We start from the raw sequence: 144,179 nt of genomic DNA, 5'->3' as shown, positions 1-144,179 counted from the left end.
CCAAAGGATGTGGCGCTGAAAAAAATCAGACTCCAAATTATCTAGTCACTCAGTAAATGTATGTATTAGCTTTAACATTTCATATTTTAATTTAAATACAGAATAACTGGAAAGAGGACATACTCAAAATACCCATAATTGGTCAAATCATTCTACCTCTCTAAGATTCATTTTCCTCAAGACTAGGATATAAATAAAACCTACCTTACAGGGCCAGTGCAAAGATCAGCAACAATGCAGGTAAAATCTCTTGCTCAATAAATACAAAAAAGTTTGTTTATGCGGAAATCCTCAAACGGCAATGAAAAGGTGAAAGAGTATGAACACCTTTACCGTTGTGTATTTACTGGGCAATACTGCTTGTTCCATGATTGCTCTTCTTCTAGTTTATGTCAGCAGCAATGTAGAAATATCAGTTCTTTCATAATCTCACCAATACTGAATGCTAAAATTATTTTAATTCATTCATTTAATGAGTACTTAACAATGCCAACTATGTGCCAGGTCTTGTACTAAGCAAACGAGTTACAAAGATGAGACTTCTATTCTTGTCACTGTAGTTTACTGCTTACTCTGTGCAGCTAGGCATATAATGCAGTGATCATTGATGATACAGAATATCTAAACAACATTATCAGCCAGTTTGACCTATTTGACATTCACAGAATATTCCACCCAACAACAGGAGAATACACATTCAACCTAAAAGCCATAGGATAAGGTAGCCCAAAATTTGGGCCATAAATTGAGTTTCAGTACATTTAAAAAGATTCAACCCATACACAGTGTGTTCTCTGAATTAGGAATAAATAGCAAAAAGATCTCTAAAGATTTCTCCAAACATTTTAGGAACCAAAAACACAATTCTAACTAACCTATAGGTCAAAGAAGAAGTCAACAGGAAATTGGAAAGTATTTTGTACTGAATGACAATGAAAATATAACCTAGCTCTCAGAGGGAAATTTAGAGCACTAAGTGCCTAGTCTTAGAAAGGGAGCAAGGTCACAAATTAATGACTTCAGCTTCCACTCTAACAACAGAAAAATAAAAGCAAATTCATCCCAAAGTAAACAATATAAAGAAAATTATAAAGGTCAGACAGAAAATCAAATGAACAGAAAACAGAAAAGCAATAATGAAAATGAATAAAACTAGAAGCTGTTTCTCTGAAATTAATAAAATGGATAAAAACTTAGCCAGACTGTTCAGGGAAAAAAAAGACAAAAATTATCAATATAAAAGTTTGATAAGGGAATAATATTATGAACAATTTTATAACAATATGTTTATTAACTCAAAGTAGACAAATTGCTTAAAAGATACTAATTGCCAAAACTCACTCAGAAACAAATAGGTAAACTGAATAGGCCAATATCCATTAAATAACTGAGTGGAAAATCTTCCCGTAAGGAAAATTCAAGACCCACATGATTCAACGATTAATTCTACTAAACAAAAGGAAATAATACCAATTCTTCACAAACCCTTCCAGAAAATTCAAGAGTCAAAGTACCTCCCAGCTCACCTTAGGAGATCATCATCACATCATCACTCTGACATCAAACCATATAAAGGATGACAAGAAAACCACAAACAATAACCATCAGGGTAAATTTTCTAAGAATAGTAAAATTTTATTTGTATTAGTCATTATTATCTATATCAAGAAAAGCTTCTAGAATAAGTGAGTTTAGAAGTTTTGAGATAGAACATCAAATACATAAAAATCAGTTCTGTTACATATTTGTTGTAGCAATGAACAGATTAATTTTATTCACAACAGAATAAAAATATGATTACTGTGGGATAAATCTAACAAAATACGTGTTAGGACTTACACATTTAAAACTATAAAATATTGCTGACATAATGTAAAGAAGACCCAAGTAAATACTGAGATTTTACTGTGTTGCTGATTCAGAGCACTCATTCTTTATGGTATAAAATTTTCCTGTCTATAGATTCAACACAATCTTAATAGAAATCCTAGGAGGATTTGTTTGTAGAATTTACACTTTTGTTTTAAATGCTTTTGTTTAAATGCTAAGAATTGAATAGCTAAAATAACTTTGGGAAAAAATCAAGGCTAGAATAAAAAATAGAAAAGGTATGGTTTGTGGCATATAGTCAAATAGATTAAAGAACAGAATAGAGTATCTACAATCGATGCACAGATATATGAACAACTAATTTTTGAAAATGTTGTAAAGGGAATTGAGGAGGAAAAAGGTAACTGTTCTCAACAAATGGTACTGGAACAATTGAAAATCTGTATGCAAAAAAGAACAATTTGTGCTTTGCCCTGTATGCAAAAGTTAACTCTAAATGTATCATTTATGTAAATGTCAAGTCTAAAACAATAACAATTTTAAAATAAAACAGGAGAATTTTTTACCTTGGCTTATGCTAAAATTCCTTAAAAAAACAACATCAAAAGATTAATTCATTATAGAAAATCTTTGGTGAAATTGACTTTCTAAAAATACAATTTTATGCTTTTAAAAGGGAAATAAAAAAATAAACCAAAGATTGAGGGAAAATAATAAGCATGTTTCTTGTGTCCAGAATGTATGCAAAATCTCAAAATACAGTAAGAAGACAGTTGAATTTTTTTAATGGGCAGAGAATTTTGAAAGATAGTCAACAGTGAAGATTAAGGATAGCAAAAAGCACATGAAAAGATGCTCAGCACCGTTAGTCATTAGAAAAATGCAAATTAAAACTTCAATGAGATACTTCACACCTACAAGGATGGGTAAAATTGAAAACACTGATTGTATTGGCAGTGATTTGGAGCAACTGAAAGTCTCATATCCTTCTGGTGAGAATGTAAAATACTACAACCACTTTGGAAAACAATTTGAAAGTTAGAAACTCTTTGAAAGTTAGACCTACACAAGCAATATGATTTGGCCATTCCATTCTTGGGCATTGACCTATGATGAAAGAAAGCATATGTCCATATCAACAATTTTACTATACATTAATTTTCATCATAGCATTATTTGTGATAATGATAGGTAATCTGTAAAACAACACAAATACCCATCAATGCACAAATGGATAAACAAATAGCAGTTCAGTCCTCATTATTGACTAATTCTGTACTAAAGATTTCTTCATATATGAATTCTGCTACCAGCTGAGATTTGTTTGTAACCCCCAAATCAAAACGTGCAGCACTTTCATGGGCCCTGGGAGGGCATGAGAGAGCACAGGACTGTGTAAATTTTGAGTCACTCAACACACATTTTCCAGGCTGAGAAAGAACAAGGTGACATTCTGAGGTCTTGTTTCAGCTCTCAAACTAGTAAAGAAGTCTCCTTTTTTTTACTGTACAATAAATGTCGTGTTTTTGCATTTTTGTGATTTTTGTTGGTGACTTTTGTTTAAAATGACCCCAAACATACTGCTGAAGCATTTTCTGGTGCTTGCCTTATAGAGAAAATATGTGCCAGATAAGCTGCTTTGGGACATGAGTTATAGTGCTATTGAGTGTAAATTAAATGTTAATAAATTAAAATGTATATTAAAGTGCCTTTAAGCAGAAACACACAAAAAACAGGGTTATGAATGGATTGATTGATGAAAATGTAACCGGAGACTGGCAGGAGCCTAATCCTGTACTTTCTTAGGGGCAATGACTCGGTATCTCCTAATTTAGTCTTTGCTCGGATTTATAGAGCATAACGACCTCAAATACTAAGAATTCAGTGTATATCCATACAATGGGATAGTACTAGCAATAAACCAGAATGATCTATTGGTACACAAAACAAGATAAATCTCATAGTGATTATACTGAGTGAAGAAAGTCAGGAAAAAATAAGCACATATTTTATGATTCTATTCATATAAAACTCTAGAAAATGCAAACTAACCTACAGTGACAAAGAAGGAAAGTAAGAGGGCTACTGGGGAAGGAGGTGAGGGTCGGGCAGGAGAGAACTGCAAGGAGGGTGTTGAACATGCTACTCTCTTGCTTTTGGTGGTCATTTCATGGATGTATAAACACATACAACATCAAAACATACACTTAAAATATGTCAAATTTTGTGTATGTCAATTACGTTTCAATCTGTTTAAAAATAATTGGTGTAATTTTTTTGACAGTGGTCTAATGCAGAAAGAAGAGTCTGAATTATGTAAAGCCTCTAAGATACAAAGTTGGAGATATTTGTATAAAATTTGAATTTGATATATTAAGAATATTCCTCCAGCTCCTGCTGGAATATTACTTATTGCTTAAATTTTACCAGTTTTAAAATTTTGTTGCACTCCTGTATTGTATCGGGTAATATTATCTATGCTTCTTTGTTTCTTAGATGTCCCCAGTGAAGGATAGCAAATTATTAAGCTTAAAATAATCTTCTTTGTAATAATTAATCATCATGATATTCAGGCTAATTTGGTAATTTTCATGAAAACCACTGTAATGTAAGTTACTGTCTGTTAATTACATATAGAGGTAAAATTCCAATTTTAGTCAAATATTTACATGATATAGGCGTCTTTCCTGTATATTTCTGATTATAGTAGATAGACATAATGACTTTGATTTTCTTAAAAACAGCACAAAGATTATATTTTACTTCAATGTATGTTTCCCTCCCTTAAGTTTCATTCACTTGATAGCTAAATATCACATGATGTTTCCAAGTGAACAAAAAAATTATTAGATAATTTGCCAGTTTACATAAACCATTTTCCACAATAATCTTGTAATAAAAATAGATTTAGAGATTAACATGTCTATTGTTGTTACTATTATAGCTTTATTTTTATTATTATGTGGCTTATGTTTATTTAACTATATTTTTTATATGGAGGGGAAAAACCAAGTGAGAAAAGAGGATTAAAATATATTCAGTTTACAAATATCAGATGATAACTTCTCCTTTTCTAGATACTATATAAACTACAATTACCGCCAACATGACTTTTACATTGTCATAAATACAACTTTTTTTCTTGTTGAATAAATAAATGAGAAAAATGAAATGAGTGCTCAAAATATGCAATGCTGGTTTCTGGAAGAACAGATCAAATTGCCATTAACATCAATATGATTGATACTATTAAAGATTAAATTAAAACTATTTTATTATTGAATGTGTCAGAAACTGATGATTCAGATTTGGCTTTTATATGCATCACCATTTTAATTTCAGTTACTGAAGAAATCTTTCTAATTTGAATGCTTAACCTTTTTTCTGATATTCTACTTTTTTTAACGTTTGCTTCCCAAAATACAGTTCTATAATTTTATATAGTTGTATATAGTCTGGTGAAAAAGGTTGTGAAATTTTTCTAAGAGTAACAGAAATATGTTATTTCTGAGAAATGTGTGAATAACGGGGAGATAAATTCACAATTTTATATATCAAAATATGATCAATTTGTCAATATATTCATTCTAGCAAAGTCATATATAAAACTTCTTGACTTAATCTATTACATATAAATTAGTGAACAGATTGATTAACTTTGTTACAACAGTAATGATTTTTCTGATCTCTATTGGTCCATTTAATTCTTAGCTTAATAAACTACTTTCATTTTCATCTAATTTTTAAAAAATGTTTTTAATATACCAAAGTACAATATAATTTTGATATAGTAAACATCAAGGATGACAACCATTTTTCAAAAAGCTCAGTTTAGCAAAAGGTGAAAAAGTATTATCAATATTATTTTTTTTTCTATAAATACAAATAATACTATTGTGCTGATACTGTTTATTGGCTAACCAGACACAGATCCACGTTTCTTTTCTGCCACCTCTACTCTCTGGACTGGAAAGGTTACCTAGTCATTTTTTGCACCTCTGTTGCAGTGAGGTATGGCCACGGGCACAGATCTGATTTATGAACTGCAAGTAGAAGGTACTGAAAACTTTGAAGAAGGGTTTTGCATTTCCTAAAACAGGAACAGATGCAGCGGTGCCATTCATGTCTGTCCTCTTAAACTCATACATGAGGCTTAGAGCTGCTGCATAGTTCATGCCACCATGACAAAAAGGTAGAGAAACTCCAAGATTCCAAGACCAATATCATTGAGTTCCTTTTTTCTTCAGATATAGTTGATATATAACATTATATTAGTTTCAGGTGTACAACATAATGACTCAGATACTGTGATATTGAGTCTTGAGATATTGTGAAATGATCGCTGCAATAAGCCTAGGTAACGTCCATTACCACCCATAGATATACATTTGTGCTCAAACTAATGTCACAAGCTACCTATTTCCTTATTTCTTCATCTGTGAGAAATATTGACTCCTATTTGTTTAGGATACTGTAGGTCAAGTTGATTCTTATTGATATTAATGTTGTTCTAGACAGCTAAATGTACTTTTAACCTCTACAATACTTTTTCTTTATTTTGTTTCAGGTTGGCTATTTCAATGAGCAAATTTTATTTTGTATAATGGTTATGGTTAGATTTACACTGTTCATGAAAGCAGGAAAAGTGGTGATTTGCTGGGAAAATTCATAACATCAAAACAGCAATCAGTTAATACAGGTCAGTAGAATAAGGGTTACCAAGACAATTCAACATTCTGTCAGAAATTTCTGAGCTAATTGATAAACTTCCATTTTACTTTGCTAGCACAGTTTTGGCTGTGTCTCATACATACAGAGAGAATACTTGGGCATGCTGCAAGAAGTATCGTTAAAACAGAAAGACAAGTATTTCATTGGTTTACGGTTAATATTTTGTAGGTTAATACATATCCTGTTTCCTATTCACATTATAATGACTAATAATATTAAGCCTAAATCTCTACATTAAACACTCCATTTCACAGAATTTTTATAAAACTAGGTTTGTTAAAGAGATGAAAACAAATACACAGAATAATAATCATAATTATAATAATGATAGCTGAAATTTATTGAGTACTTATTATGTTCTGGATGCTGGTATTAGTAATTTATACACACATCAATTACAGACTTATGAATCTGGTACTATTGCCAGTTTTATGTATGAGGAAACTAAGGTACAAAGTGATAAAGTAACTTGCTCAAGGTCACACAGTAGTAAATCCTAGAGTAAGTTTAAATGGATGCAGTTCTTCAGCTCAGCAGAGCTTATTTGCATGTCATATACAAAGTGTCTCATTTCTTTTTTGGGCAAAGGTGGGATATTTGTGGGCAGAACAAGTATTCTAATTCATAGTCTGGCTCAGTTGAAGGAAGGATTGTCTGGGATATTTTGAAAATGGAATCACAGTTTGGGATTCACAAGAACTTTCTTCTATGCTGGACCACTGGAATTGGTAACTGACCTTCTCTGTTACTGTACAAAAAGACTTGAAGCCGTTGCAAAAAATGAACAAATTGGTTTGTTAGTATTTATTTCTCCTAATGTAAGAAAGTTTAGTTTAGTTTCTCAGTGACTTCCTAAAGCCACAGTATTCCTTTGGAAATTAATGCTTTTCTACCTTCCTTCCCTTTCTCTCTCCCTCCCTTTATACCTTCCTTCCATTAAAAAAGATTCTGGAAATTTGAAAATGAATTTTAATACATAGTACATGATTTTATTATTTTTAAAAAGAAGAGATTCAAATTGTTCTAAAAATATTAGATCTACTAAGATTTCACATACATTGGAAGAAAAATATTATTCTTTGCATTCTGATTCTATAGGAAAATTTTAAAACTTTATCACTTAAATTTTAGTTGAGAAAGCCTGAGGTGCTTGCTGGAAGAAGAAAAAATTAAGAAATCTTTGGGAGTGACAAAAGTAAGTAGTCTCAAAAGGTCAGATGGTAAAACTGAGAACCCATACAGAACCTCCCCTGGGCACTAATATTGAATGTTAGTGTTTGAGTGTAGGCTGGATCTACAAAGAAGAGAAATGCCATGCACAGCTGGGTGTAATAAAGAAATAATTTTACAGGTTTTGTCACCTACAGCACTGCCTTCTTTAAAGATGTCTAACACAAAAAAAATCTCTCAAGTGTATTTATTGACTAAAACCAGTTCCACAGAACCAATTAGTATCTTACACAGGCTGCCCTGCAAGGCTTATGAGGCCCTCCATCACCTGTCCATTTAACTAGTTAGCATTTGTTCCAGCAATTTGTCACCATGTCAGAATGCTAGCATTTCAGAATGGGAGTTTTTGATTGAAAGAAATCTAACTCAGAAACTGCAGATATTTCTCCTTTAATAAGACTTACATATTTATGTTTCTATTCTACTTAACCTCAAGTATATTGTCTGGAAGGTGAGGTTAATTCTTTGTACTTCAAAGATTTCAAATTTAAGTCAATTGGTTTACCTGAATTTTCAATATCATGCAAAATGAAATTATTTTATATTTTAGTAACAGTTCAGAGTACTAACATTGCTAAGTACCTTACCTCAACAGCTTCAGTAATTAGATTTTTATTACTTTTCCAATTCAGTCATTTGCTTTTATATTCATTTCTTGTCCTTTTTTAAATTTCACACTATTGAATGAATTACATTGTACTTATCACTGAATGAAGGAGAAAAATATCTTCATTGCTCATTACACTGTACAGCTCAGACTTGGAGTTCTAGAAATATTTAATGGTGGAAGGATTACTGCAACAACTCAATTAAATTACAATTTGAAATAAAATGTGTACCCATTTCAAGCTCTGAGTATGAAATATAATTAAATATAAAGCTTGCTATTGATTACCAGTCAACAGCTTAATTTTTGTCTCTAAAATGCCGCACAAATACTACAATAGTATAATTTGAAACATGTTGGCCACTTAATGTAGACTAAATTGAGCAGAATCACAGAGCAGAGGACTGTAGCAAAATACATGATTTATAAAATGCGTCAATTTGTAAACTGTTCTACATCATAGAACGATTGTAGTAAAATGTAAGTTCTACATGTTGTTTCAAAGAACCAGCCACTTTATTACCTTAGGCATGCCAATCAAATGAAAATTATTCCAGTGTCTAACGTTTACATATGATTCAAAACTAAGATGCATCTTTTACTGGTGAAAACAGGTATGTAGACGGTCTCTTTTCTGACTACCCTATGAGTTCACCTGATTAAGATTTCTAATGCAAAAGAGGCAGGCCACATGCTGGGGACTCAAATGCCATCTCCTCATCTGAGTGCTGTTAAGCAGTTCCCATGGCATTTCTCACAGACTTTCAATGTGTGCTTGTCACTAAACTCAATCCCAGAGATAAAACAGAAAATGTAAACTCCTGAGGGAGAAGCATTGAGTAAAAAGCTTTCCTGAAGTCCTCAGAGTGCTGTGCTTTTATTGCCAAGGCGTCAGTCCGTAATCTCATTCCCCTCATTTTACACAACCAAGGGTTTGACATGGATGGATATTAGGCTGAAGTAAGGAATGCACAATAAAAATAGGACGTAGGTGTACACACATGCATACATATGAGTGTTCACAACTAATCTCCATGTTTAAGACATTGCAAATTCTATCTTCCATATTCATTCCTAAAAATGTGTGTTGTTATTTAGAAAATATGCTTAGCAGGTAAAGCTGTGTTTGTAGGGTAGAGAAAAAGAGAAAAATATTTGTAAGGGTTATTGGTTCAATATTATATATATTTTTATTATACTGCATATAATATATATACATGCATAATACACACACATATTACAATTTCCGTGTTTTTACAATTCTTATTTTCAAAATAAAGCGGGAAAAGAAATAATTTTACAGATATATTCTTCTATTGTTATCTAAAATAATAGAACATCAAGATATTTTCTTAAGAATTTGTCAAGTAAATAAAAGATACCTGGCAAAAGTATTTAGCTTAAGTCTTCATTAAAGAAGACTATCAAAAGCTATAACTTATCAGAGGCTATAAAATAACTAGTTAGAGATGGGCAGACTGAAATATAACTCTTAGGGAAGAAAGAATGCTCAAAAAATCTTGAGAAATTGGCTCCTTAGGAGAGAGGAGAGAGAAAGAAGGGCAAGAGAGAACTGAGCTAATTATACACTGAAGCAGAGTAAGTTGGAATGTCCTGGGCACACATATGGGAATTCCAGAGGGTGCTGATGACTCCAAGAAGTGATGACTGTTTTTTCTGGTTTGGTTATGAAGTCATTTTTGTACCAGGAAAATTATTCCCCATGCATAATTACAAGATGGTTTGGTTCTCTCATGAGCTCCCCAAGTGATAAGTACCAGAATTGAATAAAGGGAATTGATCGTGCACAAATGTTGATTGATTTCTTAAACTTCTTTAGTTCAGGGATTGAAGAAATACTGTTTCCTTACATGTATCTCAACAAATTTGCAGACAGAGTAGCTACACATGGGTTAGCCCTGCGTGAGAGGGTTCCTTCTATTCCTTAAATATAATTATAATAATAATACAGCAGTAAGAAAAGCTACTAACTATACTTCAGCCAGTGTTCTTTATATAGCATAACTCATTCAATCCTTTCACCATCTCTAAGAGTAAAGTGATGTGTAAATTAGGACACCAAAGTATCATAGTGGTGAGGATATGATTCGAGCCCTGAAAGGGCTCTGTTTCCATCCCCCTACACACTAGAGTAAGTTCCTCTAAACTGCTTGCACTGTTTATAGAAGGAAGAGAGAAACTACCATTTATTGAGCTCTTTCATTTTGATGTTGTAGTAACTGTATATATGCTCTCTCAGTTAAATACCACCCCACATTCTGTAAGGTGATTATTAATGCCCCAGATTTCTTAAAACAAAGTAATTTGTCAGAAGTTATAGTAGTAGTAATTGACAGGATATATTCAAACTCATATCTGTCTGACATCAGAGCGCATATCTGATCGCCTTTTCAGCCAGTGAGAGGAATACTATCGTCAGTCCAAAGCCTCTGTCCAAGTTTAATTTCATCTGTAGTCTTCCTAGTACCTGTAAGCTTTATGAAGGAGCCTAAGTTAAAATGATGATACCCAAATTTTCCTTATAGTGATAGGAAATCTTTGGGTTATATGGGCACACATCATTCTAAATGAAAATGTGATTTATACTGTGTCTTCAAGTATTATTTTGGAAATTTGTATTAACCCTTGGAAAAGAGTAGACAATGTAAACATAGATTTTCTTTCTTTTCATGAATGAAAAGACCACCTTAAATTTTCTTTAAAACTCTTCAAGGAAGAAGAGAGAAATTTTCTTCATGAGCCAAATGCAACGCAAGGCTTAATTAAACAATGAATATACAGCCATGAATACAAAGCTGTTGTTCTAGATATCCCAGTGGTATTATTTTAGGGAAAGCTGAATGAGAGTTTCATGATGTCTCGGGTCCCCTCCTGTTGCACGTGTTTCCAGGGCCAGTAATAGCGCCCGGCGTAAGTATGCCCTCGGACTCACCTGTGCTGAAAGAAGCGGCTCAGCATGGTTGTGGCTGAAGCACGTGAGAGCGACAGAACAACATTTATTAAGTTTCACATATGTCGGTGCTTCTGTGTTGGGTGCATAGATATTTATAATGGTTATATCCTCTTATTGGACTGCCCACATTATCATTATGTAATGTCCTTTGTGTCCTGTTACTTTCTTTGTTTTGAAGTCTATTTTGTCTGATAAAGGTACTGCAACTCCTGCCTTTTTCTCCCTATTAGTTGCATTAAATATCTTTTTCCATCCCTTTACTTTCAGTCTGTCTAAGTATTTGGGTATGAAGTGAGTCTCTTGTAGGCAGCCTATAGATGGGTCTTGTTTTTCTATCCTTTCAGTGACTCTATATATTTTGATTGGATATTTTAAAGGGACTGCTCTAGAAGGAAGCACTCCTAAGGCTTAATAGATGTCACCAGAGAAAATAAAATCACAGTAAAAAAAAGCACACCAACCAAATACTAACTAAAGGCAAAAAAGAAAATCAACTATCCACAAACACAGACAAAAGAAACACAAATGAGTACATATTAAAATACCTAACATATAAAGAATGGAGCAGGAAGAATAAGAAGGGAGAGAAATAAAGAATCATTCATATTGTGGTTATAATAGTGTAATAGGAGAGTTAAGTTAGACGATTAGATAGTAAAGAAGCTACCCTTGAACTTTTGGTAACCACGAATCCAAAGCCTGCAATGGTAATAAGTAATTATCTATCAATAATCATCATAAATGTAAATGAAATAAATGCACCAATCAAAAGACACAGAGTAATAGAATGGATAAAATTGCAGGACCCATCTGTATGCTGCTTACAAGAGACTCACCTCAAACCCAAAGACATACACAGACTAAAAGAGAAGGGATGGAAAAAGATATTTCATGCAAACAATAGGGAGAAAAAAGCAGGTTTGCAGTACTTGTATCAGACAAAACAGACTTCAAAACAAAGAAGTAACAGGTCTCAAAGAAGGACATTGCATAATGATAATGTGGGCAGTCCAACAAGAGGATATAACCATTATAAATATCTATGCACCCAACACAGGAGCACCGACATATGTGAAACAAATACTAATAGAATTAAAGGAGGAAATAGAATGCAAGGCATTCATTTTAGGAGACTTCAACACACCACTCACTCCAAAGGACATATCAACCAGACAGAAAATAAGGACACAGAGGCACTGAACAACACACTAGAACAGATGGACCAACAGACATCTACAGAACTCTACACCCAAAAGCAGCAGGTTACACATTATTCTCAAGAGCACATGGAACATTCTCCAGAATAGACCACATACTAGGCCACAAAAAGAGGCTCAGTAAATTCAGAAAGATTGAAATTCTACCAACCAACTTCTTAGATGACAAAGGTATAAAACTAGAAATAAATTTTACAAAGAAAACAAAAAGTCTTACAAACAGAGGCTTAACAACATGCTCCTAAATAATCAATGGATCAACAACCAAATAAAAACAGAGATCAAGCAATATAGGGGACAAATGACAACAACAGCACAATGCTGCAACTTCTGTGGGATGCAGCGAAGGCAATTCTAAGAGGAAAGTAAACAGCAATCCAGGCATATTTAAAGAAGGAAGAACAATCCCAAATGAATAAAGTCACAATTATTGAATCTGGAAAAAGAAGAACAAATGAGACGTAAAGTCAGCAGAAGGAGGGACATAATAAAGATCAGAGAAGACATAAATAAAATTGAGAAGAATAAAACAATAGGAAAAAAATCAATGAAATCAAGAGCTGGATCTTTGAGAAAACAAACAAAATAGATAAACCCCTAGCCAGACTTATTAAGAGAAAAAGAGAATCTACACACATAAACAGAATCAGAAATGAGAAAGGAAAAATCACAATGGAACCCACAGAAATACAAAGAATTATTAGAGAATACTATGAAAACATATATGCTAACAACCTGGATAACCTAGAAGAAATGGACAACTTCCTAGAAAAATACAACCTTCCAAGACTGAACAAGGAAGAAACAGAAAATCTAAAAAGACCAATTACCAGCAACAAAATTGAATCGGTAATCAAAAAACTACCCAAGAACAAAACTCCCAGGCCAGAGGGATTCAACTCTGAATTTTATCAGACACATAGAGAAGACATAATACCTATTCTCCTTAAAGTTTTCCAAAAAATAGAAGAGGAGGGAATACATGCAAACTCATTCTATGAAGCCAGCATAACTCTAATACTGAAACCAGGCAGAAACACCACAAAAAAAGAAAATTACAGACCAATATCCCTGATGAACATAGATGCAAAAATACTCAACAAAATAGTAGCAAACCGAATTCAAAAATATATCAAGAGGATCATACACAATGATCAAGTGGGATTCATCCCAGGGATGCAAGGATGGCACATCATTTGAAATCCATCAACATCATCCATCACATAAACAAAATGAAGGACAAAAAAAAACATGTTCATCTCCATAAACACTGAAAAAGCATTAGACAAAACTCAACATCCATTCATGATAAAAACTCTCAACAAAACGGGTATAGAGGGCAAGTACCTCAACATAATAAATGCCATATATGACAAACCCACAGCCAACATCAGACTTAACAGAGAGAAGCTGAAAGCTTTTCACCTAAGATTGGGAACAAGATAGGGATGCCCACTCTCCCCACTGTTAGTCAATATAGTACTTGAGGTCCTAGTCATAGCAATAAGACAAAACAAAGAAATACAAGAAACCAAGATTGGTAAAGAAGAAGTCAAACTGTCACTATATGCAGATATCATGATATTGTACATAAAAAATGCTAAAGAATCCACTCCAAAACTACTAGAACTAATATCTGAATTCAGCAAAGTTGAAGGATGGAAAATTAATACAGAGAAATCTGTTGCTTTTCTCTACACTAACAATGAACTAGCAGAAAGAGAAATCAGGAAAACAGTTCCATTCACAATTGCATCAAAAAGAATAAAATGCCTAGGAATAAACCTAACCAAGAAAGTGAAAGACTTATACTCTGAAAACTACAAGACATTCTTAAGAGAAATTAAAGAGGACACTAAGAAATGGAAACTAATCCCATGCTCTTGGCTAGAAAGAATTAATATTGTCAAAATGGCCATCCTACCTAAAGCAATATACAGATACAATGCAATCCCTATCAAAATACCAACAGCATTCTTCAATGCACTGGAACAAATAGTTCTAATATTCATATGGAACCACAAAAAAAACCCGAATAGCCAAAGCAATCCTGAGAAGGAAGAGTTAAGCAGAGGGTATCTGGCTTCCCAATGTCAAGCTCTACTACAAAGCCACAGTAATCAAGACAATTTGGTACTGGCACAAGAACAGACCCACTAACCAGTGGAATAGAATAGAGAGTCCAGATATTACCCCAAACATATATGGTCAATTAATATATGGTACAGGAGTTATGGATATACAATGTGGAAATGACAGCCTCTTCAACAGTTGATGTTAGCAAAACTGGACAGCTACATGTAAGAGAATGAAACTGGATTATTGTCTAACCCCATACACAAAAGTAAATTCAAAATGGATCAAAGACCTACATGTAAGTCATGAAACCATAAAACTCTTGGAAAAAAACATAGGCAAAAATCTCTTGGACATAAACATGAGCAACTTCTTCATGAACATATCTCCCCAGGCAAGGGAAACAAAAGCAAAAATGAACAAGTGGGACTATATCAAGCTGAAAAGCATCTGTACATCAAAGGAAACCATCAGTAGAATAAAAAGACATCCTACAGTATTGGAGAATATATTCATAAATGGCATATCGGATAAAGGGTGGACATCCAAAATATATAAATAACTCACACACCTCAACAAACAAAAAGCAAATAATCCAGTTAAAAAATGGGCAGAGGAGCTGAACAGACACTTCTCCAAAGAAGAAATTCAGATGGCCAACAGGCACATGAAAAGATGCTCCACATTGCTAATCATTAGAGAATGCAAATTAAAACCACCCTGAGATATCACCTCACAGCAGTCAGGATGGCCACCATCCAGAAGACAAACAAGAACAAATGTTGGCGAGGATGTGGAGAAAGGGGAACACTCTGACACTGCTGGTGGGAATGTGAATTAGTTCAACCATTGTGGAAAGCATTATGGAGGTTCCTCAAAAAACTCAAAATAGAAATACCATTTGACCCAGGAATTCCACTCCTTGGAATTCACCCTAAGAATGCAGGAGACCAGTTTGAAAAAGACATATGCACCTCTTTGTTTATAGCAGCACTATTTACAATAGCCAAGAAATGGAGGCAACCTAAGTGCCCATCAGTAGATGAATGGATAAAGAAGATGTGGTACATGCACACAATGGAATATTATTTAGCCATAAGAAGAAAACAAATCCTACCATTTGTAACAGCATGGAAGGAGCTAGAGGGTATTATGCTCAGTGAAATTAGCCAGGTGGAGAAAGACAAGTACCAAATGATTTTACTCATATGTGGAGTATAAGAACAAAGCAAAAACTGAAGGAACAAAACAGCAGCAGAATCACAGAACCCAAGAATGGACTAACAGTTACCAAAGGGAAAGGGACTGGGGAGGATGGGTGGAAAGGGAGGGATAAGGGAGGGGAAGAAAGGGGGCATTATGATTATCATGTATAATGTGGTGGTGGGGGCACTGGGAGGGCTGTGCAACACAGAGAAGACAAGTCATGGTTCTACATCATCTTACTACGCTGATGGATAGTGACCCTAATGGGGTTTGTGGGGGGACTTGGTGATGGGGGGAATCGAGTAAACATAATGTTCCTCATATAATTGTAGATTAATGACACCAAATAAAATAAAAAAACAAACAACAACAAAAAAAGAAAACAAATCCTACCATTTGCAACAATATGGATGGAGCTAGAGGGTATTATGCTCAGTGAAATAAGCAGGATGGAGAAAGACAAGCATCAAATAATTTCACTCATCTGTGGAGTGTAGGAACAAAGCAAAAACTGAAGGAACAAAACAGCAGCAGACTCACAGAACCCAAGAGTGGGTTCACAGTTACCAAAGGGAAAGGGAATGGGGAGGATGGGAGGAAAGGGAAGGATACGTGGGAAAAGGGGGCATTACGATTCACACACAAATTGTAGGGGGTGTGGCAGCAGGGGTGGCAGTGCACTGGGAAAGGAGTATAACACAGAGAAGACAAGTAGTGATTCTGTAGCATCTTACTACACTGATGGATAGTGGCTGTAATGGGGTATGGGGTGGGTACTTGAGTATGGGAGGGGGAGTCTAGTAACCATAATGTTGCTCATGTAATTGTAGATTAATGATACCAAAATTTAAAAAATGATTTTTCAGATAAGACAAAAAAGTATGAACCATTAAATAAAATATTGATAAGCCAGAAAAAAACAAAACAGAACAGAGGGGCATTCCCTACTGATTGAAGTTTATAAATTAATGTTTGAAGAGATAGTTCAGGCTAAATAGGCATAGTTACCCAGGATGTATGTAGATGTGTAGTAAGCAGACAGACATATACAGATTAATAACACAATTTAAGGACAGTTTCCCATCATTCTCTCTGCATGTAAGATAGGCTTCTTGGAAAGCCTTTATCAAGTTCATTTGTTTTTCTCAGCATGAAGTATCATATATAGAAGAAAAACAAATTTAATGAAATCTTTTATCTACTTAGGTTTGTTGAAAAATCAGAGGGAACAAAATACCACTGCATTTTGCTTCATTTCAACTCCTCATTTGTACCCTGCAATCTCAAAATTATAAAGGTAAGGTAAAGAGGATGTGATAACCTGGAACTACGGATACACTGGATAGGGACATAGAACCTAGGCAAAACCTGTCACTCGTCACCTACTGTTCCGAACAGAACGGGCAATGGTGAGGGAGTCCTTCTATCACCCCCAAGTTGGAACCAACCCATTTCCATGCTTAATCTAGGTTTTATTACAAGTGGCCTAGCTTACTTTGTGCCTTAATCACATTCAGTACAAGCAATGCAAGGAATCCATAAGATGACACAAAATGAATTCCACATTGAGTCTTCCCTGCACTATGTTCTATTCTACCTGTATTTATATTTATAATGCCCAAATGAAGATGTGAATTAATAAAATGTGTAGGAGCTGCTGAACAGGGCATCAGACACTGAGCACGTAATAGGTTGGGGCATAAAATTACTCACACAGATAAATCCTGGAAACAGCTGCCTAAAATATTCTTTATATTGGAAAGGTCATTACTCAGGATTTTATAGGCCATTTCTTGGCTGAGGCCCAGATGGCTTATGGCTTTACAGAAAGGCGACGTTGAATTCTATGATTGACAGGTGGCTTTTATCACATCTTGGCATTGTCATTTGTGGGAACAGGACTGGCAGTCTCCTGTAGACGTGAGCACCTGAGTGGTGCATGTAGTCAGAGCCTGTATATCTGGCCTTGAGTGGGGCTCCCCATATGGTGGCCACAGAGGATCTGGGCTGCTTTGGTGACACCAGAAATCTAGGAAGAAGCCCAGGGACAGGGCCGATCCAGTGCCTTATGAGCAGGTCTCGCCGCATGAGGTGAGGAGCAGGGGATGGGATGAGTCAAGGCCCAGCCCAGAAGCCCCAGTCTGCCCTCACCTGCTGTGGTGATCCTGGGTTCTGGCCTGAGAGGAGCAGGGGGCACAGGCTGGGTTTGGGGGTCTTGGTGCCCAGGGCACTCTAAGGACTGGCTCCTTCCCTCAGGAGCCACCACCAGTGCTGCCGTGAAAGGAGGCTGTCCGGGGGGAGCAGCAGTCTATCTGGGCCAGGAAGAGCCCGTCAGCACTGGGGCCAGCTTGGATTTCTCCAGGGCCCCACGGGTCCCACGTCACACTGACGCCCTAGCCCTGAGCCTCCCAAGTCAGCCTCCCCACCCCATGGCCAGGTGGTGTCTCTCACTCTGAGCAGAGTGTGCTCCAGGTCGCTGGGGCCCCTGCTCCCCACCGTTGCCGTGTCTTCACTGCCTCAGCAGAGCCAGGGAGGACCACCCCAAGCACATACACAGGCTGCGGGGACACTGAGTCCTTACTAGCCCCAGACCTCAGGGGGCCCCATGGAGATGGGGGCCCCAGGCTGCCTTTGACCTCCCCTGGAACATGCCCCTCCTTCCGTGGTCTATTCCTGAGTCCCTGCCCTCACTTCTCTCTTCTTAGCTTGGCCCCTCAGGTGAGAACACGGGTGTGAAGATTTGGATATTTTCAGAGGTCTCAGCAATTTGGACTATAAATATGTCATAATGAGAAGTGGAGAAGTAGGAGTCAAAGGATGGAAATACACTGGGTGCCCACAGTAACGCCAAAGCAAGGGTAACTTTCTAGAACATTCCACTTTGGCTTCCAGGCCCTCCTCCTCCAGGGCTGCATTCCCGGCCCTGCCCATGTTCCTCTGTGTTCCAGGATGGCCCGTGTCGCCCGTGGTGGGCACGGCCTGCCCAGACAGCTGCCCCTGGGCTCCGGAGTTGTCCTTGCTGTGGGCTCAGGGCCCACACAGAGCCAACACGACAGGGCACAGAGGCCAGGGCTGTTCTGGGGTGCGCTGATTCCCTAACTCCCGGGCAGGTCCTCTGGGTCCTGGAGCTTTCAAACCCAGGCACCCAAGGGGCGTTTGGACTCTAATGTTGCCCCTGACCATGGAGGCCCCAGAGGGGGCCGGGCAGGATAGCAGACCAGGGCCCAGGGCCCAGCCCACTGGCGAGCCCAGTGCACGGGCATTCTGGTGTTGCTGGACAGAGAACAAAGGGAGTGTGGGGTCATGGCTGATTTCAAACACCAGAGGCAGGGCGGTCTGAACAGCCAGTGTTCACTTCTCAGTTGGGAGGCTGGGCATCTGATATACGGCAGATCTGGTGTCTGGTTGGGGCCTGGGGCCTGGTCACTAGAGGGCTGTCTGCTCACTGTGTCCTCATATGGCCCAAGGGACAAAAGAGCTCTCTGGGCTCTCACGCAAGGGCACCGATCCCACTCACGGAGGCTCCACCGTCCCGACTCAGGCACTTCCCAATGGCCCCCCCGTCAGGCTTCAGGATCTGCTTTGGGGGACACGAGTCCTCAGTCTGTTGTAGAAGTGGTGCAGGAAATGTTCTGGGGTCAAATCTCATCCCAGGGCCCAAATCCACCATAAATTAGAAGGGGACTGGCCCTGCCTGACTGGCCGCATCCTGATCACCCACTATGTAAACAGCATGAGGGACGGAAGCACCCAGACCCAGGACAGCAGGACAGGGTAACAGGGAGGCTGGGAGTCAGAGGGAGAATGCAGAGGGCACCCCAGAGGAGTCTCCTGCAGGATGAGAGCACTGCGGGCCACACCCCCACCCTGCCGCCCCACACCCCTGCCGGTGCCCCACCCAGGAAAGGGACAGTCGCCCACCCTGCACCATCTGCAAGCCTCTGGCCACTCCTGCTGTGGTGAGGAGACCACCCTGGAACCCCCAGAGACCACCAAGGCCAGGGAGGGGGCCACCAGTCAAGCATGAGGTCCCTCGGGCCCAGGGTGCTGCATGTGTCAGCAGCAGTGGTTTTCCAGGTCAAACCCTGCTCACTCTGGGTCTCATATCAAGAGCTGTGCCTGCTCCTCAGAAACCCAGGGCCTCGGCTGCTCAAGGGCACCCACATGCAGGCATTGGAGCTGGGGCCTTCCCAGTGCTGCTGACTCAGGGCTCTGCGGGGCCTCAGCAGAGTAAAGAGGGACAGTGTGCTCAGGGGGGCTCTTCGGGCCATTTGGGTTTGCCCCTGACCTGGGGGTCTGTCCTACTTCTCTCCCTGCCCCTTCCCTCCCTGGGGTGGGCTGGGGGTGGCATTTCCCGTATGGCTGGGCCCTCTCAGCACCACAGCCAGGATCTCCCTCGTCCACACAGACAGGCCTGCTCTCTGGAGGACACTGATCTGGCACATGGGCTTTAAAGCACCATATTTCTGAAAGCCTAACAACCCTGTAGCTCTGGCCACTAGAAATAGAAAAATCATAAAGGGTGAATTTGCTGAACTACTGGTGCAAGAGCTTCGGGAAAGCATCCTGGTAGGATGCCAAAGCAGACCCAGTCCTCTTGGGGACACACTGGCCCTCTTCCTGTGAGCTCCTACACATGCCTCAAGACCTCTCTAGTGCCCCTGCTCCTGGGACCCCTCCCTGCAGGGCCTGATTTTCCCTGCTCCTCTTGCTCCTGCCTCCCCACTCTCTCTGACTGTTCGGGTGGCCCACCATCTTCACTTGGGCGTGGTTTGGCCTGGCCTCTTCACAAGGGAGCTGAGACCAGCAGTGCTGGAGAAGGGCTCAAGCCTCGGAAAGGTGCCGGCAGAGGGACTGTGGGGGCCAGGGTCATGGAGGCCGGGGACTTGGGGACCCAGGAGTTAGTGCAACCGAGCACATGCTGAGTGTTGGTGCGAGGAGTCCCCCACTGCATTTCATCACCACGACACCCACAGGTGGGCCCCATCCCCAGCAGGAGGTGTGGAAGCAGAGACACCACAAGGTGGGTCCAGGCGATGAGGAGGGTGAGTGGCAGACCCTTCTTCACTGGCTGACCTTTGCGGAGGGGAAGAGCATTGGCCCCCCATCCTCAGAATCTTCACAGTTACAGTGAGGAGCAATGTGGGGGTTTCATCCCAACAAATCTGCCCGTTTTTAAAATCTGTGCATGCTGCTGCTGCTGGGATTCACACCCAGGCGTGTGCCCGTGTGCCCACTGCCCCTCTGCCAGGGCTCTCCTCACATCCCTCTGCTGCCACCTATGTGCCAGCCTGTACTGGCCTGGTGCTGCAGGTTCTGCCGTGGATGGATGGAGGGAACAGGTGCGTGGCCTGTGGGACAGCCAATCTTGGCATTTCTCTGAGGCTACCTGGAGTCCTGGGCAGTAAGGGGACCCCAGACCCTACAGCTCAGCTCTGTGGCACAAAGTTTCAGTTTCCTCTTTAGGGCACAGGAGGAAATGACAAGCTAAGCAGGCCTGGAGAGCAGGTGTGTGAAGTGTGGCATGCCCAAAGGTGCTCAGAACAGGGTTCCTGCCCATGGGAGGCATGGCCACGTTAGAGGAGCCCGTGAAGGGTGGCTGGGCTGTGCTCTGGAAGTGGAGAGGTTTTGAAAGTGAGGAAACCAGTGAAGGCAGCATAGCAGGGGTGTCTAGTAGCCGTAGGGCCTCAGGTGGGGCCTCCCTGTCCCGAGGAGGAAAGGCAGGAGCTAACGTGGTGACAGTGTCAGGCCCTGGACACTCCCGGGAGTACCCAGCCCATGCTGCTGAAGGCCACTCAGGCCCACCCTCCCTTGGACCACGTCTGCCTGTGAGCCCTCGGGGAGCGGCCCTCCCAGAGAGCCCAGTGGAGACAGAGCACTGGGCACTGCCCATGAGGCTGGCTGGGCCCAGGCGCGTGTGGTCGTGTGTGCTCTCGATGTGCTGTTCTGGCGTGGTGGTTGTGGAGTCAGACAGGAGGGTTGGCCGGGCACAAAGCACAGAGCAGTTTTCACTGGGGTCACGTCACAGACTCTCAGCCCCACAAGGACTGCAGGCTTTTGTCTTCCTCTGAACCCACCTGGCACCACCTTCCTGTCCATCTTGAGTGGCTGATGCTGGTTTCAAAGCAAGACCCCTGGGCCCTCTAACCTCCCCTTATCCCTCGAGCCCACTGGCAGCCAGGTCACCCACCCTCGGGCTCTGGGGGTGCATGTTATACCCTACCTGGGAAGCTGCTGAGTCTACAGCTGTGCATCATTTTCTGGAACATGGAGGAATTCACTGGCACAGGATGTGTTTCCCTGGGCCTCTGTCGGAGTCACAAGTTCTCTGAAAGCTGGCCAGTTAAATTGTGCAGTGAGGGCAGGCTTCCTGGGAGCAGCTGTATTGCTGAGTTGCTGTGTGACTTTGGGCTAGCCCTTTAATCTTCTGTGCTATTTTTACATTATTTTGAATTACATGAAAGATTATGCAAATGTTAGGCATCACTGTTGTATGAGGTTGTCTCGATGCTGTCATCTTCCTGGTGGACCAGAAGAAACCCTGGGAATCCCCAGTAGGCAGTTCAGCTCCTACTCATCTAGTATAAGAGCTACTCTGTCATAGCAGCAGGACGAGCCAGCCAAGGACAGGCTCACCAGGGCTTACCAGCCAGCTGTCAACTGCAAGGCCCCAGGGAATTAGGGCAGAGTGTTACTGAGTGGCTGGGCAGATGTACACACACATCTGCACATGCCTTTCCACACCTGGCATGTGCCTATGTGCACACAGGAGATAGGTAGGTACACACATGCATGTATGTCACACACGTGTGCATGTATGTCAACATATATGTGCATGCACTTGTTTGTGTACTCACATATATGTACAGCTCCACACCCACTCTTTGCACCAGCAGGAACTACACTGAGAACTGTGAATGGACACAAATGCAAGGCAGGTATGACAGCAGGCTGACATCCATGTCCATGTCCCAGCAGACACAGCAGATGGGCAGAAGCAACTGTTTAGGTAGCTCCTGTCATGGACCCAAAACCTCCCTTGGAAGTAAACTATAAAGAACAAAAGGCTAACCTGCCCCCTCTCCAAACACACTGGGGCGCTAACACGGGCCAGGCACCCCTGTGGACCAGGGACATACCTCTTGCTGCCCAGCTGTGCATGCATTCCCTGTAACTTCCAGGAGAGTCTTAGTCTGTCTCCTCCTGAGTCTCTCCTGGGTTAGCACTCTGAAGACAGAAGGCACCATTGTGAGCTCAACCTGGAATTTAAAAATTGAAGCTGATATCAGTGCAGACCATGAGCCCAAGGCCAGGGGAGGCAGTGTTGCCCTCACTTCTGGGTGCCTTGGAAGTGGGTGCCAGCCTCTCTGATGACCTCCTCCACACTCTGAGGGTCCTGGGCACTTGGGGTTCCTCTTGATCAGAAGAGCGACAGCACAGCGCAGAGAGTGGCAGTGTGTGTGTGGGGAGTTAAAAGAGACACCAACACCTGAATCCTCCTGGATTCAGGAGGAGCCACCTGGGGCAGATGGTAAGGGCTTTTTAGGTGCGGACTTCTGCATCTTCAAGAGACACTGTACACACAGTAGCCAGAGGATGGGGGCCTGAAACACCATGTACCCTGCCCTGGCAGCTCTTCTGACGCAGTCTCCCCGAGGGTGCTGAAGGCCCTGCCTCCTGGGCCCCTTTGCAGGGTGCCAGACACAACTGAAGGAGCAGGGGCATCACCCCAGCACATTCAGGTCTGCCAGACCATGCTGGCTTCTGGCAATGCCCCAGAGCAGAGGGAACAGGCTCCTCATGGCATTCCAGCAAAGAACACACAGAATAGAGCAGGTGAAGCTGTTAGGCTTTGAGAAACTCCCAGCTTTCTAAAAAAAAAAATGCAGAAACTTCTCTCTGGGCCAAGGATAAATTAGCTAAGGACAGACACAGTGCGATGATCATTTATCATCAGGAGCCAGAGAGGATACTGGGATCCTGTCCTTGCCTCATGACTCAAGGTCAGAAGTGGCTGTTTTCCCTCATTATTTCTATTTTTAACAACTGTGTTCAGGCCTCTTGCAAAAATAGCAGGATGTGACAACACTTCAAGTGCTACATGCCCCCCACTGTCAGAAAACTGCAGGATGCGGGGAGAACTGGCCAGGACTGGGGCAATGCAGCATTAAGTCCTCCACCAGCAAGGCTACAGTAGCCCCTGGCGATGCTCTGATTCACCTGCTCACTGCACCAGTGGGTAAACTAAGGCAAGCCAGGGCAGGCACATGCCAAGGTCACACATGGAGAGAGGCCTCAGAACAGTGGGCACTGGTCCTTCTGAAATGCAGGCCCAGAAGGGAGACCTGGCTGCAGAGAGCCTGATTTCAGGGGGAAGGAACAGGACTGCCCCGACGGGTGCCCCAGCTCCTTAAGGTGCCTTCTGGAGCATACTCGGAGAGCTCAGAACTTAGACATGACCCCTGCACAAAGAAGCTAGGATGAGCCCTGTGGGGGGAGAGCTGAGAGATGAGGGACACACCTGGGAGTCTCTTTTGTGCATATGTGTGTGTGTACATGTGAACTCATATATGTATGTACATGCCATGTCCCCAGGCCCGGAGGAACAGGACTTCTCTGGATGGGTCTGGAGGCCCCAGCCAGACCCCGGCTCCTCCCATCGCATGAGGCTGGGCGTCAGCCCCCACCTGGAGCCGCTGCACGGAGATGAATAACGGAGAGGACAGAACTGCAGGGCTCTTCCTGCCTGGCTCAGAACCACCTGGGCGAGTCCCAGGTCACTGGAGTACGGCTCAGGAAAGGGCTGTCTCCACCAAGCACTTCTTCTCTTCCCCCTACTAGGTCTCAAAGCTATCGTGTGGCTCCAGGCAGAGCCAAGTTTCTGGACCCTTGGAAAGCAGATGGGAGGGGCACAGCAGCAGGATGGCCAGTGACCCACTGGGGGCAAGCCTGCCCGCAGATCCCACACCCACCAGCTCCTGGCCACCCTTGGCAGCACTGTGGGCCCCTGGGAGTAATCCTCTGGGGCTCACGGTGGCCTTGCATCTGGTTCCCTGACCCTAAGCTCACTAAGCAGCCATCCTAGAAGGCCTTTGAGGAGCCTGGCCTGCCCTGAGTCTGGGACACAGAGAACTAGGAAGTCATGGGCCATGAGGAACAGGGATGTGCATCAGGCCCCAGATGGTAGATTCTCAGTGGGCTGCATGGTCAGAGGCCTGAGGCAGGGAGGCTAGTGGCTCGTGCCAGCACTCTGAGACTCGCTGTCTGTCACACAGCCTGACAAAGGAGCTGCAGTGGCCCCGGAGCAGCGGAGGGTGGGAGAGAGACATGGAATGCCCCAGGAAGAGCCGTTGTCCTGTCACCCGCCTATTAGAACTCAGTCCCCAGGGCCTGGCCACGCACAAGGGAGGGGACCCTATCCGACACAGAGCCCTGCAAGTCACCTGTTGTGAGCCTGTCACCTGGCTCCGTCCAACTCTGTCCTTGGGAAACCCACCCAGGTGCCACAGGTGTCACGGCAGATCTGCATGGCCTCCTTGGGAATCAAGACCCACAAAGCTATTCATCCCCATGGACCCCACAAGGAAATCAACTGTAGAAACAAAGGAAAGCTTAGTAACAACAACAAGAGGTAGGCTCGCATTCCTGGAGACCCTGGTGGCTTTACCTGTGAGTGCTCACACGGGGGGAGAAGAACCATGTCTGCACCTGCGGGATGGAAGATGAATGATGGCTCCAGGGGGGTTGGAATATGATGCAGTTCATACAGTGGTCGTTTTCAGAGACCTAGATCTTGAGAAAATAGTGCCGAGTAGATATAAAAACAATTTGATATGTGCACTAGGGAGAGACCACGTAAAACGTCCACATTAGTAATGAAAATGGTAGTGGATGTGTGCAAATGGGAGCACGAATTTGTACAGTAAAAGAATTATGGGTGTGTTTTCTTCTCAAATTTCTCTTTCACAAAAAGTCAGCATTTGCTAAAATATAAGACATGAAAGGAGTTCAGGTCAGGGGATCCCTGCTGAGCTGGAACAGCCTTGGGGAGTGGGGACCGCAGAGGGAAGCCCGACACAGGTGAGGCAGGCAGGCCGGTCTGAGTAGAGGAGCGGAGGTGGGGAGGAGCCGGCCCCTAGGATCCTCCTATCAGGGCTTACCATAATTAAAGGATCAAAGATCAATGTTGTTAACATTCTCCCAAAATGATGATGGAGAAGTAATTACTGAGATTTTTTTAAGGTAATGGAAAACAGTATGTGCATGCAAATATTTTTGCCTTTTAATCAGTTGTGATTAGAAGAGCCAACGCTTTGAGCTACTGTCTGGTGCATCTTGCCCTTCTTCCAGTTCCTGGCCATTACTTAGCTGGGGGCTGGATGGGAAGAAACACATCGTCCCACTGGCTCATTTACGACTCACTAAACAAGCATAGCAGACGCCCATTACTGCTTTTTGTCATTAGGGAGATTTTGAGATGTATGTACGGCTAACGATGGAATCAGCGCAGGTCAGAGCAGATGTTAATGGAGTTCATACCACGTGGTAGGTAGAAGGGCCTGTCTTCCTGCCTGGTAATGTGTGGTGTTATTTAGAGCAAGGCTGGAACCGCACAAGGAAATCGCAGCCCCTGAGTGCCTGGTTCACAGGGCTCCCCAGGTCTCGGTGGGTCCTGGAAGGGAGGGTTGACCACGGTAGCAGCAGGGAATAGACACACCTGTCTTCCAGCGCCGAGGCGCCGCGCGCTCATTGGCTGTGAGGGCCGTCAGTCGGAGGCGTGCCTGCGCCGCGGCGCCTCGCGCTCATTGGTAGCAAGGGCCGTCAGTCGGAGGCGGGCAGTCATTGGGCGCAGGCGCGTAAGTCTTGCGGCTGCGTAGTAGCTGTAGCCTCCGCTACAGGTATATTCAACTCAGTAGCGTCTGGAGCGCAGCGGGCGAGGTAGCTTCGGCTGCACTCTCCGTGCTTCGGTCCGCTGGCCCGGGCAGGAGCGTCTCGTGCCGTCCTGTCCGCGCAGCGGGCCCTGCGAAGACCAGATGTTGATGGACCCGCGCCGTCCTCGGCTGCGCCATCCTCCCGGCGCGCATGCGGGGGCGGCACCGACCTCGTGCCCCGGTCTCGGACCGCCGCCTCGCGCCCGCTGGGCTCCCGGTGCGGTACTCGCCTTTCTCGGGTCTCCCGCGGCGGGCGGAGGGCTGCGCTCGACCCGGACTTGGAGCCGCTGCCCCGGACGGACTTCAGAGAGCTCCGCCGAGAAGCGGCTCCCGCTGTCGCAGATCTGCAGTGGAGGGTCCAGAGCGGGCCCTACTTAAGGGGTGAAGGCGACGGCGACAGCCCTCCGGGCTGGAAGGTACGTGGCCGCGGGGCGCGGCGGAACCCGGATGGGGCGCGGTGGAGCCGGACGAGGGGGCGGCCGTGCAGGTAGCTCGGCGGGCAGCGCGTGGCCCGCGGGGCCGGGAAGTGGCCGACGTGGGTGGTGGGCTCGTCGGGCCCGGCCGGGGCCGGGAGTTGACGCGCTCCGCGGGAGGGGCCGCCCGTGGAGGGAGGGTGCGGTGCAGGTGCGCCCAGTGCAAGTTCGCCGTGGCAGTGGGGAGGGGCCCGTCGGAGCCGCCGCTCCTCCGTCCCGGCCCGGGTTGTGAGGGTGGCTGCTCCGTCCCGGGGCGCGCGTCCGCTCTGCCCGGGGTCGCGCCCCCGTCCTGCTCCCGCCGCCGGGGCCGGGGCCGCGCAGACGGGGAGGCCGGCGGGCGTTTTGCCATGTGTGGGTTTTTTCGGCGAGGGCCGGGCCGGCTGAAGTTCAAGTGTGACCCGCTCCTGGGGAGAGGCCGCCCTGAAGCAGCGCCTTTAAAATTAAAATCTTTTTCATTAGGTATCTCTCGTAATTTTTATTTGGTAACGAAGTTTCTTTACTTTGATCTGGGAACTGACAGTGCATTTTCTTGTATTTAGAAATTAGTATCTTTCTGTCATTTAGGTTTGAAATCTGCAGCTGAGTAACTAACTTATAACTAGCCACAGGGATTCTGAGACAGGGACCATGGGTGTAGTCAGAGTAGGGTGGGGGCCTCTGGAAAAAGACCCGTACCAAAACTCCGTATTAAACAATTCAGCAGAGTCAGAGTCACATTAATTCTCTAAAGTAAAATATCAAACTGGTCGTATAAGCATTCTTCCGTGAAGATGAGTTAAAACTAAAAAGCCAGGAGTAACCTGGCCTGTAATGTTTGAACATCCCCCAGATAAGAAAATACCTCAGCGTAGCCCATGTCTGCATTGTGTCAATTAAATGAGGCTATTGTAAAATTTACTTTAGCCTGCTAGAAGGCCCAGTTTATCTTTAACTTTGCCTAGATGCTGCTCTTCCTCCTCCAGCCCCTAATCAAGTAATATATAACCTGGGCAATTAATATAGCAAGTAAGCCCAGCCACAAACAATATATAGTAAAAGGCAGAATGGATCCCATCTTAAAGATAAGATTGCATTTTAACACCCAGGAAGTTAAGAAGTAAGATTCTTAACTTACTGTTCAGCAAACAGACGTTTAAGACCTCAGCCCACCTTGGGAGAACCGTCTGGAGAGGTGGAGGTGGAGGGGAGAGGTGGCAGTGGGGTGGGGGCTGAGCAGCGTTCAGAGGGGTCGCGCGATCAGGGTTTGGAAGGCCGGATGCTGTGTTTACAGGTGCCTCCTGCTAGGGCAGCCCGCATGTGTGTCAGTCCCTCAGTCCCAGGACTGAGTCGCCTCTTGTGTGCAAAACCAGTTTTCATACTAGAGTCTTCATTTTGTAAAAGAATTCCTTACAGGATCCCTGAAAATGGCGAGCTCCTCCCACCCCATTCCCCTCAGGAAGGGTAAAATAAGGTTGACAGGTTACACTCCCAAACACCCCGACTTAGGAAGCACCCACTGTGCGCCCGTGAGAAGCCCCAGGAGGGCGAAGTTTGCAGCTATGTAAGGCATTGGGAGAATGGGGGCAGTGTACGTGTGCATGTCTACCTTCAGGTGTCTGAGCCCTGCTGGGTTCCTGACAGGCTGTGGGGCCTTAGCTCAGTCACTTTTCTTCTTTGTGCTAATGACTAAGTTGGATTAGATAGTCTCTGCAGCCCCTTCCTGCCCCTACTCTTTCAGAAATGTGTTTGATAGAAGTTTCACAGAAGTGGTGAGGGCTTGCAGAAATTGGAATTGACATGAGGAAAGAATTCATTCTTCCTCTGGGACCGTGGTCTAGAAAAGACCTAGACATCTCAAAGGGCATGTGTCTGTAAAGAAATGGGAGGCAGAATCTAAGGCTGGGGATCAGCGCCCACCTCTGAGAGCCAGACAGAAAGCAGGTGTGAATGTACTTGTAAGTTGTAGAGTGCTGTGCCAACATACTGAAGCATTGTTGCCAAATGTTGTGAAAGTCCCTCCCCCTCCCTACATTAATTTTACACCTTTCTTCCATCTGCCTCTCTGCTGTGCTGAGGCCCCCAGGAAGGAAACACGCACTGACCGGGGATGTGGAAGCTACAGGAGGGCTGGTGACAGGGATGAGCACATGAGCAGGATTTGGCATAAGCTTCCCTGCACTCCTAGTACAGGCAAAGCCAGGCGGCAGGAGTTCTGTAGGGAACCCCTGGCTTCCAGTCCAATATGTTGGCGACAACGTCCCTCCCCCACCACTCCCAACAAAATACTGCAAACACCTCCTCCTTTCAGGGCCTGAAAGGGCAGGCAGGAAATGGATGGGGCTTCTTCTGTTTGGCTGTTCAGGTACTAAGACTGTGATCTGTCAAGCAGTTCTCATGTGTTAAGTGACTCCTGGACAAGTCTGCAAAGTGCATACACGCTCACTAGGGAAGAAAAACAGGAAGAGAAAGGAGGCACCTCTAATGTCCCTCAAGCCTACTTTCCCACCTCCAACATCATACCGTACATCTAAGGCAAAGAGCACTGTCCCCAAGTCCATCACCTCCCTGAAAGTTGTCAAATACCACCCTGTCTGGTCCCCAGTATAAAAATTCATACCTAGCCTTCCCAGACTTGTGGAAACAATATCCTCCTTAGACAAACCAAGGGTGACAATAACTGAGCTTTAAAAGCGTAATAATTGACACCTCACTTCAGGAGGCTGCCTCCAGAGCATTCTCCTTAGGAATCTGGACTTCCCATTAATCTGTTCACACTCAGAATGTTATAGGGCTCTTACCATCTCCCTTGCTGCTGCAGGCTTTCCTAGCATTCTTCCTTCACAGCTTTTGTCATGATGTGCCATAACTCTTTAACAGTTAGTTATTGGACTGTGTGTTTGGTGTCCACCCGCCTGCCTGAATGTAAGGTAATGGAAGGCTGGGAATGGATCTGTGTGGTTGCTCTGCTGGCACATAGTAGAAGCTCACTAACAGTGGTTGGTTCAGTTAGTTAATTAGTAATATGAAACACACCTTATGGTTCCCCCCAAATTAATTAATTGCAATGTTGATTTTTCAAAAATAATAACTAAATCCTCACACCAGGACAGTTCTTTGTGACTTGCAAAGGCCTTCTTAAAATTTGAATGAAGTGGTCATGTGGGTGAGGTGTACAAGACCAAGTTATCTGTCTAGATCATAAGTTGTCTACCTGATAAATAACGGCAAACATCTTACGAATTAAAGCAAACATGACTATATATGAATTAAAGTGCAAGATGCATATGTGTTTTTAAGATAAAACATGAGACCAAAAATCATTCCAGTAGACCTTTCTTGTCACGCCCCTGTCCCCAGGTGTGTATGTGCACTGTCTCCTGTTGGACTGTTGTCAGGGAAGGAAGACTTAAGAAACACATCTCATTGCATCCCCATAACTACTGTGCGGGAAGTAGGACTGTCATGTCCAGGATACTGGAGAAGGAACTGTATTTCAGTATTAATAACATAACTGAAAATCATCAAGCTCTTACTGTGCACAAGGCACTACCTTCAGCTTTTTACATGGCCTTTCTTAGACCACAGGTGCAGACAGGGGCTATGAGTATGTATTATCATTAATCCCCACCTCGTAGGAAAGCAGACTTGGCAGGTGTGTTAATCATCTAGAGCTGCCATAACAAAATACCAGAGACTGGATAGTTCAAACAACAGATTTATCTTCTCACTGTTCAGGAGGCTGGAAGGCCAAGATCAACGTGCCATTCAAGTTGATTATCAGTGAGGCCTGCCTGTCTTCTGGGCTTGTAGGTGGCTGCCTTCTCGCTGTGTCTTCACATGGCCTCTTCTCTGTGCATGTATGGAGAGAGAGATCTCTAATTTATCTTCCTCTTCTTAGAAAGACATGAGCTATATTGGATGAGGCTCCACGCTTATGACCTCATTTAACCTTAAGGACCTCCCTGTAGGCCCAAACTCCAATTATAGTCACACTGGGGGTTAAGGCTTCAACATATGAATTAGGGGGATACAGTCCAGCCCATAGCAGTGGGGTTGTGTTGCTGACATTAACTTGCACAGTCATTCAACCATCTGAGAGAGAGAACTAACCATGAACCAAAGTCCTGACCTCAGCTTGCTGCTGACTGTCTCCATGGTGGCAGGTGACCTGTCCAAGCTCTAGGGCAGGCCCTGTATGCCAGGTCTTCCTGCTCCAGGACCACTGTGCCTCAGCTGCACTGTTCAGATCCCCAGGAACAATTAAAGCATAGAAGCTCAGCATCAAAGTCGACTGACTCAAGAATGAGAACAAATCTGGGAAGCAGAATTTCTCTTCTAACAGGATATGTGTCTCACCATGAGTAAAGCAGGATCCATATGATGCAGTAACAGACACAGAAACCACCATAATGAAATCCCTTCCAGTAGGATTCCTGAATATCATTCAAAGAGAATCAGCCTTTGGTGAAGGTAACACTTTCACTTACAGTAATGACTGTAATCCACCTTCTACAGGACAAGTTAATCAACTCTATCGTCATATGAGGATAAAATATGGATATTAATAACACCTAGTTCTTGGGGTTATTGTAAATATTAAATGCATGGAAAATAGTTCAAACGATGCCTAGCATGTGGGATCCACTTAATAAATGATGGCCATTGTAATACTGACAATATCTTTTTATCAGATTCAACACAATAAAATCGATTTATAGAATTTCACTTGGTTCTTCCCCAAGCTGATTTGAACACTTTTTGTGTCCTTACTCTGTTTTAAGTACTGAGAGAGACACGTTTGTATACAACTCAGAGCTAGGAAGCATGTCATAATCTTTCCTGTGTTCCAGAGCTCCCTCATGGTGCCTGTCCCTTGGAAATCCATCTCTGATCTTCAATAACTTGACCACTATACAACTGCCATTTCCGAGTGACTGAAAAACTACTCATACATATGCCAGCATGTCCATTTTCTCCTTATTCTACTTATTTCTGGCTATTGGTTGTGGTTGTGTCTTCACAACTTTGCTTTTGTGAACTTTTTGGTCTCAAGCTATCCTCTCTTTACAGTCTCTGGCCTGAATCTTCTCTGCTTTTTAATATGCCTTCTTAATGTCCAGGTTTATGTATGATCTGCCTGGCTCATATGAAGTAACTCATTTCCCCAAAGTTCCTTTCCTTCCACTTCACAACTAGTTCTTTTTGAAGTAGCTGAATTCAGCGCAAGATGGGATTTTCTTTTGCTGCCGTCTGTATTCTTCGGGAGATCGAATTGTCTACTGAGAAACTCAAGAAATAATCTGAAGCTCTGCTTTATAGTATAGTACATGAGATTTTTACTGCTCAGGAGATGGTAGAAGAAACTATTCTGTCTTGCCTCTATTAGACCAGCTTTGAGATCCATGTTAGGAAAGCCACATCTTCCCTATCCACAGTGTTCAAGGGCCAAGAACCTGTAACCTGTAGCTTCTCCTATGATGAGTTCCTGTCCAGTGACTCACCACCCAACCTCTGTCCCCAAGGGTATGAAGCCCCACTCAGATGTACCTCTTCCCAGACGTCCCAAGTTCATTCTCTACTGCTTCTGTTGGTTACTGCCTTTCAGAAAGGAATTCTTATTGATATTCATCTTTTCCATCCAGATATGTTCCCTGAGGTCATCTCTGCCAGCCTGAAGACTCAGTAGGGCTGATGGTTCAGGAAATGGACAAACTTGGGTTTGAGTTTCGACTGCAACTTTCTGGTTATGCAAACTTGTATGAATTGAGTAAATTAACTTAATTTCCCTGAAACTTCAGTTTCATTTCATTTGAATGCCATGCAGAAAGGTAATACATGTAAGCTTGCACTTAGGAAACACTTAATAGTAATAGATGTTGTATTTATCAAATACAATTATTTGAATTTTGGGTATTCTCTGTGATAGCCATATTACAGAGTAATACGGAGCCATGAGATTTAATCTTACTCTTTCCTGTAGAGGCTTCCAGGCTGCTATCCTGGCGGTGCTTCCATTTCCTTATCTACTCAGTCTGCACAGCATTTGGCTCCTCTTTTTCAGTCAAGGTTTTTCCTGCCTCTCCCTCAAATATCAGTTTCAAACCCGCCTTTCTCACTTGGGTGAGCACCCTGCCAAGTAAGTTCCTCCCTCCTCACCCTCTGCCAGGAGCCTGTGATTATTCCATTCTGATCTTTGGTCAGGAAAACAATCCTGTTTTTGGATACTATCAATTTCTCATACCCTTCTTACTCTTCCAAAAAAACTTATAACTGAACAAAAAAGTAAAGCCCCCACCCCCACAAACCCACTACCCCTAAGCATTTTCCTCCTTCCTTTCCTGGCCACTCTTCTCAAACACATGATCGGTGCTTACAGCCTCTTGTTCCTTCCCACATATCCCCCACCCGGTCTCATTCCCATTCACATGGTCTGCAGAGAGCCCACCGTCAGGGTCACAGTGGCTCCATTCTTTCTGACTTTTGGCCTCTTCCAGGCCCCATCTCTTGGACTTCTTGTAGGTCTGCAGTTCTGCTGACCTCTTACTCCTTTCTAGATGTATTCTAATTTGCGGGGCTAGAGAAAGCATGGATTTGGGAATCAGGTAAGTCTAGGGTAGATAACCTCTGCTCCATCCCTCCAGGAAGCCTTTCTGCCTCTCCTTGGGCCCCACAGCCCCACTGTTACAGATATTCATAGCCTCTGGGCTTCTCTTGCCCTAAGACAAGTTACCAAGCGACCTAGGAAGCCGAGTCTTGTTCCCTCTGTCTGTAAAGCAGGAAGAATGGCACCCAGAAATGGGAGACGGGAATGTGGTAGTGGTCTCAGTAAGGCCTCTGGAGCCTTCCCAGAGAGGGAAGAGTTAATGGTGGACAGGGGGGCTGCCCACTGGCCTGAAGGGCCTCTTTGGAAACAGCCTGAGAGTCTTCAGGGCCGAGGCGAGAAGGCGGCACTGTTGTTTAGAATGGCTTGTGGACTTTCCTGGGCTGCTACAGACTCCTGGGAGTCATACTGCCCCTAGACAGTGGGAAGGACACCAGTGGGACCTTGGTGACCCTCCATTCTGGCCTGCCCAGGGCCGCCGTCCTGCTCTTACTCTGTCCTGTTGTCCTCTGAAGGATGTGTCTTTGTGGCAGATCATATGCTCTTATTTTTGGAATCACAAGAGTCACTTATTTGACAATAACATATTGATGGCTCTGAGCTAAGCTTTGAGGCTCTTGGTTGCTATAGTGAGGACAGGACTGTGAATTTGTGGTTGCACACAGTGGGGCCGGGACTGCTCAACTTGTCCCCTGGCCTCCTGTTTGGAGGAATTTCAGGCTCCGAGGGGGTAGGGAAGAGGATTCCTGACACTCATCTGGCTGATCAGCCAACCTTTCCAGCATGTACGTCGTCCTGTCACCTTGGCCCAGGAACCCCCTTGGCTGGCCTAGCTTCCTGGAACCTCTCACACACCTTACTTATGGTCTTCTGACCTGCATGCATGGTGCTTGGCTCTGGAGTCCTCTCGGCAGGTCAGAAGCCTATCTGTTCGTCAGGGTCTCGTTCAAGTTCTTTCCAGGTACCCTTCGTTCATGGGAAAGGCTGTTTGCCTCGAGAGGACAACCATATAATGTTAGAACCAGATGGCCCTAAAAGATCACTGCATAGCAGTTTTCAAACTGTGCTGTTGAGGAACTCTGCTGCGAACATGCTCACTGGAGCAGTGACACTTTTCCTTAAGGTGTCCTTGAAGGAAGGGCCAGTCGGCTTTAAACCACATTTGAAACCTGCTGATCTAGTCCAAGCTCCCCATTTTATGGATGAGAAGACCAGATGAGGTCTACGGGGTGGGGTGGGGTGGGGGGTGTCTTCCTTAAAATCACCAGTGGGTGAGTGATGGAAGCACAGTGGGTCATAGGTCTGGCCTGTGAGTTGAGTTGCTTAGTTCCAAGTGCGGTTCTGCTTTTTCCTAAGAGAGTTACTTTATCTTGTGTAGAGTAGTAATACACATCCCCAGTCCCTGTTCTGAAACCCTTGGGGCCAGATGTGTTTCTGAATGCAGAACTTTTCAGAATGTGGAACATACACTGGATTATATGGTGCTGCTGGTGGGGTTTAGGGGCAACACTGCGTAAAACATGTCACTATTTCTGATTCAAAACGTATGAGCAGTCATTGCAGAAGGGGTAGATAGGTCGTAGTCTTGTGTTGGTTCAGTTGAAGCTCTGCTGCCCAATCAATTAACAACAAAATCAGCTTTTGGTTTTTAGAGAGTTCTGGATTAAAAAAATTATGGATAAGGGATCATGAACCTGTAATAATAGTGCCAAACTTCTAGGGTAAAGGCCAGATGACAGGGAAGGAAAAACCCCAACCAGCAACCCCGCCTGTAAGTGCAGGTCAGATGCCTGTGCCGGGTGAGCCTTCAGCCACTGTCTCTGGCGGGTGTTGTCGTCCCCTCCCCCATCTCCCAGTTCAGGGCTGTTTCTCCCCGACACTGTCCATCTCAGTGCGCACCTTGTCTCCTCACCCAGGTGGTTGGTGTCGAGAGGACAGAGGGCTGTGTTTGTGTGGTCATGAGCTGTCAGGCTCACACTTGGTGTGCCATTTGCTGAACTGGCCCACAGGACTTTCTCTAGGGGTCTCAGCAGTCGGAACAGGCTTAGAGAAGTGAGGCCAAGGGCCTTCTGGAATGGAAGTGAGGGCCAAAGTACAGGTGGTGGCTGTCCCTGAGAAGTGGTGTCCTGCGAGGACTGGTGTTTACTTCTGGGGCTGCTGTTGTCAGGTGGCCTGGGGACATCCAGGGGCCCTCTGGTTGTCAGTCCAGCATTTTCCACTGCACTCACTGTTTTCCAGACTAGCCCAGGTTTGCTCAGTTCTCAGCCTCTCCAGTTGCCTGCCTTCTGCTTCACTGTTGGTGGCTGTGGATAAAATAAGAGTTCCTGTGGCCAGGATTCTCACCTGGCCCTTGTTGACTAAGCTCACTGCACACCTGTGGACAATACATGGCTGTTGACTCTATATAAAGAGCTCCGCCCAGTGCTCTGGGTGTGACATGGTGGCAGGGCTTCAAGGCTGCAGGAGAGCAGAGCAGAGGCTGGAGTGGTGGCAGTGCCGAGGACAGAGGCCCAGAGAACAGCTGTGTGTGGGACGACTGTGCAGAGAGGCCCGGAGGATGGCTGTGCGGGATGGCTGTGTGGACAGAGGGGCCCTGAGGACGGCTGTGCAGGATGGCTGTGCGGACAGAGTGGCCCTGAGGATGGCTGTGAGGACAGAGGGGCCCAGTGGACAGCTGTGTGGACAGAGGGGCCCAGAGGCTGAGACCAGCTTGCTGCATGCAGACTCGCTCTGAGTGAACAGGATTTTAGTGACTGACTTGCCACCTGGAAATAAAGTTGGGTATAACCTTTTCACCCCAAGAACGTTTTGCTGTCATTTTCTTTGGTCACACTGAATCCATAGCAAACTTGCCCGGGGTTGAAACCCATTGTTGAGACTGTGGCCCTGGGCTCTGGCTTCGTGGGTCTGCTCCCTTGCTTGGAATTGGCTGAGGTATGAGCATGTTGAGTGACTTAGTTCCTGCCAATGAGACATTAGAGGCATTGGTGGTAGGAGTGGGCACTGTACATGCCTAAGAGGGAAGAAGGATGGTCATTTTCCTCTGAGAATGTTGTTCACTTTTGAGGCCTGGAGCTGCAGCCATCTCGTGGCCATGAAGGCACCTGGCCTAGGAGTGAGGCTGGCCTGTGGAGGGTGGTCTTCTGCTTTGGGAGGTCTTTGTGCGGCTGGAGTTCAGGAAGCAGGATTGTTAACTAGCTTCCAGGTGGTTGTGGCTCTGGGAGTTCCAGGACTAGACTGTGAACATGACTGTCCAAGTGGTGGGACAGAATGTCTCCTTGAGGAGAGCAATGACAGCATCGTTTCCAGGACTGCAGGGTGCAGCTGGGTTCCTGGGGGGTTAAGGTTCTCTTGTTGAGACTTCTCTCCCTGTAGATCATACTTTGCGAGGGCAGGGACTGAACTGGGGCTTGAAGTCTCCAAGAGATGCTTATTGATATGTGTGGGTGTCTGTGTGCCTTGTCTTGAGTGGAGCTGGCTTCCTGAGAGAGCCATGTTTTGGGTATCAGTGTTGTCTGAAGCAGCCTGACTGATGGAAAGGTCCAGATACTCAGTCCTGTACAGGGGGAGGAAGCCGGCAGGGCAGCAGTGGCCGCAGGGGGGGTGGGGGTGGGGAGTGTGGATGCGGATGGGGCTTCTGGTGCACTGCATGCTGCTTACCGCCTGCGTCTGATGACAGTTGGTGTTAGCTGGGCTCAGAACCAGTCAGTGCAGAGCCAGGGCTTCAACCCAGTTCTGGGACACCCCGCCTCCCACAGTCCATTCATTCTGCTTCAGTGAGCCTGGCATAGGGGGTGGGGATGCTCTGACATGTGATGTGATGCGGACACAAAGGTGAATGTGGCCACTGGGCTGTCAGCCCCAGGAGGGCAGGGCTCTTGTGCTCTTTTGCTCATGGTTATGTAGCAAGCACCAATAACATGTCCGGCACACAGTGGGTTCTCAATTAATTGTTAAAGGAACAACTCAGCCTCAGCCTTTAAGAAGTTAACTTGGGTTCATTTACTCATCAGATACCTGCTGAGCCCCCACTGTGTGTCAGCCCCTGTCCTGGGGACCTGGAATGCAGTGATCACGAAGACCATCCTTATGCTCAAGTCTAGGACACCGAGGCTGGGCATACATGTATGTGGTCAGGGCTTGCAGTGGTAGAGGACAAGGGCTGTGGGGTCACCCGAGATGCTAGGACTCTCCCTGTGTCATCCCTAGGGGGACTGTGTGGGGCCCTGCCCTCCTGAGGCTGAGTGGCTGATGGATTGCTATTTGGGCTGACTGAATGCCTGCGACCTTCTCTCCCCATGTCTTTTGTGCACTGTGGGGTGCACCCTTGCTGAGCGGCCTTTCTCAGGGGTGTTCTGGGCCTCCTATGTTCTGCTGACCATTCCTGTCCTGCTCTCCTCACATATGGGTGGCTCAGCCGCTTTGCTATGAGGCCTTCTCCCTGAGACCTGCCCTCTCTGACCCTTGTTGGATCCAGCCTAACAAGGAAGCAGTGTTTTCTGCCAAGGCAGCTGGGTGTAGGGGGGAGCGTCCAACTCAGTGAGGTGACTGCTGGTGGTGCCAAGCCAGGGGTGTGCAGTAAATACCACTCCCTTCCTGTTGTCCACTGGGCCAAGGGAGTCCACTCTTGGGCTTGGAGGCCTCTGAAAGTGGGTCCCTCAGTCCCTTCACAGCTGCCCACGTCCTGTGGTAGCCTCTGCCCCTGCCCCACCACACACACACCACTTGTGTCCAGGCTCCCTTCTGCCTGGAGTCTCACTTGGAGAAATTCCTCAAGCCTGGCTCAGACCTCACTTCCTTCTGACACCCTTCTGAGTTTCCTGGTGGCCTGTCCACACCCCAGGTCAGGACTTGTTGAGACTTCTGCCTGTAGATCATACTTTCTGAGGGCAGGGACTGAACTGGGTCTTGAAGTCTCTGAGGGATGCTTGTGGACATGTGTGTGCGTCCGCGTGCCTTGTCTGAGTGGAGCTGGCTTCCTGAGAGAGCTGATCCCAAGCCTTCTGGGCTGGCCTGATAACATCCCCCTGCCCTACTAGAGCCACGTCCTGCCTTGCTGAGCTGTGGGGACGGGCCAAACCAACCCCAAGCTAATGGCCTTTAAGTTACCTTTCTTTTTTGTTGACTACGTTTCTCTAGGGGAAGTGTGTGTGTGTGTGTGTGTGTCCAGTATACTTGTCTGTTCCGTCAGCTCAGTGCAAGTACTGCCTCCTGTTCCCATATTTTACCCTCCCACCCTGTCCTTCCAGCTTCTCCATATATATAGACATGGTGAGGAGGCTTTGGCATGAAGCTTGGACTCCGGCTACCAAGATTTTCCCAGAATATTGTTTCTGCTAACTTATTTTGAGCTCCTGAATTTTTGTTGTATGCCGTCTTTGTTTTTTTAATTTCGGTGTCATTAATCTACAATGTACATGAGGAACATTGCTTACTAGACTCCCCCTATCACCAAGACCCCCCCCCCCGCATACTCCATTACAGTCACTGTCCATCAGCGTAGTAAGATGCTATAGAATCACTCACTACTTGTCTTCTCTGTGTTGTACAACCCTCCCCATGCCCCTCTCTACATTATGTCTGCTAATAGTAATGCCCCCTTTTCCCCCTTATCCCTCCCTTCCCACCCATCCTCCCCAGTCCCTTTCCCTTTGGCAACTGTAGTCCATTCTTGGGTTCTGTGAGTACCATCTTTTATTTTACATGGATGCTGCACAGAAAGGGGAGTGTGGGATTGATGCGCGTGCTCTGTCTTTGGGGTTTGGGGGCAGCGCCTGAGCGGGGCGGGGTCTGCCCGCAACCAAGGCTGCGCACACTCGTCCCACCGACTAGCGCCGCCCACTTACTGAGCCCGCCGCGCACGGGGGGCGGGGTCTGCCCGCCACCAAGGCTGCGCACGCTCTTCCTGCCTTCCAGCACCGCCCACTTCCAGTGCCTGCTTCTCACGCTCCTCCCGCTGGCCAGCGCCACCTACTTCCCTGCCCGGCACGTGTCCTTCCAGCTGCGCCATCACCTGCTGCAGAGAAGGAAGCTTCCTGCCTGATCCCGCCCGCCGCTCGCCAGTGCCTCCCGCTCATACCGTCCCTGCCGGCCAAGACCTCCTCCCGCTGATGTCGCCGTCGCTCGCCAAAGCCCTGCACCGCCGGCCGGAGCCCTCCAACAGCGGCTGCCTACCGCCGGCTCCAGGGCCCCACCTTGCCAGGTTCCCTGCGCCCTTACACATGCCTGGCCTCGCAGCGGCAGCTCACCGTAAGCAGCCATCCCCAGGGGGCAGGCGTCTTCGGGTTGGGGAAGGATGGGGCGGGGAAGGAGTCCGCTGCAGGAAGCTGCAGGCTGTTGCTTCTCGGTGGCGGGGTCTGCGGCCGGGGCGGAGTCCAGCCCACCGGCTGCAGGTGCGCCGTGAGAGGTGGCAGAGGCGGTGGCGGGGAGCAGGGTCTCCAGTGGGCGGCAGCGTGGACAGGCTGCGCTCCATGGTGGGCCGTGGCGTCCGCTGCGCGGGTGTCTGTGCCCGAGGCGGACATCCGAGACTGCCGTCGGCAGGTGCGCAGCCAGAGACGAGAGCAAGGCGACGGGGGCGTTGGCAGTGGGAGGGCAGCGTCCATGGCTGGCGATGGTGTCGGTTCTGGGGGCGGAGTTGGCCCGCAGCCAATGCCCAGCATGCCCCCCCCTCCCCCCGCGCCAGGCAAAGCCACTGGCCTCCATCGCCGCTTCTCTCCACCAAAGCGCAGCCACCCGTCCTGGAGCCCGCCTCTCTCCTGCCCTGCCTGCCGGCGCCTCTCGCTGACACCCGCCCTAGATGCCTGCCGCTACCACCGCCCTCCAATGCCTTCTTCCGCTGATGCCGACGTTGCTGCCTTCGCCAGCGCTCATGGCCCTCCACTGCGAGATCCCTCAGACTGGTAACACCTCCAGCAGGGGCCCGCCTGCCAGGGACCCGGCTCCCTGGTTCCTATGCAGGCCTCGCCGCCTTGCAGCAACCTCAGTTCATAGTAAGTAGCCACCCCCATGTTGGCTTTTCTATCAGGGAGTTTGGGGGTGTTGCATGGTCCTTGGGAGGAAAGTGGAAAGCTGTGGGTGGGCATTGGAAAGCAATGGGCAGCGCATGCACCTACCCAGCCAGGAAGGTGACTGGATCTCAGCCAGGAGCTCCGCAGGCCCGCCAGCTTCTCTGACTTCGGGTAATGGTTCGGATGTCTGGTCCGTGGGTACGCGGGCATGGCTGCTGCGAGGGTGCATCCGCGGGGTTCGGGGGGTCTCCTGTGCTCCCAAACGGGTCAGCGCGGGAGTAGGCCAGTAGTCCAGGGAGTGTGTCAAGGTACCTGTGGCTGCGTGGTAGCAGCTTGGCCCACTGGTGAATGTGTCGCTGTGGTGTCTGCTGTGTGTGCGGTAGCTCTTGTACGTGTGGTGTTGTGTGAGAGCACTGTGCGGCCTGGGACAATGTTTGTGTCTCTGGGTGCCTGTGCACTAGGAGAGCTTGAGGAAGGCAGCTGGTTTTCCATAACTGCCTAGCAGAGAAGTCAGGTGGGGAAACTGGGGCGGGCTGCTGGGGAGATTGGCCTCAGCAGGGAGGCCCCTGGAGCATGCATAGTCATAGGTGAGAGCATCCTTCCTCACCCCCTTCCACCTGGCAGGTTGCCTGCAAATCAGGGCTTCCCCTGTGACCCACTGCCCCTGCCTTCGAAAAAGCCATCTGGTAGTGGACTGTCCCTTCTTAGTGGGGAAGCCCAGTGGGTGAGGTTCACCCTCTTAGTGACATTTTTGTTTTCCCTATAAGGTCTCCACAGGGAACAACTTCGTCTTTCTGAAGTCAACTCATGAAAGTTCTACTTGATCCATTTCTGCAAACATCTGCTGTTCCCTACCTTCAGGGTCACACGAGGCAGGTAGGTAAGTCCTTTTAGCATCCTTAGCAAGCCACCATTCATTGTCCTTCCTCATCCCATAGCATTACAGAGAGCACAGCTGTTCTCTGAGAAACTTCCCTCCTGCTTTCTGTGGTGGCTGCATCAACTTGCAGCCATTGTCCCACCAGCATTCCGTTGTCTCCACATCCTTGCCAACACCTGTAATTTTTTCTCTCTTGGATTTTGGACAGTCTGACTAATGTGACGTGACATCTCATAGGATTTAATCTTGCATTTCCCTGATGATGAGTGATATTGAGCATCTTTTTATGTCTGTTGGCCATCTGTATGCCTCCTTGGCAAAAATGTCTTTGAAGTAGATGAGGGGTGAGAAAATGAGAATATTTGATATCTTGATCTAGGCGATGGTGATGTGTGTACATACATCAGACTTCATCGAGCTTTGCGATTTGTGCATTTTATTGTATGTATTTTGGTGTAAATTTTTTTTAAGAACAAAAATTAAGGTCCTTTGACAAGGGTCAGTGTTGGAGAGACACACTGTGTATTGTGGCACTCTGTGGAGGTGAACTTGGGCTGCTCTAATATACATGCATCCATGGGTGTAGGAGTGGGTAGTTTCCATCGTGCAGCTGTCTAGGCAGGCTACTTAGTGAAGTGGTCATTCCTGCTTGCTGATGCAACCCAATCTGGTACATGATATTAGAAAATTAATAAATAATGAAGTACGGTATAGGAGTTAAAATTTTGTCCCATGGTGCTATCAAAACAGAGGGTAGCTTTTGGACAGAGGAGGTGAGGAGGCCTGAAGCACACATAAACTCCTGGCCCCCCTCTCCTTGGCGTTACTTACAGACCCTGATGAGTACCGGGAAGCCCAGCCAGAGGGTCAGTTTCCTGGGGTAAATGTCAGGTAGCATCGAGTTCATTCTCCTTCTAGGCTTGTGGCTCCCAAGGCCTTAGCCTGAGTTGAAAGGGGCATGCTATGGAAGTATGAAGGACTTAGACCTATAATTTAACATTGAAAAAGTTATGTAAATTTTACTAATACTTCAGTAGTTGAGAAAGAGGTCATGATATTGGCTTGAAAGCATTTTTTGGTGGTTTGATTCCTTGTTTGCTTAAGTTGACAAAGGCAGGCTCCTCAAATGTATGGTAAGGTGGGGAGCAGCTGTGTAATCATTCAAGATTGGTATTAGTTAGTTCTACTATGTGCACTTCTCATTTAGAAGGTAGAGCTTCTCAGATTATGAAAACTTTAACGGCAGTTAGTGAAATAAAGGATCCTCTGGGCGACACAGTATTTCATGTTGTGTAAGCATCTGGGTAATCAGAATAATGTGGTATTCCTGAAAGTCTGAGAAAATGTTGAGGGGGAAAAAATTATATTAACACCTACAAATGTAATTGTAAAGTGAATCTTTGCTCATGTAGGGTTGAAGGTATATCCTGAAAATAGAGGAAATCAATGTACAAATCCCCCCATAATAGCAAAAACCGCACCTATGGAGAGCACATAAATAAAATGTACTACATAGTAAGTATCATAAAGAATAATATCTAATGGTGAATTAAGTAGTACAATACCAGTTAAGCCCCCTACTGTAAGCAAGAAAATAAAGCTCAGGGCCCATAATATGGCCGGGGATCATTTTACATTTCCACCGTGCAGAGTTGCTAATCAACTGAATACTTTCACACCTGTTGGAATTGCAATAATTATAGTGGCGGATGTAAAACAGGCTTGTGTATCAACATCTATGCCTACTGTAAATGTGTATGCTCATATAATGAAGCCTAGAAAACCAATGGACATTATTGCCCAGACTATGCCCATATACCCAAAAGGTTGTTGTTTCCCAGAATAGTAGGTTACAATATGAGAGATGATTCCAAAGCCAGGAAGGATTAAAATATATACTTCGGGGTAACCAAAAATCAGAATAAGCGTTGATATAAAATTGGATCCCCTCCCCCAGCAGGATCAAAAAATGTGTTTAGGTTGAGATCTGTTAAAGCATAGTAATGCTGGCAGCTAGAACACGGTAGAGACACTAGTTAGGAGTACGGCTGTAACTAGAACTGATCACACAAGTAGTGGAGTTTGATATTGGCTTATAGTGGGCGGTTTTGTGTTAATAATAGTTGTGATGCAGTTACTAAAGCTCCTAGAATTGACACCTGCTAAGTGAAGAGAAAAAAAGGTTAAATCCACTGAGGCACTTGCATGTGCTAAATTACCTGCTAAGGGGGGCATATACAGTTCACTGGGTTCCTGCTCCTGTTTCGACTGTAGAGGATGCTAGGAGAAGAAGAAAGGAGGGAGGGAGGAGTCAAAAGCTTATGTTATTATTTATATGGGGAAATGCTATGTCTGGGGCACTAATTATTCAAGGCACTAGTCAGTTTCCAAAGCCCTCTATTATAATAGGTACCACCATAAAGAAAATGATTAAAAAGGCGTGCAGGGTTATGCTTACGTTATAGATGTGGTCACTACCTAAGAGTGTCCCAGGCTGGCCTAGTTCAGCACTGTAAGGAGGCTTAGAGCAGGTCCCACTATTCCAGGTCAAGTGCTAAAAAGAAGGTATAATGTGCCGACATCTTTGTGATTAGTTGAAAATAATCAACGATTGATGAACATGGGTAAGGTGGCTGAATAAGTATTAGACTGTAAATCTAAAGATAGAGGTAAAGTCCTCTTCTTGCCAAGTCCTGAGGTGTTTTACATACTGAATTGAAAATTGAGAGAAGCAGCTTCAGTTCTGCCGGGACTTCTCTCGCCACCTTTTTTTTTTTTTTTTACGGCAGAAGAAGTAGATTGAAGCCAGCTGATTAGGGTTTTTAGCTGTTAACTAAAGTTCCATGGGTTTGTATCCCATCAATCTAGTGAGGATTTAGCTTAATCTAAGTGTTTGATTTGCATTCAACTGATGTAGGATAGAGTCTTACAGTCCTTAGGATCAGAAATTAAGTGTTTTTTATACTTGCTTAGAGCTTTGAAGGGTTTTGGTCTGTGTAATCTCAATTTCTAGTTTAGAATTGATATGGTCGGAATTGGTGGAAGTATTTATTGTGGATAGAGTAATTAGGGGTGAGGCTAATTTTATGTGTTTCATAGTTTCAAATTGTCACTTTTATGTTGTTGGTTATTGGGAATATTGTTAGTGTTGTGAAGTAAGTCAGTGCATATAAAAATATAAGTTTAGTAGAGCTATTGCTGCTATTAGTGGCAATATTATGTTGTTGTTTCTGCTAAGTTCTTGAATGATCATGCACTTTGGTAAAAATCTGGATAATGGTGGAAGGCCTCCAAGTGATAGTTAGGATTGTGAGCATAATGGTTGTAGTTAGCAGTGTCTTACTTGATAGGTGAGACAAAGATAAGGTTGTTGTCGATGAGTTGTGTACTAGCATTACAAATACTGATAGGGTCATTATAATATACATTAGGAGATTTAGAATAGTAATAGTTGGGTTATATGTTGTTGTTATTATTCAACCTGTGTGGGCAATTGAGGAGTAAGCTGTAATTTTTTGTAATTTTGTTTGGTTTAGACCCACTCAGCCTCCAATTAAAATTGAGAGTGTTAAGTTTATGTTAACTGTGGGTGAAATTTGACACAGAACTGAGATGGGTGTGATTTTTTGTCGGGTTAATAGTAGTATGCCCTATGACAGCAGGGTTCCTTGTGCTACTTCTGGAACTCAGAAGTGGAATGGGGCTATTCCCAGTTTTATGGCTGTGGCGGTGGTAATGATGATAGATGCCATGGTATCATACATTTTTGTAATAGCCCATTGTCCATAGAATATGAGATTGGTAGTGATGGCTAGCATTAGTAATATAGATGCGGGCGGTAGCTCGTACTAGGAAATATTTTGTTGCCTTTATAGATCGTGGATTGAATTTTTTCATTAAAATAGGAATTATAGCAAGTATTTTTATTTGGAGTCCTTGGGGGAGACCTGGAGAGAGCCAGATGGACTGCAGTGCTATAGAAGGTGTGGCAGTGGCAGACACTGTCCAGGGACGGACGGGAAAGGAGAATTGGAAAGAATTCAGGAGCCCAAGACCCTGGGTTAGGAGTGGAAGCCTGGCCTCACGTGCTTTTCCAGGAACGTGGCTGTGGGTGTGGACTCAGCCCATGTGGGTCCCTCTCTTATACAGCAGCAGCTGAATGCTGGTGTTGCTGGGCACGTCTCTCCCTGGGTACTAGGTGAAACCTCACCCCGAATCAGGGACAGTTCTCAACTCTGATAGGGAAAGAATTCTCGACCAGGTCAAATGTGCGCCAGGAAGAAAGGAATTCATTAAAGCAAGAGTAGAAAGCGAATGTCAGCAGCTGTGCAGGCAGTAGAGAGCAGGGCAGAACAGAGGGAGAAAAACAAGTTCACTGAATTGCTGCTTGGCACAGGGCATATTCCTTGGCAACTCCTGGCATCCGGTGTCCACTTGATCTGCATGGCGTGAGAATTATATCCCTACAGTCCCAGAATTTGGGGAGCCATGGAGCACTGGATGGAGTGAGATTATGTCCTAAGAACTACTGCTTCCCCATTGGCCTTAAATAAAACAGGGAGAGAGAAAGGATTATAAAACTAGAAAGCTGGATAAAGTAGCAAAGTGACAGAGACATTTAGCTCTGGACGTGGAGGTCAGAGGGTTTTTGTCTTAGGGTAAATAGTTCAGAGCCAAGTCCAGTTGGCTTGTGCAACAAGAAGGTTCATTTACTGTCAGACAATGTACACACCCAGATGGGAGTGACCTGAGAGAGGAGGCGCAGTTAAGGGCCTTTTGGGTAGCTCTGGGCGTAAGGCATGCTGCATACAGCTGATTCCTAATTCCTTTGAAGTTTTGTCTTAAGAGTAGAGTTATTCAGGGGACTGTGTTGATCCATTTCTCAGCATTTTTTATCCCCCTAGGTTCATTTGCCCTTCTCAGGTCTCTCCCATCGTGGTTACAATGTTCCTTAATTGATAGAGGGGCTGGAAGAAGCAGAACAGCATGTAGATGAAGTTAAAGTATAAAGTGGGCTTTTTTTAGGCTGAGTGTATTTTACAGTGGCACGACCCTCATCCCATTTCCCTGCTCTGTGTCACTGCAAATGCAGAGCGTGGATTGAGAAGGTGTCTCAAAAACTTCTGCACTTTCTTTGACAGTCAAAACTTCCCAGTAACATCCAGTTAGTTCTCATCTTGGTCACCCGAGGCAGCTGCGAATGGGTGACGTGGGTGCTGTCACTCAGAAGTGGGACCTGCTGCTTAGACATTCTTTGTGCTCCATTGCAGTCAGAGCAGCATAAAGTCTGCTCATAGTCAGGAAATTAAAATTCTAGGTTTGGGAAATTCCCCCCCTAACTACACCCTATCGTGCTGCCTTGCAAGTGCTCAGACAGCCAGGAAGCATCTCCAGCGGAAGTGGAGCTTGCGCTGCCCCATTCGACATGGCGACGGGGAGTCGCTGGGCCACCTCCTCTTCCCTGTCGGGTTTTTCCAATCTGAACCCTGAGAGGAGCGGAGCCCCTTGCACTGCAAAGCTGAGCACACACGGCAGCTGTTCAGCTGCTCTGACTCCAAGATTTTGTTCTTCATAGGCCCCTGTGTGTAAGGCTGGGTGGTGAGGTGACGGCTGGGGGAGGGGAGAGCAGCTGACAGGAAAACAGACTCCTGAAGCCATTTCTCCCATCTCTCTGCTCATGTCCCTGGGGAGGAGGGCCTCGGCCTTGGCATATGCCGGAAGCCTTGACTTTATTCTCCTGAAAGGGATCGTCTTTGGTGCAGATCAATGACACAAGAAGGAAGGAAATAATAGTGGAAGTGGGGAGCTCTGTGCCTCCTCTCGGGGAGAGAGAGGTTCCTGCAGGCATTATGGGTACGTGGAGACACCTGTTGTGATGTAATGATTGATAAGAACTAAATATTTGGTAATTCAGATGACCAAAATACATTTTCTAGGTATTTTTGCTCCTCATCCACAGTTCGTGAAAATCCTGCTGAGCCATAACTGTCCAATGGGTGTCTTGTTAGGTTAATGCAGAGGCTTTGGGGCCCTAGCCCAGGGTAGAGGCTGGTTGCCAGGGGCACCAGGCTTGTGGTTAGAGGGTGGGAACTTTCAGCCTCCAGCCCCCAGGGAAGAATAGGAAAGGGATGAGGGCTGGAGGCTGAATCAGCAATGGCCAGCGATTTAGTCAGTCATGACTCTGCAGTGAAGCCCTCAGAAAAGCCCATGAGAAAAGCACATCTCTCTCTCAACTTTTGCATCTCTATCAGAGCTTCCATGCTTGGGAAACCAGGTCGCCTGCACAGGCCACCATGCCAGGCCCCAAGCACCTGGAGGATAGAAGCTGCTTTATTTGGGACCTTGCCGTATGTGTGTGTTCATCTGGCTGTTGTGTGCCTATGGTATGTACTCTTTGTTGAACTGGTAAACGTGTTCCCTGAGCTTCTGAGGCACCCTAGCAACTTGGGCAGACCTAAGGGGGAGGTCGTTGGAACCTCCAATCATAGCCTGTTAGGTGGGAAGCACAGGATAATTGCGTGGGCCAGGCAACTGGGCTCTGGAGTTGGAGTGGAGGGCAGTCTTGAGAATAGAAACCTTACCCTGGGGAATCTGGTGCTGCCTCCAGGCAGATTTCCTCAGAGTTGAGTTCTCAGACACCCTACTGGTGTTCGAGAATTGCTTGGTGTTATATGCATTGGAAACAGGTCCAGTATCCTGAAAGGAGTTCCAGTGCTGTGTATGAAAAAGAACGCTGGGTCATATGATACTGTTATGAATATTTTTAGGCACCTCCACACTGTTTTCCACAGTAGCTGCACCAATTTACAAGGTCACCCAACAAAGCACGAGGGTTCCCTTTTCTCCACATCCTCATCAACGTTTGTTATTTCTTGTTTTTTGGTACAAGCCATTCCGACTGGTGTGAGGTGATAGTTTGTTGTGAATTTTTTTTTTGTTATCATTAATGTACAAATTACATGAGCAACATTATGGTGACTAGACTCCCCCCCATTTCAAGTCGCCACCGCATACCCCATTACAGTCACTGTCCATCAGCGTACTCAGATGCTATAGAATCACAACTTGTCTTCTCTGTGTTGTAATGCCTTCCCTGCGTGCCAACACTCCCCCGCCCCCCCAACATTATGTGTGGTAATTGGAATGCCCCCTTTTCCCCCTTATCCCTCCCTTCCCACCTATCCTCCCCAGTGCTTTTCCACTTGGTAACTGTCAGTCCACTCTTGGGTTCTGTGAGTCTGCTGCTGTTTTGTTCCTTCAGTTTTTCCTTTGTTCTTATACTCCACATATGAGTGAAATCACTTTGTACTTGTCTTTCTCTGCCTGGCTTATTTCACTGAGCGTAATAATAATACCCTATAGCTCCATCTGTGTGGTTGCAAATGGTAGGATTTGTTTTCTTTTTATGGCTGAATAATATTCCATTGTGTATAATATGTACCTCATCTTCTTTATCCATTCATCTGCTGATAGACACTTAGGTTGCTTCCATTTCTAGGCTATTTTAAATAGTGCTGTGATAAACATAGGGGTGCATCTGTCTTTTTCAAACTGGGCTGCTGCATTCTTAGGGTAAATTCCTGGAAGTGGAATTCCCAGGTCAAGTGGTATTTCTATTTTGAGCTTTCTGAGGAACCTCCATACTCCTTTCCACAATGGTTGAACTAATTTACATTCCCACCAGCAGTGTAGGAGGGTTCCCCTTTATCCGCAACCCCACCAACATTTGTTGTTGTTTGTCTTTTGGATGGTGGCAATCCTTACTGGTGTGAGGTGATATCTCATTGTGGTTTTAATTTTCATTTCTCTGATGACTAGCGATGTGGAGCATCTTTTCATGTGTCTGTTGGCCATCTGAATTTCTTCTTTGGAGAACTGTCTGTTCCTCTCCTCTGCCCATTTTTTAATTGGATTATTTGCTTTTCTTGTTTGTTGAAGTGTGTGAGCTCTTTATATATTTTGGATGTCAGCCCTTTATCGGATCTGCCATTTATGAATATATTCTTGCATATACTGTAAGGTACCTTTTTGTTCTATTGATGGTGTCCTTTGCTGTAGAGAAACTTTTCAGCTTGATATAGTCCCACTTGTTCATTTTTACTCTTGTTTCCCTTGCCTGGGGAGGTATGTTCTTGAAGAAGTCGCTCATATTTATGCCCAGGAGATTTGTGCCTATGTTTTCTTCTGAGAGTTTTATGGTTTCATGATTTACATTCAGGTCTTGGATCCATTTTGAATTTACTTTTCTGTATGGGGTTGGACAGTGATCCAGTTTCATTCTCTTACGTGTAGCTGTCCAGTTTTGTCAGCACCATCTGTTGAAGAGAGTGTCATTTCCCCATTGTATGTCCCTGGTTGCCTTATCATATAGCAATTGACCACATATGTTTGGGTTAATGTCTGGAGTCTCTATTGTGTTCCACTGGTCTGTGCAGTAGCAAACTGTCTGGATGACTGTGGCTTTGTAGTAGAGCTTGATGTTGGGGAGCGAGATACCGCACCTACCCACACACACAGACACACTTTTTTCTTCCTTCTCAGGATTGCTTTGGCTGTTCGGGATCTTTGGTGTTTCCATATGAATTTTTGAACTATTTGTTCCAGTTCGTGGGAGAATGCTGTTGGTAATTTGATAGGGATTGCATCCAATCTGTAGATTGCTTTGGACAGGATGGTCATTTTGACGATAGTAATTCTTCCTAGCCAAGAGCGTGGGATGAGTTTCCATTTGTTAGTGTCCTCTTTAATTTCATCTTAAGAGTGTCTTACAGTTTTCAGGGTACAGGTCTTTCACTTCCTTGGTTAGGTTTATTCCTAGGTATTTTATTCTTTTTATGCAATTGTGAATGGAATTGTTTTCCTGATTTCCCTTTCTATTAGTTTATTGTTAGTGTATAGGAAAGCCGCAGATTCCTGTGTGTGGATTTTGTTTCCTGCCACTTTGCTGTATTCCAATATGAATTCTAGTAGTTTTAGAGTGGAGTCTTTAGAGCTTTTTATGTACAATATCATGTAATCTGCAAATAGTGACCGTTTAACTTCTTCTTTACCAGTTTGGATTCCTTGTATTTCTTAGTTTTGTCTAATTGCCGTGGCTAGTACGTCCAGTACTATGTTGAATAACAGTGGGGAGAGTGAGCATCCCTGTCTTGTTCCTGATCTCAGAGGAAAAGCTTTTAGCTTCTCACTGTTCAGTATGATGTTGGCTGTGGGGTTGTCATATACGGCCTTTATTATGTTGAGGTACTTGCCTTCTGTTCCCATTTTGTTGAGAGTTTTTATCATGAATGGATGTTGAATTTTGTTGAATGCTTTTTCTAGCATCTGTGGAGATGAATGTGTGGTTTTTGTCCTTCTGTTTGTTGATGTGGTGGACGATGATGATGGATTTTTGAACGTTGTACCATCCTTGCATCCCTGAGATGATTCCCACTTGATCATGGTGTTTGATCCTCTTGATGTATTTTTGAATTTGGTTTGCTAATATTTTGTTGAGTATTTTGGCATCAACATTCATCAGGGATATTCGTCTATAATTTTCTTTTTTGTTGGTGTCTTAACCTGATTTTGGTATTAAGGTGATGTTGGCTTCATAGAATGAGTTTGGGAGTATTCCCTCCTCTTCTGTTTTTCGGAAAACTTTAAGAAGGATGGGAATTATATCTTCTCTGTATGTCTGATAAAATTCCGAGGTAAATCATCTGGTCCAGGGGTTTTGTTCTTGGGTAGTTTTTGGATTACCGATTCAATTTCTTTGCTGGTAATTGATTTGTTTAGATTTTCTTTTTCTTACTTGGTCAGTCTTGGAGTTGTATTTTTCTAGGAAGTTGTCCATTTCTTCTAGGTTTTCCAGCTTGTACCGTATGGGTATTCATGGTATTCTCTCATCTTTGTGTTTCTGTGGGGTCTGTTGTGATTTTTCCTTTCTTGTTTCTGATTCTGTTGATGTGTTGATTCTCTTTTTCTTTTAATAAGTGGCTAGAATCTTATCTATTCTGTTTATTTTCCCAAAGAACCAGCTCTTGGCTTCATTAATTTTTTTCTATTGTTTTATTTTTCTCAATTTTATTTCTTCTCTGATCTTTATTATGTCCCTCCTTCTGCTGAGTTTAGGCCTCATTTGTTCTTCTTTTTCCAATTTTGATACTTGTGACGTTATACTATACATTTGGGATTGTTCTTCCTTCTTTAAATAGGCTTGGATTGCTGTATATATATTCCTCTTAAGACTGCTTTAGTTCCATCCCACGAAGTTGCGGCTTTGTGTTGTTGTTGTCATTTGTTTCCATATATTGCTTGATCTCTATTTTAATTTGGTCATTGACCGTTGATTATTTAGGAGCATGTTGTTAAGCCTTCATGTGGTTGTGAGCCTTTTTGCTTTCTTCGTACAATTTATTTCTAGTTTTATACCTTTGTGGTCCAAGAAGTTGGTTGGTAGAATTTCAGTCTTTTTAAATTTACTGAGGCTCTTTTTGTGGCCCAGTATGTGATCTATTCTGGAGAATGTTCCATGTGCACTTGAGAATGTATATCCCGTTGCTTTTGTATGTAGAGTTCTATAGATGTCTATTAGGTCCATCTGTTCTAGTGTGTTTGTTGTTCAGTGCTTCTGTGTCCTTACTTTCTGTCTGGTGGATCTATGCTTTGGCATGAGGGTTGTGTTGAAGTCTCCTAAAATGAGTGCATTGCATTCTATTTCCTACTTTAGTTTTGTTAGTATTTGTTTCACATATGCTGGTGCTCCTGTGTTAGGTGCATTTATAATGGTTATATCCTCTTGTTGGACTGAGCCCTTTATCGTTATGTAATGTCCTTTATCTCTTGTTACTTTCTTTGTTTTGAAGTCTAGCTTGTCTGATACGAGTGCTGCAACACCTTCTTTTTCCTCATTGTTTGCCTGAAATATCTTTTTCCATCCCTTGACTTTTAGTCTGTGCATGTCTTTGGATTTGAGGTGAGTCTCTTGTAAGCAGCATATGGATGGGTCTTGCTTTTTTATCCATTCTGTTACTCTGTGTCTTTTGATTGGTGCATTCAGTCCATTTACATTTAGGGTGATTATTGAAAGGTATGTACTTATTGCCATTGCAGGCTTTAGATTCGTGGTTACCAAAGGTTCAAGGTTAGCTTCTCTAATATCTTCCTGTCTAACTTAACTTGCTTATTGACCTATTAAAAATACTGTCTGATTATTCTTTATTTGTTTCCCTTCTTATTCCTCCTCCTCCATTCTTTATATGTTGGGTGTTTTATTCTGTGCTCTTTTGTGTTTTCTTTGACTGCTTTTGTGGGTAGTTGATTTTATTTTTTGCCTTTAGTTAGTAGTTGGTTGGTCTGCTTTCTCTGCTGTGTTTTTATTTTCTCTGGTGACATCTATTTCGCCTTAGGAGTGCTTCCATCTGGAGCAGTCCCTCTAACATACCCTGTAGAGGTGGTTTGTGGGAGGCAAATTCCCTCAACTTTTGCTTGTCTGGGAATTGTTGAATCCCTCCTTCGTATTTAAATGATAATTGTGCTGAATACAGAGTTCTTGGTTTAAGGCCCTTCTGTATCATTGCATTAAATATATCATGCCATTCTCTTCTGGCCCGTAAGGTTTCTGTTGGGAAGTCTGATGATAGCCTGATGGGTTTTCCTTTGTAGGTGACCTTTTTCCTCTCTCTAGCTGCCTTTAAAATTCTGTCCTTGTCCTTGATCTTTGCTATTTTAATTATTATGTGTCTTGGTGTTGTCCTCTTTGCATCCCTTCTGTTGGGGGTTCTGAGTACTTCTGTGGTCTGAGCGACTATTTCCTCCCCCAGTTTCAGGAAGTTTTCAGCAATTATTTCTTCAAATACACTTTGTATCCCTTTTTCTGTCTCTTCTTCTTCTGGCACCCCTATAATGCGGATATTGCTCCTTTTGATTTGGTCACACAGTTCTCTTAATGTTGTTCCAATTCTGGAGATCCTTTTATCTCTCTCTTCGTCAACTTCTATGCGTTCCTGTTCTCTGGTTTCTAATCCATCAGTGGCCTCTTGCATCTCATCCATTCTGCTTTTAAATCCGTCCAAAGATTGTTTTATTTCTGTATTCTCCTTCCTTAGCTCTTGCGTGTTTCTCTGCAAGTCTATCAGCATGGTTATGACCTTACTTTTAAATTCTTTTTCAGGAAGATTGGTTAGGTCTATCTCCCCAGATTTCTTTTCAAGGGAGACTGTCGGGGTTAATCTGGTCTGTATCAAATTCTTCTGCCTTTTCATGGCGATAGAGATAGTCATGGGTAGTTGGCACGTGTCAGTGGGGAGAATGTCCCTTCTTGCTAGTTTGTGGCCTTCCTCTCCTGGGAGAACAGCCACCCCTAGCGGCTTGTCCTGGCCAGCTGTGCGCAAATGGGGTCTCTGATTCCTGCCTGGCCGCTGTGCAGGAAGCTCCGCTTGCGCTTGCTGTGGTCTCTGTTATGGCGAGGTCGCGCCAGAGCGGGAACAGGTGGGAGGCTGTTTATCACCGTGAGGGTCCTCGGAGCTGTGCTGCCGCCCAGGGGTTTAGGGTACCTGGAGTTCCCCGGGTTCCCAGCTGCTGAGCTGATTGTGCCGGGATGCCTCCGTCCTCCGTCCTCCGTCCTTTAAGACTTTCAAAGGGCACTCTTTCTTCTTTGTCTCAGGGGTGCTAGCTGCGGGGACCCGCTTGCAGATTTTACTGCCCCGTTCCCGTAATATCCAGCACCCCACTCACTGTGTGTCTGCACTCTGGTGCAGATGGCTAGGGCTGGGTGTTTAATAGGCCTGGCCTCCCTCTCCCTCCCCGCTCCAACTCCTCTCCTCCGGCCAGGAGCTGTGGTAAGGGGCGCTCAGGTCCTGCCGGGCTGCAGCTTGTATCTTACCCCCTTTGCGAGGTGCTGGTTTCTCGCAGGTGTAGATGTAGTCTGGCTCTTGTCCTGTATCTTCTGGTCTGTCTTTTTGGAATTTAGTTGTATTTGTTGCATCTTCAAACATATATATGTTTTTGGGAGGAGATTGCTGCTGCTCTACTCTCGCTGTCATCTTGGCTCCACCCCTATCCTCATAAAGAAATTTTAAGTGGGTATAAGTTCGCGAGTAGCTGCACTATCTTGTAGCAGTGATTCTTGTTTTGACTTAGGAGTTTGTTCTTTTTACCCTTAAATGAGTTTCTAAGGCTTTAATCTCCAGTGGGGAAGACCCTTTTCTGAAAGTACAGCTGAGACATTCTACAGCTACAATGCAATTCAGCAGGTAAATAAATAAATAAATAGTATAACATAGACACACTAGTCTTAGTGGGATACAAATCCTATTGCCCTCAAAATATTCTTTATTATTTTGTGAATAAACTTCTTAACAGTAGTGAGGCTTGCCTATCCATGAATACACTGGTACATAATTATAATTCATCTAGATTTCTCTTACGTTTCTAGTCAAATTTTGTAATATTTACAATTGAGAAAATTCTTACTACTTTTAAAAATGTATTTCTATGTACTGTTTATTATTCGTATTATTTCCATTATATTATATACTTACTATGTCATAAAAATTTTTTTTATAAAGAGTTTGCATATTTCACGTCTACTGAATTATTATTATTATTTTTTTTAATTTCGGTTACTTCACTTGGACATTCAGGGTACACCATTATATAATCATACCTATAAATTTCGAGATACTCATTTACTGCCCACAAAACCGTCTTTAGGCAAAAGCTTTTATGTAATCATAAATTAATAACCAGAGATGCATTTTCCTATGTGGGTCTTTCAAAGCTGGAAGACTCCTTGGACAGCTGACAAGGATGTTAAGAAGATATTCCCACGTATATATTAGGATTAGATCTTAATATGTCATGATGAGATGAGTTTTGCCTTCTTATTATGTTCCTAGATTTCAGAGCTGCTATCATAACATATTATTTGAAATTAGTCCTTTAAGTACAAATATGTTACAGTGTGATTTCCAGAAACAGTCTTTGGGAAGTTTGGAAATCTTTTTTAAGACCCAGAGAAACTAGCATTTTAAATATGCTATTGAGGTACTCCTTCTAAAGTATAATATAATGATATTTTATTTTCTATTTCAGCAGATTCCAATCTTGTGACATTGGTAAACATTTTATATGAGATTGTAAAGGTACTAAAGCTATCACGTAAAACCATTTTGATTTCTCTTTAATATACTGATGAATTACATATGTCTGTTTCCTGATTTCTGTAATGCAGTATACTTTGAATAGTTGAAAAAGTCCATAGTAATGCCAAAATTAACTTTGGCTATTACTTTTCTTTTCAAAAGTAATTGCTGTTTATAAGTTATGCCCCATCTATTAAAACTCAAAATGTGACTATAGTCCTACCCCTCTAAGATTTTTTTCCCCTGTGTTATCTGAGTGTTATGATAGTATATGGAAAAGTGTTTGTGTCTGCAGCCAGTGTATTATGCCTACTTTACTTTAGAGTCTTCTCATTACTCTGCTTAATCTGAAACTCTTCTGTGTCTTTAGAAAACAGTCTGTCAGTAAATTATACTTTGGTGGCCCTGTTTGACTCACAAGACTAGTAATTACAAATAAAATTATGGTTTGTTTAAAACTGTAGTGAGTTAAAATGATTTTTTAAATGCCAAAAGTAAGTATTTATTAAAAATAATTAATGGAAGAGTGTTATGAGTTTAAAAAAGATTTTTCGTCTTAGTTTGATAATTAGGGACCGGGGAATACAGATTGTTCTAGTCATTTCTGTCCTTGAATAAAAAATTGCTATGATGACACTTAGTATTTTATTAACTCTTTTAAAGATGTGTGAGGAATAGTGAAGAAGGTGTTTGAGTCTAATGATTTAATACTTACCTTAATTTTTAGCTGAATTTATATGCACACTTTATGCTAGATTAGCAATTCTGTATCTATAAAGATATGTTAGTCTCTGAAACCCCAATTTAAATTTCTATCTACCAAGAATCTGTTAAAGATAGTAAAAATAATTATTCCGCATTTTAGCTACTAGATATGAAGAATTTACTAGTATAAAAAATTATTCAAGATACTCAATAGCATATAAATTTTCCTGTTCAGAAGTAATGTCAAAACTATCAGCAGCAAGCACTGATTGCATGGTATCAGAATTCTTTCACAGATGACAAGGAGGGTGAGAAAGAGGCAGTGGATCCAGATTGCTTTACAAGTGCCCAGATCCTTTCTAAACAGCTGCCTTTAATAGGAGGTGAATTTACTGAAGGACTGCGATGGGTGGGGATAAATAGGAAGAATTAGGCATAAAATTATGATGTGTACTGTAACAGATGTTGGGCACAGTCAAATATCCTGAGGTCTTGGCCCACCTCTGTCACTAGCAATGAATTTTAGACCAAAATGTAACCTATATCTCTCTCTTTTTAATATGCTTTAATATGCAAAATGAGAATATAATGTGCCAAAAAAATGAAAATGCTTTGTAAATTGTAAGGTACTATATAAATGCAAGGCATAATAAATACTTAACAAACCTCCTTACCCTGGGCAGTAACTGAACGGAGCGAGAATCCAAAGCCAGTATCACTGTCTGGTTCAGCATCCTGCTCTGTCTCTGCCGTCCAGGCTCTCACATAATTTTTTTTTTTTTTTTTTGGTAGGGGGAGGCTGACTCGTTGGGGAGCCTAGGGGATGAGCTCCTGCAGGGAAGGTTAGGGATGCTTGAAGCTAGGGGGTATCTCACATACTTTTTTGAATGCTTATTTTACCTCTTGACCAATTCCCTTATAATTTAATTATCATTGGATTGATTTTCCTCCTTTTTATCATTTTGTAGCCAGTTAATTGTGGAGCCAAGCTTCCCACTCTTTCTTCTTGTTATTATTACCTATATCATCATGATTATGAACTTAATTATTATTTATATGTGTGCAGTATTCTGTGAATAATAGAATTGGTTTGTATTATTGTGGTCTTCTTTTCTCCTCATTCTTTAAAGTCTGTGTTGAAGACTATGGACCTTTCAGCCAGTCTGTCATATCGCAGAGATGACAGCTTGACACGGACGGCCATACCTGTGCCCCTGGCCTTCGGTCTACTGACTTCAGATGCATACAGTTGTGATGTTCTCAGTCAGTCTCACTGAAAGAAAACTACAGAATGAGGTAAGAATGGAACAACCAGAGAGGGAAGCAGCATCTACTGCAGAAAAAAAAAGCAAAATCACGCGGAAACTATGGAGACGATCAATGGGAGAGACACCAAATGCTAATGCTTGCCTTTGCTTATGTGTTGTCCCCATAGCATCTGACAGTGGCATTGTCTTAATCATCTAGTATTTGCTAATCCACTATTACCTTAGCAATTACAAGTTTTGAAAAGCTAAATGCAATAGTTTTAAGTAGAATTCTGTCAAAATGCCAACTCTTCACTGAAAAAGAAAGTAAGCTATGATATATATTAATTCGATTAATAGCCAGATAAAGGGATCTTTACCACTAAGAACAAAAGAGGCAGTGATAAATTGGAAGTTGTTTTAATCTATTAAAAAGTTATAAATTTGAATAAATTGTATTGTTTATAATATATATGAACATAAAATGACATAAACTGCAGTAGAAATAGTTTGAAAGAAGTATTATGTTTTTAATTCACTCTAAAATGAATTAAAAATGCTTATAATGACTTCTGGTTTCTGATTCTATATGTAAGGAGCATGAAAGTTGCCACTTTGTCCTAACAGCAAGTAGAAAGCTGAACAGATTGAAAAATAAAAACTCTACTTGGTACATTAAAGAGGAGGACACCAGTCAAACCACTGGCCCAAAGACTGGAGAGACAAGGTGCAGGGGCTCCCAGGGCAGAGACTCCAAAGCCAAAGCCCTGTGGGGACCACGAGGCAGATCCTCCAAAAGTGGCATGCTGTGCACTTTTAAGTAGTTCCTTGGTGGTCAGTTACTGAATATCCTCACATAGTACAGATAGACATTTGAAGATGCCAGAGGCAAGAGGAAACGATGCCTCTTTCTCTGCAAAAGTGTCAGTCTAGCACCTAGTCAGCAAAGCTTCCGAAGTCTGAAAAAGAACAGGACAAAGGATGGCTCAATCAGAGATTAATATTGGACTAAAGATTGAAGTTTGGGAAAGCTAAAGATTCTGATCACTCTGGCATCTTTGCTTACTGCCAATACGCACCTCAAATTTTCCTTCATTCTAGTTCCCTACAGAGAATCAAACTCATGGAAGGAGTAATTACTGAGCCTTGGTTGATTCAGAGAAATAACACTATCACAGTCTGTGAGGAGACCATATGCTAAAGATTAGTTCTTCCGCCCACAGCTCAAAAATAATTTTATTTTTAGGAATTGAAAAGTAGAAAAGGAAATGAAAAATATTCTGAGATAAGGAAACCTCGTGATCAAGCTTAAATGAAGGGGAATACTTACAGTCTCTCTTCAAGTATGCTGTAGGTTAGCATAGTTACTAGAAAAATGTAATGGTTGTAATAACACTGATCTGACTTAGGATATGGTCTAGAAAGAGCACTGACAGAGCTCCCTGAGTCTAGAAATAGCTGAATCTTGGTCAATTTTGACTCTGAAGGAAGACCAGAAAATGATGAGAGATACAATGTTCTAGATGCTATGCTGTATTGTGAAGAAAGAGAAATAAGGGTGGGAACAGACGAATAAGGCCATATATTAACCAACTGCACTATATTGCACAGATAAGCTCGATTGTGTTGGCAGAAGGCTTATATTGTATAATCAACATGGCCAATCTTTAGCTGGTGATTCCTTTTTCTTAAAGTGGTATCTACAGTATAAAAAGCAAGGTGAATGGGCTGGTAAGCACTTACTAAATATCTATCAGTAAGTGAAACCACTACTCACATTTGTTGCATCTCTTATTTGCAGAAAAAACTGACTACTGTTGCCACAAAAGGGGAAAGATTTAAGATACTAAATAAATTTACTCATGTTTCTATAGTATATCTTCCATGCATTCTCTACAGTTTACTTGGATCAGTCATTTGCAAGGCCTTTGTGGTACAGTTGATCTTAGGGAAAGTTTCCAGACGTATTTAAGTTCAATTTCCTTCATCTTTTTAATAATAAAGGGCCACATATGATCATATATAAGAGTTTTCCTGCTCTAACATTCTATAATTCTTCTCAAATGTTAGCGAATGGTTTAGGTCCTGGCCCTGCTTGACTATAGCTTCTTTCAGCAAATTGATTGATAAGACCTCACTGACCTTTGCCATGTCACCTGTGTGTTACAGGAATTGGTCTCTATTGATTGAAGTCACAGATGGATGTCTGCTTGCTGCTACTCCGTTCACTTTTGAAATTGTTAAAAAAAAATTAAAAAGAACTCTTGATATTGGGGCCAGTGTAACAGCGTGCCCTTTAATCTTGATTAGAGCTGTCAAATGTGTTTGCACGGTATTTGCCCTACACAGAAGTGCTTGGCCTAGGGAAAATAAGGGAACAGAATGCCAGCCACCTTGTTTGACTACTTTGTGAAGGTGACATTGATTTGACTCATTCATACTTACACAACTGACATGGCTTGACCAATAAACTATATTTTCTACATTAAGTAGAATTTTGGGGTCATATGCTCCAACTGCACCTCTATTAAGGACACCCTCATCTGGTAGTTGATCTGTCCCTAAGAGAAGTCTTAAGGAGACACCATCAGAAAAATAAATGTTTCTTTGACATAGTTCCCTTAGCTACAGATGTCTTCCATAAACTGATAAAATTTTGTATGGCTCTTATATAATTTTCTGTGTTTATGCTTGATTTCATGTGGGTTTTCAGTATGTGTATATACATATGCATTGCAAAGTATAGTAAGGGTTTCTCCAATCCTAGTTGACAGGATGGGTGAGAGCATAGTGCTGAGAGAAATATTTTCATATTTCATCAGTTCAACCACATGATTTCATCATTGAATAAGTGAAGATCATCCAGATTCTTGTGCACTCCTATCTACTCATCCTTCTGGTTTCGAGAAAATAAACATGAAGTGCTTAACCGTTAGCTTGCAAGATAGTCTGCGAGGTCTGTATAGCATGACCTGCTCAAAAGAAACTTCAAACCAGCCACAATAAACAGAATCATCTAGAAGTAAAAGAATAGCTGTTAAAGTCATCAATAGTGCTTCAGTCCAACATCACACTTTATAGGAAATGAACTTGACTGAGAGCAGACACTTCGGTCTGAGATCACACTGATGTCAGTGGCAGAGAAAATACATTTTAACTGCACTGGACTTCCTCCCAAGACTTGTCCTAAGTCAGTTTGGTGTGGTGGATAGGATCATGAATTCTGATTCCAAATCTTAGGTCTGACTCTTGGCTTCCCCACTGCCTGTGCTACAGTGAGCAATTAGATTCTCTGTGCCTCTGTCTTATCATCTGTAGACTGGGGCAAATAATAACAGTTCCTTTTGTATGGATTCAGGGAGTTAAAATTTCTGAAGTGCTTAGGCCAAGGCCTATAAGAAAATAATAATAGGAAACAAGCACATTTCGTGGTAATGGTGGTGGTGATAACTTCTGTTGATGGCTTTGAAAGAATGAAGTATTCCCCTTCCATGGTGTCTGAATATGCCAAATATTGTCACACACACAGTAGTTGGTTGCCTCAAAATAAAGAAATCAATAGGAACTGAAAATGGTTCTCAACTATGATGAATGCCAAAGTTAATAAATGAATTAAAAATACTGTCCTTTTTGTAAATGAATTTTAAAACCATCAAAAGAATATTTCTAATGGTATCTACCATTAGATTCATCTATCAGATGAATTATTTGAACTAAAACCATTCCTTGAGGTTTGTGGAAACCATTAAAGGACCTTTCCACAGATAGCAGGGGAGAATATTATCAGAGAAATGAGTATTTATAAAGAACTGCTCCTGATTTTTTCTTCAGAGTTTGATTTTAGTAAAAAGAAGATAAAATATTGTAGAATTATAATGGGAGAAAAAATAAAGTGTAGTCTATTGATATTTAAAATTACATCTTTTGTAAGATTCTTCTAACTTTTGTTACAGTTTGTAGATTTGTAGTGGTACTGATGGTTTAAACCATGAAGGAAAAGAAAGTAATTTATAAAAAAGAATTTCATTATCAGATTTGATAAAATTATTCTGAACTCATATTCTGCTGAAGTTTATTGCAATAAATTAAACACATTTCACTGACCATGGTGCTTTGCTCAGTAAACAAACAAGAAATAATTAATTATATCACTTTAATTGATAATCACATAAAATAAGTGTAAAAATGTGAGGAATACTATAGAAAAGTCAGTGAGCATGGTATGGCAAAGGTAAGTAGCAATCTTATTTTATTTAGCAAGCTGCATTACTTTTCATGTTTACTTTTACAGATTTATGTTCTTGCCACAATTTTGGAGATGTTTGAACATCCATGCCTACTTCTTCTCATATCAGTAACGATACGGAGCAAGCATCTTTTCTGTGCTTTCGTGAGTTGTCACATTTCTTTGTAAGCTTGGATTGGCTTCCATCGTTGTATTTGGTACTTATGGTGTATACAATCTCTCTCAAGAGTTCCCTTGATAGGAAGTTTCTTGTCAACATTACTTCCTCTGGGATGTCTTCATCTTTTTCACTATGTTCTTCTTTCTTTTATGTTGGTAAGTTTTGTTTTGAGTTCCCCCAGCTGCTTAGGTAGAGGTTCTCAGACGGTACTGTCAGCATTCTCCTTGGCTACTCCTGTAACTCCATTCATGCTTGAGTATAACCTCACCTCCAGCATGATCACTTTTTGATCCTTTGCTGCACTTGCCCTCTTTTGGGCACTCCGTCTTTTGATTATTTATTTTTGTAAAATGTCATGTGGGTTTATCACGGGGAGACAAGGAGATAAAACAACTATACATTTTGCTGAGTGTGAACTAAATAACAGATGCACAGGGACCAATCATGAACAGAGTTTGAAAGATGACATCATCGGTCGCTGATCATGCTGCAGATCTGTATTTACACAGTAATTTGTGGACTAAAGAAGTAGCAGTAAAGTTTATACTTTATGCAATTAGTCACTGTTGATACACTGTGGCAAATGAATCTGACAGTGTTTGGCGGGTACTGGCATTATTAAACCAAGTCATGATACTTGAAATCTGTGCATAGTGAAGCCAAGCTAATTGCCTGCCTGCTGGAGTATTTTTCAGCATCCTGATCCTTCACACTTGTTAGGTGTATAACAAAGTACAACACATTTATTATTTTCTTTTCTTTAGCTTTTAAAAATGACACTTGTATTTAAATTTTTTATTATTATTAGTGCTTAAAAATACAATTTATTTTTATTCCTTCTATCCTGAAACCTTGCTATACTCACTTATTTGTTCTAGTCACTTTGTTTTGTTCTTTTCTTTTGTAAATTTTTTTGGGTTATTTTACTTAGGGATCATGTGGTCTGCAATAATAAATAAAAATAGAGGCATTTTATTTATTATTTTCCTATCTTTATTTTTTAATTCCTTTTTATCACCTTATTGCATTGGCTGGGATCCCCGGTATAAGGCTGAATAAACATCCTTGCCTCGTTTCCAGCCTTAGAGGAAAAGCACTATTAAGGACGACACTGGTTTTAAATACCATAGTAGGTGTAGGTTTTTTTGTAGATGTTCAGTGTCATGTTTAATAATTCCTTTCTAGTCAGAGTTTTCTCATAAGTGGGTATTAAGTTGTGTGACATGCTTTTTCTGCATGAACTAACATGATCATATGCTTTTTCTTCTTAGTCTTTTGATGTAATAAATTACATCGGTTAATTTTGTAATGTTGAATCAAACCAGCCTAGCTTCTTCACGATAAGCAGCATTTTGCCACCATATTTTTATCCTTTTTTATATATTACTGATTAGATTTGCTAATATTTTAAAGCATTCTGCATCTCTTCATGATGGCAATTGGTTTTTAGTTTTCAGTTTTTGTAATATTTTTGTCAAGTTTTGGAACCACAAGAACAGAGCCTCATAAAATGAGTTGGAATGTGTCTCTGATTCTTCCCTTTTCTGGAAGAATTTATGTAGAATTGTTATTTCCCCCTGAAGTGTTTGGCAGTGGATGCCAGTAACATAGCTGAGGCTAAGATTTGTTTTCTTTGTTACTGTTGCAAGGGTTTTAACTCTAAATTCAGTTTTTAAAATTGAGTTAGAAATAATGAGGTTTTCTTTAAATAGTGGGCTTTGAGGGTTTGTGTCATTCAAGGTATTAGTCTAGCTCATGTAAGTCAAGTTTAAAGGCAAAAAGTTGTTTGTCATATCCCTTATTTTCCTTCTTGTGGCTTTAGAGTCTGTAGTTATATCCTCTCTCATTCCTGTATTTGTATTTATGGTCTTTCCTTTTTTTAATTGATCAGTCGGATTAAAGTTTTATCGATGTTATTGATCTTTTTCAAAGGGTTTAGTTGTTTTTCTCTATTGTTTTTTCATTTCGATTTTATTGGTACTTTATCACTTTTTATCCTTCCTCTGCTTCTTTTGATTTGCTTTTCTTTTTACAACTTGTTAGGCTGAACATCGAGATGATTTATATACATGTGCATTCTGCTGTAGTTGGATAGAATGTTCTAGAAATGTCAATTACGTCAAGCTTATTAAGGTTTGTTCGGTTTTTCTCTTGTATTGCTGATTTTCTTTCTACTTGTTCTCTTTATTGCTGAGAGAAGAAGACAAAAGTTCCCAATTATGATTGCAATCATGTCTGTTTTCCCCTTTCAGTTCTATTAGCTTTTGGTTTGAAGATCTGCTCTTAGTTGTATACACATTTAGTGTGTTACGAGTATTTGGTAAATTGAATCTTTTGTTATCATGATGATTTGTCTCTAGAAATATTCCTTGTTCTGCAGTGTATATTGTCTGTTATCAGTATAGCCACTCCAGCTTCTGATTTTGTTTGCAACTGATCATCATTTAATCTATTTATTTATATTTGTGACAAGTTTCTTGTAGAGAGCATAACTGAGTATTGTGTTTTTTATGTAATGTGTCAACACCTGTGTTTTCTTTGTTATGCTTAGACCTAGGATAGTAACTACAGCCTGTGAGTCAAATCCAGCTTACTGCAGACCAACCTGATCACATCCATGCACTTCCATATTGTTTATGACTGCTGTGAACTTTAGTGGCAAAGTTGATCAGTTGCAACAGAGCTAAACATATATATTACACTATTGCTAACAGAAAATGTATAGTTTACATTTAATGTGTAATTAATATGTTGAATTGATACAGTTTTCAGACTTATTTTTTAAAACTGAAGAAGGAAGAATTAATTTTTTTATACACACTCAGATTTGTATACTTTCTACTGATCTTTATGCATTCCTGGAGTTCCAAGTTTCCCTTTGTTATAATTTCTTTTCATTCTCCAGTTATTGCCTTAGATTTCTTTAACAGCAAGCATGCTGGTGAGTAATTTCATTAGTTTTCCATCCTCTGCAAATGTGTTTTGTAGCCTTAATTCTTGAATGTATTTTCATTAGACATAAAATTATGGGTAGATATTTTTTGTTGATTGTTGCATGTATTTTATTCCAGAACATCAAAAATGTTTTTTACAGTCTCCAGGTGCCATACTGGATTTAAAAAAACTGTTCAGTCATTCAAATCACTGTATTCCTTTATATAAAGTGACATTTTCCTCTAGGAGCTCTCAAGATACATTCATGTACACAGATGTACATTTAGAATGATATAAAGAAATACATATTACATATAAATATTATTTATCTAATCTAGATCTGTATGTCTGTCTATATATTTTACCTTTAGCTCTCAGGTGTTTATGCTGTATCTAAACATGATTTTGAGTTTATTTTGTTTGACATTTGCTGGCTTTCTCGGTTTTATAAGTGGATCTTCCACCAAATTTGGGAAGTTTGCAGCCACTTTCCCTAATATTTATTCTGCAGCAATCTCTACTCTTCTTTTGGACTCAAAATGACACAGGTGTTAGACCTTTTGTTACTTTCCCGTTTCTCTCTGATCTTCAGAATGAATCCTTTCATTGTTCAAGTTCACTGTCTCCTCTGTCATCTCCATTCTGCTAATGAGCCTAGCCAATAAGTTTTTTAATTCAGATATTGTATTTTTCAGCTCTAAAATTCCCATCTGATTATTTGCTGTGGTTTTTACTTGGCTGCTGAGAATTTTCCTCAATTTATTACTAATTTTTAAAATTTTAAACTCATGGAGCATAGTTGGTCCACTTATGGAGTTATAATTGCTCATTTCCTGATTTGATTTGTTTTGTTTTCAGACAATCAAAACACTAGCTTTTCAGACCATGAGTTCTCTCTCTCCCTTTTCGGAGTGGTGGTTTTAACCTTTCTCAAGTGCTGGCAGTGGCTCTGCTGCTTCGGTCTGTCACGCACACATGACATTCACAGAGAGGCTGAAATCTCCCAGTGCCTTTGTTGTGATACTTTGGGTCTCTCCCACATGCTCAGCTCAGGGCTGATCCCCAGACTCGTGAAGGTCCACATAAAAGATTACTGGCACTCTTTAGAGCTTTTTCCTCTCTGAAATTTTACTATCATTCTCAAGCCCGTGATGGTCATTTTTTGCTAGGTACTCTGGCCTGACAGTTGTAGTTTCTTTTAGAGTTTAGATGGGCATACCATTGCCATGAGGACCTCTGTTACTGGTGGCCCAGTAAAGGTGCAGAAGGAAAGGTGGAAAAACAACAGGATTCTGCCCTCAACACAAACAGTTTTTTCGCACAAAAAGAGGCCCTGCTGCCTATTCTTTGGATAGAAAGAGAAAGTTTCTGTGGGTTTTTATTCTCTGGTACCACCACTGCTACTTAACTCCAAGATTAGGCCCACCCATGAGGGGAAAGTTGCAAGAAAATGAGAGAAAAACATGGAACCCCCTCCCACCCCACATAAATTGCTCCTTCACCTTTTTCTGCTCCAAAATTCTGTGGTAGTTTTTCTGACCCAGACATTTGTAAATATAGACATCATTACTTAAAATGGCAAGTTTTAGAAACTGAAGAGAAAATGAAACACAAGGTAAGGACTATGAGTTTGGCTCTGCTAATGAGCAACGTATTATTGTATAATCATTTGCAACTTGCTGATATTCCCAAATACTTTTCCTACTAGGAATTTTTAGTGAATGGAAATATCTATTCAGAAATCTAATACATTTAGAAATTTCATCAAAATGAGTAGTCCAGGCAAAAACAGATTCTTCTTGTCACTGTAAGATAAGCCACTAGATAAACAAGATAAAAGAAATTTCTGAAGTGTGATTACATTCTCATTGTACTCAAAAGAAATAAAAAACTGAGGGTAGAGATAGGAAATAAGTATAAATCTATTTGTATTAAGCAGGTGGAATTACATTACAATTACTTGGAAATTGAAAACAGTGACATCACTGAGAGTATCTAACAGACACACTAAACTAATGACCAGGGAAAAGAATAAAGAAAAGGAAAGGAAGGAAACATTCTAGCTAAATTCACAATCAGAGATAAATCTGAGTTAAGCTTGAGCTGCAAGGGAATTGCATCCTGCCCTTTACAAGGATCTAGAAAGGCCGAGGGATCTGGAAGCCAGACGGGCCTCCCGTGTCAGATCCTTCCTAAGGCTCGCCTAGGCTTGCCCTTGGCCATTTTAAGTAATGATGCCTGTATTGATAAGCAAATATCTGATAAGTAAAACCACCGCACTCCAATAAATATAGTTATCTTTTTCAACAACAGGGTGACGATGAGGCCATAGGAAGTCTACCAGCATGAATCCCATACCATTTTTTGTCTGAATGGCAGGCTGAAGATACCATTCCAAACCAGAGAATCTGGAGCCATGAGAGAAGTCCTCAGCAGAAGATCCAAGTGATGGGACAGGGTCAGAAACACGGGCTTGGCAGAGAGGAGGGGCTGAGGTTCTTACATCCCCACAATACCCTGCCATTGAAGAGAGGTGGGGGCAAGGGAAGGATGACCAGAACATCAGTCAAATGGGAAGGAGCCAGAGATGAAGAATGAAGGAGTAAGTAAATTCCACTTAATCTTCCGGTACACATAACGTGCTAAATGTATATCTGGTATATACATATACATACCAGATATTTTCTATATTTGTAGAGTCAATATGCATAGTGAAGAAGCTTTAGAAAGGGAATTTGAGAATATTGAGGTTTGAGACTCAACATGTTATACTTTTTCTCCATGTTTATTGATTGTTTTAAAGAAAAATAATGTAATTCTGTTAAAGTTATTCAGGACACTTGTTAAAGACAGTAAGGTAATTTATTCAGGGGGACTGCTGGGATAGATTTAGGAACCACTGCAATGGGGCTTTGCAGGGGAGAGAGATTGGGCTTGGCACTGAATACAAGGAAAAGTAGGAATTTATATTTAAGGAGATCAGTAGTTGGAAATTACTAAGAGGAAACATCAGTGTTAAGGCAGGTGGGGTAAGCTTCTGACTGACAGGATTTTTGCTGACGGCTATAAAAATATAGGTAACAATAGGAGCTACCTTATAGGCTTGCTAGGAGAATCCAATGAGTTTTTAAGTGTTTGTAACAGTGCCTGGCACATGGTGAGCGATGTGATAGCCACTGCTACGATTATTATTCTTATTATCATCACTATCACCATCTTCATCATCTCCAGCGTTGGGCAGATCGTGAACAGCGCACTCACAATGAGTTATTGCTGGTTTGAATTGAGTAAATGTGAGGGTGTTTATTTTGGCCCTCCAACAACCTCTTATGCCTGCTTTGTAATTCCTGGCAATGTCCCAGGTAGGTGAGATCACGGAAAGTTACCCCGGTGGGGCGTTGTGAACAGCATATCCTCTGAATGGTTATCTTGGATAAGAAATGAGGTAACAGCAGCTGTAAAGGAGAGGAGAACATCCTTGCTCAGATTACCTGAGGGCGGAAGTTGCTGTAGAGTATGTTCTCTGTGGAAGGCCCACCATAGCCTGAAATGTCCAAGGGATCCTAATGTACATAGTCATTTAACCAGGAGATTTTTCCTTTTCCCAGTCCACTTCAGGCTTTGGTTTAACTCTCATATAAAGTTGCTGAAACATGCACGTCTATACTACAAATAAGGTTACCCAAGAGATACAGTAGGAACAAGTTACGTTCAGCATAACAGTATTTCCTGGTGCTTCTTACAGTAAATGATAGGCTCATTCATGAAATTTGTGTTTCTTTGGAAAAGAGTGATGTGAAGTCATTATGTGTAGCCCCCATTTTTCCTATTCAGGAACTGTATCTTGTTTTGTTGACACAAAAATTCTTCTTATGATTATGGATTTGATAACTAGTAAGGCTCTTAGAGGCCAACACCAAGGACAGTTTCCCTCTCCCTGACCCAGGCCATCAGGAGACCATGTGGTGTGAGGCAGGAATGGGGAGTGACCTCCAGCTTTATACTTAGTAGCCGGGGAGCCTCGTCCATATGCTGCCCAGCCTCTTAAGTAAGCACAGTAAGGCAGGCCTGTTTTCCAAACTTGCCAGAAAAGTTTAAGTCTGTAACATGTGTAATAGTAAATGCTTAACAGTCTCTTAATTGGTTTTAGAGATGCCTTCCAATCCCTTTTCCAAATTGGTTTTATTAGCAGACTAACATTATCTTGTTTGTTAGTATTTCAAATCTTATGATTCAGAACTCTATTTTTCAAGTGTGTCAGGGAAATGACCTACCTTTCCCCCTTTTTCTTACTGAGAAGACAAATTGTGGAGTTGACTTAGCCCTTGCCTCAAGTAGGCAAGACTTACCGCACGCCTTTTCCTGTCACACCTGTGTGTCTGGCATGTGACTGCCTCTTGACCAATGCAGAAAATCCCTTAGTAAGTGATCGGAGGCTTTGCGTACGCTTCCCTCTTAGGCAGCATACCCCGTGACTATTTTATGGGAAAAAAAGCATCCTGCAGTATCTGCACAAGGATTTTATCTTGACTGTTTTCATTAGCCTGGTGGTCTTCTCACTCCTCCCTCAGTTATCTGTTTTATGCGGGTGGTAAGGACATCTGTGCTTACTGAATAGAAAATAAAACAAAGCTATTCCAGAAGAGCCTTGTAGGTGCTATAATCAAAATCAACTAATTGTAAGCCATTTTCCCAGGAGAGTACCTAGGAATATGTTGGTTTATCTGTACTGGGAGCTCCTCAAATAGCAGCCATGGAGCAGAGTTAGAATCTACTTGCTGACTAGCCTTGTTATGTGGGAACAAGTCACTTTAATTCCTTAGGCTCCAGTGTTTTTCATGTGTAAAGTGAGGAGGATAGATTAGGTAAGCCTGTGAGCCCTGTTGGCGTGGAAATTCTGTGACTGGTGAATCATGAAGTTGTACCTTAGGTTCTGTGATTCATGATTGTTTGGGTAATGCAAGACGAATGCTTGTTCCTCTTTTTTTAACAAAATAAAATTTGTCAGGCAAATTATAGAAATAAGGTGTGGGGGACTGTTTATTAAGACTCATTAGTGGCTTTTAATACTTTTTAGTACCAGGGTGTAAGAAATCTGCTAATTACAACACTCTTTTTTTGCTAATTTAGAACCACATGCTCTTGCCTATTTGTTTTGGTTATTTGAAAATAAATAATGCTTCTTTATTACAAAACTCTCCAGTTTACATTTTATCAGTTTAGCGGAGTTTTTCTACAAAAATTATCTGAACATATATAGTTTATGATTATGCAGGCTCTAATATTAAGCAACAATAATAACAAAATCTACTTTGTGAATAGTCTCAGAAACATTTAAATAGTCATTGTGTTGGAATTTGTTATGTGTCCTAGGAATAAATTCATGTCAGATTTGAATTACATCAGTTGCCAGACTTTGAAGCAAGGCTTTTGATTTTCACTCCATCTGAGAAGTTTCCTGAGGTCTCTGGACAGGCCTCCCCATTCTGCGTACACCAGCTGAGCTAGGAATCAGCCCAGAAGCTCGTGAGGGCATTGTAACTCTAGAAGGAAATGAGCAGAATGGGCTTTCTGGAAACATAGGACATGTCAGAATGTATCCACTTGACAGACCAGCTGTAATTGTAGTCTCTGGAAGTAACTATTCCCCTGAATATAATCTTTGCTGTGAAAGAGAACAAAGAGGTGAATAAGGATTGTTGGCAACACTGTACAAACTTTTGGAATAAAATCATTATACTTTTATGGGTCTAATGATACTATGTACACAATGTTAATAAAATGCAAAGCCAAGTTCATAGGATTTGTGGCTCACCAGTTGGATAATGTCAGCTCAATTTATCTAAATTCCAGCAGCCATATTTTGAGCTTTTGATATTTGATATCCTTAAAATTCTTAATGTCCAGTAGGTTATTATCCAATCTATAAGAACTTCATGTTATTACCACTGTTTTCAGTAATTGATTTTAAAGTTAAGGGGCATTTCATTTTCTTGTCTCTACCTTAAAGTTTTAAATAAGCATAATTAATAGCATTGCTAAGAAGTACATTTTACATTATTTTTCTCAAAAGCTTATACTTACCATTCATTAAAAATAACTAGCAAATTTCAATTTATTATAAACATGTTGCTGTTTGTCATAGAATCCTAAGCTGAAAGAAAATTCAAGAAATCATTTGACTCTTTTTTATGAGCTTTTTACCTAAACACTACCTTGAAAAAAATGTTTTCTATTTTGAAAGTTATCTTGGGAAGTAGATTATATCAAAGTTTTAGCGTTTTCAGTAGTTACTTTCAGTAGACCTGTGATTAAAGTAATCTTCTGTTCTTAAAGATTTTATGTTTTTTCAAATCATCAGAAACATTTCTTTCTGCTATTAAGACACTTTGATCTTTGCAGTGATTTGTGAATTAGGCACTTTCTTGCTCCTGATGTCTTATGTCGATACTTATGGGATATGTTAAAACTTTTATTCACTGTGATACAGGCTCAAGTTAAGTTTGAAATAACGCATTTTGTGCTAACATGCGTCAAGTCTCCCAGATCTCTGTTAATTTTGATGCACTTTCATATCTCTGATCATGTATGAGATTTTGGCATTACTGTCTTTTGCACTGTTTTGAGAATCTATTGGCACTACATGCAAAATGTCACAAGATACTCTTAGTAATGGAGAAGATCTAGGAGCCTTTTTTAGGCCTACCTCCCACTCTAAACAGGCACTTTTCTTTTCCTTCTTCCTCTTCTTTGTAAAAATTCAAATGTGACCTATAACTTCCTGCTTAAAATTCTGTAACACATCCCACCCACCTGTAGAACCACATGCCTGCCCCTTAGGTTGGCACATGTAGTACCCCACACTGTTTGCCAGCACCCAGGCTCCTTTACTGGCATTCTGGTTGCCAGGGGAGGAAATATGTTCCAAATGAGAGTTTATAGTTTTGGAGCCAGAAACACCTGGGTTAAGATCCTGCCTTCACTCATGCCCTCTGGCTCTGTGAACTTATAGATGGAATTGGATGTGTGTGGTGCCCACCAGAGGTCTGCTTGAGCAACCAAAGGTATGGGTGTGTGACACTAACACAGGTCGCATGTCTCGCCAGCTTGCCAGTCAGACAGCTCGGGAATTCCTCTTGGTAGGAGTCCTGTCGCACTTCGAGCCATGACAGCTCACATGTTGGTCTGTGGACTCTTGTCTCCCTGTGTGACACGGTTCCAGGTACACTGCTCCAGATCCGCATCAGGCTGGTGCAAGAGCTATGCTGAGAAGCAGTCCCATCCCCTGACCAGCCAGTATCCTTGTGATTCTTTGGCATAGTTCCTAGGGTTCTCCACACAGGCCTGCATGCAGGGAAGTCCCAAACATGAATCCTTATCAAGTATTTACAGCTTATTCATACTTCTTCCCGGTCCAGATGCAATTTACCTGTCAGGATCATTTTTACCATAAGCACTGTTGCCTAGCAATATAATTGACACCTGCCATCTACGTGGTTTCCAGGGTAACAGAGCTAGGTGGTTAAACCAAAGGTCACATTCTAAAGCAGCAGTGGAAAAGGCTTGCTATCTCTTTCATGTCAGTATGCAGCAGACCCGACTAGGGGCCTTGTGTGTTACAGTTGTCAGAACATGCTTGTTCAGTCTTTTAACAAATATTTAAGAGCTTACATTATGAGTCCAGCTCTGTGCCAGACACAAGGAGTACAGTGGCAGCTTAGACAGATATGATGCCCACTTCATATGGTTTCCTCCACCCAGGAGCCCTTTAGTTCGTTTCATTGCCTAGAGAGCTCCTCCAGAGGTCAGCTGAGATGTTACTGCCTCTCTGAAGTCCGTGAACACTTTACCCCCTAACAATGTTTATACTGCTGTGAATTCATGGATCGGTATTGCTAATCCATGAATTCCTTTAAGTACTATGCAGAGTTTATGTGGGAATGTATGTTTGAAAAAAAGGGTTAAAGCTTTCATCAAATTTTCAAAGGGGTCTGCGCTACCCACCCTGCTCCCTGAGAATTTATAACCACTACTCTGTTATGAGCATTTGTAATACGGTTCTTTTTATTTGTTTGTAGGTCTGTGTCTCCTACTGGAATGTGAGTATTTGAGAGAAGGAATTATATTAATATTTTGTGCCAGTGCAATGCCTGATTCATAGCAGACTTTTAGAAAATGTATGTTGAAAGAATCAGTTCTTAATATCCTTAACAGGCATCAAATGATGCTAATTGTGCAGCATTTCTTTATTAGAAAGGGAAAGTCCTATCTTGTATTAAACTAAAGTCGTTCTTGCTCCTAGCTTTAACCCCTGGAGTTATAAACTACTCTCTTCCATATTGTATTTGCCCTTTTATGAAATTCAAAATTGAGTTAGGGAATCAAAGAAAACAGGATATCATGGGGGGAATCATTAACAAGTGATATATTTGCATCTTAAATATTTTAATTTAAAGCATGAAGATGTACATTATGTTACTGGTATTTGAGTATGAAACCAACATCTTTTTTTTTAATTAAGGTATCATTGATACTGCAATCTTCTGAAGGTTTCACATGAGCAATATTGTGGTTTCAATATTCGTCCATAATGTCAACTTCCCCACAGATCCCATTGCAGTCACTGTCCATCAACATAGTAAGATGCTGTAGAGTCATTATTTGTCTTCGCCATGCTATACGGCCTTCCCTATGACCTAGGTATATTGTGTGTGCCGATGATAATGCCTTTTAATCCTCCTCTTCTTCCCTCCCCACCTACCCTTTCAACCTGCTTCCCTTTGTTAACTGCTAGTCCATTCTTGGAGTTTGTGAAGTCAGCTACTGTTTTGTTCCTTCAGTTTTGCTTTGTTGTTATATTCCACAAATGAATGAAATCATTTGGTACATTTTTTTTCCTCCTGGCTTATTTCATTGAGCATAATACCCTAAAGCTCCATCCATGTTCTTACATATGGTAGGATTTTTCTTTTTATGGCTGAATAATATTCCATTGTATGTATGTATCTCATCTTTATCCATTTATGTATTGATGAACACTTAGGTTGCTTCCATTTCTTGGCTATTGTAAATAGTGCTGTGATAACCATAGGGGTGCATATGTCTTTTGAATCTGAGAAGTTGTCTTCTTGGGTAATTCCTAGGAGTGGAATTCCCAGGTCAGATGGTATTTCTATTTTGAGTTTTTTGAGGAACCTCCATATTGCTTTCCACAATGGTTGAACTAATTTACATTCCCACCAGCAGTGCAGGAGGGTTCCCCTTTTTCCACATCTTTGCCTGGATATGTTGTTCCTAGACTTCTGGATGTTGGCTATCCTAACTGGTGTGAGGTGATATCTCATTGTGATTTTAATTTACATTTCACTGATAATTAGCGATTTGAAGCATCTTTTCATGTGCCTTTTGGCCATTTGAACTTCTTCCTTCGAGAAGTGTCTCTTAAGATTCTCTGCTCATTTTTTAATCGGGTTATTTGGTTTTTGGGTGTTGAGGATTGTGAGCTCTTTATATACTTTGGATGTTAACCCGGTATTGGATAAGCTGTTTTCAAATATATTCTCCTATACTGTAGGAGGTCTTTTTGTTTTAATGATGGTGTACTTCACTGTACGGAAGCTTTTAAGTTTAATGTAGTTCCATTTGTTCATTTTTGCTTTTCTTTCCCTTGCCTGAGGAGATGTGTTCAGGAAAAGGTTGCTCATGTTTATGTCTAAGAGATTTTTGCCTATGTTTTCATCTATGAGGTTTATAGTTTCAAGACTTTTCTTCAGGTCTTTGATACATTTCAAGTTTACTTTTGTGTATGGAGCTAGCCAATAAATCAGTTTCATTCTCTTTCATGTATCTGTCCAGTTTTGCCACCACGAGCTGTTGAAGAGGCTGTCATTTCCCCATTGCATATCCATGGCTCCTTTATTGTATATTAGTTGGCTATGTATGTGTGAGTTTGTATCTTGGGTATCTGTTCTCTTCCATTGATCTATGTGTCTTTTCTTGTGCCCGTACCAATTGTTTTGAATTCTGTGGCTTTGTAGTAGAGCTTAAAGTTAGGGAGCATAATCTCCCCAGCTTTGTTCTTCCTTCTGAGGATTGCTCTTTTGTCTTTCCATATGAATTTTAGAACTATTTGTTCTAGTTTGTTGCAGAATGCTGTTTGTATTTTGATAGTGCTTGCATTGAATCTATAGACTGCTTTAGGCAGTATGGCCATTTTGACAACATTAATTCCTCCTATTCATGAGGATGGGATGTATTTCTGTTTATTGGTGTGTTGAATTTCTGTCACGAGTTTCTTACAATTTTCAGGGTATAGGTCTTTCTCCTTGATTAGGTTTATTCCTAGGTATTTTATTCTTTTGGTTGCAATTGTAAATGGAATTGTTTTCCTGATTTCTCTTTTTGCTAATTCATTAATAGTATATAGGAATGCAGCAGATTTCTGTGTATTAATTTTGTATCGTACAACTTTGCTTAATTATTAGTTTTAGTAGTTTTGGGGTAGATTCTTTAATTTAGGGTTTTTTATGTATAATATCATGTCATCTGCAAACAGTGACAGTTTAACTTCTTCCTTACCAATTTAGATGCCTTTTATTTCTTTGTGTCGTCTGATTGCCATGGCTAGGACCTCCAGTACTATGTTGAATAAAAGTTGGGAGAGTGGACATCCTTGTCTCGTTCCTGATCCTGAAGGAAAAGCTTTCAACTTTTCACTGTTAATTATGATGTTGGCCGTGGGTTTGTTGTAAATGGCCTCTATTGTGTTGAGGTACTTGCCCTGCATACCCATTTTGTTGAGAGTTTTTATCATGAATGAATGTTAAATATTGTCAAGTGCTTTTTCAGCATCTATAGAGATTATTATGTGATTTTCGTCCCTCTTTAATTTGATGCGATGTATGATGTTGATGGATATTAGAATTTTTACCATCCTTGCCTCCCAGGAGTAAATCCCACTTGGTCATGATGAATGATCTTTTTTATGTATTTTTTAGTTCAGTTTGCTAATATTTCGTTGAGTATTTTTTCATCTCTGTTCATCAGGGATATTGGTCTGTAATTATCTTTTTTTTTTCTGGTGTCTTTGCCTGGTTTGGGTATTAGAGTGAAGTTTGGAATTATTCCCTCCTCTTCTACTTTGTGGAAAACTTTAAGGAGTCTTAGGTCTTCTCTGAATGTTTGATAATATACAGCAGTAAAGCCATCTGGTCCATGAGTTTTGTTCTTAGGTAGTTTTTTGATTACCATTTCAATTTCATTGCTGGTAATTTAGCTGTTGAGATTCTCCTGTTTCTTCCTGGGTCAGCCTTAGAAGGTTGTATTTTTCTAGAAAGTTGTCCATTTCTTCTAGGTTATCCAGTTTGTTAGCATATAATTTTTCATAGTATTGTCTAATAATTCTTTGTGTTTCTGTGGTGTCCATAGTGATTTTTCCTTTCTCATTTCTGATTCTGTTTATGTGTGTAGACTCTTTTTTTCTTGATAAGTCTGCCTAGGGTTTTACCTATTTTGTTTATTTTCTCAAAGAACTAGCTCTTGGTTTCACTGATTTTTTCTCTATTGTTTTATTCTTCTCAATTTTATTATTTTCTGCTCTGATGTTTATTATGTCCCTTCATCTACTTTGGGCCTCATTTGTTCTTTTCCTAGTTTCATTAACTGTGAGTTTAGACTGTTCTTTTGGGATTTTTTTTCTTTTTTGCGGTAAACCTGTATTTGCAATATACTTTCCTTTTTGAACTGCCTTCACTGCACCCCACAGGTTTGGGGCTGTGGAGTTGTTTTTATTTGTCCCCATACATTGCTTGGTCTTGTTTTAATTTGGTCTCTGATCCACTGATTGTTTAGGAGCATGTTGTTAAGCCTGTGTTTGTGCTGTTATTCCTCTTCTTTGTAGAATTCATTTCTAGTTTGATACCTCTGTGGTCTAAGAAGCTGGTTGGCACAATTTCAGTGTTTCTGAATTTACTGAGACTCATTTTGTGGACTAGTATATGATGTATTCTGGAGAACATTTAATGTACACTTGAGAATAATTTGTGTTCCGCAGCTTTTCGGTGGAGTGTTCCGTAGCTGTCTGTTAACAGCAATGAACAACACAGTAGAACCGATGGATCTGTCTCCTTACTTATTTTCTGTCCAGTTGATCTGTCTTTTGGCGTGAGTGGTGTGTTGAACTCTCCTAGAATGAATGTGTTGCATTCTATTTCCCCCTTGAATTCTGTTAGTATTTGTTGTACGTATTTGGGTGCACCTATATTGGGTGAATAGATACTTATAATGGTTGTATCCTCTTGTTGGACTGACCCCTTTATCATTATGTGTTGTCGTTCTTTGTCTCTTGCAGCTTTCTTTGTTTTGAAATCAATTTTGTCAGATACAAGTACTGCAACTCCTGTTTTTTTTCCTCCGTTATTGTCATCTATGAATCTTTCCTCCCATACTGTCGGATGTCTTTGTTCTACTGATGGTGTTTAAACAGAATCTTATACCCCCTGCCATTTCATTCCAATTCTGAGTCAATTTTTTTTTTTCCTCAGAACACCAACCCTCCAAGAAAACTGGAACGAAGAGAGGAAGATGTGATACAGGAACATCGAGCCTAAACTGAGAGGTGAGATGGTGGAGACTGGTAGTATCTTTCCATGTGCTGCTTTCAAGGTTCACAGGGAAAAAAGGTTGCCACGGAGGGAAGGCCCGGGATGTGGACATCACCTCGTTATCGGTGGAGCCACCTAGTCACTAGGAATTAATGGGAAGGCTGGCGTGCGGCACTGTTATTTCCTGCGGAGTTACACGTGCGGCGTCCCCCCGTTGCAGTTCGGTCAGACCCCGTGTGGGGCTGCCCTGGCACTAGCCGGGGTGGATCTGAGAGCTCTGCCCGTTCCTGCTGGGCTGTCCCAGCGTCCCTCTCAGAACAAGGCCTCCAAAGTGCTCCTGGTAGAGAGACAGAGAGAGGGACATAGAGAGAGAGAGAGAGACAGAGACAGAGACAGAGACAGAGACAGACAGAGAGAGAGAATTATGCCCAAGAGGCAGGGGCAACATTTTGCTGGAGCTCCGTGAGCATGTTTCTGATTTTTATGCTGAGATCCCTTTCACAAAGATTGATCGAGTCCAGTTACCAGGTTCCTTTGACTTTGACGTTTCGTATTTGTAGGTGGCGCACTGTAGCGCCCAGGAGCTTTTCTCTCTGGAGCTGCTCAGCCCTTGGGGTGATGGCAGGCAGGGGTCACGGGAGCGGCACTGGTGGCCGCGGGAGGAAAGAGGTCTTTCCTGCTTCCTGGCCACAGTGCCAGTCTCCACCGCCAGGGTCCGTTTGCGGGGCACGCAGGGAGAAGCCTCTGTGCTTTGCACCCGTAGCTGCCGTAGGTGGGGCCGTCCTGTCGCTGGCCTGGCGCGATGGAGGGGGCAGCCGGTTTGCGAGCCGGTGCTGGCAGGGGAGGAAGGTGCAGCAGGCCATGTTCTGCATCAGTCACATCACGGTGGGGGTCCTTGGAGCTGCGTAGGCAGTCAGGGGGGTGGAGCGCACAGAGCTCCTAAAAGTTCCCCCACCTGCTGCGCAGACTGCACCCGGACAGTTTTGCGCACCTGTGCTTTCTCCTGAGCGGCAAGCTCTGTGCAACCCTTGCCCCTTTAGCAGCTCTCCCGCCGTTAGGAGGTCTCTCAGACTGCCTGCCTTTCTTTCATCCCACAGCAGCCGGATGTGGATCCCTGTGTTCCGCAAGTGGCAGGAATCTCAAGTCTCTCCAAGTACTCCGCCCGTCTTTGGTTTCCAACCCCACCGATCCTCTAGAGCATCACGTAAGGTAGGTTCGTGCTCCCAGAGCAGATCTCCAGGACTGGGTGTTCAGCAGTCCTAGGCCTCCACCCGCCTCCCCGTTTCCATTTCTCTTCCTCCCTCCGGTGAGCTCGGGTGCGGGAAGGGCATGCCGGGTTCCTCTGGATCACGGCTTTGGTACGTCACCCTTCATTCACCTTGCGGTGACAGCCTGCCGCGGCAGCCTTCTCTCCTGCCTCTCTTTCGGGATCTGGTGTAGTTGTTATATTTCCACATTGTACGTACGTATGTGGTTTTCGGAGGAGGTTTCTGCCTCCCCTCTCACACTGTCGTCTTTAATCCCACCAAGCCATCTTTAATTTTTTCTTTTTTCTTTTTCAGTTTCGCTTGTGTAGGGTTCCTTTTCCCACCCCTTCAACTTGTAGTTTCTCTGTGTGCTTGGATCTCAAGTGAGCCTCCTGTAAGGGAGCACGTAGGCGGTCTTGAGTTTTCACCCATTCGTTCAACCCTGCGTCTTTTTGTTTGGAGCATTTAAAGTCTTTCCCTTTACTGTGATAATTGATAGATAGCTGTGTCCTTATTGCACTTCTGTCAACTTGATCTCTCTCTTTTTTGCTCGTAGTTCTTCTCTGTGCTTTCACCGTTGCTCTCCTGGTTATGAGCAATAGCTTTGTTTAGTATTATGCTTTCCTACCTGTCTGTCTGTCTGTCTGTCTGTCTGTCTGTCTGTCTGTCTGTCTGTCTGTCTGTCTGTCTGTCTATCTATCTATCTATCTATCTATCTATCTATCTATCTATCTATCTATCTTTCTATCTATCTATCTATTTAGTTTGTCCATTTTTTTTTTTTTTTTTTTTTTTTTTTTTTTTTTTTTTTTTTTTTTTTTTTTTTTTTTTTTTTTTTTTGAGAGGGCATCTCTCATATTTATTGATCAAATGGTTGTTAACAACAATAAAATTCAGTATAGGGGGGTCAATGCTCAATGTACAATCATTAATCCATCTCAAGCCTAATTCTCGTCAGTCTCCAATCTTCTGAAGGATAACGAACAAGTTCTTACATGGTGAACGAATTCTTACAGAGTGAATAAATTCTTACATGGTGAACAGTACAAGGGCAGTCATCACAGAAACTTTCGGTTTTGATCATGCAATATGACCTATAAACCATCAGGTCAAATATGAATATTCATTTGATTTTTGTACTTGATTTATATGTTGATCCCACATTTCTCCTATTATTATTATTATTTTTATTTTTAATAAAATGCTGAAGTGGTAGGTAGATGCAAGATAAAGGTAGAAAACATAGTTTAGTGCTGTAAGAAGGCAAATGTAGATGATCAGATGATCAGGTGTGTGCCTATGGACTAAGTATTAATCCAGGCTAGACAAGGGCAGCAAGACATCCATGGATGCAGAAGATTTCTCTCAAAGCAGGGGGGGTGAGGTTCTGAGCCTCACCTCTGTTGATCCCCAAATTCTCACCTGATGGCCCCCCTGCGACTGTGCCTGTCTTAGGTTGTTCCTCCCTTGAGGAATCTTACCCGTCTCTGGCTAACCAGTCATCTTCCGGGGCCATACAGGGAAATGTAAAGTTGGTAAGTGAGAGAGAAGCCATATTGTTTGCAAAGGTTAGCTTTTTACTTCTTTGCAGATTTATGCCCTGTGGCTTCTATGCCCAGCACTTGTCTCGAGGTATCTTTACCACCTGGAGGAATTATGATACTCGGTAAATTCGATATGAGGCACGAATTCTATTTAAGGTTTGTAATTAGGAAGGAAGAAGAAAAGCTATAGATGTAGCATATGAAGGAAACTTGGGAGGATTGATTATTTCTTTGACATATCTTCTTGTATAGTACCTTAAGTATGTATAGGTTTTAAACTACTAACTAATTTGCACACACATATTAACATAATAGGAATACGGTGACATAAACAAAGCAAATCTATAATTACCAGCCATCTCCAGTGAAGCCAAGAAAACCATTTAGGCACCCTAGGCATTTGTGAAAATTTATCTATGATATGATGGATATTTTCCAACTGTACTTGAACCATCAGACAAATTATAGCAGCCCATTTCTGGGATCTGTTCACATCCCATATGTTCTTTTAACCATAGATAGTCTATAGTCATGAGATTTTGGGGTGCTACAACTTGCACCCCTCCCAACTCCTGGTTGAGTTCCAACAGTACAGATCCAGTCAAATTCGTTGTCTCACTGTATGCACATGCCAGCCTGGACATCTCCCTCCTCCTTCTTATGGCAAGTCCAGGAGACGGTCGGCTGGATGCAGCCACAACCGCAGCATCGTCCGGATCCCTGTGGAGGCTTTTTGATGATCATCCCCCGGCACGAGTCCTCCAGAGAGTGCTGATGCCGGAAGCTCCTCCTCATATCGTATCTTAGTTCATTTTCTGGGTATCCAAGCTAGGCCTTGATCTTCTGCGTAGAAACAAACAGACCCTTTGCCCACACTTTGACATGCCCTCTATACCACTGTGCAGAACTCATTGGAGGTCAGCACACAGTAACTGCTTTTTTTTTTTTTTTTTAATTAAGAGAAAGGAATATTATCAGAAAAGAGTACCTCCATAGCTGATCATCTGACACCCTTTAAGTGATCAACATTAAGGATATTTAAAGCATGCGTTGATCTTTGATTTACCAATAGTTTTATCCTGTTAAGGAGTAATCCCCCTTTTCTTTCTTTCTTTCTTTTTTTTTTTTTAAATTTTTAATCTACACTTACCTGAAGAATACTATGTTTACTATGCTCTCCCCTATATCAGGTCCCCCCTAACAACCACATTACGGTTACTGTCCATCAGCTTAGCAAAATGTGGTAGAGTCACTACTTGTCCTCTCTGTGTTGTGCAGCCCACCCTCCCCTTTCTCCCTCCCCCCCATGCATGCTAATCTTAATACTCCCCTTCTTCTTCCCCCCCCTTATCCCTCCCTGCCCACCCATCCTCCCCAGTTCCTTTCCCTTTGGTACCTGTTAGTCCATTTTTGGGTTCTGTAATTCTGCTGCTGTTTTGTTCCTTCAGTTTTTCCTTTGTTCCTATACTCCTCAGATGAGTGAAATCATTTGGTATTTCTCTTTCTTCGCTTGGCTTATTTCACTGAGCATAATACTCTCCAGCTCCATCCATGTTGCTGCAAATGGTTGGATTTTTCCACTTCTTATGGCTGAGTAGTATTCCATTGTGTATATGTACCACATCTTCTTTATCCATTCATCTACAGATGGACATTTAGGTTGCTTCCAATTCTTGGCTATTGTAAATAGTGCTGCGATAAACATAGGAGTGCATCTGTCTTTCTCAAACTTGATTGCTGCGTTCTTAGGGTAAATTCCTAGGAGTGGAATTCCTGGGTCAAATGGTAGGTCTGTTTTGAGCATTTTGATGCACCTCCATACTGCTTTCCACAATGGTTGAACTAATTTACATTCCCACCAGCAGTGTAGGAGGGTTCCCCTTTCTCCACAGCCTCGCCAACATTTGTTGTTGTTTGTCTTTTGGATGGCAGCTATCCTTACTGGTGTGAGGTGATACCTCATTGTAGTTTTAATTTGCATTTCTCTGATAATTAGCGATGTGGAGCATCTTTTCATGTGTCTCTTGGCCATCTGTATTTCTTTTTTGGAGAACTGTCTGTTCAGTTCCTCTGCCCATTTTTTAATTGGGTTATTTGTTTTTTGTTTGTTGAGGCGTGTGAGCTCTTTATATATTCTGGACGTCAAGCCTTTATCAGATCTGTCATTTTCAAATATATTCTCCCATACTGTAGGGTTCCTTTTTGTTCTATTGATGGTGTCTTTCGCTGTACAGAAGCTTTTCAGCTTAATGTAGTCCCACTTGCTCATTTTTGCTGTTGTTTTCCTTGCCCGGGGAGATATGTTCAAGAAGAGATCACTCATGTTTATGTCTAAGAGGTTTTTGCCTATGTTTTTTTCCAAGAGTTTAATGGTTTCGTGACTTACATTCAGGTCTTTGATCCATTTTGAGTTTACCTTTGTATATGGGGTTAGACAATGGTCCAGTTTCATTCTCCTACATGTAGCTGTCCAGTTTTGCCAGCACCATCTGTTGAAGAGACTGTCATTTTGCCATTGTATGTCCATGGCTCCTTTATCAAATATTAATTGACCATATATGTTTGGGTTAATTTCTGGGGTCTCTAATCTGTTCCACTGGTCTGTGGCTCTGTTCTTGTGCCAGTACCAAATTGTCTTGATTACTATGGCTTTGTAGTAGAGCTTGAAGTTGGGGAGTGAGATCCCCCCTACTTTATTCTTCTTTTTCAGGATTGCTTTGGCTATTCGGGGTCTTTGGTGTTTCCATATGAATTTTTGAATTATTTGTTCCAATTCATTGAAGAATGTTGCTGGTACTTTGAGAGGGATTGCATCAAATTTGTATATTGCTTTCGGCAGGATGGCCATTTTGACGATATTAATTCTTCCTAGCCATGAGCATGGGATGAGTTTCCATTTATTAGTGTCCCCTTTAATTTCTCTTAAGAGTGACTTGTAGTTTTCAGAGTATAAGTCTTTCACTTCCTTGGTTAGGTTTATTCCTAGGTATTTTATTCTTTTTGATGCAATGGTGAATGGAATTGTTTTCCTGATTTCTCTTTCTATTGATTCGTTGTTAGTGTATAGGAAAGCTACAGATTTCTGTGTGTTGATTTTGTATCCTGCAACTTTGCTGTATTCCGATATCAGTTCTAGTAGTTTTGGAGTGGAGTCTTTAGGGTTTTTTATGTACAGTATCATATCATCTGCAAATAGTGACAGTTTAACTTCTTCTTTACCAATCTGGATTCCTTGTATTTCTTTGTTTTGTCTGATTGCCGTGGCTAGGACCTCCAGTACTATGTTAAATAACAGTGGGGAGAGTGGGCATCCCTGTCTGGTTCCCGATCTCAGTGGAAATGCTTTCAGCTTCTCGCTGTTCAGTATAATGCTGGCTGTGGGTTTATCATATATGGCCTTTATTATGTTGAGGTACTTGCCCTCTATTCCCATTTTGCTGAGAGTTTTTATCATGAATGGATGTTGAATTTTGTCAAATGCTTTTTCAGCATCTATGGAGATGATCATGTGGTTTTTGTCTTTCTTTTTGTTGATGTGGTGGATGATGTTGATGGATTTTCGAATGTTGTACCATCCTTGCATCCCTGGGATGAACCCCACTTGGTCATGGTGTATGATCCTTTTGATATACTGTTGAATTCTGTTTGCTAATATTTTATTGAGTATTTTTGCATCTACGTTCATCAGGGATATTGGTCTGTAATTTTCTTTTTTGGTGGGGTCTTTGCCTGGTTTTGGTATTAGGGTGATGTTGGCTTCATAGAATGAGTTTGGGAGTATTCCCTCTTCTTCTATTTTGTGGAACACTTTAAGGAGAATGGGTATTATGTCTTCTCTGTGTGTCTGATAAAATTCCGAGGTAAATCCGTCCGGCCCTGGGGTTTTGTTCTTGGGTAGTTTTTTGATTACTGTTTCAATTTCTTTGCTTGTAATTGGTTTGTTTAACTTTTGTGTTTCTTCCTTGGTCAGTCTTGGGAGGTTGTATTTTTCTAGGAAGTTGTCCATTTCTTCTAGGTTTTCCAGCTTGTTGGCATATAGGTTTTCATAGTAGTCTTTAATAATTCTTTGTATTTCTGTGGGGTCTGTCGTGATTTTTCCATTCTCATTTCTGATTATGTTGATTTGTGTTGACTCTCTTTTTCTCTTAATAAGTTGGGCTAGAGGCTTATCTATTTTGTTTATTTTCTCAAAGAACCAGCTCTTGGTTTCGTTGATTTTTGCTATTGTTTTATTCTTCTCAATTTTGTTTATTTCTTCTCTGATCTTTATTATGTCCCTCCTTCTGCTGACTTTAGGCCTCATTTGTTCTTCTTTTTCCAGTTTTAATAATTGTGATGTTAGACTATTCATTTGGGATTGTTCTTCCTTCTTCAAGTGTGCCTGGATTGCTATATACTTTCCTCTTAAGACTGCTTTCGCTGCATCCCACAGAAGTTGGGGCTTAGTGTTGTTGTTGTCATTTGTTTCTATATATTCCTTGATCTCTATTTTGATTTGTTCATTGATCCATTGATTATTTAGTAGCATGTTGTTAAGCCTCCATGTGTTTGTGAGCCTTTTTGTTTTCTTTGTAGAATTTATTTCTACTTTCATACCTTTGTGGTCTGAAAAATTGGTTGGTAGAATTTCAATATTGTGGAATTTACTGAGGCTCTTTTTGTGAGCTAGTATGTGGTCTATTCTGGAGAATGTTCCATGTGCACTTGAGAAGAATGTATATCCTGTTGCTTTTGGATGTAAAGTTCTATAGATGTCTATTAGGTCCATCTGTTCTAGTGTGTTGTTCAGTGCCTGTGTGTCTTTACTTATTTTCTGCCCGGTGGATCTATCCTTTGGGGTGAGTGGTGTGTTGAAGTCTCCTACAATGAATGCATTGCAGTCTATTTCCCTCTTTAGTTCTGTTAGTATTTGCTTCACATATGCTGGTGCTCCTGTATTGGGTGCATATATATTTAGAATGGTTATATCCTCTTGTTGGACTAAGCCCTTTATCATTATGTAGTGGCCTTCTTTATCTCTTGTTACTTTCTTTGTTTTGAAGTCTATTTTGTCTGATATTAGTACTGCAACCCCTGCTTTCTTCTCACTGTTGTTTGCCTGAAATATGTTTTTCCATCCCTTGACTTTTAGTCTATGCTTATCTTTGGGTTTAAGGTGAGTTTCTTGTAAGCAGCATATAGATGGGTCTTGCTTTTTTATCCATTCTATTACTCTATGTCTTTTGATTGGTGCATTAAGTCCATTTACATTTAGGGTGACTATTGAAAGATATGTACTTATTGCCATTGCAGGCTTTAGATTCGTGGTTACCAAAGGTTCAAGGTTAGCTTCTTTAGTATCTTACTGCCTAACTTAGCTCGCTTATTGAGCTGTTATATACACTGTCTGGAGAGTCTTTTCTTCTCTCCCTTCTTATTCCTCCTCCTCCCTTCTTCATATGTTGTGTGTTTTGTTCTGTGCTCTTTTTAGGGGTGCTCCCATCTAGAGCAGTCCCTGTAGGATGCCCTGTAGAGGTGGTTTGTGGGAAGCAAATTCCCTCAGCTTTTGCTTGTCTGGGAATTGTTTGATCCCACCATCATATTTAAATGATAGTCGTGCTGGATACAGTATCCTTGGTTCAAGGCCCTTCTGTTTCATTGCATTAAGTATATCATGCCATTCTCTTCTGGCCTGTAGGGTTTCTGTTGAGAAGTCTGATGTTAGCCTGATTGGTTTTCCTTTATAGGTGACCTTTTTCTCTCTAGCTGCCTTTAAAACTCTTTCCTTGTCCTTGATCCTTGCCATTTTAATTATTATGTGTCTTGGTGTTGTCCTCCTTGGATCCTTTCTGTTGGGGGTTCTGTATAATTCCATGGTCTGTTCGATTATTTCCTCCCCCAGTTTGGGGAAGTTTTCAGCAATTATTTCTTCAAAGACACTTTCTATCCCTTTTCCTCTTTCTTCCTCTTCTGGTATCCCTATAATACGAATGTTTTTCCTTTTGTATTGGTCACATATTTCTCTTAGTGTTGTTTCATTCCTGGAGATCCTTTTATCTCTCTCTATGTCAGCTTCTATACGTTCCTGTTCTCTGGCTTCTATTCCTTCAATGGCCTCTTGCATCTTATCCATTCTGCTTATAAATCCTTCCAGGGATTGTTTCACTTCTGTGATCTCTTTCCTGACATCTGTGATCTCCTTCCGGACTTCATCCCACTGCTCTTGCATTTTTCTCTGCATCTCATCCCACTGCTCTTGCATTTTTCTCTGCATCTCATCCCATTGCTCTTGCATTTTTTTCTGCATCTCTGTCAGCATGTTCATGATTTTTATTTTGAATTCTTTTTCAGGAGGACTAGTTAGGTCTGTCTCCTTCTCAGGTGTTGTCTCTGTGATCTTTGTCTGCCTGTAGTTTTGCCTTTTCATGGTGATAGAGATAGTCTGCAGAGCTGGTACAAGTGACCGCTGGAAGAGCTTCCCTTCTTGTTGGTTTGTAGCCTTTTCCTGGGAGAATAGCGACCTCTAGTGGCTTGTGCTGGGCAGCTGTGCGCAGACAGGGCTTCTGCTTCCTGCCCAGTTGCTTTGGGGTTTATCTCCACTGTTGCTGTGGGCTTGGCCTGGCTGGGGCTGTTCCTCCAAAATGGTGGAGCCCCGTTGGAGGGGGAGCAGCCGGGAGACTATTTATCTCCGTAAGGGGCCCCTGTGCTCCCTGCTGCCCAGGGGGTTAGAGTGCCCAGAGATCCCCAGATTCCCTGCTTCTGGTCTAAGTGACCTGTCCTGCCCCTTTAAGATTTCCAAAAAGCACTCTCCAAACCAAAACAACAACAGCAACAATGAGAGAGGGAACAGAAAGGAAAAAAAAAAGAAAAAACACGCGATTTTTTTTTTTTTTTCCTCAGGTGCCGGTCCCAGGCACCCGCGCACTGGTCCTGCTGCCCTGTCTCCCTAGCACCAGGGTCCCTGTCCTTTCAAGGCTTCCAAAAAGCACCCACCCACCGGTCCCGCAGGGAAGGAACGCTCAATATTCTTGGTCCTCAGGCACTGGTCCCACGCACCCGCTCACCAGTCCCGCCGCCCTGCCTCCCTAGCACCGGGGTCCCTGTCCCTTCAAGGCTTCCAAAAAGCACTTGGCAAAAAGAGAGAAAAAAAAGGGGAAAAACGCGCGATTTCTTCCGTCCTCAGGTGCTGGTCTCAGGCACCCACCCACCGGTCCCACAGGGAAAAATGCGGGATATTCTTTGTCCTCAGGTGCCGGTCCCAGGCACCCGCTCACCAGTCCCGCCGCCCTGCCTCCCTAGCACCGGGGTCCCTGTCCCTTTTAGGCTTCCAAAAAGCACTCGCAGAAAAGAGAAAAAAAAAAAAAGGGGAAAAACGCGCGATTTCCTCTGTCCTCAAGTGCCGGTCTCAGGCACCCGCCCACCGGTCCCGCAGGGAAAAACGGGGGATATTCTTTGTCCTCAGGCGCCGGTCCCAGCCACCCGCTCACCAGTCCCGCCACCGTGCCTCCCTAGCACTGGGGTCCCCGTCCCTTCAAGGCTTCCAAAAAGCGCTTGCCAAAAAGAGAAAGAAAAAAAAAAAGGGGAAAAACGCGCGACCTCCTCCGTCCTCAGGCACCGGTCTCAGGCACCCGCCCCCAGGTCTCGCAGGGAGAAACGCGGGATATTCTTTGTCCTCCGGCGCCGTTCCCAGGCACCTCCTCACCGGTCCCGCCACCCCGCCTCCCCAGCAACGGGGGCCCGTCCCTCTAAGGCTTCCAAAAAGCGCTCGCCAAAAAAAAAACTGCTCCGGTTTCTCTCCACCCGCCGGGAGCCGGGGGGAGGGGCGCTCGGGTCCCGCCGGGCTGGGGCTTGTATCTTACCCCCTTCACAAGGCGCTGGGTTCTTGCAGGTGTGGATGTGGTCTGGATGTTGTCCTGTGTCCTGTGGTCTCTATTTTAGGAAGATTTTTCTTTGTTATATTTTCATAGCTCTATGTGTTTTTGGGAGGAGATTTCCACTGCTCTACTCACGCCGCCATCTTGGCTCCCCCTAGTTTGTCCATTTTTGTCAACGTACCGTCACTAGGCGCACAGTCATTCCTCTGTCTCCTTCTCACTCTTGATTCCTTGTGTTTGTTTCTGTGAGTTAGCTGTGTCTTTGGGTCTTGAGAGGAGTGGCCGTGGGTTGGAACACCTGGGTAGGTGGCCCGAGTCCACTGGGTGTAGATGGCCGGCTGGACTCTCTAACCAGTGCCGGCTGGGGCCCTCCGGGTGCTCTGCCCTGGGGCTGGCCCCGCCGGGGCGGCTGCGTGAGCTGCGGGGCAGATCCGAGGCCCCACAAAGGGAGCACCCCGGCTGGCCTGCTGGGGCCGAGGCAGGTGCATGCGCAGTAGTAGGTCTTTGAGCCCACGCGCCGATGTCACCTCGGTGGTCCTGCTTGGCTGCCTGCCCATCTCCACAGAGCATGTGTAGTCACAGGTTCAGTGAGCCGCCTTTTTGGGGACACGCGGGGCTGGTGTGGGCTAGTGGGCCATGGGCTTGCTGAGGTGGCAGGCCAGCTAGCTTGCGGGGAAACTGCTCCCTTCTGTTGTGAAGGTGGAGGTGGAGTTTCAGTGCATTTAGGCATTTAGATGTGAGTGAGGTCTATCTGAAATGGAATAGTAGCATTTAGAGCTATGTTTTCTGTTCGTGTGGAAAGGGTGCTGAGCATAAAGAGTTGGGTGGCGGTGGCAGGACTTGTAGGAATGTTTATGTCCTTGCATTTGTTTATTTTCCGTTAAGGGAAGTGATTCTGAAGTAACTTTTTCCTCATGTATGTAGGTGGTGCGTAAGGTCACCCCACGCCCGTCATGGTGAGATGAAGTGAGGTAGTAGAATTAAAGCCTGTACCCCTTGGCCTTATACGTAGGAGACGCAGCGTGGGTGCTCTTTGCTGCTCTCCGGTCCTGGCTTATTGCCTTAACTAACGTGATGGTTCAGATTCAGAGCGGTCCCAGCGACATTCCCAGCAAAATCTTTCTACAATTGCATAGAAACACTTGGGATATCTATATCCCCAGAGGCTAGTGGAAAAGTTTACTCTTTCTGGTCACTGCAAGTTGTTCGCTCTATCGCGCATTTCTGTGTTACTTTTAGACCGATAGGGGCAGTGGCACACACACTCACTCACATACACACACACATACACACACACACACACACACACACACACACACACACACACACACACACAGAATTAAACATGTTCAAAAACCAAAATGAAAAGAGTGGTTTTCTGTGTGGTTTTCTGTGTCACAGCGGGGATTCCCTAGCCTGCGGCGAGCTCAGCAGTGGCAGAGAAGAGGGAAGCGGAAGGGGCCTCGTTAGCCAACCCGGTCTCCCTCCTCTGGACTTGCCTCCCCCTGGGCTGTCATCCCTTACGCACTCAGCACGCAGACCTCGCGTTGAGCACGCAGTCATAAAACGCGGCTACTTCCACATTGCAGTCATTGGGGCATGGGGCATGTTACATTGTTAGGTGTGGCTCAAAACATTATCACTCGTGTATGTGAGTTCTTCCTCTGTAGCAGAGTGAAAGAGTAAAGACAGCCAGAGGCATATTAGCAAGAACAGGGGAAGACTTTCTTTAATGGAAAGCAGGGAGGATAGGAAGCCCCTACAAAAGGACATGGGCCTTGTACGGGGCTGGGGGAGACCGGTAGACGGCCGCAAGGGTGGCGGCGTGTCCACCGCGTCACCGTCGTCGGGGGTAGGGCTGAGTCCGGCAGTTGTGCCACTTGTGGCATCGAGCCCGTGGGGACCGGAAGCCGTTCAGGTCAGAGTTCGGCCCCAGGCCGGCGGCCCACAGGGGCGGCGTGATGTCCATAGGCTCACCCTCCGTGTCCGAGTCTGGCCCCAGGGCGGTGGCCCACGGGGGCGGCGTGGTGTCCATAGGCTCGCCCTCCGTGTCAGAGTCCGGCCCCAGGGCGGCGGCCCACGGGGGCGGCGTGATGTCCATAGGCTCGCCCTCCGTGTCCGAGTCTGGCCCCAGGGCGGTGGCCCACGGGGGCGGCGTGGTGTCCATAGGCTCGCCCTCCGTGTCAGAGTCCGGCCCCAGGGCGGCGGCCCACGGGGGTGGCGTGGTGTCCATAGGCTCACCCTCCGTGTCAGTTTCTGGCCCCAGGCCGTTGGCCCACGGGGGCGGCGTAGTGTCCATACGCTCGCCCTCCGTGTCAGAGTCCGGCCCCAGGCCGGCGGTCCACGGGGGCGGCGTGGTGTTCGTAGGCTCGCCCTCCGTGTCAGTTTCTGGCCCCAGGCCGTTGTTCCACGGGGGCGGCGTGGTGTCCATACGCTCGCCCACCGTGTCAGAGTCTTGCCCCAGGCCGGCGGCCCACGGGGGTGGTGTGGTATTCATAGGCTCGCCCTCCGTGTCAGATTCTGGCCCCAGGCCGTTGGCCCACGGGGGCGGCGTAGTGTCCATACCCTCGCCCTCCGTGTCAGAGTCCGGCCCCAGGCCGGCGGTCCACGGGGGCGGCGTGGTGTTCGTAGGCTCGCCCTCCGTGTCAGATTCTGGCCCCAGGCCGTTGGCCCACAGGGGCGGCGTGGTATCCATACGCTCGCCCTCCGTGTCAGTGTCCGTACCCACGCCGGCGGCCCAGGGAGGCGGCGTGGTGTTCATAGCCTCGCCCTCCACATCAGAGTCCGGCCCCAGCGGCGTGGTGTCCATAGGTCCTTCGTTTGAGGCAGGCATGAGAATAGGGCACGAAGCTAGGGAGAGCCTCCAGCTCCTTCTCAGGCCGGGCGCACCCTCAGCTGCCCAGCTAGGGCAGCCTCTGATAGGTCAGCCAGCGGACGCATCACAGAGCAGCCACCCGGGCAACCGTGTTGTCACCCAGGGGGGACGCATCTAGGAGCCCCCACTGCCGTGAGCACACCAGCCCCACCTAGAGGAGACCCTGGCCCAGTGTCACAGGGCGTGGCCCCAACGCCAACCCCAGTTGAGTCCCTAGCCCCTCGGACTGCCCGCCGAGGGCCGTGCAGGTGTTTGGGCCAGCGAGACCACCATGCAGAACGTTCAGGGCCGCGGTGCCCGCGTCTGTCAGAGCTAGGCCCGCCCGGGTGTCAGCTCTGCACGCGCTCAGCACCCGAGGTGCGGCGGCCAATGCTGCGCCCCTGCGGTCCCTGAGGCCGGGGCGCCGCCCGCCCTCGCCCCGGGCCTTCCCATCTTCTCTGGGAGGCCTGGAGCCAGACATGCTTTCTCCGCCACGGCCAGCCAGGCGGGTGACAGATTCCAAGGAGGGGACCGTCCGCGTGACTTCCCTTTCTGGCCAGCAGGCAGGTTCTTTCTTCGCTTCCCAGAAAGCGTAGGTCAGGGACCACCAGGTTTCAGCATAGCAACATGCGACGTTCTGACTGAGCCAGGCAGGCAGCCCAGATTTTCTCTTTGGTCTCGTTTTGGCGCCTGTGTCTGGTGTACGAGTAACACAACACAGTAAACTGGGAAACACTTTTTATTTTCTTACTTTTATTTTTTTATGTTTATTCATTCTGTTACCATTAATCTGCAATTATATGCAAAACATTATGTTGTCTAGACTCCCCCCTTCACCAAGTCCCCCCCACAAACCCCGTGACAGTCACTGTCCATCGGTATAGTAAGATGCTGTAGAATCACTACTTGTCTTCTCGGTGTGGCACAGTCCTCCCTATGCGCACCGCCCCCCACCCCCGCCCCACATTATACATGCTAATGATCGTAAGGCCCCCTTTCTTTTTCCCCACCCTTATCCCTCCCTTCCCACCCATCCTCCCCAGTCCCTTTCCCTTGGGTTCCATTCTTGGGTTCTGTGATTCTGCTGCTGTTTTCTTCCTTCAGTTTCTCTTTGTTCTTATACTCCACATATGAGTGAAATCACTTGGTACTTGTCCTTCTCCGCCTGGCTTATTCCACTGAGCATAGTAATAATACCCTCTAGCTCCATCCATGTTGTTGCCAACAGTAGGATTTCTTTTCTTCTTACGGCTGAATGATATTCCATTGTTTATAATATGTACCACGTCTTCTTTATCCATTCATCTGCTGATGGACACTCAGGTTGCTTCCATTTCGTGGCTATTGTAAATAGCGCTGCGACAAACATAGGGCTGCATCTGTCTTTTTCAAACTGGGCTGCTGCATTCTTAGGGTAAATTCCTGGAAGTGGAATTCCCGGGTCAAGTGGTCTTTCTATTTTGAGCTTTTTGAGGAACCTCCATACTGCTCTCCACAGTGGTTGAACTGAGATTTACATTCCCACCAGCAGTGTCGGAGGGTTCCCCTTTCTTTCTCCACATCCTCGCCAACGTCTGTTGCTGTGTGTCTTCCCGATGGTGGCCGTCCTGACTGGTGTGAGGTGATATCTCATGGTGGTTTTAATTTGCATGTCTCTGACGATTAGCGATGTGGAGCATCTTTTCATGTGCCTGTTGGCCACCTGAATTTCTTCTTTGGAGAAGTGTCTGTTCAGATCCTCTGCCCATGTTTTGATCGGATTATTTGCTTTTCTTGTGTGTGGAGGTGCGTGAGCTCCTTATGTATTTTGGATGTCGACCCTTTATCGGATCTGTCATTTATGAATATGTTCTCGCATATACTGTAGGGTACCTTTTTGTTCCATTGGTGGTGTCCTTTGCTGTACAGAAGCTTTTCGGCTTGATGTAGTCCCACCAGTTCATTTTTGCTTTTGTTTCCCGTGCCCGGGGAGGTCTGTTCTTGAAGAGGTCGCTCATGCTTATGTCCAGGAGATTTGTGCCTATGTTTTTCTCTGAGAGTTTTATGGTCTCATGACTCACATTCAGGTCTTGGCTCCATTTCGAATTTACTTTTCTGTATGGTGTTAGACAGTGATCCAGTTTCATTCTCTTACGTGTAGCTGTCCAGTTTTGCCAGCACTATCTGTTGAAGAGAGTGTCATTTCCCCATTGTATGTCCCTGGCTGCCTTATCATATAGCAATTGACCCACATATGTTTGGGTTAATGTCTGGAGTCTCTGTTCTGTTCCACCGGTCCGTGGCTCTGTTCTAGTGCCAGTAGCAAACTGTCTTGATGACTGTGGCTTTGTAGTAGAGCTTGAGGTTGGGGAGCGAGATACCGCCCCCACCCAGCACACACACAGACACACTTTCTTCTTCCTTCTCAGGATTGCTTTGGCTATTCGGGATCTTTGGTGTTTCCATATGAATTTTTGAACTGTTTGTTCCAGTTCGTGGAAGAATGCTGTTGGTAATTTGATAGGGACGGCACCCAATGTGTAGATTGCTTTGGGCAGGATGGCCATTTTGACGATATTAATTCTCCCTAGCCAAGAGCGTGGGATGAGTTTCCATTCGTTAGTGTCCTCTTTAATTTCTCTCAAAGAGTGTCTTACAGTTTTCAGGGTATAGGTCTTTCGCTTCCTTGGTTAGGTTTATTCCTAGGTATTTTATTCTTTTTGATGCAATTGTGAATGGAATTGTTTTCCCGACTTCCCTTTCTATTGGTTCATTGTTAGTGTATAGGAAAGCCACAGATTTCTGCGTGTTGGTTTTGTATCCTGCAACTCTGCTGTATTCCGATATCAGTTCTAGCAGTTTTGGAGTGGAGTCTTTAGGGTTTTTTTATGTGCAGTATCATGTCATCTGCAGATAGTGACCGCTTAGCTTCTTCTTTACCTGTTTGGATTCCTTGTATTTCTTTGTTTTGTCTAACTGCCGTGGCTAGGACCTCCAGTACTATGTTGAATAACAGTGGGGAGAGTGGGCATCCCTGTCTTGTTCCCCATCTCAGAGGAACAGCTTCCAGCCTCTCGCTGTTCAGTATGATGTTGGCTGTGGGTTTTATCATATGTGGCCTTTGTTATGTTGAGGTACTCGCCCCGTATACCCATTTTGTTGAGGGTTTTTATCGTGAATGGATGTCGAATTCTGTCGAATGCTTTTTCAGCATCTGTGGAGATGATCATGTGGTTTTGGTCTTTCTTTCTGTTTATGTGGTGGATGGTATGGATGGACTTTGGAATGTTGTTACCATCCTTGCATCCCTGGGATGAATCCCACTTGATCATGGTGTTTGATCCTCTTGATGTAGTTTTGAATTTGGTTTGCTAACATTTTGTTCATTTCCTAGGTATTTTTGCTCCTCATCCACAGTTTCTGAGAATCCTTCTGAGCCGTAACTGTCCAATGGGTGTCTTGTTAGGTTAATGCAGAGGCTTTGGGGCCCTAGCCCAGGGTAGAGGCTGGTTGCCGGGGGCACCAGGCTTGTGGTTAGAGGGTGGGAACTTTCAGCCCCCAGCCCCCAGGGAAGGAAGAGGAAAGGGATGAGGGCTGGAGGTTGAATCACCAATGGCCAGCGATTTAGGCACTCATGGTTCTGCAGTGAAGCCCTCACAAAACCCTATGAGAAGAGCACATCTCTCTCTCTCTCTCTCTCTCACATCTCCTGCTTCTCTGTCAGAGCTTCCATGCTTGGGGAACCAGGTCGCCTGCACATGCCACCATGCCAGGCCCCAAGTCCCAGGAGGATAGAAGCTCCTTTACTTGGGACCTTGCCTTGTTTTTGTGTGTGTGTGTGCGCGCGCGCGCGCTCCACCTGAATTTCTTCTTTGGAGAAGTGTCTGTTCAGATCCTCTGCCCATTTTTTGATCGGGTTATTTGCTTTTTTGTGTGTGGAGGTGCTTGGGCACTTAATACGTATTTTAGATGTCATCCTCTTCTCGGATATGCCATCTGTGAATCTGTTCTCCCATTCTGTCGGATGTCTTTGTTTTACTGATGGTGTTTAAACAGAATCTTATACCCCCTGCCATTTCATTCCATTTCTGAGTCAATTTTTTTTTTTTTTCCTCAGAACACCAACCCTCCAAGAAAACTGGAACGAAGAGAGGAAGATGTGATACAGGAACATCGAGCCTAAACTGAGAGGTGAGATGGTGGAGACTGGTAGTATCTTTCCATGTGCTGCTTTCAAGGTTCACAGGGAAAAAAGGTTGCCACGGAGGTAAGGCCCGGGATGTGGACATCACCTCATTATCGGTGGAGCCACCTAGCCACTAGGCATTAATGGGAAGGCTGGCGTGCGGCACTGTTATTTCCTGCGGAGTTACACGTGCGGCATCCCCCCGTTGCAGTTCGGTCAGACCCCGTGTGGGGCTGCCCTGGCACTAGCCGGGGTGGATCTCAGAGCTCTGCCCGTTCCTGCTGGGCTGTCCCAGCGTCCCTCTCAGAACAAGGCCTCCAAAATGCTCCTGGTAGAGAGACAGAGAGAGGGACATAGAGAGAGAGAGAGACAGAGACAGACAGAGAGAGAGAATTATTATGCCCAAGAGGCAGGGGCAACATTTTGCTGGAGCTCCGTGAGCATGTTTCTGATTTTTATGCTGAGATCCCTTTCACAAAGATTGATCGAGTCCAGTTACCAGGTTCCTTTGACTTTGACGTTTCGTATTTGTAGGTGGCGCCCTGTAGCGCCCAGGAGCTTTTCTCTCTGGAGCTGCTCAGCCCTTGGGGTGATGGCAGGCAGGGGTCACGGGAGCGGCACTGGTGCCCGCGGGAGGAAAGAGGTCTTTCCTGCTTCCCGGCCACAGTGCCCGTCTCCACCGCCAGGGCCCGTTTGCGGGGCACGCAGGGAGAAGCCTCTGTGCTTTGCACCCGTAGCTGCCGTAGGTGGGGCCGTCCTGTCGCTGGCCTGGCGCGATGGAGGCGGCAGCCGGTTTGCGAGCTGGTGCTGGCAGGGGAGGAAGGTGCAGCAGGCTATGTTGTGTATCAGTCACATCACGGTGGGGGTCCTTGGAGCTGCGTAGGACCCAGAGCTCCTTAAAGTTCCCCCACCTGCTGGGCAGACTGCACCCGGACAGTTTTGCGCACCTGTGCTTTCTCCTGAGCGGCAAGCTCTGTGCAACCCTTGCCCCTTTAGCAGCTCTCCCGCCGTTAGGAGGTCTCTCAGACTGCCTGCCTTTCTTTCATCCCACAGCAGCCGGATGTGGATCCCTGTGTTCCGCAAGTGGCAGGAATCTCAAGTCTCTCCAAGTACTCCGCCCGTCTTTGGTTTCCAGCCCCACCGATCCTCCAGAGCATCACGTAAGGTAGGTTCGTGCTCCCAGAGCAGTTCTCCAGGGCTGGGTGTTCAGCAGTCCTAGGCCTCCACCCGCCTCCCCGTTTCCATTTCTCTTCCTCCCTCCGGTGAGCTCGGGCGCGGGAAGGGCCTGCCGGGTCCCCCTGGATCACGGCTTTGGTACGTCACCCTTCACCTTGCGGTGACGGCCTGCCGCGGCAGCCTTCTCTCCTGCTTGTCTTCCAGGATCTGGTGTAGTTGTTAGTATTTCCACATTGTATGTATGTATGTGGTCTTCGGAGGAGGTTTCTGCCTCCCCTCTCACACTGCCGTCTTTAATCCCACCAAGCCATCTTTAATTTTTTTTTTCTTTTTCAGTTTCACTTGTGTAGGGTATCTTTTCCCACCCCTTCAACTTGTAGTTTGTCTGTGTGCTTGGATCTCAAGTGAGCCTCCTGTAAGGGAGCACGTAGGCGGTCTTGAGTTTTCATCCGTTCATTCAACCTTGTGTCTTTTGTTTGGAGCATTTAAAGTCTTTCCCTTTACTGTGATAATTGATAGCGGTGTCCTTATTGCACTTCTTCAACTTGATCTCTCTCTTCTTTTTGCTCATAGTTCTTGTCTGTGCTTTCATCGTGGCTCTCCTGGTTATGAGCGATAGCTTTGTTTAGTATTATGCTTTCCTGTCTGTCTGTCTGTCTATCTATCTATCTTATCTGTCTGATCTCTCTACTCTCATCTGTCTACTGTCATCTATGTGTCTATCTATCCAAACTAATCTATCACCTATCTGTCTATTATCTGTCAATCTGTCATCTATATGTATCTATATCAATGTGTCTACCTAATCCTTATCCATCTATATCATCTGTCTAGTCTATCATCTTATGAATCTATCTACCTGTCATCTATCTATGTGTATCTATAGGTGTCTGTCTAATCTGTCCACCTGATCTATCATGTATCATCTATCTAATCTGTCTGCCTATTCTATCTAATCTCTCTATATGTATCTACATGTTCTATGTACTCTATCTTATCTTTCAGTCTATCAATCTAATCTAATCTATCCATCTATTTAATGTATCTACCTATCTACCTATCTATCTATCTAGCTAGCTATCTAGCTATCTATTTAGTTTGTCCATTTCTGTCAACGTACCGTCACTAGGCGCACAGTCATTCCTCTGTCTCCTTCTCATTCTTGATTCCTTGTGTTTGTTTCTGTGAGTTAGCTGTGTCTTTGGGTCTTGAGAGGAGTGGCCGTGGGTTGGAACACCTGGGTAGGTGGCCCGAGTCCGCTGGGTGTAGATGGCCGGCTGGACTCTCTAACCAGTGCGGGCTGGGGCCCTCCGGGTGCTCTGCCCTGGGGCTGGCCCTGCCGGGGCGGCTGCGTGAGCTGCGGGGCAGATCCGAGGCCCCACAAAGGGAGCACCCCGGCTGGCCTGCTGGGGCCGAGGCAGGTGCACGCCCAGTAGTAGGTCTTTGTGCCCTCGCGCCGATGTCGTCTCGGTGGCCCTGCTTGGCTGTCTGCCCATCTCCAGAGAGCATGTGTTGTCACAGGTTCAGTGAGCCGCCTTTTTGGGGACACGCGGGGCTGGTGTGGGCTAGTGGGCCGTGGGCTTGCTGAGGTGGCAGGCCAGCTAGCTTGCGGGGAAACTGCTCCCCTCTGTTGTGAAGGTGGAGGTGGAGTTTCAGTGCATTTAGGCATTTAGATGTGAGTGAGGTCTATCTGAAATGGAATAGTAGCATTTAGAGCTATGTTTTCCTTTCGTGTGGAAAGGGTGCTGAGCATAAAGAGTTGGGTGGCGGTGGCAGGAATTGTAGGAATGTTTATGTCCTTGCATTTATTTATTTTCCGTTAAGGGAAGTGATTCTGAAGTAACTTTTTCCTCATGTATGTAGGTGGTGCGTAAGGTCACCCCACGCCAGTCATGGTGAGATGAAGTGAGGTAGTAGAATTAAAGCCTGTACCCCTTGGCCTTATACGTAGGAGACGCAGCGTGGGTGCTCTTTGCTGCTCTCCCGTCCTGGCTTATTGCCTTAACTAACGTGATGGTTCAGATTCAGAGCGGTCCCAGCGACATTCCCAGCAAAATCTTTCTACAATTGCATAGAAACACTTGGGATATCTATATCCCCAGAGGCTAGTGGAAAAGTTTACTCTTTCTGGTTACTGCAAGTTGTTCGCTCTATCGCGCATTTCTGTGTTACTTTTAGACCGATAGGGGCAGTGGCACACACACTCACTCACATACACACACACATACACACACACACACACACACACACACACACACACAGACACAGAATTAAACATGTTTAAAAACCAAAATGAAAAGAGTGGTTTTCTGTGTGGTTTTCTGTGTCACAGCGGGGATTCCCTAGCCTGCGGCGAGCTCAGCAGTGGCAGAGAAGAGGGAAGCGGAAGGGGCCTCGTTAGCCAACCCGGTCTCCCTCCTCTGGACTTGCCTCCCCCTGGGCTGTCATCCCTTACGCACTCAGCACGCAGACCTCGCGTTGAGCACGCAGTCATAAAACGCGGCTACTTCCACATTCCAGTCACTGGGGCATGGGGCATGTTACATTGTTAGGTGTGGCTCAAAACATTATCACTCGTGTATGTGAGTTCTTCCTCTGTAGCAGAGTGAAAGAGTAAAGACAGCCAGAGGCATATTAGCAAGAACAGGGGAAGTCTTTCTTTAATGGATAGCAGGGAGGATAGGAAGCCCCTACAAAAGGACATGGGCCTTGTACGGGGCTGGGGGAGACCGGTAGACGGCCGCAAGGGTGGCGGCGTGTCCACCGCGTCACCGTCGTCGGTGGTAGGGCTGAGTCCGGCAGTTGTGCCACTTGTGGCATCGAGCCCGTGGGGACCGGAAGCCGTTCAGGTCAGAGTTCGGCCCCAGGCCGGCGGCCCACGGGGGCGGCGTGATGTCCATAGGCTCGCCCTCCGTGTCCGAGTCTGGCCCCAGGGCGGTGGCCCACGGGGGCGGCGTGGTGTCCATAGGCTCGCCCTCCGTGTCAGAGTCCGGGCCCAGGGCGGCGGCCCACGGGGGCGGCGTGATGTCCATAGGCTCGCCCTCTGTGTCCGAGTCTGGCCCCAGGGCGGCGGCCCACGGGGGTGGCGTGGTGTCCATCGGCTCACCCTCCGTGTCAGTTTCTGGCCTCAGGCTGGTGTTCCACGGGGGCAGCGTGGTGTCCATAGGCTCGCCCTCTGTGTCCGAGTCTGGCCCCAGGGCGGCGGCCCACGGGGGTGGCGTGGTGTCCATCGGCTCACCCTCCGTGTCAGTTTCTGGCCTCAGGCTGTTGTTCCACGGGGGCGGCGTGGTGTCCATAGGCTCGCCCTCCGTGTCAGAGTCCGGCCCCAGGGCGGCGGCCCACGGGGGCGGCATGGTGTCCATAGGCTCGCCCTCCGTGTCAGTTTCTGGCCCACCGCCGTTGTTCCACGGGGGCGGCGTGGTGTCCAAACGCTCGCCCTCCGTGTCAGAGTCCGGCCCCAGGCCGGCGGCCCACGGGGGTGGCGTGGTATTCATAGGCTCACCCTCCGTGTCAGTTTCTGTCCCCAGGCCGTTGGCCCACGGGGGCGGCGTAGTGTCCATACCCTCGCCCTTCGTGTCAGAGTCCGGCCCCAGGCCGGCGGTCTACGGGGGCGGCGTGGTGTTCGTAGGCTCGCCCTCCGTGTCAGATTCTGGCCCCAGGCCGTTGGCCCACTGGGGCGGCGTAGTGTCCATACCCTCGCCCTCCGTGTCGGAGTCCGGCCCCAGGCCGGCGGTCCACGGGGGCGGCGTGGTGTTCGTAGGCTCGCCCTCCGTGTCAGATTCTGGCCCCAGGCCGTTGGCCCACGGGGGCGGCGTGGTATCCATACGCTCGCCCTCCGTGTCAGTGTCCGTACCCACGCCGGCGGCCCACGGAGGCGGCGTGGTGTTCATATCCTCGCCCTCCGCATCAGAGTCCGGCCCCAGCGGCGTGGTGTCCATAGGTCCTTCGTTTGAGGCAGGCATGAGAATAGGGCACGAAGCTAGGGAGAGCCTCCAGCTCCTTCTCAGGCCGGGCGCACGCTCAGCTGCCCAGCTAGGGCAGCCTCTGATAGGTCAGCCAGCGGACGCATCACAGAGCAGCCGCCCGCGCAACCGTGATGTCACCCAGGGGGGACGCATCTAGGAGCCCCCACTGCCGTGAGCACACCAGCCCCACCTAGAGGAGACCCTGGCCCAGTGTCACAGGGCGTGGCCCCAACGCCAACCCCAGTTGAGTCCCTAGCCCCTGGGACTGCCCGCCGAGGGCCGTGCAGGTGTTTGGGCCAGCGAGACCACCATGCAGAACGTTCAGGGCCGCAGTGCCCGCGTCTGTCAGAGCTAGGCCCGCCCGGGTGTCAGCTCTGCACGCGCTCAGCACCCGGGGTGCGGCGGCCAATGCTGCGCCCCTGCGGTCCCTGAGGCCGGGGCGCCGCCCGCCCTCGCCCCGGGCCTTCCCATCTTCTCTGGGAGGCCTGGAGCCAGACATGCTTTCTCCGCCACGGCCAGCCAGGCGGGTGACAGATTCCAAGGAGGGGACCGTCCGCGTGACTTCCCTTTCTGGCCAGCAGGCAGGTTCTTTCTTCGCTTCCCAGAAAGCGTAGGTCAGGGACCACCAGGTTTCAGCATAGCAACATGCGACGTTCTGACTGAGCCAGGCAGGCAGCCCAGATTTTCTCTTTGGTCTCGTTTTGGGGCCTGTGTCTGGTTTACGAGTAACATAACACAGTAAACTGGGAAACACTTTTTATTTTCTTACTTTCATTTTTTTATGTTTATTCATTTTGTTACCATTAATCTGCAGTTATATGCAGAACATTATGTTGTCTAGACTCCCCCCTTCACCAAGTCCCCCCCACAAACCCCGTGACAGTCACTGTCCATCGGTATAGTAAGATGCTGTAGAATCACTACTTGTCTTCTCGGTGTGGCACAGTCCTCCCTATGCGCACCGCCCCCCACCCCCGCCCCACATTATACATGCTAATGATCGTAAGGCCCCCTTTCTTTTTCCCCACCCTTATCCCTCCCTTCCCACCCATCCTCCCCAGTCCCTTTCCCTTGGGTTCCATTCTTGGGTTCTGTGATTCTGCTGCTGTTTTCTTCCTTCAGTTTCTCTCTGTTCTTATACTCCACATATGAGTGAAATCACTTGGTACTTGTCCTTCTCCGCCTGGCTTATTCCACTGAGCATAGTAATAATACCCTCTAGCTCCATCCATGTTGTTGCCAACAGTAGGATTTCTTTTCTTCTTACGGCTGAATGATATTCCATTGTTTATAATATGTACCACGTCTTCTTTATCCATTCATCTGCTGATGGACACTCAGGTTGCTTCCATTTTGTGGCTATTGTAAATAGCGCTGCGACAAACATAGGGCTGCATCTGTCTTTTTCAAACTGGGCTGCTGCATTCTTAGGGTAAATTCCTGGAAGTGGAATTCCCGGGTCAAGTGGTCTTTCTATTTTGAGCTTTTTGAGGAACCTCCATACTGCTCTCCACAGTGGTTGAACTGAGATTTACATTCCCACCAGCAGTGTCGGAGGGTTCCCCTTTCTTTCTCCACATCCTCGCCAACGTCTGTTGCTGTGTGCCTTCCCGATGGTGGCCGTCCTGACTGGTGTGAGGTGATATCTCATGGTGGTTTTAATTTGCATGTCTCTGACGATTAGCGATGTGGAGCATCTTTTCATGTGCCTGTTGGCCACCTGAATTTCTTCTTTGGAGAAGTGTCTGTTCAGATCCTCTGCCCATGTTTTGATCGGATTATTTGCTTTTCTTGTGTGTGGAGGTGCGTGAGCTCCTTATGTATTTTGGATGTCGACCCTTTATCGGATCTGTCATTTATGAATATATTCTCGCATATACTGTAGGGTACCTTTTTGTTCCATTGGTGGTGTCCTTTGCTGTACAGAAGCTTTTCGGCTTGATGTAGTCCCACCAGTTCATTTTTGCTTTTGTTTCCCGTGCCCGGGGAGGTCTGTTCTTGAAGAGGTCGCTCATGCTTATGTCCAGGAGATTTGTGCCTATGTTTTTCTCTGAGAGTTTTATGGTCTCATGACTCACATTCAGGTCTTGGATCCATTTCGAATTTACTTTTCTGTATGGGGTTAGACAGTGATCCAGTTTCATTCTCTTACGTGTAGCTGTCCAGTTTTGCCAGCACCATCTGTTGAAGAGAGTGTCATTTCCCCATTGTATGTCCCTGGCTGCCTTATCATATAGCAATTGACCCACATATGTTTGGGTTAATGTCTGGAGTCTCTGTTCTGTTCCACCGGTCCGTGGCTCTGTTCTAGTGCCAGTAGCAAACTGTCTTGATGACTGTGGCTTTGTAGTAGAGCTTGAGGTTGGGGAGCGAGATACCGCCCCCACCCAGCACACACACAGACACACTTTCTTCTTCCTTCTCAGGATTGCTTTGGCTATTCGGGATCTTTGGTGTTTCCATATGAATTTTTGAACTGTTTGTTCCAGTTCGTGGAAGAATGCTGTTGGTAATTTGATAGGGACTGCACCCAATCTGTAGATTGCTTTGGGCAGGATGGCCATTTTGATGATATTAATTCTCCCTAGCCAAGAGCGTGGGATGAGTTTCCATTCGTTAGTGTCCTCTTTAATTTCTCTCAAAGAGTGTCTTACAGTTTTCAGGGTATAGGTCTTTCGCGTCCTTGGTTAGGTTTATTCCTAGGTATTTTATTCTTTTTGATGCAATTGTGAATGGAATTGTTTTCCCGACTTCCCTTTCTATTGGTTCATTGTTAGTGTATAGGAAAGCCACAGATTTCTGCGTGTTGGTTTTGTATCCTGCAACTCTGCTGTATTCCGATATCAGTTCTAGCAGTTTTGGAGTGGTGTCTTTAGGGTTTTTTTATGTGCAGTATCATGTCATCTGCAGATAGTGACCGCTTAGCTTCTTCTTTACCTGTTTGGATTCCTTGTATTTCTTTGTTTTGTCTAACTGCCGTGGCTAGGACCTCCAGTACTATGTTGAATAACAGTGGGGAGAGTGGGCATCCCTGTCTTGTTCCCCATCTCAGAGGAACAGCTTCCAGCCTCTCGCTGTTCAGGCTGTGGGTTTTATCATATGTGGCCTTTGTTATGTTGAGGTACTTGCCCCGTATACCCATTTTGTTGAGGGTTTTTATCGTGAATGGATGTCGAATTCTGTCGAATGCTTTTTCAGCATCTGTGGAGATGATCATGTGGTTTTGGTCTTTCTTTCTGTTTATGTGGTGGATGGTGTGGATGGACTTTGGAATGTTGTTACCATCCTTGCATCCCTGGGATGAATCCCACTTGATCATGGTGTTTGATCCTCTTGATGTATTTTTGAATTTGGTTTGCTAATATTTTGTTCATTTCCTAGGTATTTTTGCTCCTCATCCACAGTTCCTGAGAATCCTTCTGAGCCGTAACTGTCCAATGGGTGTCTTGTTAGGTTAATGCAGAGGCTTTGGGGCCCTAGCCCAGGGTAGAGGCTGGTTGCCGGGGGCACCAGGCTTGTGGTTAGAGGGTGGGAACTTTCAGCCCCCAGCCCCCAGGGAAGGAAGAGGAAAGGGATGAGGGCTGGAGGTTGAATCACCAATGGCCAGCGATTTAGTCACTCATGGTTCTGCAGTGAAGCCCTCACAAAACCCTATGAGAAGAGCACATCTCTCTCTCTCTCTCACATCTCCTTTTTCTCTGTCAGAGCTTCCATGCTTGGGGAACCAGGTCGCCTGCACATGCCACCATCCCAGGCCCCAAGTCCCAGGAGGATAGAAGCTCCTTTACTTGGGACCTTGCCGTGTTTGTGTGTGTGTGTGTGCGCACGCGCGCGCGCTCCACCTGAATTTCTTCTTTGGAGAAGTGTCTGTTCAGATCCTCTGCCCATTTTTTGATCGGGTTATTTGCTTTTTTGTGTGTGGAGGTGCTTGGGCACTTAATACGTATTTTAGATGTCATCCTCTTCTCGGATATGCCATCTATGAATCTGTTCTCCCATTCTGTCGGATGTCTTTGTTTTACTGATGGTGTTTAAACAGAATCTTATACCCCCTGCCATTTCATTCCATTTCTGAGTCAATTTTTTTTTTTTTTTTCCTCAGAACACCAACCCTCCAAGAAAACTGGAACGAAGAGAGGAAGATGTGATACAGGAACATCGAGCCTAAACTGAGAGGTGAGATGGTGGAGACTGGTAGTATCTTTCCATGTGCTGCTTTCAAGGTTCACAGGGAAAAAAGGTTGCCACGGAGGTAAGGCCCGGGATGTGGACATCACCTCATTATCGGTGGAGCCACCTAGCCACTAGGCATTAATGGGAAGGCTGGCGTGCGGCACTGTTATTTCCTGCGGAGTTACACGTGCGGCGTCCCCCCGTTGCAGTTCGGTCAGACCCCGTGTGGGGCTGCCCTGGCACTAGCCGGGGTGGATCTCAGAGCTCTGCCCGTTCCTGCTGGGCTGTCCCAGCGTCCCTCTCAGAACAAGGCCTCCAAAATGCTCCTGGTAGAGAGACAGAGAGAGGGACATAGAGAGAGAGAGACAGAGACAGACAGAGAGAGAGAATTATTATGCCCAAGAGGCAGGGGCAACATTTTGCTGGAGCTCCGTGAGCATGTTTCTGATTTTTATGCTGAGATCCCTCTCACAAAGATTGATCGAGTCCAGTTACCAGGTTCCTTTGACTTTGACGTTTCGTATTTGTAGGTGGCGCCCTGTAGCGCCCAGGAGCTTTTCTCTCTGGAGCTGCTCAGCCCTTGGGGTGATGGCAGGCAGGGGTCACGGGAGCGGCACTGGTGCCCGCGGGAGGAAAGAGGTCTTTCCTGCTTCCCGGCCACAGTGCCCGTCTCCACCGCCAGGGCCCGTTTGCGGGGCACGCAGGGAGAAGCCTCTGTGCTTTGCACCCGTAGCTGCCGTAGGTGGGGCCGTCCTGTCGCTGGCCTGGCGCGATGGAGGGGGCAGCCGGTTTGCGAGCTGGTGCTGGCAGGGGAGGAAGGTGCAGCAGGCCATGTTGTGTATCAGTCACATCACGGTGGGGGTCCTTGGAGCTGCGTAGGACCCAGAGCTCCTAAAAGTTCCCCCACCTGCTGGGCAGACTGCACCCGGACAGTTTTGCGCACCTGTGCTTTCTCCTGAGCGGCAAGCTCTGTGCAACCCTTGCCCCTTTAGCAGCTCTCCCGCCGTTAGGAGGTCTCTCAGACTGCCTGCCTTTCTTTCATCCCACAGCAGCCGGATGTGGATCCCTGTGTTCCGCAAGTGGCAGGAATCTCAAGTCTCTCCAAGTACTCCGCCCGTCTTTGGTTTCCAGCCCCACCGATCCTCCAGAGCATCACGTAAGGTAGGTTCGTGCTCCCAGAGCAGATCTCCAGGGCTGGGTGTTCAGCAGTCCTAGGCCTCCACCCGCCTCCCCGTTTCCATTTCTCTTCCTCCCTCCGGTGAGCTCGGGCGCGGGAAGGGCCTGCCGGGTCCCCCTGGATCACGGCTTTGGTACGTCACCCTTCACCTTGCGGTGACGGCCTGCCGCGGCAGCCTTCTCTCCTGCTTGTCTTCCAGGATCTGGTGTAGTTGTTAGTATTTCCACATTGTATGTATGTATGTGGTCTTCGGAGGAGGTTTCTGCCTCCCCTCTCACACTGCCGTCTTTAATCCCACCAAGCCATCTTTAATTTTTTTTTTCTTTTTCAGTTTCACTTGTGTAGGGTATCTTTTCCCACCCCTTCAACTTGTAGTTTGTCTGTGTGCTTGGATCTCAAGTGAGCCTCCTGTAAGGGAGCACGTAGGCGGTCTTGAGTTTTCATCCATTCATTCAACCTTGTGTCTTTTGTTTGGAGCATTTAAAGTCTTTCCCTTTACTGTGATAATTGATAGCGGTGTCCTTATTGCACTTCTTCAACTTGATCTCTCTCTTCTTTTTGCTCATAGTTCTTCTCTGTGCTTTCATCGTGGCTCTCCTGGTTATGAGCGATAGCTTTGTTTAGTATTATGCTTTCCTGTCTGTCTGTCTGTCTGTCTTGTCTGTCTGTCTGTCTGTCTATCTATCTATCTATCTTATCTGTCTGATCTCTCTACTCTCATCTGTCTACTGTCATCTATGTGTCTATCTATCCAAACTAATCTATCACCTATCTGTCTATTATCTGTCAATCTGTCATCTATATGTCTCTATATCAATGTGTCTATCTAATCCTTATCCATCTATATCATCTGTCTAGTCTATCATCTTATGAATCTATCTACCTGTCATCTATCTATGTGTATCTATAGGTGTCTGTCTAATCTGTCCACCTGATCTATCATGTATCATCTATCTAATCTGTCCGCCTATTCTATCTAATCTCTCTATATGTATCTATATGTTCTATGTACTCTATCTTATCTTTCAGTCTATCAATCTAATCTAATCTATCCATCTATCTAATGTATCTACCTATCTACCTATCTAGCTAGCTAGCTAGCTATCTAGCTATCTATTTAGTTTGTCCATTTCTGTCAACGTACCGTCACTAGGCGCACAGTCATTCCTCTGTCTCCTTCTCATTCTTGATTCCTTGTGTTTGTTTCTGTGAGTTAGCTGTGTCTTTGGGTCTTGAGAGGAGTGGCCGTGGGTTGGAACACCTGGGTAGGTGGCCCGAGTCCGCTGGGTGTAGATGGCCGGCTGGACTCTCTAACCAGTGCGGGCTGGGGCCCTCCGGGTGCTCTGCCCTGGGGCTGGCCCTGCCGGGGCGGCTGCGTGAGCTGCGGGGCAGATCCGAGGCCCCACAAAGGGAGCACCCCGGCTGGCCTGCTGGGGCCGAGGCAGGTGCACGCCCAGTAGTAGGTCTTTGTGCCCTCGCGCCGATGTCGTCTCGGTGGCCCTGCTTGGCTGTCTGCCCATCTCCAGAGAGCATGTGTAGTCACAGGTTCAGTGAGCCGCCTTTTTGGGGACACGCGGGGCTGGTGTGGGCTAGTGGGCCGTGGGCTTGCTGAGGTGGCAGGCCAGCTAGCTTGCGGGGAAACTGCTCCCCTCTGTTGTGAAGGTGGAGGTGGAGTTTCAGTGCATTTAGGCATTTAGATGTGAGTGAGGTCTATCTGAAATGGAATAGTAGCATTTAGAGCTATGTTTTCCTTTCGTGTGGAAAGGGTGCTGAGCATAAAGAGTTGGGTGGCGGTGGCAGGAATTGTAGGAATGTTTATGTCCTTGCATTTATTTATTTTCCGTTAAGGGAAGTGATTCTGAAGTAACTTTTTCCTCATGTATGTAGGTGGTGCGTAAGGTCACCCCACGCCAGTCATGGTGAGATGAAGTGAGGTAGTAGAATTAAAGCCTGTACCCCTTGGCCTTATACGTAGGAGACGCAGCGTGGGTGCTCTTTGCTGCTCTCCTGTCCTGGCTTATTGCCTTAACTAACGTGATGGTTCAGATTCAGAGCGGTCCCAGCGACATTCCCAGCAAAATCTTTCTACAATTGCATAGAAACACTTGGGGATATCTATATCCCCAGAGGCTAGTGGAAAAGTTTACTCTTTCTGGTCACTGCAAGTTGTTCGCTCTATCGCGCATTTCTGTGTTACTTTTAGACCGATAGGGGCAGTGGCACACACACTCACTCACATACACACACACATACACACACACACACACACACACACAGAATTAAACATGTTTAAAAACCAAAATGAAAAGAGTGGTTTTCTGTGTGGTTTTCTGTGTCACAGCGGGGATTCCCTAGCCTGCGGCGAGCTCAGCAGTGGCAGAGAAGAGGGAAGCGGAAGGGGCCTCGTTAGCCAACCCGGTCTCCCTCCTCTGGACTTGCCTCCCCCTGGGCTGTCATCCCTTACGCACTCAGCACGCAGACCTCGCGTTGAGCACGCAGTCATAAAACGCGGCTACTTCCACATTCCAGTCACTGGGGCATGGGGCATGTTACATTGTTAGGTGTGGCTCAAAACATTATCACTCGTGTATGTGAGTTCTTCCTCTGTAGCAGAGTGAAAGAGTAAAGACAGCCAGAGGCATATTAGCAAGAACAGGGGAAGACTTTCTTTAATGGATAGCAGGGAGGATAGGAAGCCCCTACAAAAGGACATGGGCCTTGTACGGGGCTGGGGGAGACCGGTAGACGGCCGCAAGGGTGGCGGCGTGTCCACCGCGTCACCGTCGTCGGGGGTAGGGCTGAGTCCGGCAGTTGTGCCACTTGTGGCATCGAGCCCGTGGGGACCGGAAGCCGTTCAGGTCAGAGTTCGGCCCCAGGCCGGCGGCCCACGGGGGCGGCGTGATGTCCATAGGCTCGCCCTCCGTGTCCGAGTCTGGCCCCAGGGCGGTGGCCCACGGGGGCGGCGTGGTGTCCATAGGCTCGCCCTCCGTGTCAGAGTCCGGCCCCAGGGCGGCGGCCCACGGGGGCGGCGTGATGTCCATAGGCTCGCCCTCCGTGTCCGAGTCTGGCCCCAGGGCGGTGGCCCACGGGGGCGGCGTGGTGTCCATAGGCTCGCCCTTCGTGTCAGAGTCCGGCCCCAGGGCGGCGGCCCACGGGGGTGGCGTGGTGTCCATAGGCTCACCCTCCGTGGCAGTTTCTGGCCCCAGGCCGTTGTTCCACGGGGGCGGCGTGGTGTCCAAACGCTCGCCCTCCGTGTCAGAGTCCGGCCCCAGGCCGGCGGCCCACGGGGGTGGCGTGGTATTCATAGGCTCACCCTCCGTGTCAGTTTCTGGCCCCAGGCCGTTGGCCCACGGGGGCGGCGTAGTGTCCATACCCTCGCCCTCCGTGTCAGAGTCCGGCCCCAGGCCGGCGGTCCACGGGGGCGGCGTGGTGTTCGTAGGCTCGCCCTCCGTGTCAGATTCTGTCCCCAGGCCGTTGGCCCACGGGGGCAGCGTAGTGTCCATACCCTCGCCCTCCGTGTCAGAGTCCGGCCCCAGGCCGGCGGTCCACGGGGGCGGCGTGGTGTTCGTAGGCTCGCCCTCCGTGTCAGATTCTGGCCCCAGGCCGTTGGCCCACAGGGGCGGCGTGGTATCCATACGCTCGCCCTCTGTGTCAGTGTCCGTACCCATGCCGGCGGCCCACGGAGGCGGCGTGGTGTTCATAGCCTCGCCCTCCGCATCAGAGTCCGGCCCCAGCGGCGTGGTGTCCATAGGTCCTTCGTTTGAGGCAGGCATGAGAATAGGGCACGAAGCTAGGGAGCGCCTCCAGCTCCTTCTCAGGCCGGGCGCACCCTCAGCTGCCCAGCTAGGGCAGCCTCTGATAGGTCAGCCAGCGGACGCATCACAGAGCAGCCGCCCGGGCAACCGTGATGTCACCCAGGGGGAACGCATCTAGGAGCCCCCACTGCCGTGAGCACACCAGCCCCACCTAGAGGAGACCCTGGCCCAGTGTCACAGGGCGTGGCCCCAACGCCAACCCCAGTTGAGTCCCTAGCCCCTGGGACTGCCCGCCGAGGGCCGTGCAGGTGTTTGGGCCAGCGAGACCACCATGCAGAACGTTCAGGGCCGCAGTGCCCGCGTCTGTCAGAGCTAGGCCCACCCGGGTGTCAGCTCTGCACGCACTCAGCACCCGGGGTGCAGCGGCCAATGCTGCGCCCCTGCGGTCCCTGTGGCCGGGGCGCCGCCCGCCCTCACCCCGGGCCTTCCCATCTTCTCTGGGAGGCCTGGAGCCAGACATGCTTTCTCCGCCACGGCCAGCCAGGCGGGTGACAGATTCCAAGGAGGGGACCGTCCGCGTGACTTCCCTTTCTGGCCAGCAGGCAGGTTCTTTCTTCGCTTCCCAGAAAGCGTAGGTCAGGGACCACCAGGTTTCAGCATAGCAACATGCGACGTTCTGACTGAGCCAGGCAGGCAGCCCAGATTTTCTCTTTGGTCTCGTTTTGGGGCCTGTGTCTGGTGTACGAGTAACACAACACAGTAAACTGGGAAACACTTTTTATTTTCTTACTTTTATTTTTTTATGTTTATTCATTTTGTTACCATTAATCTGCAGTTATATGCAGAACATTATGTTGTCTAGACTCCCCCCTTCACCAAGTCCCCCCCACAAACCCCGTGACAGTCACTGTCCATCGGTATAGTAAGATGCTGTAGAATCACTACTTGTCTTCTCGGTGTGGCACAGTCCTCCCTATGCGCACCGCCCCCCACCCCCGCCCCACATTATACATGCTAATGATCGTAAGGCCCCCTTTCTTTTTCCCCACCCTTATCCCTCCCTTCCCACCCATCCTCCCCAGTCCCTTTCCCTTGGGTTCCATTCTTGGGTTCTGTGATTCTGCTGCTGTTTTCTTCCTTCAGTTTCTCTTTGTTCTTATACTCCACATATGAGTGAAATCACTTGGTACTTGTCCTTCTCCGCCTGGCTTATTCCACTGAGCATAGTAATAATACCCTCTAGCTCCATCCATGTTGTTGCCAACAGTAGGATTTCTTTTCTTCTTACGGCTGAATGATATTCCATTGTTTATAATATGTACCACGTCTTCTTTATCCATTCATCTGCTGATGGACACTCAGGTTGCTTCCATTTCGTGGCTATTGTAAATAGCGCTGCGACAAACATAGGGCTGCATCTGTCTTTTTCAAACTGGGCTGCTGCATTCTTAGGGTAAATTCCTGGAAGTGGAATTCCCGGGTCAAGTGGTCTTTCTATTTTGAGCTTTTTGAGGAACCTCCATACTGCTCTCCACAGTGGTTGAACTGAGATTTACATTCCCACCAGCAGTGTCGGAGGGTTCCCCTTTCTTTCTCCACATCCTCACCAACGTCTGTTGCTGTGTGCCTTCCCGATGGTGGCCGTCCTGACTGGTGTGAGGTGATATCTCATGGTGGTTTTAATTTGCATGTCTCTGACGATTAGCGATGTGGAGCATCTTTTCATGTGCCTGTTGGCCACCTGAATTTCTTCTTTGGAGAAGTGTCTGTTCAGATCCTCTGCCCATGTTTTGATCGGATTATTTGCTTTTCTTGTGTGTGGAGGTGCGTGAGCTCCTTATGTATTTTGGATGTCGACCCTTTATCGGATCTGTCATTTATGAATATATTCTCGCATATACTGTAGGGTACCTTTTTGTTCCATTGGTGGTGTCCTTTGCTGTACAGAAGCTTTTCGGCTTGATGTAGTCCCACCAGTTCATTTTTGCTTTTGTTTCCCGTGCCCGGGGAGGTCTGTTCTTGAAGAGGTCGCTCATGCTTATGTCCAGGAGATTTGTGCCTATGTTTTTCTCTGAGAGTTTTATGGTCTCATGACTCACATTCAGGTCTTGGATCCATTTCGAATTTACTTTTCTGTATGGGGTTAGACAGTGATCCAGTTTCATTCTCTTACGTGTAGCTGTCCAGTTTTGCCAGCACCATCTGTTGAAGAGAGTGTCATTTCCCCATTGTATGTCCCTGGCTGCCTTATCATATAGCAATTGACCCACATATGTTTGGGTTAATGTCTGGAGTCTCTGTTCTGTTCCACCGGTCCGTGGCTCTGTTCTAGTGCCAGTAGCAAACTGTCTTGATGACTGTGGCTTTGTCGTAGAGCTTGAGGTTGGGGAGCGAGATACCGCCCCCACCCAGCACACACACAGACACACTTTCTTCTTCCTTCTCAGGATTGCTTTGGCTATTCGGGATCTTTGGTGTTTCCATATGAATTTTTGAACTGTTTGTTCCAGTTCGTGGAAGAATGCTGTTGGTAATTTGATAGGGACTGCACCCAATCTGTAGATTGCTTTGGGCAGGGTGGCCATTTTGACGATACTAATTCTCCCTAGCCAAGAGCGTGGGATGAGTTTCCATTCGTTAGTGTCCTCTTTAATTTCTCTCAAAGAGTGTCTTACAGTTTTCAGGGTATAGGTCTTTTGCTTCCTTGGTTAGGTTTATTCCTAGGTATTTTATTCTTTTTGATGCAATTGTGAATGGAATTGTTTTCCCGACTTCCCTTTCTATTGGTTCATTGTTAGTGTATAGGAAAGCCACAGATTTCTGCGTGTTGGTTTTGTATCCTGCAACTCTGCTGTATTCCGATATCAGTTCTAGCAGTTTTGGAGTGGAGTCTTTAGGGTTTTTTTATGTGCAGTATCATGTCATCTGCAGATAGTGACCGCTTAGCTTCTTCTTTACCTGTTTGGATTCCTTGTATTTCTTTGTTTTGTCTAACTGCCGTGGCTAGGACCTCCAGTACTATGTTGAATAACAGTGGGGAGAGTGGGCATCCCTGTCTTGTTCCCCATCTCAGAGGAACAGCTTCCAGCCTCTCGCTGTTCAGTATGATGTTGGCTGTGGGTTTTATCATATGTGGCCTTTGTTATGTTGAGGTACTTGCCCCGTATACCCATTTTGTTGAGGGTTTTTATCGTGAATGGATGTCGAATTCTGTCGAATGCTTTTTCAGCATCTGTGGAGATGATCATGTGGTTTTGGTCTTTCTTTCTGTTTATGTGGTGGATGGTGTGGATGGACTTTGGAATGTTGTTACCATCCTTGCATCCCTGGGATGAATCCCACTTGATCATGGTGTTTGATCCTCTTGATGTATTTTTGAATTTGGTTTGCTAATATTTTGTTCATTTCCTAGGTATTTTTGCTCCTCATCCACAGTTCCTGAGAATCCTTCTGAGCCGTAACTGTCCAATGGGTGTCTTGTTAGGTTAATGCAGAGGCTTTGGGGCCCTAGCCCAGGGTAGAGGCTGGTTGCCGGGGGCACCAGGCTTGTGGTTAGAGGGTGGGAACTTTCAGCCCCCAGCCCCCAGGGAAGGAAGAGGAAAGGGATGAGGGCTGGAGGTTGAATCACCAATGGCCAGCGATTTAGTCACTCATGGTTCTGCAGTGAAGCCCTCACAAAACCCTATGAGAAGAGCACATCTCTCTCTCTCTCTCACATCTCCTTTTTCTCTGTCAGAGCTTCCATGCTTGGGGAACCAGGTCGCCTGCACATGCCACCATGCCAGGCCCCAAGTCCCAGGAGGATAGAAGCTCCTTTACTTGGGACCTTGCCGTGTGTGTGTGTATGTGCACGCGTGCGCGCGTGCGCTTTTGTGTCGTTTATGATACTCTTTGTTAAACTGGTAAACGTGTTTTCCTGAGCTGCTGAGGGTCTCTAGCAACTTGGGCAGACCTAAGGGGTAGGTCGTTGGAACTTCCAATCCTAGCCTGTGTGTAGGTGGCAAGCACGAGCTAATTGCATGGGCTTGGCAACCGGGCTCTGGAGTTGGGGTGGAGGGCATTCTTGAGGATAGAAACCTTACCCTGGGGAATCTTGTGCTGCGTCCAGGCAGGTATTCCCAGAGTTGAGTTCTCAGAAACCCTGCTGGTGTTCGAGAATTGCTTTGTGTTGTATGCATTGGAAACAGGTCCATTATCCTGAATGGAGTTCCAGTGGTGTGTATGAAAAAGAATGCTGGGTCATATGATACTGGTATGGATGTTTTTAGGATTCTCCACACTGTTTCCCATAGTAGCTGCACCAATTTACATGGTCACCAACAGTGCACGAGGGTTCCCCTTGTCCACTTCCTCATCAACGCTTGTTATTTCTTGTTGTTGTTGTTGTTGTTTTTGTTGTTGTTGTTGTTTCTTCTGTTGGTACTAGCCATTCCGACTGGTGTGAGGTGATAGCTCATTGTGATTTTTTTGTCTGTGACCGTGAATATACAATTACGTGAGCCGCATGGTTACTACACTCCCCCTCCCATTATCTTATCAAGCCCCCCCACCCGATTCCCCATGACAGTCACTGTCCGTCGGCATCGTAAGACGCTGTAGAATCCCTGCTTGTCTTCTCTGTGTGTTACAGTGCCTTCCCTGGGCCCCGGCACCCCCTCCACCCCACCCCCTACAGTATGTGTGCGATCCGTAATGCCCCTTATTCCCACTTATCCCTCCCTCCCCACCGATCCTCCGCTGTCCCTTTCCCTTTGGTAACTGTTAGTCCACTCTTGGGTTCTGTGAGTCTGCTGCTGTTTTGTTCCTTCAGTTTCTGCTTTGTTCTTTTACTCCACAAATGAGTGAAATCATCTGATGCTTGTCTTTCTCCATCCTGCTCATTTCAGTGAGCATAATCCCCTCTAGCCCCATCCGTGTTGTTGCTTTTGCGGTAGGATTTGTTTTCTTCTTACGGCTGAATAATATTCCGTTGTGCATATGGACCACCTCTTCTTTATCCATTCATCTACTGACAGACACTCAGGTTGCTTCCATTCCTTGGCTATTCTACATAGCGCTGCGATAGACATAGGGGTGCATATGTCTTTTTCAACCTAGGCTCCTGCATTCTTAGGGTAAATTGTTGGGAGTGGAATTCCTGGGTCAAGTGGTATTTGTACTTTTTTGTGTTTTGAGGAACCTCCATACTGCTTTCCACAATGGTTGAACTGAGATTTACATTCCCACCAGCAGTGTCGGAGGGTTCCCCTTTCTCCACATCCTCGCCAACGTCTGTTGTTGTGCGTCTTCCCGATGGTGGCCATCCTGACTGGTGTGAGGTGATATCTCATGGTGGTTTTAATTTGCATGTCTCTGATGATTAGCGATGTGGAGCATCTTTTCATGTGCCTGTTGGCCACCTGAGTTTCTTCTTTGGAGACGTTTGTGTTCAGATCCTCTGTCCATTTTTTTGTTAGATTATTTGCTTTTTGTTTTTTGAGGTGCATGAGTTCTTTGTATATTTTGGATGTCAGCCCTTTACCAGATATGTCATTTATGAATATATTCTCCCATACTATAGGATGTCTTTTTGTTCTATTGATCGTGTCCTTTGCTGTACAGAAGCTTTTTAGATTGATAGAGTCCCACTTGTTCATTTTTGCTTGTTTTCCTTGGCCGGGGAGATATGTTCATGAAGAAGTTCCTCATGTTTATGTTCAAGAGATTTTTGCCTATGTTTTTTTCTAAGAGTTTTATTGTTTCCTGACTTACATTCAGGTCTTTGATCCATTTGCAGTTTAATTTTTTGTATGGGGTAGACAGTAATTCAGTTTCATTCTCTAGCATGTAGCTGTCCAGTTTTGCCAACACCAGTTGTTGAAGAGGCTGTCATTTCCCTATTGTATGTCCATGGCTCCTTTATCTTATATTAATTGACCATATATGTTTGGGTTAATGTCTGGACTCTCTATTCTGTTCCACTGGTCTGTGGGTCTGTTCTTGTGCCAATACCAAATTGTCTTGATTACGTGGCTTTGTAGTAGAGTTTGAAGTTGAAAATGAGATCCGCCTGCTTTGTTCTTCCTTCTTAGGAATGCTTTGGATATTTGGTATCTTTGGTGGTTCCATATGAATTTTTGAACTATTTGTTCCATTTCATTGAAGAATGCTGTTGGTTTTTTTATAGAGATTGCATTGAATCTGTTTATTACTTTAGGCAGAATAGCCGTTTTGACAATATTCTTCGTACCCAAGAGCATGAGATGAAGTTCCATTTCTTAGAGTCATCTTTAATTTCTCTTAAGAGTGTCTTGTATTTTTCAGGGTATAGGTCTTTCACTTCCTTGGTTAGGTTTATTCCTAGGTATTTTATTCATTTTGATGCAATTGTGAATGGAATTGTTTTCCTGATTTCTCTTTCTGCTAGTTCATCATTCATGTATAGGAATGCAACATAGTTCTGTGTAGTAATTTTGTATCCTGCAACTTTGCTGAATTCAGATATTAGTTCTAGTAGTTTGGGAGTGGATTCTTTAGGGTTTTTTATTTACAGTATCATATAATCTGCAGATAGTGACAGTTTGACTTCTTCTTTACCAATCTGGATGCTTTGTATTTCTTTGTTTTGTCTGATTGACGTGGCTAGGACCTCCAGTACTATGTTGAATAACAGTAGAGAGAGTGGGCATCCCTGTCTTGTTCCTGATCTTAGGTGAAAAGCTTTCAGCCTCTCTTCAGTATGATATTGGCTGTGGGTTTGTCATACATGGCCTTTATTATGTTGAGGTATTGCCCTCTATACCCATTTTGTTGAGAGTTTTTATCATGAATGGATGTTGAGTTTTGTCGAGTGCTTTTTCAGCATCTATGGAGGTGATCATGTGCTTTTTGTCCTTCTTTTTGTTGATGTGGTGGATGATGTTGATGGATTTTCAAATGTACCATGTTGAATCGCTGGAATGAATCCCACTTGATCATGGTGTGTAATCCTCTTTATGTATTTTTTAATTTGGTTTGATATTATTTCGTTGAGTATTTTTCATCTATGTTCATCAGGAATATTGGTCTGTAATTTTCTTTTTTTTGGGTTCTCTGCCAGGTTTTGGTATTGGAGTGATGCTGGCTTTATAGAATGAGTTTGGGAGTATTCCCTCCTCTTCTGTTTTTTGGAAAACTTTAAGGAGAATGGGTATTATATCTTGTCAAATGTCTGATAAAATTTAGTGGTGAATCCATCTGGCCCTGGGGTTTTGTTCTTGGGTAGTTTTTTGATTATGAATTTGATTTCATTGCTGTTAATTGGTCTGTTTAGATTTTCTGTTTCTTCCCTGGTTAGTCTTGGAAGGTTGTATTTTTCTAGGAAGTTGTCCATTTCTTCTAGGTTATCCAGCTTGTTAACATATAGATTTTCATAGTATTCTCTAATACTTCTTTGTATTTCTGTGGAGTCTTATGATTTTTCCTTTCTCATTTCTTATTTTGTTTATGTGTGTGGAATTTCTTTTTCTCTTAATAAGTCTGGCTAGGGGTTTATCTATTTTGTTTATTTTGTCAAAGGACCAGCTGTTGGTTTTGTCTGAAAGTGAATTGATGGAAGAAGTTATTTCAGACAAATAATAGGGAGAAAAAAGCAGGTGTTTCAGGTTTTGTATCAGACAAATGGACTTCAAAACAAAGAAAGTAACAAGAGACAAAGAAGGACATTCCATAATTTTAAAGGATGAGACCCACAAGAGGATATAACCATAGTAAATACTATGCACCTCACATAGGAGCACCAACATATGTAAAACAAATACTAACAGAATTAAAGGGGGAAATAGATTGCAACTCATTTTAGGAGACTTTAACACACCACTCACATCAGTAGATAGATGGACCAGACAGAAAATAAACAAGGAAACAGAGGCAGTGAACAATTCTTTAGATCAGGTGGACTTAACAGGTATCTATAGAACAGTCCACCCAAAAGCAGCAGGATACACATTCTTCTCAAGTGTACATGGAATATTCTCCAGAATAGATCACATTCTAGGCCACAAAAATTTTTTGTCTGGTATATGACAGGTAATGGATTCTGTAATGGAGTGGGAAAAAGGCTGTAAAGGACATTATCAGGTCAATTGATAAAACTGGATCATGAGTAGGAGATTTGGTAGAAGTATTGTATTAGTGCTAACTTTATTGAAGTTGATTACTATTTGGTTGTTATGTAAGAGAACATTCTTGGAGAACATTCTCATTCTTAGGAAGTACATATTGAAGGGCCATAGTGCATGCAACTTACTATCAAATGGTTGAAAAAAATTGTGCGCACACACACACACACACACACACACACATACATACCCCACAAGTAATGGAGTAAATGGAGTGAAATGTTAAATAGGCAAATCCAGATGAAAGGCATATAGATCTTATTTGTGCTATTATTATTTCAAGTTTTTGTAAGTTTGAAATTATCTCTAAGTAAAAGGAGTAAAAAAAGTAATGTTAACTGTGTCCTACAAGGCCTTTCTTACTTTGCTCCCACTAGCTCTCTGACTAATGCTGTGTCTGATGTTCACTCTTTCCTTCTCCCTGTGGCCTGGAATACACCAAACTTGTTCCGGTTTTAGGGATTTTATACCTACTTTTCCCTCTCCTTGGAAGGCTCCCCCTGACTGTCTGCAATGCTTGTGCCCTCACACCACTGGGATTCAGGTTGCTGTCCAGGTGTCTCCTCCTCAGACAGGACTTCTCAGAAATGCTGTGTATTTCTTCTTTACAGCTACCACGAAGTGAAGTTGTTCACTTTATTGTGTGTTTCTTAAAGTGAATGTACAGTCCATGGGGACAAGGAGTTTGGTTTGTCCATTGCTGGGTCCTTGATACCTAGAACAGCTATTCAATAAACATTTGTTAAATGAATAAAGGAATGGCATGCTCACTATGGCCTTCACTTTATCATTAATATTCCTAGCAGGCTAGCAATCATCTATGACTCTTCTAGGAGCTGGCCCTGGGTCTTCTGCATCTTGGCGTTGATATTGAAGAGTTTATGCCTGGAGTCAGATGTCTCAGGTTCAAGTTCTAGCTTTGTCACTCATCTGTCCTTGCCTTTGGTCATAATAGTAAGCTCATAGGCTTTTTTTGTGAAAATTTAATGAGATAATGAATATAAGTGTTTAGCAGAGTGCCAAGCACATAGCAAAGAGTAAATACTTGCTACTGTAATTATTGCTATATATGCCTAGCACAAAGCCTGTCAGATCATAGTTTAGCGAACATTGGATTGCTAAATGTAAGAACTCCATTCTCATTTCTTTTTGTTCTTTTGTTTCAGAAAAGTACTTCCTACTTTTGGAAGGGGCATCTGGTTGCTGTCTTTCATTGGCAGAGAAACAAAAATGTCAACATTGAAATCATTTTATGTACTGACGAGTAAAATTTTTTAACTTTTTCAAGAAATTTATTTTATGATACTGTTTGCAAGATTCTAAATCTTAGATTTTTTTGTGTTTTGTTCTGACTATACTATATATTTTCCACAATGCATTGACCAAACTATGCATTTAAGGAAGGCATTATTCTTTGTTTTCCAGTGAATTCAACAAATACATATCTTTGCTGACATAGGCTTTAATGCTATATTTTCCTTTACTTGTTTTATTTGATTTTTTTCACCAAAATCTCTTCAAGAACTTATTTTAAAGAGAAAAGAAAATCTATTTTACTTACTAGTCATATTTGTATTATTTTTCAGTTTATTTCTACTGTTTTATATGTGCATCAATTGTAATTTAAAATTCCTGATGGCTTGTCCCTTAAGTCTTTTAGAATAATTTTACTTTTTGTTCTGGAGTGCAAATAATTTTTAGTTGATTTATTGGTGACTCTATGTCACTTTCCATATATTTAGGGTTTTATTTTACTATGTATATTTTATATATTATTTTAATTGTTTTTCATAAATGTGGTATTTCCTTTGTGTGATCATTACTAATTTTGATTTATGACAATTTATTAGTATATTTACTTTCTTTCTGTCTGCATTACTGATAATACTTTATCTCATTTGTTTTTCTTAACTAAGGCTTTTTCTTTTTTTGATCATACATTTTTATTGTTGAATAATGTGAGAAGTTTTAATAGCCTGCTTCATTTCTTTTCAGATTATGTTACATACACTTAAAATCTGTAAGGACATGGTCTAAAGTTGTTTAGAAAGGATTTATGCTGAGACTCTGTACCCATTAAGTTATTCTAATCTTTATTCTAAATTAAATATCAGAATGCTTGTGTCATAAAAGATTTCATCCTCCTCATCCATTTTGGAATGTATTTCTACAAATAGATTTTGAAGGTATAAAGAGGTAACAGCAGTTTTAATGAATGTAAAGAGCTTGAGAAGGCACTGTGAATTAGGGTGTTCTCTGAGAGTGGCACAAGCAAAATCAACACTGGAAGGTGCTTTGTGACCTTTGGGGTCTCAAGACTGACCTCTCAGGTTATTTTGGAGAATTTACCATGATAATAGTATTGGAACTGCTGGTGTACCGTTTCCCCTGTCTTGGAGAAACTCAACTTGGTTAATAATAAATTTTGAAACATCTCTTCACAAGTGTATGGGCCGAAACGTGTCCCTCCAGAATTCATATGTTGAAGTCTGAATGTGACTAGGTTTGGAGATAAGAGATTTATGCTGAGACTCTACCCATTAAGTTATTCTAATCTTTATTCTAAATTAAATATCAGAATGTATGTATTATAAAAGATTTCATCATCCTCATCCATTTTGGAATGTATTTCTACAAATAGATTTTGAAGGTATAAAGATGAAAGAGGTGATTAAGTTAAAATGAGGCCATTGGGTTGGACCTTAATCCAATATGGCCGACGTCCTCATAAGAAGAGGAAATTTGGACACACAGACACTGGGAACGTATGCACACAGAAGAAAGACTATGTGAGGATACAGCAAAAAGGCAGCTGTCCCCAAGCCAAGGAGAGAGGCCAGAGAAATCAAACCAGTGGACACCCAGATCTTGGACTACCAGCCTCCAGAACTGTGAAGAAACAAATTTCTGTCATTAAAGCCACCCAGTCTGTGGTATTTTGTTATGACAGCCCTAGAAAACTAATACAGCAAGTCTCTCAATAATTCCCTTTGACAAAGAAATTTTTCAGTCTTGATGGTTGTTGAAAAATGTTCTCACTCCCCAAATTTGTTAATTAGGGAAAAACAGTCTCTCAACAGCACAAATATAGCTGAAGCAGTAGACTTTTTAAATGTGTGAGCTATTAATATTCTTTATCTTAACCTACATTCTGTCATCCCCTTGTCCAAAATTATTAGTTTATCCTCATTTAAATAAAGACTTCATGCTGGAAAGTATATTAAAAAATTCATTATATAATTAACTAGGTTTATTATACAATGCATTTTTAAAATAATACTCTAAAATTACTTAAATTTCTAAAAAATATAATGCTTTTTCCATATTATCCCATTGAGAGCTTTAAAATATGGAATATAGGATAATGGGAGAGGCCCTGCCCTAGTAAGACCAACAGATTCCAAAGTTTTACTAGTTTCAGGCAATTAACGTAAGTTCTCCTTTACCAAGTCTAAGATGCAAGCCACAATTCACAATTTTTTCTACTCTGTGATGGGAGCATTATTATTTAAGAACATACCTGATTTTACCAAGTGAGTTTACTTGATGGACTAAGGTTTAAATAGAGACTTAAATATTTTTTTCAGAAATTCAATTCTTAAGTATGGGTGCTTACAATACTCTTTAAAATCATGATCTGAAAGAGCAAGCAGTTCCTTATTTTTGCTTATTAGTCTTCTGGTCTTTATTTGGTTAAATATGTCACGTATTTCTATCAGCAGCCGTGGAATTTGCAGAGGAAGCATGGGTTGTGTTGCAGTTCCTCAGAGTCAGACTGAAACCCTCAGCAACTCTTTTCATGACCTCAGTTGTCCTTGCTTAGGTTTGCATGCTTTGACCAGTCTGGGAAATGTTCTGTGTCACATGTAATACTTTCAATGAGCCCATTGACTTCTTGTCTTAGAGGCAAATGAACTAATTTCCGAAACATTAACTCAACTGATAACACATGGTCTAATAAATGAAAAGACAGGAGGGGCCAGACTGGGAGCCGAGTGTGAGGACAGGGTGCCATGGATGTAGCCTGGTCAGCCCAAGGAGTCAGAGCATTTGAACAGGGATGGTTGTAAAAGTACTGCACACTTGGATGGGAAAGGGAATCTGAAGTTGCCAGAATAAGCCCAGCAGTGGGTATGAAGGTTGTTACAGGAGGTGAGTATGAGAACTGAGTGAGGAGTTCACTCAGTATCCCCATTGGTATGGACAGGCTTTGGAAATCCTGGAAGGTCATTTGGTCTGAATCCCAGCAGCTCTGGAAGCATTGCTAGGAAGGTACTCAGGGAGACTCCGACAGTGTTTTGGAGGTGAAGTGGCCAGAGCAAAAGGAATGGACTCCAGCTTGGTTGCAGGGTCTGGAGCTTCAGAAAGTTCAGGCTTGGCCTCAAAGCCCTGGGAGCTGTGTAGACAGGGGTGGAAAAAGATGCCAGTGTCCCAGGTTCTGGCTAGAGGCTGCGATCCACCCTTGCTACAGGCTTTCTGCTCACTTTGGGCTGACAGTCTAGCACGTGTATCTCAATAACCAGGGAGGGGTCTGCTGTGCTTGTATCAGAAGCAAAAGACTATGCTAACGTATTTTGAGGTTTGATTAATTTTACTTAAAATTTGACTTAAATGTTTATGTGGCTTAGGTAATTTAAATAGCTCAGGTAACCACTAAGGGAGTTACCTTTTTTCTTGAAAAAGTAACCACTTTTTTCAATTAAAAAAGTCTGGTGACAAGATAATAGTCTGAAATACTTTGCTAAAAACTGCTTTGCTTTTTCAGAAGTAGTTTCACCTAAATCTGTTATGATTAAGGTAAGCAGGGAGGCATTTTGTATGTCAGAATATTGCCCCCAAGGGCTGTTAGTTCTCCTCTGGGGCCAAAAGCATGCTGGGAGTGAAGCAGCTGGGTCCAGTGTGCCCAGTGCTCCAAGACCGTCAGTCTCATCCAGCCACTTTTGGCTGTAGGAGGAATTACACTAGGGGTTGCCCAGCCACATGATTTTCTCTGAAACTACACCCTGTAAAGAACTACATTGCTGCAAGGATGTGCCTAAATGCCCATGTGACCTTGTCCGTGGGCCAACCAGTTTGGTGGCCACCTGTTCCAACGGAATTAACTCATTGGCAAGTGCCCCAAAGATTCTTTCTCTCAAGGACTTGGATTAAGAGACTCACTTTCTAGTGGGTGCTGGATCTTGAGGTCATGGAGTGTTGGGGTGGGGGTCTGTGCCTTTAAAGCCCAAACCATTTACAAGTGAATGTTGCGGCAGTCAGAGCCATTGTGAATAAGGGAGCCTATAAACAAACTGATGAGAGGAAATGTACAGAAAATTCTCAAATCCCTTACCCTGGCTGGGTTTGATAGGAAGTCAGGAAAGCTAAGCTGTCAAGGAAACAAAAGTTTCTGTTAAGGCTTCCAGAATATAAAGGAATCACAAGGTACTTAGGTGCTTGAGATTGAAACAATAACAATATCCCACACCCCCACCCCCACCAAACTGGACTCTGGTTACGCAACAGCTTGTTAATCATAGTCATGGAAGCCCATTAGTTTATAATACGGTATCACGGTAACCTTTACAGAAATGGACTAAAATATAACTAGCATCCTGAATACACCCAGAGTGACTTAATAGCTTGTGCTGCAACAGTTTTGGGGTGCTGACTCCCCCCTTTGCTTTGTGGTAAATGTATAAAAGGCCTGGCTCTGCTGTGCTCTGGGCTCAGACCTTTGGAGATAACTTGCCTCTGGGCCTGCCAACATAAAATAAACCTCCACCCTCCAAGACCTCCGAGTGTCACTTGGTTCTTCCGTTAGTGATCCAGTGCAGGTTTTCCAGTTTTCTGTAACAAAACCAGAGGCCAAGAGGGTATTTACTTGCATTTTAATGACTTCTTTGATTCTAGCTTTATGTCCTGTGAGGCCTGAACGATGTTTTTATTTCTTGCTCCTAAACTAACTTTGACTAAAACAAACACAAAAACTAGACCAAAGAACTACGTGTAGAAATTATGAAACTTCAAGAGAAGGCAGGTCTGAAAGGAATCAAACCTTCATGAAGACACTTTGACACGAATTAAAAAACTCTAGACACATACGAAGGGCCAATTAAGTGTAATAAACAACACTGTTCCGAGAAATTACTTTCATGAAATATTTTCAGGGTCAGCAGTCAGCAATCTTGGCAATTTCTTGCAGCATATCAGAAATTTCAGCTGACTTTGTAACACCTGGCTAATAACTTTAATTTCACCTTTTATTTGGCATTTTATTTCTTCTTAACGAGATGTCTGAGGGAAGGAAAATATACTCAAATTTTGGAAGAGACAAGTTTTTAAGTCTATACATTCTCAGAGGATCTTGTCACAATACAAAGTTAGTGACGAGAGAAGGTAAAAAGAAAAGTGATTTATTACTTTCAGCTTGCATCTAAGAGTTATAGTTATGATTGATTCATCTGTTGGCCTTGGTCTATTTCAGTGATATTTGTGGATTATTTTGGCGTTATTGGGTATCAGAATTTTGTGAAAAGAAAACATCCTCATGTCAGGATGTTTTGCTACCGGCTACTCATACAATTGAAAATGAGAGAGATACATTAGTCTATGGAGTGGGTTGACTAACAATTTTTATTGGAATTTAATCCAAAGAAGGAAAAAATAGCAATATCAGCATGTATGAAGATGTGAGAACAGTTTTGAAACAGGATTTTAAAGATTAAGGGTAGTAAGGTAGGTAATGCTAGCCCACTGACATAGCTCCTCCCTGCCCCGCAAACTGATGACTTCCATTTTGGGGGAAGAAACCCTCTAGGGCTATGCTAACGATCTCAAAGGATAGTATGAAGTTCTCAGAATATCATTGATTTTTTATGATTTTTAAATGTAAAGAAAAAAACAAAGTCCTCAGGAGAATTAAAAGGGACATTAAAAGTGTAAGTCCCTACCTCAGTGTCTGCTATGTGGAAGGTATTCTACAAAAGCGTTTTTAATTTGGGAGGAGGGGTCAGTAATCCAAAAGCCTGGACATCATTGTTTTGTGACTTTAGAAGAACCTTAAGCCTGAATATATAATTATATCTTGGAAAAGAGGACTAAAACTTTACCTGAGGTCCTTGGCCATTGATCCTTGCAGGAGTCTGGAGTATCCGGTCACCTACGTGATTGAAGTGTTCATTTAATAAAGCTATTTCCATGGCTTAATTGATGTGAAGTTTGTTATCAACAGAGCATCAGGGATTTGTAGCAAAACTGAAAGAAGCAGTGAGCTACTGCTCCTTCTAGTCTTTGTCTATGCACAACTTAATTCAGTAATGAAAAAATATGTCATCGTATGGTGTTAGGAGCCCCTGCTCTTCCTGATTCTTTGAGAGGGAAACTGAGGGCACACTATAGCACAGCTCTTCCTAGGCAGAAATGTCAGCTGCTTTAGTCTGGCGTATCCCTTGGTCCAGCTCTTCTCCTTCTGCTCAAGGGATCTTCTCAGGTATTGATTACTTTCCTGCTATTGGGCAAAGCTTACTTAGATTATAGTCAATTTGCCATATGTGGTCAGTAGGCATGACAGCAACTGACTTCTTAGAAAAGGAAATTTAAATTCATCATTTAACTTGATATTTAACTCATTTTTATGGTATGTTTTTCTTAATTCAGTTTCATTTCCTTGGGACATTTTATTTCTCCAAACACTTCTTTACTTCTTTGCCTAGTCTATATTTTTAAGTGTTTATGGACACCTCTTTAATCGTCTTTTCTGAGATATTTAACATCTCCAGGATTTTCCCTCATCAACTCCTCTCTTCATGTTTGGACACATTTTTGTTTTTTATTAAGTTGGTTCAGATCTTTTTTAAATATACTCAAAAAATATCATGGGCATGATATCATCAGTCAGATACCTTGTAGAGAATAGACACATTCCCATTCTCACTGTTAATTTAATGCTGTTTTTGCTGTGAATTTGGATTGTTCATGACCTAGGTCATATATTTCCCAGAATGCTTATGATACTCTTTTCATGGAAGAGGTGAGGGAAAGCTTAGGGTTTACTGGCAGGTGCCTTATCTTGGGATACAACACATGTTGGCTGGACAAGGACTTAACATTGCACCCACTGCAGATGATAACAGAGGTCAGAGTCCTGGCAAACCATTGTGAATTGAGATCCAGATGAAGTAGCTAGATGTCTGCAGAACTGGGCAGAGTATTAATAAGGGTTATGGGACCCCTAGTCCTTGGAGGTCCAGGCAGGGAGTCTAGCTGGAGTTGAGGAAGTAAGGCTTCTAGAAAAGAACAAGCTGAAGAGGACTCTGGAGTACCAGAGTCAGAGCTGATGCTCAGAGAGGAGAGTGGGGCAGGTTATGTGCACTTGGGGGCACATTGTGGTGGGGCCTTGGGAAGCAGGACATGATGATCAGGACATGGACCAGTAAAAGGATAAGTCGTGGGATTTTCTTGACCACACCACATGGAATCTTGTGTTCCATTTTCCTCAAAATTTCTTTGCAAATGATTCTCTGTGAATGCAAGAACAGATTAAAATGGAACTCTAGTCTCATTCCCTTTCTTCTCTCTTGTGCACTACGGCATTTTTGCCATTTTCTTTCTTGGGACAGTTCTATCTTTGTTAATTAATCTAGAGAAGCAATTATGTTGGTTAGAATTTTACTTCATGCAGGAGTATGAAGATATCTCATTGCCAAGCTTGTGAACTCTGTTATGATGAGGATAACTGATTTAAAATAACTTTACCTTCTTAATTGAAAAAAACAAATGCAGATTCAAAATTTCTGGCCATTGGCTTCAGCCTTTTCCCCTATATTTATGTAATACCTTCCTGTCCCCACTGTAGGACCCAGAACACTCCAGTTTCTGAGCAGGAAGTAAATTTAGCAAATTGCTAAAAGTAAATGAAAGGTAGGAACTTTGACTTAAATGTTGCTCTCTAATGAGCAGGCTCTGGGTGCCCATGTTAGCAGGATTTCCTTGGTCAGTGGTAAGCTTACAAGATTATCTCTCAACATTAGTTGAGATACCCTGCAGTCTCACCCTCACGTGAGCCAGTGGGTCTCTGGGTATCATGGCTGTTCTGCTGCAGTCAGCTCTGATTGTTTTTAATCCCATGTTACCTGTACCTAGTCAGACACTTTCCCACCAGCTGGTATTGCCAAGGCCAGACGTGCCCATTCCTAAGACAGTGCCCATTACAGCAAGAGCTGAATAGCTGGACCCACTGCCACTAAGACCAGTGCCAGCACCATATCACCACCATAACAACACAAAACAATCACTGGGAGCAGATTTGGGAAGAAAATGACCAGACAAAGCTTACTCTCTGACAGGGAGCTTGACCTGCCACCTGTTTCTAGAGCAGGTTGACTGGCTGCTTAATTTTTCTCTCCCTTCCCTCCTCCCTCCTTCCCTTCCTATTTCCTTTCCTTCTATCTATTTATTTTAACATGGGTGTCCTCTAGGAATTGAAATAGAAGTTAGAGGAGCAGTCACAGCTCGGACAGGAAGATATGATAGGGCCTTTGTGTTAGGTTATCAGGACAAACAAAACGAACACCAGCAAGAGCAAGAAAAACAACCCAAGCCCCAGAACACTGTATGTGTGGGTGTTTTTTGCATAGTCTGTGTGAAAATAGGAGATATTCCAGACTTAGAGATGCCCCACTTTGGAAGATGGAACTTCTATTAGATTTATATCTTCACTTTCAAAGAACAGTCAGTAGAAAAAAAGGATTTATTAAGATTGTGGATGGCCAGTCATGAAAGGACCCTCTATCACAAGGAAAAAGATAATTGCATTTACCCCCAATGTGTTTCAATGTAAGTGAAAATATCCCATCAACCTTATACTGTTTTGGCTGGCCTGCAAATGTCCTTGTAGCTCAAACATTTAAGATATTGTCAAAAATAGATAACATTAAGGCTGTTTAACAATGCAAATGAACTTTTAGCATTAGTGAAAGTTTCAGCGTATTGATAAACTGCAACTTAATTAGCAAGTTGTTGTAACGTCACATTTAATGAAAAATAATGCCGATGTATGTTTACACAGCTCTTACTGGTACATCAAGTAATAATGCACCATAGTAAGTCTTCTTATGAAGACACTATAGCTCGGTGCATGTAGCTATGAAATACATAGATGACATTCTAAATAACTGAAAATATTAAACTATCCTGACTGGGCATTTAAAGATGTTATTCTGAACAGTGAGGTATCTCCCTGAATTTTGAATATTTAGACTTCAGCATCTCAGATATTCATGTGGAATGTGCTGCTACTCCTGTAAACTGTCAGGGTGAAACCTGTCCGTCCACTGAATCGCAGCTCAGATGTCAGCCCCTTCAGGTAAACTTTCTTATTCTTCCTCCTTCCTTTGAACACCCAATCCCTTTTCTTCTATCTTTCTTAAAATATTTGACTCTTCCTGCCATCCTTTCATTGTAGATTTGTCTTATTTGTTCTATTAGATAAGCTCCCGAGGGTCATGATTCACTTCCTTCACCTTTGCATGTGCTAAAATAAGGATGTCATAGAAGTTTAATTTAACAAGTGAATGCCTCTTTATTCCATTATCCTGTTGCATTTTCTCCACAGATATTAACATTAGCTAAATCACTACATCTGCTGTGGTTATTTCTTACTCATTTGTCATCTCTTATTTGTAACTAAAACGAAGCTTCACAAGGAGCAAGGACCTTACCTATCTTGTTGATTTCAGTATTCCCAGCACTTAGTATAATAGCCGACACATAGTAGAACCTCAGTAATTTTGACTGGTTAAATAAATACTTGAATATAGAGATGTAGAAATTATTCAATAATACAAATACAAATTACAGAGGAAAAGGTATGTTTGAGGCTCAGTTATCTTTATTGATTTATAGGTGTATCTCAAACCTCAAGTCCCATCAAGTCATTTTCATGATTCTAAGGCCTTTCTCTTTTTCATTATTTTTTATATTGTAGGCACCAATTGCCAGATAATAAATGTAAGTACAGTGAGAATAAATAACTCACTCCTAGTTAAAAAGTATTGATGAGAAAGATGAGATCAGAGTTTATAGATAGCTCTTGAATTCTGGACCATGAATCTCTGTGTCTCTGGTTCGTGGTAGATTTACTGCAAAGCTAAGGAGGCATAAGCTTTAGGGCCCCTCCTTTGCACAGGGCCTCTTTCAAAGGTATGGACCTAATTTTGCGTTTGTACGTTTTAATTATTTTTCTTTTAAAAAGGCACCCCCTCAATTATATGAACTTCATCCTCCACAAAACCTAGATCTATCCCCCCTCCTCTTCTGAACTCTAACTCTGCTCCAGTTCTTCACAGTTAATTACTACCCTTGAGTTCTTTGAAATCTGGATTCTGTTGGTTTCTGCTTTTCTTGAGGCCTCAGCCTCCCTCAGTGTTGTTGATACTCCAGCTTTCCTCTGTCTCAAAAATTGTAAAATGTATTATGCGATTTGTAATCAGACTATGAAGTTCAAGTACAGAAAGTGATTTCATAATTTTCCCTGGCCTTTCATTATAGGGATATTCTGAATTTCCCATGTTTTAAGGCATATTCAAAGTCTGGATTGAGAGAGCATTTTACTTACTCTGAAGGCAGATTTGTTCTTCTCCATAGCAAACTAGGTCCCCATGTATAATAAAAAGCATATTATCTTTAGTAAATGCCTGAGCAGACCTGGATCATTGTCACAAACATAAAATTCCATCAACTCTAAGAACCAAGTGAATCTGCAGGAATCTTGGAGGCATCAGATACCCATGATGTTTTAGCTTTTAATTTCCCTCTAAGTCTATTCATTGCATTTTTCAAATTCTTTTTTTTCAAAATTATTTCCAAAATGCACTAGAAGCACAAAGCTATCTTTTTAGTCTTCATCATTTTCTCTTAAATGCCCCCCCTCCCTGAAATTTAGAATATGGTTCCTCTTGAAATGTTGAAAAATTCAGTAGGGAAAAGCACCTTTTCTTTCTCGTATTTTTCAGCTTCTAAAAATAATGCACAGTACAGCAGCAGCAGTGAGCATAAATAAAAACACAATAATAGATGAGTTGGAGCTCAAACAAAACATTCCAGGCCAGTTCCTGGATCCCTTGTGCCGGCCTTGGCAGTTTTTATGTTGCTGGGTCAGCTTGTGGGGAGGCTCCAGGGAAATAAAGGAAACTGGCTGCTGGAGGTGATAGCTCTGCTTCTGTCTGCTTCTGCAGGTGTTAGGCCAGTACAGGAGTCCAGAATGGTATATACTACAAAGTGACACTGAGAGCCACCATTTACTGAGCACATACTATATGCCCCAGCATATAAATGGTGCTGTGTGTGCACTGTCCAGAAGGGTGCTGGACATTTTGGTTGAGCTGGTCTGATGTAGCTGTTTTGATATAGCTATTTAGAGGCAACATAGTAGCAAAAGCCATGATATTTTCAGCTTGCTTTATTAACAAGTCACTGACACTCTCATTCTATGTCTTAGCCACAGCCCGTTACCAAATCCCAGTCTTGAAATGGGTTCAGGCAGGAGTGCGGGATAGACGTCCTTTCACTCAAAATCACGCAGAAGCAGAGTTCATGCCTTTAACCACACTTGCTAAACACAAAAGCCTTCTCTTGCCATCAGTCATCCCAAAAAACGCATCTATTCATTCTGAGAATTAGCTCCTGTGTATCTCACAGTTTCAGATTTCTCCCTGAACACTCAATATGGTCAGACTCAGTGGTTTTAAATTAATAAGCACATTATGTAAAAATGAAAACTTTGATTTCCAGTTGAAAAATAAGCCTTGAATCTCATTGCTCCTAGAAGGTCATGTCAGATTTTAAAAAGGATATCCAGTATGTAATATTATTTTATCTTTGGAAAAGGATAAAAATAATTATAAAAATATAAATTACACAAAAATAAATAAAATAGAAAAACTTCATCATAGGGGTTGTGCTCAGGATGGAGCAATAGGCAGTGATAGCTGTATGTACTACTTGGCAATCAAAAACAGCAGCAACGAAACAGTGGTTGTTCAACATCCAAACAGGCAAAGCAGAAGTTCTTGCTTCAGTCTCTTCAAGCTGGAACCCACACACCTATTCTGCAGACTTTATCCAAGGTCACATGGCTCTGTAAGCATCGGAACCAAGTCTGCCTGATTCACAGACCATTCCCCTTCGCACTGTGCTTCTGTGCCAAGAAGATCTGAAATAAAGTAACCAAGGCAACAGCAACTGACAGTGGGTACCTTCTGAGACAAGGTGCTGTTGAACTATGTTGGCAGATGGGCATGAGGTAGGGTGGGACACACATTCAGGTCCTGGAAGCTGAAGATGTCTTCTATGCTACCAAGGGCTCTGGGTGCCTGATCCTGGTGTTTGTTGAGGCACTTGCCACTGTGGCTGAGATCTCTGGTTCTGTCATCTTGTGGAAGTGTCAGCCAGGGTCATATCACAATGTCATCTATAAGGAAGGGTGGACGGGAGCAGCCGCACTGAGCATAAATAGGCCACACTAAAGATTCTGGTTGGTCAATCTGGTCATGGTGGAAATCTTTTATTTTTCAGCTGGAGAAGTTTAGGGATTTACAGCTTTGTATTTTGAGATTACAGCAGCAAATAAGTTTAGCTGTTTCTGTGGTCAGAGGTAGAAAATGTTTGATAGTAAAATACCATGAAAGAATTATAAGAATTCTAGGGACTAGAATTATAAAATATTAGACTTGGACTGGGGGTTGGAGAGTATTTTCTCTCTAACTCATCTGTTCATTTATTAAACAAATGTTTATTGGTTGACTGGTATGTATCAGGCACTGTTCTGGGGACGGGCCTATGTCAGTGAATAAAGCAGACAAAAAAATCTCAACCTCACTTCCATGTTAGCCCAGAAGGGCTGAGTTCCAGAATGGTCACATGTTTAAAATCACACAGCTAATTAGGGGGAGAATTGTATTTGTAGCCTGGTTCTCATACTTCTGGCTTTGAGCTATTTCCTGATATCACATTAAGTCTAGTTTTAGTAAGATACAGATGAAGTCAGTGTTTGCATTTATGTTTGTTTTATAAAAGATTTTTTGGTCAGAAACAACAGAGCTGCGTGTGTGTGTGTGTGTGTGTGTGTGTGTGTGTGTGTGTGTGTGTGAAGGTTCCTTCCTCCCACTCTCTTCTCTCTACCAAAAATACTTTTGAGTGCCTACTATGTGCATAGTTCCTGATATATAGCAAACACTCCACAAATACATTTTGAATAAATGGACAGGGATCCAGCAGTGAGCAAGAGGGACACATTCCCTGTCCTTGTGGGGGTGGCATTCTAGAGGTGCTGTGGGCTATTAAACATGGGCACACAAATTGCATCTCCTCCCAACAACAGGTAGAATCTGTTTTCCCTCACCTAGGATCTGGGTTGGCTTTGTGACTTACTCTGACCAGCAGAATGTGACTTACGTGATGTTATAGGACTTCTGCTGCTTCTGTAGAGGAGCTTCTGCTCTTACCTTCATAGAACACTTTTGCCACCTTGTGACGAAGCCCATTTTAAGTTTTTGGAAATGAAAGATCGCATGGGGAGAGCATTTCAGCTCTTCCAGCTATCCTAGGTAAGCTTAGTGCCTAAGCTACCCAACAGCTGAGTGAAGCAGCATGAAGAATCCTCAGGTACATCCTAGAATCATGAAAAATTACAATCATCATTGCTCTAAGCCACTACTTTCTCAGAAATAGGTATTTAGTATAGGAGCAAACAGTGATTAATTGAATTATCATGCAAATTATGAATGTACGTCAAATAAATGTTATAGAGGATAGGAACATGGTACTAAGAAAGTATATAGAGGAGGAATGGATTCTCTCTGGGGAATTAGGGAAAGCTTCCATGAAGAGTAAAATCTGTTGATATCTGGAAGCTAAGTTAAAGTTAGACGAGTAAGGGAACAGTGTTCAGAAGGAGGGAAGAGATGTACAAAAGCGCTGTGGTATGGAAAAGTAGTGTATTTACAGATTTCAGGTAAGGTCAGTGCAGCTAGGGAGCTGAAGGTATTGGGGAGAGGGAGAAAGGTAGGGTTACACTTCATAAGACCTTGTAGGTTATGTTAATATGTCAGATTTTTATTCTAAGAGCAATGAGAAAGGTTTTCAGCTGAAGTAGGGATAGGATGGAAGTGATAGTGGCATGACTGACATATTGAAAAATCAATGTGACTGTGAATAGTGGATTATGAGCATTAAGACTAGATAGAAAATGACTGGTAATTACAGCTATGAGTTATTACAGTAGTTCAGGTGGGAAGCTCCTGCAGGAAGACTCAGTACTGAGATGGAAGGAAGTAGACAAATAAAATCAATTCGATCAGATGTGGGGAGCCAGGGACAGGGAAGTCCCAAGGATGATTCCTGGGCTTCTGGCTTGAGTTACTAAATGTGCAGTAGTGCCATTCAAGAGAAGATACCAGAGGAAGAACTGGGTGCCACATTGTGTGGGAGGTGGCAGGCAGCGGGGAGTAGACAAGACATCATTTTGAAATGCTTAATCTGAGGAGACTTAGTTCTTTTAACATATCCACATGAAGTCAAATCACTTTTCCAGTGTGGAACTCAAGAGGAGAGGTTGGGAAAGAGGTACACGTTTGAGGGCTATTTGATTATAGATAGAAATTGAAGTCGTGAGCACAGGTGAGACTGACCCAGCGGAGCCCGAGCGGAGGACCTGAGGCTGGGGCGCAGGGGAGTGGAGGAGGCCCGAGCCTGGGGCGCAGGGCAGCGGAGGGGGCCTGAGCCTGTGGCGTAGGGGAGCGGAGGGGGCCTGAGCCTGTGGCGTAGGGGAGCGGAGGGGCCCGAGCCCGGGGCACAGGGGAGCGGAGGGGGCCCGAGGCCGGGGCGCAGGGGAGTGGAGGGGGCCCGAGCCCAGGGTGCAGGGGAGCGGAGAGGGCCTGAGCCCGGGGCACAGGGAGCTCTGACACTTAAATACGAATTAGATGGCATTTGGCTTGCCTGTTCCAGCCCACTCCCCGCCCTTCTCTGGGCTGCTCAGTGCTGGGAGAGGGGTGCTTACCTCTCCTGAGTGTGCCACCTGGACTCGTACAGCTCAACACCAAAAGAAAACAGCAAAGAACCCACATAATCCAATTAAAAATGGGCGGAGGATCTGAACAGACATTTTTCCAAAGAAAACATACAGATGGCTAGCAGGTACATGAAAAGGCCCTCAGCATCGTTAACTACCAGGGAAACGCAGATCAAACCCACAGATACCACTTCACACTGGTTAGAATGGTGAGTATCAAGCAACAAGAGGTAACGAGTTGGTATGGATGTGGAGAAATGGGAACCCCTGTGCACTGTTAGTGAGAATGTACAACACTGGGTATAGCCACTATGGAAAACATGGAGGTTTCTCAAAAGCCAAAAATAGAAGCACCACACAACCCAGCAATTCCACGTCTGTATATTTAGCAAAAGAAAACAAAACAAATTAGAAAAGATCTAGACATCCCTGTGTTTATTGCCACATTATTTACAGTAGCCAAGATAAGGAAGCAGCCTAAGTGTCCATTCATAGATGAATGGGTAAAGATGATGTGATATAATGGACTATTACTCAGCCATAAAAAAGAATGAAATCTTTCCACTTGTGACAACGTGGATGCACCTAGAAGGTATTAAGCTAGGTGAAAGAAGTCATACAGGGAAACACAAATACCATATGATTTAACATGTAGAATCCAAGAATAAAATAAAACAAATAAATTAGTAATAGACTCATAATACAGGGAACAAACTGGTGGTTGCCACAGGGGTGGGGGTGGGTGGATGGGCAAACAGGTGAAGGCAATAAAGAAGTAAAAACTTCCAATTATAAAGTAAATAAGTCAGGGATGAAAAGTACAGCACAGGGAATATAGTCAATAATATAATAACTAAGATGACAGATGGACTTATGGTGAGCATTTTGTACTGCATAAAATTGTCAAATCACTTTGTTGTATACCTGAAACTAATATAAACACACAGTATGATATTGTATGTCGACTATACTTCAAATAAAAAATTAAATAAAATGGAGTCAGAAATCCCTGGGGCAGGCTCTTGCTCATGTACCGCTCCTTGCAGCCTACATAACCAACAGGAAAAAAGAAGATAAGAATTATTCCTACAAGGGATAACATTTTACATAGGAATTTTATCTTCTGCTTTTAAAAAAAGGAAGGACGATTCCTTTGTGCCGTAGCAGCCATGCACTAATCATCACTTGCAGCCAGTGAGAAACCCCACAACCTGGAACTCTTGTACTTCTTCAATAAACTTGTTCAAAACAACCCTCCCCAATTTCCTCCTAATGCCTCATAAAAGTTGACCTTCCCTTTGTTTCTTTGGACTTACCTATGGTTTGCCATAATTTGCTTGTCCCAAATTGTGTTTCCTCTGCTCTTCCCAGTAAACTCATGTTTTTACTTAAGTAAAATTGCTCTTTGCTCTGTTTATAGTTAACATGTCTATCACCTCAAATATGTATTGATCATTGATCACCCATTCATATTTATAAATGAAGGACTAAGTTTATGATTATAGGTTGCTGGTATGGGTTTTCCAAAGCAATTTTTTTGCTAAGAACTTTCCCCTAAATTAAAAGACTGATTTGTCAGCTCTGGGTAAGTGGGCCCAATGTGCCAATAAAAGGAAGTTTCCTTTTATAGTTTATGAGAGCAGTGTAGTTAATCACTGAGGGACTGGGAGGAAGAGAGGGAGGGAAGCTTTTACATTATATTCCTGGTTGGAGTTACCTTTATTTTTATTTTTTGTACTGATTATAGAGTCCTTCTAGCACAAAAACCCAAACTCTACATTTCAGTCATCACTCTCTTTTTTTGGAAGGTGATTTTCACCGCTTTATTTTGGGGGCAAATACCATAGTCAACCCACTTACCCAGAAGGCAATGCTTAATATCCTGATGATTCCCCATTTCCTTCCCCATCAGTGCCAAGCTTGGCCAGAAGGGCTGTCAGCTGTGGTGGCACTCCTAAGCACTTTTGTTAGTGTTTTGCCTTCATTCTTTGTAACCCTATCTTATCTGCCCTCTGTATTCCATGAATATTTTAACATTGTTGGTTAGCTATGGCAACATCCTCTGTTTTCCAGGAATCTTTTCATTTCTGCATTTCCAGGGGGTTTGGGGAGGCAGGAAGATAAAAGTATGTGTCCTTCATGGTGAACTTGGTCTTGTTTCTTAATTATGCATAGTAATGAAGGACAGAATGGAATAGTTTTCAGACAATCCTCCAAAACTTCTTTTAGTCAGAGCTGCTAGTCCTGAAGAAATGAACTGATTTAAGTTTAATTTCTGCCTCCTACCCTTGCTATAAGTGCAGAATGAAAAATCAGAGGGACAAACAGCAGAAAGGAGAAGTTTGGCCAGTTATCAACTATGCGTAGGTGGTTGGTAGATGGCAAAGACTGCTAGATATCCCACTGTCTTCATTTTCTCCTTTTTTGAAAATGCAGTACCCATGTTTCAGCTGGCTACACAGTCCCAGTTTAGTGTTACCAAAGTGGATAGATTATGGACAATTAGATGTGAGCAGATAATTTCTGCGCCATACCCTTTGAAAGGAGATCAGTTACATTTCACTAGACTCCTTCTCTTCTCCTGTTGGCTGAGAGATGCCCTAAGTGGAGCAGCCCTCTGGAATGCAGCGAACCCCCCTGAAAGCAGCGTATCAAGGAGTGCAGGCCACCTCTTGCAACCACCATTCATGAGGTACATGACAGAAATAAATTTATATCTTACTTAAATTACTGTATATTAGGGTTTATTATAGTAGCTTAATGTGAATATTAGTTAATATTATTTTAATAAATAATAAATACAGGTATTTTTAAATAAATACAGGTTAATTTCATAGGCCAGATGGTATATGAAAGATTTGGAAATAAAGCATCTGAGTTAAAATAATGATTCTGCCACACACTATAATAACCAGTGCAAATCACCTTTTTAAGTCCAGTTTTCTCTTTGACAAAATAATTATTGTAATTCTATCATTTATTATTTTATACATGTTTCTAATCTATTGTGCTTAACACTGAATAGAATATTAAAGGTGGCACGTAATCTTTGCCCTCAAAGGGCTCATACAGTAAAGGACTTATCACACCTGGTATATACTAAGTGCTCATTACAAGATCAGTCCCTCATAAAAGCTAATTCTGCTTACAAAACCATAAGGCATAATTTTGGTGTTTCATGACCTTGGTATGTTCTAATTCCTTGGCCTATTTCAATGACAAGAATGGTGATAGAGAAGCTACATTATGGAAAAGAAAAATTAGGATAATTTCTTGGACTTTGAATTTCTGGTAACTCAGTTTCTTTGGAACAAAGACTTGATCCTACAAATAAACATACCATTAGTGGTAAACTGTTATTTAATAAAAAAATCACTATTTATTATGATCCTCAGTAGGCCTTTGTGTAGTTACCTCAGAATTCTGTACACAGTATAAAGAGCAATTTGAAAACAGGAAGGATGAGATATAGCAGCAGACACATCATGGCAGACAGTGGAGTCAGAAGAAATATAGAAGCCACTCAACCCAGGAAGGTGGCTGTCCATTCCCTGGTAGCTTTTAGAGGCACCTTCACATAGCAAAGTATGCATCACAATAACAATTCTCATAGGATGGCCCACAGTATTAAGAAAAGGTCAAATGATGCGCAGCATTTTCTGTTTAGTAAGGTAGGGCATTGATGAAGGCATTTAAAAGGATTTCTAACAAGAATGATTCGAATGGCATCTTGCCTAAAGAAGTAAGCTTCCATTCGTTAGACACTCTGATCTGGTGCAGGACCACTTTCCCCAGTGCTTTGGGTCGATGAAGCTTCACTGTTGTATGTACTGAGATAGAATCCGGTAACAGTGTTACGTGCAGAAAAATCACAAGTTTATGACTTCCTCAAAAGATTCACTTGGGTTTCTGTCCTTTCATGATTCAGAAATGGTAATCAGTCAGCACCGAGGTTTGAGAAAACATTTACAAGCTGATCAATCCTGGGCCCGTTCACCATACAGCTCTGGAAGTCGTCCTAGCAATGTTCAGATTTACCAAGAAGAGGCTTTCAGACAGTTTGCTCTTTCAATACAGGGATGTTGAGCTCAAACTTACACGGACATTTTGCCATTTCTTTTGCTTTTCTTTGGGATCTGTCATTAATCCTTGATGCCCCTGGGAGCCTAAACCCCCAAGCCATCCATTTTATACTTGGAGTAATTGAATAATTATTTCCAGAGTTATAGTAATTCATATTCATTAAAAAAAACATACCTTGGGGAAATTAGATAGGTTAAAATGAATAGAAGATTCAAAATTTAATTATGGGTTATAAAGATATTTAAGAGGATACATGTACTTCAGAGGCAAGCAGATATGTTCATTCAGACAATACACAACACTAAATCTTAGCCTCAAATTGACCACAAAATAAAGACAATCAAATTCAAAAGACAGGCTGCTTTTGTCATGCAAGTTCAGAATTCATATGTAAAAAGAGGAAATGAGAACAAAAGATTTAAAACTCCAGGGCAAATCCTTCCTAAAAGCTCCAAGCCTTAGAAAGAACAGAAACTGAGGCATTCTGATTTATGACTTGATAATTCTACAAATGGAAAGACTTTCATTTGGAATTTAGATTATTGTGACTTAATTAGATAATGATGTGGTAAGATTTCTGAAGTTGGTTAATAAGGATGTCTGACATTTCCATTCATGTACAGTTAACCATGCTTCTTTGAGTCTTGTTTATCCATAAATATTTGCCTTTTCTCCTGTTACTCTTACTCCTAGGTTCCCTTGGTTAGTGCTATTTTATCTTCCTGTCCCTAAATGGAAATATTCTACAAAATTTGGCTTCAAATCATCTGCTCTTTTTTTTCCCCATGTTATGCAGTGAGATCCTTATTCACTGAAGTTCTGTAACTCTTCCCCCTCCATGGACAAGACGCACACACACACACACACACAAACACCATTGACTTTGACTTCTTAGTCAAGTTCCTCATAGTTCTCAACCCGCGTTGTACATAGTTTACTGCAAAAGGATGGAAGTTCGAAGAGCTTTTAGGCGTCACCTACTTGAACCTTCCTCCAAAAACCAAGTTCTCTAGCTTCTGTTTGAATACCCCAGTAACAGAAAACTTTTGTGTCAAGTACATATGTAAATCTGGGGGAGAAAATCTTCCTCCCAGCCTGGAGCAAATTACCTTTGAAAACAAAATCAGTCAAAGGGAGAAATAAAGCAGGAGAAACTCATTTATTGCTTACAAGCAGTCGTCCACTTCTGCTCACCTGTGTCTCTTACCACCTGGCTGCAAATGAGGGATCCCACCAAACTTCTCCAGTCCAGTGATGCCCCTGCTACCCCCACCCTTGCAGTCACCTATTGATGTGGAGATAGGCTACTTACTTAGAAGCACCTATTGATACGGAGATGCACAAGGCCTGATGAGAGGTTTTAGAAATACTGCAGTTTTACCCACAGCCCACCCCTCCAGAAGTCTCGCCTCACAGTCTACTCAATCCCCATCTTGCACAATGGCCCCTGTGCAAAAAAACTGGAGCACTGTAACCAGACTAATATCCAATAACAACAGCAATAAAATGATAATCCTCAAGCTGCAGGATTCAGCTAGGTTCAAAGTCCTATGTAGATTAAGTGTACAGCTCACCCGTATCACAGGTGCCCAGTAGCTGAACAGGAAGGGAGTTCAGAGCAATCATCACATGGCACCTGCAGCCAGGGGGCTCCAGGCCACAGGGACTGTAGAAGAAAATAACCTTAAGGGCGATAAGATACATGTTTTAATGACCCCAGCATAGGCAAATCTGGTCCATCAGGCAGAATGCATGCAAGACAGTGGTCCTGTGATAGGACAGTGGCAGGAATGGGATCTCGTCCTGGTCTAGTATACCAGACCTTCAACCCCTCCCTGTGAGAGTTACAGATGGGTCAACATAGAAGGCTACTGAAGGTATATGCACTGGCCATAAAGATAAAACAAAACTTCCCCATAAGATGTTCTTACCTCCTGGATGTTTTAGGTACACTACTATGAACTTTAGGGGCCATTCTGCTGTTACTCCAGGAACACAGAGGAGGCCAGCTTCCAGGCCTTTTCCCCAAGGTGCCAGAATGGCTGGCCATCGCTGGTCCATGTGTTGAAATGTCCAGGGCCATGTCCACTCGACAGTCTCCAGGGTTTAATGCAGATGGGGCTGGCAGCAGGATGTTGCTCTGCTGGCCATATCCTGGCTTCAGTAACTCCTCTTTGGCTTGCACATACAGTTGTACATGAGAGGCAGCAGTGTGTGTTAGCATGTCCACAGGGCTCAAGACTCCTTTTTGGGGCACAGCACTGTCCATAAGCAAACTGACTAGCCCTGTAGACTATTGGTGTCTGACTTCAGGCCAGATTTCAACAAACCATTGTACCTCTCTATCTTGCCTGCCCTGGTAGTGTTTACATGTTACATGAAACTTCCACTTTATTCCTAATTGCTGCACCCATCTTGTAATGTATGTCCAGTAAAGTTGGTGCCTTGATTACTTTCAATCACCTGTGGCCAGGCAAAGTTTGCAAAGAGATGCTCTAGGAATCTTTTGGTTGTTTGCTGATCTGCACAATATGGAGGAAAAGCAATTGACAGTCTAGTAGCTGTGTCCACATGTCATGAGATACTGATATACTTCTGACATGGGCAGAAGCCCAATGTAGTCTATCTGCCACCTGACAAGGGGTATCGGCCCCTTTACTATTGTCCCATGTTGCTGTGGGACTCGGTGTAAGTCCCTCTTAGAGCACACAAGGCACTCCTTCTGGGCTCTTCTGACTTCTTCAAAGGTCAGTGGCAAGCTCCAACAACAGGCTATAGCCCACATTGTCTTTTGCCCCACGTGCAACAAATGCTGATGTAACCATTGGCTACATCAGAGGCAGGCTTTCCTTCTAGCCAATGCACCTGGACCAATGTGTTGGCTTCATCATTCCCTGGGGAAGCCAAAGGCAAATGGCCAGTTACTTGATCTACAGTAACTGTCTTAGTCTGACCAGAGGCCCATAGGTCTTGCCACAGCTCTTGCCCCCAAAGGGGCTGGTGACCAGCCATCCAGTTGGTGTGGTACCATGTCGGTAGCCACAGGGTCAAGCCCTGATAGAAGGCCTAGCTTTCAGTGCAGACAACTATGGGGGAGGGCTCCTGAGTGATCATAAGCCATACTGCCTGCAACTCAGCCCACTGGCTGTTCTTCCCCTCTCCATCCCTACTGTCTTAGTCTTAAATGGAAAGCCACAGCCCTCCACTTCAGGGGATGCTCATGACTAGAGCCACCTTCAGATATAGGGGGTTTTCCCTCCTGACAAGGACTCTCACCTACCAATGGTTCAAAAGCAAGTTCTTCCTGCTTTCCACTGGTATAGGTCACTGGCCCCGATAAGCATTGGAGGTACCCACTTAAGAGGCTATTGGAAAGGATGCTACACTGCTGTAAGTATGTGCCCCATATGGCCAGTGTAGGTGGCTGTGCCAGGCCTTTGGATCCAGTTTTGCACCCATCCCACATTGGGATAGGTGGTTATTACCTTGGTCAGAACTGTTCTGTTAATGGGCTCCATAGCAAGCAAGGCGTGGTACCCAGCAGCCAGTTGCTTCTCTATCAAGGTGTACTGGACCTCCACTCCTTTCCATAGTTGTGACCAGAATCCAATAGGTTGGCACATCCATTCAAGTTGCTGCCAAAGGCCCCATCCATAACCATCTTTGGTTATGTGAACATCTAGCTCACAGGGCCTTGATGAGTCCTTTACACTCAAGGCCTATAAGGCCTTGTCTACTTTATTAGCAGCAGTAAAAGCAGCTGCACATGTTTCATTCCAGTCCCACCTGGTGTCCTCTCATACCAACCAATAAAAGCACTTCAGAATTTGTGCCAAAGTGGTATGAACACACTCCAGTAGCCCAAGGGACCCAAAACCTCTTATAATACTGCCACAAGGGTAAGGGTAGGGAAGCCTGGGCTTTGTCTATGACTGCTTCAGGAATAACTTTAGTTTTAAAGACTGACAACCCCCAAGTACTTTATGGACAAACCAGGTCCCTGAACCATGGGGCTGTTCACAGCCCATCCTTTCTCCTGTAGATGTTGCAGCAGTCTAGGAATTATCTCTTCTAAATCAGCAAGAGAATCAGACATGAGTATAATGAGTATAATATCATCAATGTAGTGATACAGCTGAACTGTTTGTGGTTTCTTCCTTGTGGTCAAGTCCTGGGCTCCAATTATGTGACAAATGGTGGGACCGTGGAGGTATCCCTGTGGCAGGACTGAATGTCCACTGCCAGCCTTCCCATATGAAGGCAAACTTTCCTGTGCTATGTCAGTAGAGAAGAAAGCATTATCAAGGTCCACAACATAATGATACATCCCTAGTTCATGACTTAGTGTGTCCATAAGGGCTGCTACTGAGGGGACAGCAGCATGCAAAGGGGGTGTGACTTTATTCAATTCACTGTAGTCCATGGTCATATGCCCGGAGCCATCTGGCTTTTTAACTGGCCACACCAGGAAATTAAAAGGACTATGAATGGGCTTTATGATGCCCACCTTCTCCAACTCCTGTAGAGGTTCTCCAATTTCCTTGTGTTCCCCAGGCAATTTATACTGCTTAGTATTTGTCACCCACTAAGGTACAGGCAGAGCTACAGGTGGGTGTTTAGCATGTCCCCTCAGAACTGACTTTACCACACATACTCTCAGTCTGAACTCACCTACAGTGGTATGTAACTACAGGATCTGCCGGATATCTACCCCTAAAATATATTCAGGGATGGGAGAATTGTACACAGTATACATTTTTGGGATAAACGCCCTATCCCCATTGGGATTTGGGCTTTCTTCACTCTGATTGCCTTACCCCCACAGCCATTTATCACAGCAGGGTCCCAGGAAAATGCTCAGGGTTGCCATAAATCAGAGAATACTCAGCTTCTGTGCCCACCAGTGCCAGGACATGTTGTACATTCATCGGGGAGCAATGATTGCTAATTCTACATGTGGCCTCTGACCCTACCACATCTCCCAAGGTAGGGGCCTTGAACCCCAGTTGGGTCAAACTGCAACACCCAATCGTCCTTCTATGGGGGTGAGGGCCCAGGCGGAGCCTGAGTGCTGTCCCCCAGGAAGTCTTGCAGGAACACAGGCTGGACACAGGGCTTTGCCTCCAGTTTCCATGTCCTGGACCTCAGGGCTGGAACTGCTGCTCTGGCTTTAATTGGTGCCATAGTTCTAATAAGATCCTATTGGGCTCTACATCCAAGTTTTTCTCTCACTATCCCAGCCTTTATCAAATCAACCCATGTCTGGGTCCTTGAGACCTTCACAGGGCCCTTCCCACCTCTCCTTTCAATCATAGCCCATACTTCCCTCCATGCTCTTATTGTTTCAACCTCCCCCAGATCTGCTAAAGCACAAGTAGCCTCACTTAATGGGTTGCCCTATGTGGGGGCCAAGAAGAGTCACTAGGGACCCAAAGAGAGGTGGGGGAGCTGTATGCAGCACCAGGTTTCTCATTCCTATGGTGAACAACTCCTCATTGGGGTCACATGGGTCCATATTATAGATGATATTTCTCATGCCCAACTCCTGTAACACCTGCTGGAGCTCTGCATAGGCTTTCCAGCTAGTGGGTAAGTATGGTAAATCACCCTGATGAGGCCAAATTGCCCTGATGGCTGTTGTCAGCCAATCCAGAAGCACCTGATTCTCTGAGGTGTGATGGGCACTTTTCAACCACTGCCAGAGGGAAGGATGAGTCATCAGGGAAGCCAGTCTATCCATTTCAGAACCTGACATAACAATGAGACACAGATGCCATGTAGGCCGAGGTTCTCATGGCTTTTGCCAAAACCAGGTTATCATGTCCACCAGCTCATCCTGGGTATAGGGGTGAAGCATGGAGTGCTTCATAACTTAGGGGGTTTGTGGCTCGTTCCCCTGAGGAGCCTGCAGTTAATCCATTTTTACTTTCTTAATTACAACCAGTTGGGCCTTTAATATGGGAGAAGTTGGCGCCTTGCTCAGCAACAGGTGTGCTGTTGGCTCCACTCCTCATCCTCTCCCAACATCTCTACCATCTCTGGGGCTGAAGGTACTGCTCTTTCCTCCCGCTCCCTCATGGCCTCCTGCAACCCGGATTCTCCTGGTGCCTTCTCCCTCACTGGTAACGTATCTTTCAGGATCAGAGCCCACCTTCTCAATAACTGTCTCTTTCTTAAGGGCATCCCATAGGTCATCACCCAGCTCTTCCAGCAATGCACAAGTGTCTCTCTCCTGCCAA

At 44.0% G+C, this 144,179-nt stretch overlaps 1 pseudogene; it reads right to left on the bottom strand.

Annotated features, from left to right (window-relative positions):
- Positions 1-41,756: 41,756 nt before the first annotated feature.
- LOC140845511 (cytochrome c oxidase subunit 1-like) lies at positions 41,757-88,976 on the bottom strand (annotated as a pseudogene).
- Between the last annotated feature and the right edge of the window lie 55,203 nt (positions 88,977-144,179).

This window comes from Manis javanica, chromosome 13 (genome assembly GCF_040802235.1).
Source record: "Manis javanica isolate MJ-LG chromosome 13, MJ_LKY, whole genome shotgun sequence".
Taxonomy (NCBI): domain Eukaryota; kingdom Metazoa; phylum Chordata; class Mammalia; order Pholidota; family Manidae; genus Manis; species Manis javanica.
The sequence above is the reverse complement of the archived record's forward strand: the minus strand, read 5'-3'. Positions and strand labels throughout refer to the sequence as shown.